This window comes from Peromyscus maniculatus, chromosome 3, assembly GCF_049852395.1.
Source record: "Peromyscus maniculatus bairdii isolate BWxNUB_F1_BW_parent chromosome 3, HU_Pman_BW_mat_3.1, whole genome shotgun sequence".
NCBI lineage: Eukaryota > Metazoa > Chordata > Mammalia > Rodentia > Cricetidae > Peromyscus > Peromyscus maniculatus.
In genome coordinates, this window is record NC_134854.1 from 80,477,284 (window position 1) to 80,586,154 (window position 108,871).

General features: G+C 39.8%; 1 protein-coding gene across 4 annotated transcripts; it reads right to left on the reverse strand.

The window, feature by feature from the left end:
* Positions 1-21,013: 21,013 nt before the first annotated feature.
* Positions 21,014-75,939, reverse strand: Herc6 (HECT and RLD domain containing E3 ubiquitin protein ligase family member 6). Of its 4 annotated transcripts, none has more exons than XM_076566866.1 (24): positions 75,680-75,939; positions 73,440-73,599; positions 72,128-72,204; positions 66,918-67,145; positions 65,048-65,142; positions 62,615-62,742; positions 59,486-59,622; positions 58,949-59,016; positions 54,746-54,864; positions 53,816-53,875; positions 51,321-51,414; positions 49,131-49,320; positions 45,641-45,801; positions 37,958-38,059; positions 36,981-37,088; positions 31,980-32,111; positions 29,971-30,114; positions 28,619-28,654; positions 27,388-27,554; positions 25,792-25,855; positions 24,660-24,730; positions 22,583-22,766; positions 22,387-22,489; positions 21,015-22,155 (listed from the first exon to the last, which is right to left on the reverse strand). In XM_076566866.1, the coding sequence occupies exons 1-24, from the start codon at positions 75,870-75,872 to the stop codon at positions 21,941-21,943; spliced, it is 3,036 nt and encodes a 1,011-aa protein (XP_076422981.1). In that variant the 5' UTR covers positions 75,873-75,939; the 3' UTR covers positions 21,015-21,940. The 4 variants fall into 4 exon arrangements, with proteins under 4 accessions (XP_042129337.2, XP_076422981.1, XP_076422980.1 ...); XM_076566865.1 differs by having other exon boundaries at positions 65,048-65,145; XM_042273403.2 differs by lacking the exon at positions 28,619-28,654 and having other exon boundaries at positions 21,014-22,155; positions 65,048-65,145; positions 75,680-75,938.
* Positions 75,940-108,871: the final 32,932 nt, after the last annotated feature.

A 108,871-nucleotide genomic window follows, 5' to 3' on the forward strand; every position in this document is an offset into this window, starting at 1 on the left:
CCGCCGCCACACTCTGTCTATGGCTCTAATAGCTCTGACCCCCTAGCAACTTTATTTATTAACATACAATCAAAATCACATTTCAGTACAATTAGAATACCACCACAAATATGTGCTAGTAAGTACTCAGAAAATAATTTTTGGTAGGTGTGTCTAGGTTGGGTTTCTATTGCTGCCATGAAACACCATGACCAAAAGCAATTAAGGGAGGAAAGGGTCTATTTAGTTTATACTTCATATCACTGTATATCATCAGAGGAAGTCAAGACAGGAACTCAAACAGGGCAGGATCCTGGAGGCAGGAACTGATGCAGAGGCCATGGAGGGGTGCTGATTACTGGCTTGTTCTCATGGCTTTGCTCAGCCTGCTTTTTAATAGAACCTAGGACCACTAGCAAGGGATAGCACCATTCGCCATGTGCTGGGCCCTCCTCCATCATTAATAATTAAGAAAATATCCTTTACAGGCTTGCCTACAGCCCAACCTTATGGAGACATTTTCTTAATTGAGGCTCTGTCCTTCCAGATGACTTTAGCTTGTGTCAAGTCGACATAAACTATCCAGCACAATTGATCCTGTGTCAGCTTGACTCACAAACACATCACAGCTAAGCCACACCCCTTTCCTTTCTCTTTCATCCATACGATCTCACATTAAAAAAAAAAAAAAAATAATAACTCTAAAAATCCCCAGTCTTTACAAATTTAAACATTTAAAAATTCAGTCTCTTTAAAATGGCCAACCACTTAAAGCTAACATCTTTTAAAATTCGAAGTCTCTCAGCTGTGGGCTGCTCTACAATAAAAAAAATAAATACTTTTTTTTTTTATTAATAAATACTTTCTTACTTCAAGAGGGAAGAAGCAGGGCACAGTTACAACCAAATCAAAGCAAAATCAAACTCCAAAAGTGAAAACTTTATATTCAAGGTCTAGGATTCACTCAGAATCTTCTGGACTCCTCCAAAGGACTTGGGTCACTTCTCTGACTCTACCCTCTACACCATACATACACAGCTTGTCTTCTAGGTTTCAACTGCCTTCACTCCACAGCTGCTGTTCTTGGTGGTTATCTTCTGCTGCAACTGAGCTGCACTTTCCCAATAGCCCCTCATAGGCTTTCTTCATGGTGCCAAGCCTCAACTTCTCTGCATGACCCTTTCAATTTTGGACCTTCAACTGAGGCTATTCCTTCACCAATGGCTTCTTCTGGCCTCTCACAGTGCCAAGCCTCAGCTGCTTTTCATTGCCCCTTTATGCCTTCAAACCAGTACTGCCTGGGTGATTCTCACAGTACCAAGTTCAGCTGCCAGTGTGAGGTACAACCTTGGCTGCCTCTGGAACACAGCTTCTGTGTGCTGACTGTCTCAGGAAAAACTTCTCCCAAAGATTTCACCTCAGTGATACTGGTCTCTTCCCAATCACCACTAACTTTTTAGGTCCAGCCAACCAGCATCAAGTATCCCAGCAAAGCAAAGGTTTCAATTTAGTGGTTCTGGTATCTTGTTAATCACAGCTGATTCTTTAATTGCAGCTGACCAGAACCACAGAATCTTAATTCAAAATTACAAATGAGTCCTGATAAGAGTCTTTAAACTTCCCCCTGACACTTCACAAGCCAGGCCTCTATCATCTGCATTGCTCTCAACATTCTTATCTCCCAAGTTCCTACAGAACAGTTCACCAAGCATTGAACACTCAATGGTTCTTCTTGGCCAAAGTTCTTCTACAATTTTCCCAACCACCAAAACAACATGGTCAGGTCTGTCACAGCAATACCCTACAGTCCTGGTACAAACTTGGCTTAGTTAGGGTTTCTATTGCTATGATGAAACACTATGACCAAAAAGCAAGTTAGAGAGTGTGGTGGTTTGACTAAGAATGGCCCCCATTGGCTCATATATTTGAATGCTTGGTCACCAGGAAGTGGTGCTATTTGAAAGGGTTAGTAGGTATGGCCTTGTTGGAGGAAGTGTGTCAAACCTACAAAGTTTGAAACCTTTGAGATTTCTGCCTTCTATCCAGATGTAGAGTTCTCAGCTGCCATGTCTGCCTCTATGCTACCATGCTTCACTGCCGTGAGGAGAATGGATTAAACCTCTGAAACTCTAAGCAAGCCTCCCTTAAATGCTTTCCTTTTATAAGTGTTGTCATGGTCATGGTGTCTTGTCACTGAAATAGAACATTGACTAAGACAGGAAGGAAAGGGTTTATTTGGCTTATACTTCCATATCACTGTTTATCATCAAAGGAGACAAGACAGCCACTCAAACAGGACAGGAACCTCAAGGCAGGAGCTTATGCAGAGGTCATGGAGGGGTGCTACTTACTGCATTGCTCTCATGGCTTGCTCAACCACCAGGACCACCAGTCCAGGGATGACACCACTCACAATGGGCTGGGCCCTCCCCCATCAATCACTAATTAAGAAAATGCCTTATTGGCCTGCCTACAGCCCAATTTTATGGAAGTATTTTCTTGATTGAGGTTCCTTTATCTCAGATGACTTTAGCTTGTGTCAAGTTGACATAAAATTACCCAACACAGGTTAACACCAGACCCATCTATCTACCTACTGTTTATTGTTTTCTATGTGTCTGAATAAACTTATAAGGGAACATGACCCTTCTCCAAGAAAAAAAAGATTCAAGCTAACCTAATTAAGATAATGGCTGGGCCATTAATAACCGCAGAGTAGCTTGTTGCCTTTTATGTTTAAGTAATAAAAGCATTTTTACACCATCTACAATGGTGTAATTAAATTCAATAATTTTTCTAACTAATACTATGATGATTTTCAAATGGTTTTATTGCCCCAGTAGTAAGCAGTTTAAAATTATTTTTAATATTTTATTCAAAAACTGTAAAAGGTGACTAAGAAGAGGTAAGTGATAAACAATGTAACCAGCCGGGCGGTGGTGGCGCACGCCTTTAATCCCAGCACTCGGGAGGCAGAGCCAGGCGGATCTCTGTGAGTTCGAGGCCAGCCTGGGCTACCAAGTGAGTTCCAGGAAAGGTGCAAAGCTACACAGAGAAACCCTGTCTCGGAAAACCAAAAAAAAAAAAAAAAAAAACAAAAAAAAAAACAATGTAACCAATGAACTAAAAATCCTGAGTATTCTATTCTTTCATATTCTGAGACTAGACAGAGATAATAGGGGCTTCCTTAACCAATTCTCCTAACCCAAACTAGCTCCTCTAATCATTGGCATTCAGGCTCCTTGATAGGAAGACCTCTGAGAACCTCAGGAACCTAGGGCACTGTTCATTGTTTCACAAGACCTCAATGACCCCTGGCTTAGAAGTTAAAAAAGAATAACAGTGGTAGGCTAACGGATACATCAAATGTATACCACGTGTGAGCATATGATTTTATTTCTTGGTGGTCAGGAAAGTTTTTATTTTTCACCATTAGCCCTTTGTAAGTATTTGCTAAAACAAAAATGTCACAAGAATTAAAATCTGATGCAAGTATACATAACCACTGGAAAGGGAGAAGGGGATTTCTTGTCATTGCTCTGGATAGGCTGTGAGAAGCTTTGAGGGTTTTCTCAAATAATGAGCATCCCTATAAAACAGATGATACGATGAAGTGATAAACAGGGTAGATGAATTTTTGTCCTCATAACCTACAAAAACACTTGATTTTCTACACCTGTACATCAGAGAGAATGTTCTCTAAGTTAACTCTAGAAAGTGTGTCTGTTGTCTCATTAATGGTAATCCTTGTGTGTTTAATGAAAATCTTATCGCTTCATAATTCTCAGTATGAGAGATATATTTACATTCTCACAAACATTCTGCATATATCCACAGGGGATTCAGTATCAGAAAATATGTTTTGCAAAATGATAGTCATCAGGACAGCACAGGTTTGTGTCTCCTAAGGTGCCTGTGTTGCTACATGGAAGTTAATATGCTCTGTGTTCATTCTTTCCCAGTGGTTCTCAACATGTGGGGTGTGACCCTTTGGAGGTTGGAGATCAGATATCCTGCATATCAGATATTTCCATTACGATTCATAATAGTACCAAAATTACAGTTATGAGGTAAAAATGAAGTAGTTTTATGGTTGGGGTCACCACAACATGAGGAACTATGTTAAAGGGTCGCAGCATTAGGAAGGTTGAGAACCACTGTTCTTACCTGTCGACACTGGCCCAGATGTTCGTTATTAACATGGAACTCTAATTTGTCCTGTCTTTTCTATCTTCAAATCCGGTTCAAACAAAGTCCAGAATCCCTCTTACATCTTATGACAAGGAACACACAAAGGATGCTTAATTCAGGTTTCTGGGTGTTATTACAGCTTGATCTCAAGGGAAGAAATAGAAATGATTTCAAGTAGCATAGCTGCATGACTATAACTGGAGGTCCAAAAATGCTGCTTACATTCTTTCCTTTTTTTTTTTTTAACTACTAAAATTTTATTTATTGGGAAAAAACCCTAACTTAATCAAAACAGCATCTACTCATTAGACTGAAATGCAACAATCCATAAGGTTAGACTTGGTTTTCTTCACTACTGTCTAACATGCCTCTTCCTTTTGAGCAAATTTCTGTCAAAAAAAAAAAAAGGAACAAAAATGCATAGATTCTAATTTCTTAGGCTGAGAGTTTTTACTGTCTGAAGTACCATATGCTTTAGTTATGAGCTATATAAATAATAATGTCCTGAAGCACAGTAGGGTGACTAAACTTCATGGCATTTGATAAAGTACAGGGAATATCCCTAACAACAAAATGTTCATGGAGAGGAAAATTAGTTTCTTTCTTTGATCACAGTACAATACATACATGTATCATGCCCCTTAAGTATGTGATATTTTGTGTCAATTTAAAAGGCACCTTATATTTTGGTATTATACATTGTATTACGATTGCCTGCCTTTTGTCTTCAATCTAGAGCAGTGGTTCCCAACCTTCCTACTGCTGTGACCCTTGAATACAGTTTCTCATGTTGAGTGACCCCCAACCATAGAATTACTTTTGTTGCTACTTCATAACTGTAATTTTGCTATTATTATGAATTGTAATGTAAATGTCTGTGTATTCTTATGGTCTTAGGGGACCCCTGTGAAAGGGTTGTTTGACCAGAGGGGTTGTGACCCACAGATTGAGAACCACTGGTCTAGGCAGTAAACTCTTGTTGCAAAAAATTTTGCTTTCCTTTGGGTTCCCAATTGAACCCCAGTGCCTTTTGTATGGTAGATTACCATTGCAACATTTTTATTTATTTTTAAAAATATATTTTATTTATTATGTCTGTGTGTATATATGCTCACATGTGTGTACAGGCGACATGGAGGCTCAAAAGGCACATTTGATCCCTTGGACCTGGAGTTTCAGGTGTATGTGAACCACCCAAAGTGTGGCTGTTGGGACCCAATCTCTGATCCTATGATAGAGTAAGTAGTAAGTGCTCTTGACTCCTGAGACATCTCTTCTACCCTCTTGTTTGTCTGAGGCAGGGCCTCTAAGCTCAGACTGAAGCTCATCCAACTCCTCCTGCCTCCTGGGTGCTGGGATTGCCGACACGAGCCATCATGCCTGGCTGTCACGACTTTTCTAAAAATAATTCTTAGTACAAAACAGGCAGTTACTTCCTGAGCAAATACATGACTCAGACAAGTCTCACTAATTTTTAGTGTTTTTATTTATTCTTAGACAATTTCATATATGTGTGTATATAGATAGAAGAGATAGATAGATAGATGATAGATAGATAGATAGATAGATAGATAGATAGATAGATAGATAGATAGATAGATAGATAACTATCATGTACCTGGATCATATATACTCAACACATGGCCCTCCCGCCTTCATATCTTTTTTTAAAAAAATAACCCACTGAATTCAATTAGTGCTGCCTGAATAAGCATGGGCAACTTACCAGCAAGTCTTATAATTTCAGCCCAGTTAACATCTCACGTTCATCTTGAGAGCTAGAAAACCTTCTGTGTATATAAAGTTGTAGGGTTAGGGAGATGGCTCAGTGGCTAAAGTACTTTCTCAAGCATAAGGACCTTATTTCAAATGCTTAAACCCACATTAAAAACAGGGGTATCGTTCCCTACACCTCGGTAGCTCCAGCACTTCAGAGTGCAGAGACAGGAAGTTAGCACCTTACTGCCCAACTCCAGATTCAGTGGAGACTGCCTCGATGCAACAAGACAGTGATAGCATAGGCCGTACAAGGGCCTCAGCCTCCATGTGCATGCACCTAGGCACAGCTGAGAGTCCACGTGCCATGTCCATATACATCACACACACACACACACACACACACACACACACACACACACACACACACACACACACACACAATTAAATATTGTGAGGATCAAGTGTGAAAATTCCCCTGACCAAGGAATAGATAAAGAAAAAGTGGTACATTTACACAATGGAGTATTACCTGGCTGTTAAAAACAACGGCATTACGAAATTTGAAGGCAAATGGATGGAATTAGAAACAAAAAATCATCCTGAGTGAGGTAATCCAGACTCAAAAAGACAAACATGGTATGTACTCACTCACAAGTGGATAATAGCTGTAAAATAAAGGATAACCATTCTACAATCCACAGACCAGAGAGACTAGGTAATACCTAGGATCTCCCTGGGAAGGGCAAATACAAGAGATTTCATGAGTGGATTGAGGGTGGGTGGGGATGGGAACATGAGCGATCAGTATCATTTTATTTCTTTATTTGTTTGTCTATTTATTTTTCTATTTTAGGATAGCCCTGGCTATCCTGAAACACACTATATAGACCAAGCTGGTCTCAAACTCACTAGCCTCTACCTCCTGCATGTGAGGGTTAAAGGCATATGCCACCATGCTTAGCTCATTTAATTCTTTTTTTCTAATTGTATTTAGAAGTATGCTATTTTATTTATTTATTTTACATCCCTGCACAGTTACCCTTTCCTCCTCTCCTCCCAGTCCCTCCTTTCCACCCTTCTCTGTTCCCACTTCCCAATCCACTCTTCCTCTGATTCTGTTCAGGAAAGGGCAGGTCTCCCATAAGTATCAACCAAACATGGCATATCAAGTTGCAGTAAGACAAAGCACCTCTCCATATATTAAAGCTGGGCAAGGTGACCCAGCATGAGAACCAGGGTCCCAAAAGCCAGTAAAAGAGTTAGAGACAACCTCTGCTCCATTAGGAGTCCCACAAGAGGACCAAGCTACATAACTGTAAAATACACGCAGAGTGCCTAGGTCAGTCCCGTGCAGGCTACCTGGTTGTCAGTTCAGTCTCTGTGAGCCACTGTGAGCCCAGGCCAGTTGATTCTGTGGCTTTTCTTGTAGTGTCTTGACTCTTATGGCTCCTACAATCCTTCCCCTGCCTCTTCTGCAGGATTCCCTGAGTTCCACCTAATGGCTACTCTAGAAGGATGTAGCCAAGAACCCAGGACTCCTTCCCCATGAGTTCTCAGGTTAAGGTTAAAGAAGCTCCTGGGAGGATAAGGTCACCAGAGTAACCGTGTAATTATCAAAGACAGCATACACATACATTTCTCTAACTGATTTATGGGGCAACTGTGGAAAACTATAATACAGGGAGAGGGGTGGAGGAGGGGCTGGGAGGAGAGGAGTGGGGGGAAACTGCAGTGGGGATGTAAAATAAAGAAATAAATAAATTTATAAAAAAACCCAAAACTATGTATAACTCTTTTGGAAGGTTATAATATAACATAACACTCTTACTATTGACTGTGTGGGAAGCAGATGTGAGCAAAGCTGTAATTAGAGCAAGCAAATGATAACAGATGGTAACTTGAATCCACTATGGCACAGAAGAGAATCAGAAACCAAAAAGTTAATATAATCAATTCTATAAACATACTTGCTTTAAAAATAACTCACAAAAACACCAAAAGGGAAATCTAAATAAGCAAGCAAAGGACCAATAAGATAAAAAAAAAATTGCCCAAACAAAGCAAAATGAAACAAAAACTCCAAAAGAATGCCATTGAATTAATTTTGTGTTGGTTATCTCTATTGGGTATGGGGCTTGCCCAAAAGTTTGGTTAACCTACCCAGTGAGATTCCCTTGGAAAAAAATTGATTTTTCCTTTGCCACTGGATATCAATTACAGATAGCTTCTTGGTTGTGGAAGTATCCTGTGCCTACTTGCCCCTGTCAGTGCTGGGACCCTTTCTGGCTTAAACTTGTGCGGGTTTTATGTGTGCTGTCACAGTCTCTGTGAGTTCCTATGTGCATCAGATCTGCCTTGTCTGGAAGACACTGTTTCCTTGGAGTCGTTCATCACCCCTGGTTTGTAGAAATCAATCCACTCATCTTCTGCATAGAACCCTGAGCCTTGAGGGAGGACTCTGATGAAGACATCTCATTTAGGATTGAGGACTCCAAAGTACCTGACTCTTTGCATGCTGTCCAGATTTGAGTTTCTATATCAGTCCCCATCTTCTGAAAGAAGCAGTTTCTCTGATGTGGCCTGATCTATGGGTATAGCAGGATGCCATGAGGAGTTCTTTTATAGCTATGTTCCTTTAGCAGGATAATAGTCTTAGGTTTTCCCATAAGCCCATAACCTATCTAGTCTCAGGGTCTGGGCCACTTTAATAGTGTCAGGTATGAATTCCAACTCATGGAGTGGGCCTTAAATCTAATCAGAAAGCAGTTGGTTTCTCCCATATTTGTGGCACTATTGCACCCGTATATCTTGCAGGCAGGTGGTTGTTGTAGGTTGCCAGGTTTGTAGTGGAGAGTTGCTCATGTTTATTCCAGATATACAGAGTACCTTCCAGTATCATGCGCATTAGTCACTAGGGGGAAAGCTTCTAATTAGGCACCAGCTCAGCTTCTCTGTGCGCTTCAGTGATGTGTTTTCATAAATAGAACCTTACCATCACGTTACAGATAGAACCAAGAGCCTGTGATGCTTGGGGATATCTTAGTTACTGTTCTACTTCTGTGAGGAGAGACCATGACCAAAGCAATTTACAAAGGGAAGCATTTAATTGGGGCCTTATTTATAGTTTCAGAGGGTTAGTCCATGATCATCATGATGGTGGGGAGTGTGGTGGCAGGCAGGCAGGCAGGCATGGCACTGGGGCAGGAACTAAGAGCTCACACTAAGTTGCAGGAAGAGTGAGAGTGAGACTGGCACACCTGATCCATAAGTTGCAGGAAGAGTGAGAGTGAGACTGAGCTTGGCATGACTTTTGAAACTTCCAAGCCTACCTCCAGTGACACCTCCCCCAATAAGGCCATACCTTCTCTAGCAAGGCCACACTTCCTAATCCTTCCCAAATGGGAAGTTCTGCTAAATGAGACTTAAGCATTCAAATAATATGGTGATATTTTATTTGTGCTGAAATGTGACTTTATTTGTATGTTAATAAATAAAGTTGCCTGGGGGTCAGAGCTAAAAGGCAAGCCATTCAGCAGAAGTCCGGTGGTGGTGGCACACTCCCTTCATTCAATCACATGGCAGGCGGAGTCTCTGTGTGGTCAAAGACATAGCCAAGCGGTGACCCTAACCTTTAATCCCAGTATGAACCATAGAGACTTGGAGGTCTGTATAGACAGGCAGTGACAGGAAAATCATGTAGTTGGGTTTAGAGCCAATGAGAAGGTAGAACAGAAAGACAATGGAGAAGCTCACTCTCTCTCTCTCTCTCTCTCTCTCTCTCTCTCTCTCTCTCTCTCTCTCTCTCTCTCTCTCTCTCTCTCTCAGGTTGCAGCAAGTGGTAAGCTAAAGGCTATTCGCTAGTGCTCTGATCTCTTAGGCTTTTAACTGTGTATTTGGTTCTGTGTTTCTTATTTAATAAGACCGTTTAGAATTTCGTCTACACAAATATTTGAGTCTAAGGGGGCCATTCTCATTCAAATCACCACAGGGGCTTTCTAATGGGTCACTTTGGCCAATGACTCAACAAGATGTACCTATTTCTGGCACAGGAGGTTTTACTTGGTGCCATATGATGTCTAGTTGTGGCAATTGACTCCCTATTATTTGGTGACTTCATTTATATTTCTTTCTTTCTTTCTTTCTTTCTTTCTTTCTTTCTTTCTTTCTTTCTTTCTTTCTTTCTTTCTTTCTTTCTTTCTTTTTTTTTTGGTTTTTCGAGACAGGGTTTCTCTATGTAGCTTTGCACCTTTCCTGGAACTCACTTGGTAACCCAGGCTGGCCTCGAACTCACAGAGATCCGCCTGCCTCTGCCTCCCAAGTGCTGGGATTAAAGGCGTTCGCCACCACCGCCCAGCTTATATTTATTTCTTATATGTACATATTTTACGATGCTTCTCTAGTAACAGGTTTCCATATGGTTTTTCAAATGCCCTTGAGTGTTAATTGTCCCTCCCCATAGTCCCTCTTTTACAATTCTTCCCCATCCCCCTCCCAATTTAATTGTGCTATTCCAATTTCCCTTTGTCTCTCTGTAACAGTATATTCTATTTACCTTTCCTTGAGGGATCCTTTCCTCCCTTTAATCCCTTACTAGGTACCTTATCTGTGGCTATTCATTGTAGCACATATACCGAAAGCTTAAAAGCTAACATCCATGTATAAGCGAAAACATACAATATTTATCTTTTTGGGTCTGAGTTACCTAAGGATGATTTTTTTCTAGCTCCATACATTTACCTAAAAATTTCATGATTTTGTTGTTTCTTTTTTTTTAACATGTTTTTATATTTTTAAATTCCATCATGTAAATGTACACATTTTCATGACCCATTCATCAGTTGATGACTATCTAGGCTGTTTCCAACTTCTGGCTCTTATAAATAGAGCAATAATGAACATGGTTGAACAAGTGTCTCTGTAGTAGCATGAAGCATACTTTGGGTATATGCCCTGTGAAACCTCAGTAACCCCCCCCCCCACTTCATCCCCTACAGACAAAGAGAAGCTAAAACCAGGATTCTTAAGTGTAGATAAGAACTTAGACGCCTTTTTCCAGGTGGCTTTATCAACTACAAAAAACTTAAGAAAACACAGAGTTAGGATATACGACCATTTGGCAGAGACTAAGTGGTCATAAAACATCCCAAACTCACCAAACCCCGGAAACAGCTCATAAAACTCCCAAACACTGTTGCTAAACAAACGGGAAATAAAGATAACATAAAAAAAACTACTGATATGAACCTAAAAGAGGGATGCGGGCGGTGGGAGATAAATTATGTGGTCTGTGCCTTTAAGAACTAGCCTCACAAAGAAAGGGGAGTGCTCCTTCCAACCTCCCTTCTGTGAGTAAGAGATTTAAAAGATAAAGTCCAGGCCCGGGAAACTGGACCAATCAAGGATGGACCCGTACTAACCTCCTCCCCTCTAAGAAATTTTATGGGTTTTTGCCTATAAAAACTAACTTCCCCAAGAAAGAGGGGCTCCTCCCTGTCTCACTGTATTGGGTGTAGGAATGAGTCCCTGTCTAGACTTGTATCTGCAGAATAAACCTTGCTGTTGTATTCTGGACATCCAAGGTCTTCGGTGGTCTCTTTGGGGGGGTCACAATCTGGGCATAACAGCCCAAGAGTAGTATAGCAGGGTCTTTAGGTAGCTCTATTCTCACTTCCTGAGGAACCATCACACTGACTTCCATAGTGGCCATACAAGTTTGCACTTCCACTAACAATGAGTAAGTGTTCCCCTTACTCCAAATTCTCACCTTTATGTGATGCCATTTGTTTTATTGATTTGGTCATTTGACTGCTACAGATAAAATCTCAAGGTAGTCTTAATTTGTATTTCTGTAGTGAATAAGAATTTTGAACATTTCTTTAAATGTTTCTCAGCCATTTGTGTTTCATCTTTTAGAACTCTACTTAGTTTTGTACCAGTTTTTAATTTGGTTTTTTGTTTTCTTGATGTTCATAATTTTTAGTTCTTTATATATTTTATTTATATTATTTTAGAAACTAACCCCCTATTAGATGAATAATCTTTCCTCATTCCGTAGGCTGCCACTTTGCCTGATTGATGGTATCCTTTGCCATATAAAAGCTTTGCAGTTTCATGAGGTCCCATTTATTAATTGTTGTTCTTAGTATCTGTGCTATTGGTGTCCTATAAAGAGAATCCTTTGCTGGGCCAATGAGTTCAAGACTATTTCCCACTTCTCTCCTATCAGATTCAGGGGTACCTGGTTTTTTTCTTTCTTTCTTTTTTAGAAGCATAAATATTTATTTGTAACAAGGGAGTTTGTGTACAGTGTTGAAAATCTATAACTTTTTGTTAAATTCACATTTGCACTTCACCTTTTTAAACAAACATTTATAATCATTATTTTATACAGATATAGATATGTGAATACAACATTGAGTTCAGTGGTCCTTCAGCATTTTCCACTTAAAGGTTTTGTTTTTTTTTTTTGAACAGAAAAACAGGTTATAATTCCAAAGTCCAGAGTTATTTGAAACTGGAAAATATTTTCTCTGTAGAAAATAGTAAAAATGATAACACTCCCCAATAAGCCCTTTTAAGCCAAATAATAGCTGAATTATACATATAAATATTGAGTTGGTGAGCAAACAGAGCATTGGTTTTTCAAGACAGGGTTTCTCTGTGTAGTTTTGGTGCCTGTCCTGGATATTGCTCTGTAGACTAGGCTGGCCTTGAACTCATAGAGATCCTCCTGTCTCTGCCTCCCAAGTGCTGAGATTAAAGGCGTGCACTACCACCTGGCCGGTATCTGGTCTTATGGTGAAGTCCTTGATCCATTTAGAGTTGAGTTATATGTGGATGATAAATATGTATCTAATTGCATTCTTCTACACACAGATACCCAGTTTGACCATCACCATTTGATGCTATCTTTGTTCCAGTGTGCGTTTTTGACTTCTTTGTCAAAGTTCATATGTCTATAGGTGTGTAAATTTATGTCTGGGTCTTCAAATCAATCCCATTGATCAATGTGTGCTGTGGATATCATTCTGTATAAATAAAACACTGATTGGCCAGTGGCCAGGCAGGAAGTATAGGCGGGACAAGCAGAGAAGAGAATTCCGGGAAACGGAAGGCTGAGGAAGGGAGACACTTCCAGCTGCCGCCATGACAAGCAGCATGTGAAAATGCTGGTAATCCATGAGCCATGTGACAAGGTGTAGATTTATAGAAATGGGTTAATTTAAGATATAAGAACAGTTAGCAAGAAGCCTGCCACAGTCATACAGTTTGTAAATAATATAAGCATCTGTATGTTTATTTTATAAGTGGGCTGTCAGACTGCTGGGGCTTGGCAGGACCCAGAGAGAAAACTCCAGCTACAGATGTGTCTGTTTTTATGCCAATACCAAAGTGTTTTTATTTCTACAGTTCTGGAGTACAACTGGGTAATACTTTCAGCAGTTCTTTTATTATTCAGGATTGCTTTAGCTATCATGGAAGTTTTGTGTTTCTATATGAAGTTGAAAATTGTGTTTTCACTTTCTGTGAAGAATTATTTGGATATTTTGATAGGGATTATATCAAATCAGTAGATTGTTTCTTGTAGGATGTCCATATTAATCCTACCAATTCATGAGCATAGATTTCCATCTTCTGATATCTTCTTCAATTTCTTTCTTCAATGTCTTTTTTTTTTTTTTTTGAGACAGGATCTCACTATATAGCTCTGGATGTTCTGGAACTTACTATATAGACAAAGACAGCCTTGAACTCACAGAGATCCACTTGTCTCTGCCTCCAAAGTGCTTGGATTAAATGTGTGAGCCACTACACCTGCCTCCTTCTGGCTCTTTCTTCAATTCTTAATTTTTTTTTTTATGCTACAAGTCTTTTATTTTCAAGTAAGAGTTACTCTAAGATAGTTTATTTTATTTTGATGCTATTATGAAAGGTATTGTTTCCCTGATTCTTTTTTCTGTAAATTTGTCATTTGTATAAAGGAAAACTACTAATTTTTGTTCATTAATTTTTTTCATTTTTACAAACTGTAGTCTTTATTTAATTATAGGTCAAATAATGATACTTCATTCATCAATCTTTTCATAGGACATAGAAACAAATTTCAGTTGATTCCAGAGTTTTAAACTCAAGTCCTAGTTTGTGAAGTAGGAACTGAAGTAGTCTAAGCCTGAGCTTCTATTTCTAAGCAGTCAAAGGGGGTGTTCCTGCATGGGCACACAGGAACTTCAGTGTTCACAAGATCATCTCAGAAACTCTCATCTTATCTTTGTCATCTGTCATGTTTCCTGATTACCATTTTTAACCTTCATTTATTTTCCATTCTCTTGTTACAACTAAAACAACCTGATAAAACCAGGCTGTGCTTTGATGTCTCATGGAAAACTGGTGGTGAAAATCTGTTGACATTGGAAGAATATAACCAGGTGACTCCTTGAAGAAATGACTGTGGGCCAAGCCTTCTGCCCTGGGGAAGGGGTTAATGCCATTTCAGTAATGTGAGTAAATTGTCCAGGAGAAGGAGTAACTCCCCCTGGTGTTCTTGTCTTGACTAGAAACTTGTCCAGCCACCATGTTATGACTCAACATGAAGGTGCTTATTGGATGCTGCCATCAAGTGTTTGAGTTTCTTAGTCTTCAGAACCATAAGCCAAGCATATGTCTATTGTTTATAAATTTCCCAGTTGGTGATACTCATTATTACAGCAGGAAATAGACTAAGATATCCATCTTTCTAAGTCTCAGTCTTTGATTTGTTTTAACTAACTGCAATGTAAGTCTAATAGCAGTAACAAAAGGGATGGCAGTGGCCTCACCTAGAGAAGACTATCCCTTACATGACATTGTGGGTACAGAAGACTACATCTTACATGACTGTGATTGTGCATTAGTTTTGTATCCTACTACTTTGTTGAAACCGTTTATTAGCTGTAGAAGTTTACTGGTGGAGTTTTTAGGATCTTTTATGTATAAAATCATATCATTTACAAATAATATGTAAATAAAGATACTTTGACTTCTTTCTTTCCTATTTGCATCTCTTCAATGTCCTTCAGTTATCTTATTGTTCTAGTTAAGACTTCAAGTATTATATTGAATAGGTATGGAGAGAGTGGACATCCTTACCTTGTTCTTGAGTTTAGTGAAAGCGCTTTGAGTTTCTCTTCTTTTAGGTTGGGGTGGGCTTGCTGTAAATTGCCTTTACTATGTTGTTATGTTGAGGTATGTTCCTTGTATCCCTAGTATCTCCAGACCTTTTTTTTTTTTTTTTTTTTTTTTTTTGGTTTTTCAAGACAGGGTTTCTCTGTGTAACAGTTCTGGTTGTCTTGGAACTCACTTTGTAGACTAGGTTAGCCTCAAACTCACTGAGATTCACCTGCTTCTGCCTCCCAAGTCCTGAGATTGAAGGAATGCACCACCACCACCCAACTCTCCAGAACTTTTATCATGAAGGAATATTGGGTTTCATCAAAGGCCTTTTCTACATCTAATGAGATGACCATGTGATCATTCAGTCTTTTTTATGTGATGGATAGTTTATTGATTTGAGTATGTCGAACCATCCCTGCATCACTGACATGAGACCTATTTGATCATGGTGGATGATATTTTTGATGTGTTCTTGGATTTGATTTACAAATATTTTACTGAGAAACTTTTCATTTATACTCATAAGGCATAATGGCTATTCTTAGTTGTCAACTTGACTATACCTGGGATTTACTAAAATTTAAATGACTGGGCATGCCTATAAGGGATTTTTTTGTTTCTCTAGGAAACCCTGACTAATATATAAGGGATACTGGTTTATAATTTTTTTTTGAGGTGCTGCAGTTTTAGTATCAGGGTAATTGTAGCCTCATAAAAAGAATTATGAAATGTTACTTTAGTCTCTATTTTTCAGAATAATTTCAGGTGTATCAGTATTAATTCTTCTTTGAAGGTCTGGTTCAGTTCTGCACTTAATCTATCTTTCCTTGTGGGTTTTTTTGGGGGGGCTTTTAATTACTGTTTCTATTCTACTATTGGATCTGGCTCTGTGGGAGTTGCTTATCTGATCTTGATTTAACCTCAGTAGTTCACATATATCAAGATATCTACCAATTTATTTTTGGTTTTCTAGTTTGGTGGAGTACAGGTTTTTAAAGTATGTCTGTAAGGTTCTCTGGATTTCTTTGGTATCTGTTGTAATGCCCCCTTCTCATTTCTAATTTTATTAATTTGGTTATTTTCTTTCTGTCTTTTAATCAGTTTAGCTAAGAGTTCATCAAGCTTGTTGATTTTCCCAAAGAACCAACTCTTTGTTTCCTAGCTTTTCCACCCCCCCCAATGCCATTTCATTGATTTCAGCCCTGAGTTTGATTGTTTCTTGCCATCTAATCATTTGGGGCATTATTTCTCCTGTTGTTCTAGAGCTCTTAGGTGTGTTACTAAGTAACTAATATGAAGTCTCTCCAATTTTTTTTTGGTGTAGGCACTTAGCTATGAACTTGATTCTTAGATCTTCCTTCATTCTGTCCCATAGGTTTCAGTATGTTGTGTTTTCATTTTTACTCAATTATAAAAAGTTGTTAATTTCCTCCTTAATTTGTGTCTTGACCCATTTTTCATTCAGTAGTGAGTTGTTCTGTGTCCATGAATTTGTAATCTTACTGTTGATATTCGATAGCTGATCCATTATGGTCAGATAACATGTGGGTGTTATCTCAGTTTTCTTACATCTGTTGAGTCTTGTTTCATGTCCAAGTATGTGGTCAATTGTGGAGAAAATTCCAAGCTGCTGTGATGACAGTATATTCTTTTGTGTTTAGCTGGAATGTTCTATAGCTGTCTTATAGGTCCATTTGTTTTATGATGTTATTTAACTCTAGCATTTTTTCTGTTAATTTTTTGTCTGTATGACCTGTCTACTAGTGAGTGTGGGATGATTAAGCCACCTGCTATCACTGCATGAGGGTCAATGTGTGATTTTAGCTGTGGTAGTGTTTTATTAACTTGGGTGCATAAATGTTTAGAATTACAATATGTTCTTATGTTCTTGGTGGAGTCTTCCTTTGGAGTCTTCCTTCCTTTGTAGCATCTTTCCTTCCCTATCATTTTGGTTAGTTTTGGTCTTTTTTTTTTGTCAGATGTTAAGATAGATATACCTGCTTGCTTCTTGGGTCTATTTGCTTGAAATATCTTTTTTCATCCTTTTATACTGAGGTAATGGCTAGGGTGTGTTTCTTGGATGGGACAGAAAGATGGATACTGTTTTGTTTTCTAATCCAGTTGGTTAGTCTGTGTCTTTTTATTGGGGAATTGAGACCCTCAATATTGAGAGTTAACAATGAGAAGTATTTATTGATTCTTGTTATTTTTGTTATTGTTATGGTTAGGCTTCCTCCCCACTTTGGACTCAAATATTTAGGATCTGGACAGCAAAATGTTATTCCCATATTCTTTAAATCTTTCACTGGTGATCTGTCAGTTCCTATACAAACAACAACAACAACAACAACAGACAACTGGATAATCTATTTCAAAACCACTAGTATTTCCTTTTCTTTTTCGGTTTTTAGAGACAGGGTTTCTCTGTGCAGCTTTGTGCCTTTCCTGGTACTCACTCTGTAGCCCAGGCTGGCCTCAAACTTGCACAGATCCACCTGCCTCTGCCTCCCTAGTGCTGGGATTAAAGGCATGTACCACCACCGCCTGGCTTAGTATTTCCTTTTAAAAAGTGAACATCTATTCACTGAAAATACTTTCTTGAGGGCCCATATGCAGAATCTACAATAAACATTACAATGGGACTGTATTAAAATAAAAATCTGACACTGCCATGGCCTCCATGCCTTCAAGCATCCTGAAGCCTGGTTCAGGATATTGTAGTACCCTTCATCTATAGGTTATTATGTTCAAAGGCATCCATAGAGGTCTCAGAATGTCAATAGTCTGAAACTGTATATAGGTTGTATTTTCCTATGCATGCACACTTTTTATAAACATTTAAATTTTACTTCAAGGAAGTGCTTTATGACTTAAATATATTAAAATTGCCCATACCACTACTCATATTGTTATTTGAACACAAGCACTGTGATACCTCCCTGTCAATGTGGAAAACTAAAAGATGGCTTATATTCGGATGAAACAGATTAAGATGGCACTTGATTACACCGTACTACTTAAGATGTTAAATTGTATAAGATGTTTATTTTTGTTTACTATTTTTGGATTGTGGGTAGGCTACACATCAAATGAAACTATGGGAAGTATAACCACACTACTGTGCTTAATTCTTCTGAAGAAAAAGACAAACAGAAAGAAAAGGTATGTAAGGTGTAAGACAGACATGGAAGAAATAAATTCCTTGGAGTATAAATCTGCTACCGAACAGAGAGAATACAACACTCCAAGAAGACTGACCGGGTGTCTAAGAGTTCAGAACTAGACTCCATACAAGTCTGAGTGTCTTCCAACATACATGTGACTCATAAAAATAATAATAATAAGATAACTGCTTTTCAAATGTAAGGACTCAGAGTAAGAGGCTGACAAAGCCATTGAGTCAATCCCAGGAAAGGCACAGGCGAGGTGTGGAGGCACACTGGGAGGAACTGAGCCTTAAAGCTGCAACTCTCCTCAGTAGGTGTAGATTTGCATTAATGACTCAGTATACCATGAAAAGGGACACAGAAAACAACAAAGACATGTCAAATGATGACCACATCATGTGATGATGCCAAGTGAAATGAGCCAGCCTCACAGAGGCAAGTGACATGTTCCCTCTAATATATGGGATTTAGGGAGCGAAAAGAAGAACGTGGAAGTAAAATAGGCAACAAAGGATAAAGAGGGGGGAGGTAAGAAGGAAATATAATTTTTTAAAGATTTATTATTTTATGTATGTGAGTCTGCATGTATGTATGTGCACCACATGCATAGTTGGTGCACAGAGACATCAGAAAAGTGCACCAGGTCCCCTGGGACTTAAGTTACAAGGGGTTGTCAGCTGCCATGTGGGTACAGGGCATCAAACCTAGGTCCTCTGAAAGATTAATAAGTGCTCTTAACTGCTCAGTCAACTCTCAAGCCAATAAAATAAAAGATAATAGAGGAACTGGATATGATCAAAATCTATTTCTATTTACGAAAGTGTCATCATGAAATCCATTACTTTATACAAGTAACGTATGCCAATTAAAAAATTAAAAAAATTAGGTAAGTGTGATCAATAGTTCAGAAAAAGGACAATATGGAAAATCTCATGAGAAAATTAAAACCTTAAACCTTAAAAAAATGTAACAACCAAAGTTAAAATGCAGAGAACCTCATGTATTGAAGAGGTTAGAGGATTGGAAGGTGTCAGAAAACTCCATGAAGCGAAGATGGAACACAACAAGAACACATACAACTCCAGGCTGGAGAGGGCACATGTAATTAGAGTCCCAGAGGGTAGACCCAGGGCCTGCTGGAAAATAGCACTCACCTAGATGCGAGAACTAGAAAAAGCCAATGTTTCTCAAAACTGAACATATCAAGCAAGAATTAAATAGAAATAAAACCAAAGTATGTGATAGTAAAACTACCAGAAGATCAAAAACTAAGGGAAGCCTTCTAAAGTTTCCCAGAATAAAGACTTGTTGTTTCAAAGAAGCCAGTTGTGGTGGTACACACTTGTAGGAGCAGCTGCACAGACACTGAGGCAAGAGGATCTCTTGAGCCCAGAAGTCCAGGGCCTGTCTGGACCAAAATAGGAGACTCTTTCTCAAAGAAAAAAAAACAACAGACACACAAAGTTTGTTATAATCTAAAACAAAACCAATTACCCTTCTACTATACGCTGTTTATGAAAAACAGACCTTAGTGTAAATATACAGAAATACTTAAATTCAGAGTAGGGGAGATGGATTCATAGGCAAAATGTTTGCTATCTAAGTATGAGGAGTTGTGTTTGGATCCCCAACACCCACAGAAAAGCCAGGTGCAGTGGTGTGTGTGTGTGTGTGTGTGTGTGTGTGTGTGTGTGTGTGTGTGTGTGTGTGTGTTTGTAAGCCTGCTGAGGGAGCAGAGAGATTCTGGGGACTCACTGGCCAGCCAGTCTAGCTGAAACTTCTAGAGAAGTCCAGGTTCAACGAAGACCCTGTCTCAAAAAGTTAGTAGAGAATGGTAGAGGAAGGCACTAAAATTCAACCTCTGGCCTACACAGACATGCACATCACATACCCGCATAGATACATGCATATCTACACACACACACACACACACACACACAGAAGATAAGAATTAGTTAAAGTCAAAAGATGAGAAAACCTGGAGAGGAACCTCATTAACAAAATGAGTTGGGGTAGGGAGCATGAAAAGGACAATGGCTGAGGCCAAAGGAACCTCTTCAGGGAGCATCTTTCGGGGCACCTTTCCCAGAGAATCATTCTTAGGCATATCAGCTCAATCCCTAGAAAATAGGAAACATCTGACTTTTTATAACTGCTTAGGAGTAGCAGAAGTTTTACACCCTGGGATTTAGTTTAGCATAGTGTATGTGACTTAAAAAAAAAAAAAGCATGGAGAAGCCAGGTACTGACTGGTGGGGACCATAAATCAGGAGTTGGTGTTCAGCCACAGCAGAGACTACATGCTCACTCTGTGACCCAGAGAGAGCTTCAGGGAGGTGTGGTCTGATTCAGGTTGTAGGATCTGGCTGAAAGATACAGGCCTGTGTGCTTAGCCAGGGTAAGGCCATCTAATTCAGCGGCAGAATACTTTCCTACCATGTACAGAGGTCTAGGTTTTACTCACAGGTGGAAGGCAAGAGGCTCCTGGCTGGCCATGTGTAGCCACTTCTGACTTTCCAGTTCTGTTTTAGGTGACCTACTGACCTGCACATTTTTTTTTTTTTTACTTTACACTGTCTCTTTCACTCTATACTCAAAGTGAGTCACATAATCAGTGCATATGAGCCCCCTGTATTAGTACTTTTCTATTGTTATGATAAAACATCACAAACAAGGCAGCATATAGAAGGAAGGGTTTATTTGGAGCTATAGTCCCAGAGGGATAAGAGCTGTATAATGCAGTTTACACTGTAACATTAAGTAAAACCACTATATAAGACATATTGGTCATTTCCCATAGTAGTTATATATTGCTTCAATAACTTCATTATTTGCTCTATAACATCATAATAAGACATATTTCAACTTCTTCACATTTTCTGATGAGTTCCTGATTGGGCTCCATATTTTACCAAAATAACATTATCTACATTTAAAATGACTTCAGAAACACTGTACTAAGTATATGTATAAATACGTTCAAAGAATCATAAACTTCAACACTTAGATTTTGAAAATAAATTATTTGGCATTTACTAAGATCAAAAACTCTAAATATATTCCTTAATACAAAATATACATTTATGTCCCTTAAAAACATATTGAGAGCAGTGCATATTTTTGCTAACTTTTTCAGAGTTATATATTCTTTCAAATCAATAGTTTATTATTGGTACAATAACATTTTAAGTAAATACTATTTTATTTATTTATCTATTTATTTATTGTTAATTTACATCTATGAGTGTTTTGTCTGTGTGTATGTCTGTGTATCATATCCATGCAGTGTCTTGTAGGCCAGAAGAGGGTGTTAGATCTACTAGGATTGAAGTTACAGGTGGGATGTGAGCAGCCATGTGGGTGTTGGAAATTAAAGTCTGGTCCTCTGAAAGAGCAGCCAGTGCTCTTTACCACTGAGTTCTCTCTCTAGCACCAATACTGAATATTTAAAATATTTAGTACATTATTAAATGATAATTGTTGTTCAGAAAATATTTCAGCCCAAACAAACATTCTAATAGCAAGATTAGGAATATAGCAAATGTTTTACAGAATCTTGTTCCACTAAAACATTAATTCATAACTTCTTTATCGAAAAAACTGTCCGACTAATTCTAAGTAAAATCCTTTAACCTTTTGTACGAATTAGATTAAGGAAAAACTGAAGAACCCAAAAGCCAAAGACATAATTCCTGACGCCGGTGGTTATATGGTGGGAGGTGATTATTTCAGCATCATCTCCGTGAGACAAACCCCTTGTTATTATTGATTGCCACTTGAAGTGCTTCCTTCATCCTTTTCATGGTAGAATATTTAGGCAGGTCTAGAATACTGTAACATGTCAATGATCTTGGGTTATCCTTTTCACTGAGAGTTTGAGGACAACGAAATTTTATTCCGTTAAACTGTAGGCCTTTTACATGAAGTCTATCATGTCCTGTAAGAAACACTAGAAAGGAATACAATTTTGTTAAGGTATTTTATATAAAAAAAACTCGAGATAAATAATAAGGAATTAATAAATATCAGCAACATATTTTTTTGTTCATAGGAAACTGCACAGGGGCAGGGGAAGCCTAGAAAAGTCATGATACGTGCGTGGGTTTTGTCCTCTATAAATTCATGCGCCTTACCACTAAGAATGATCAATCACATTAAGAATGATGATTACAGTACTTACAGAGGAATTTTTTCTTTTCTTCCAAAGTTAATCTGTGGAAAGCTTTCCAAAAGAGTAGAATAGTTGGGTGTGATTTGTGATATTCTTTTTCATACTGTGAATTCTTGAGAACAAGAGGAAAAAAGAGGTAAAGTTTTTAGGGGGGATATGTATCAGTTATTTGAAAAAGTTATAGGGTACTCAGGTTGTCACTTACATTTTCAAATTGTGTCCAGTCATAAGTAACATTTCCAATTATTGCTGTCATTAGCTCTTCAGGCTGGAACCGTCTAATTATATCCCAGTGACACACCTGGTAAAATCCTCTCTCAAATTCCTCATAAATCGTCTTTACAGAAGTGTTAAAAATGTAATCGACACACTTAGAAACATAGTCTTTCCTTGAGGGAAGAAAAATTTAAAAAAATGACATACCTTATCAGTGACTACAATATTATCTATTTTGCTCTTTTTGCTCTATGGAGAAAGCAAAGTATATTTCTTCTGTGTAGCCCACAAGTCCATACAACACAGGGAGATGAAAACCTAGCCAACTACAAGAAAAGTCCTTAGAGGATATAAGAGCACGATTATAGCTTTAGAGTGTTCTCATTTTCCTTATTGCAAGGAGCAAATGTAACTCCAATCTGAACATAAGCGTTCCTTGACTTTCTATAGGGATATGTCCCAACGAGCTCATTATACATGGAAAATTCATTTAATATCTCTAACCTACTAAACATTATAGCTTAGCCATTTTGCTCACTGGCTGTTCTCCAGCATCATAAAGAAGTATTATATCTCATGTAACTAGCTTAGAGAATAGTCAAAAATTCAAAATTTGTCGAGTATGATGACTATGGAATGTCATATGCTTTCCTATCACAGGAGACTAAGGGTGGGCATAAGTCCAACCATTTGACCCTTGGTTCTTTGCCTCTACACATTCCTCTCTGCCACTCTTCTCTTGCTTCCTCTTGTTTGTAGGGAACCACACAGCGTAAACATTCTCTCTAGCATGGCATGCTTCTTCTTTACCTGGAAACTTCTATCTAGTCAATAGATTTTCATCCAAAAGTGATGTTCTCAGGGCTGGTGCCTTTTGTTCCTCCCGCCTTTTCTCTTTCAGCAGAACTAATTTGTGGAAATAAGTTCTGAAAGGTCTGCCTTGCATTATAGAATACACTTTGCACAGTATCATCGATTTCCTGGTGGCAAGTGACACAGTGTGGATGTGGTTTGACTGTCCCACGAGGATTTATGTCTTGACATATATTTCTACCATTGTTGGGTATTAAGAAGAGAGAAAGTTGATCTGACTTTGTGTTTATGGTGGGCTTTTGGAGAGTGATTAGTTACACAAAATCACTACATAGAGCACCACCATTGAACTCTGGTAGCCTAATGGAGTGCAAGAGGAAGTTCAAAAGAGGCGCACACTCGTGCTCCTTATGTCTTGTCAGGCACTACTCTCTCACACTCAAGATGCTGCCAGCAAGAAGGCCACGGACAGATGTGGTCCATGCATTTTCAGATCTGTGAGATAAATAAAACTCCCTTCTTTATAAAGTTACCCAGTGTTTGATATTTCATTATAGTAATGAAAAGTAGGCTAAGTGGGGTTGCCACTAGAAACATGGTCACACACACCACCAACACCACTTTAAACTGCCTTTGTTAACTGACCTGTTTAAAGCTCCTCCTTCTGTCCTCCCCATAACCAGTCATATGCTGCTAAACGTGTAACAACCAGTTTTCCAAAAGGAAGGTGGGGGAGAGTGGGATGTAAGGAGACAGAGAGGAAGAGAAAAACAGAGAGAGAGAGCAGGTGGAGGGAAAACAGAAAAGACAGAAAGGAAAACCTCATTTGTAACATTTGCCAATTTTTAAAATATTCCTGCCACGGCGGACTTCAAATTGCTAATACTTTAACTGAACATTGATGAACAGTTTGCAGTCAGGTCCCTTAAGCAGGCATGAGTTGGTTTATTTGATACATTACATGATAGTCTATTTGGGTATCAGCTTCCTGCCCACTCTGATATCAGTTTGTCTTTTTCACAGCTCCATTACCAGTATCTGGAACAGAGTATAGCATAGACCAGGGACTAAAAATCTCTTAGATGACAGAAATATCTATTCTTGAATCATTTCTTGTCTTCTCCTACCTGTTTAGCATTCTAAAAGACAAGGAACTAAAATGAAGAACTGAGAAGCTCAGATATATTTTAAATTGTTTTGATACAAACATTTAATGCCTATTCAAAGTAGACATTTTAGGTCTCGAATCTTACTTGTTGGTTTGGTTCACAGGTACAGAGATCCCATTTGGAATTAAGTCAGCATCTTCTTGATCCCAGTATATCTGTAACCAAAATACAATCGAATGATAAACATGAACATAAATCTGCGATTATTGTCAGTACATATTCCCTATAAAATGTAAAATGACTGGAGACAATCATTTTTCAGTTAAGTCTTTTGTTTGTTGTGACAGAGTCTATTTATGTAGGCCAATCTGGCCTCAGACTTGCCTATACCCCTTCCCAGAATGCACCACCACACCCAACTCCAGACTTTTAAACACACACACACACACACACACACACACACACACACACACACACACACACACACACACTTAGATTTTTAAGATTTAGAGACAGGGTATTTCTATGTAATGCTGGCTGACCTGGAGCTTGCTATGTAGACCAGGCTGGCCTTGAACACAGAGAGATCCCTTGCCTCTGCCTCTCAGCTGCTGGGATTAAAGGCAGGAGCTACTCTGCCATATAAAAAAATTTAAACCTTCCCCAATACATGTTGTATGTATATATTTCAAGCACAAATTATCCTGTTTAGTTAAGGACACTGTTTGCATTAAATGAATGTTTGCTATATCCATATTTAAGAGTCTGTACACATAAGATATACAAATGAAGACCAGGTTGGAGAAATTTTCACAGAAATATTATCTTTAAAAATGTAGACATTTGGGGTTGGGGATTTAGCTCAGTGGTAGAGCACTTGCCTATCACGCGCAAGGCCCTGGGTTTGGTCCTTAGCTCCAGAAAAAAAAAATGTGGACATTCCATATTAAAGGTTCTATAATAAAAGTATTTTTTTTTTTTTTTTTGGTTTTTCGAGACAGGGTTTCTCTGTGTAGCTTTGCGCCTTTCCTGGGACTCACTTGGTAGCCCAGGCTGGCCTCGAACTCACAGAGATCCACCTGCCTCTGCCTCCCGAGTGCTGGGATTAAAGGCGTGCGCCACCAACGCCCGGCCAATAAAAGTATTTTTAAAATAAAAGATAATGGCTGAGGATGTATCCTAGTAGTATAATACTTTCTTGGCATGGATTCAATCTTGAGCAACTCCCCACCAAAAAACCAGATTAAAGCCAACCTAGTTTTTTCCTGTTACTCACAGAAAAATGTATATGAAGTTCTTCAATGTCATCAGCCTCACAATTTAGAACTTCTTGCAAACTCCTATTGAAAAATTGAATTTAAAATTACATATTTGGTATTATAAAATTTTAAAGTAATAATCATTCAATGGGGCAAAATTAAGGTATATAGACATGCACAAAATTCAGTGCAAATTTCTTCTCATACTTTTTCCTACTCCTCTTCCTTGAATTATCTTCATTTAAAATTTGATTTGTTAATCAACTCTACCTTGTTGATACTGCTGCATACTGTGAAAATTATTACACAGAGGAGCCCTTACCTCTAAAATGGGGAGGATTTATTTTGCAAAGTCTGGAGATGTCTTTGGCTGTCACAGTTAAGGGTTGTCATTTAGTAAGTAGTGGTCCCAGACATTATTAAACACATCATAATGCCCAGAACAGCCTCTCACAAAGAGAATTCAAACAACCAGATGCCCAAGGTTATAGGTCAGTAGATGCTATTGTCCAAGAGGGAGGAGCCCCGGGGTTGGATCCCCACCCAACACATTTCAAAGCAGAAAAGCTTAAAATGTCAAAATTGCCAATGTTGAGAAATTCTGCTTTAATAAAAATCTACCACTAATGGTCCATGAAAAATAATCATTTCCCTCAATATTTTGTCAACACTTTAAGAAACTTGTTGGCAGAAAAAAGGCATTTCATGTATATTCACTCAGTTACTAGTAAACCTGAGCATGCTTTCATTTTTTGATAAATCATATATATATATATGATTTATGGCACTGTATCTACTTATAAACAAACACATATGCACTTATGGTACTATATCTATTTATAAACCATATATATATATATATATATGCACTTATGGTAGTAAATCAACTTGTAAATCATATATATATATGCACTTATGGTACTAGATTAATTTATAAACCACATATATACACATAAAGCACTATATTTATAAATCACATCTATCTCATAAACTTATATCTCTGTATCTATTTATAAATCATATCTCTGTATATATACACACACAAATAGCCCTGTGTTTATTAATAAATCACATCTATTTATATAATGCACTTATCACACTACATTTATCAATCACATCTCTATACACACACTGAATCTATTTATAAACCACTTCTATGAATATGGACTTATAGCATTGCATCTATTTATAAAACATATCTATCTATACATGTATATACTTATAGCCCTAAATTTATTTATAAACTTTGTATATATATATATATATATGCACTTATATAGCACTGTGTCTATTTATAAACCATATACATATGCACTTATACACAACATATATTTATGAAGCATATCTATATATGTATGTGCACTTATAGCACTATATGTATATATAGGATAAAAAGAATAACCAATGCACATCCTGAGAAGTCACCTAAGTACTTTCCATCTTGATTAAAGAGCCCAGGTCCACTCTTTTTATTGTATTAGTTAGTTAATGATCAAAGGACCACCTGGGTTTTCATCATTTTTGAAGGCTTATTGAAAGTCATGATTATGGAAGCTCATCTAAAGGGCACTAAGCCTTAATACTGTTCTTAACAAGCAAATGTATATACTTACTTCCCCAAGGGAAAACTGAGTTCTTTTAAATCTTCCAGTGATGGCTTTTGTTTCAGAAGTTTCTTATATAAAGCCAGTGGGAAAGGAAGGTTGACAGCCTTTAAATTGGATAGGGAGAGTCCACACAAGATCCCAAAAAGGTAATAGTTCTTCTTCTCAATCTTAGGCTGGAAAATAAGACGGAAAAAAAACTCCTAAGCTATTATAAATAACCAGTTATACAAAGGCACAATTAGATTAATAAATAACCAATTTTAGCTCCTTTTTCTAATTAATACCCCAAGTTAGACACAAACCGGGTTTCAAAAGAATACACATTTCAAACTCTGTTCTAATTTGCAATAAAATTTAAATTTCTTCCATAATGTTCTTTCTGTTGTTTATGTTTGTTTGTTTGAGACTTATAGGATGTTCTCAAAACTCACTGTGTAGCTGAGGGTGACCTTGGATTCCTCCTGCCTTACCTCCCAAGTGTGAGATTACAGCCATGTACCATCATGCCCCGCTTCTTGCATAATTTTAAATATAAATTAACAATGCAGAACATTAAGCAAATGTTTTTTTGTTTGTTTGTTTGTTTGTTTGTTTTTTTTTACTGATAGCATATCTGGAATGTAGAAACAAATGCTCAGGTGCAATTACAAAGTTTTTATTTGGAATTTTAAGGTCCTTCCCTTCCAATTAATGGAGAAAAGCAACCTTGAGGAAGGAAGGTGGCCCTGTATTGATGCTTCACTTTGGCAGAACAAATGCCAGATGAGCATTACATGATGTCTCCATTTAGCAGTGCAGCCCCACATAGAGGCTTACCATTGGTATAGCTCCCATGGGGCCCCTTTCTCACTCTGGCGTTCTGTCTTACTATGCCATTTCTTAGCCTGCAGAAAATCCTGTCCTGATTGATACCTTGTGCCAGGAGTCCTTGTGAGAGCTAATGAATGTCAGTGTCATGGCCCTTAGACTTCTAGAGCTCTGAGCTGAATAGACTTACTCTCCTTAACAAAGTACTCAGGTAGTCCATTAAAGTGACACCACCAAAAACAGACTAATGCGGCTGTCTTTACTTTTCTTCTCTGCATCTTGTAGTCCTGGTTAGAAAAACAAAACAAAACAAAACTTTCCTGGCCCAAACTGCAGCCCAGGGGAGGAAGTGTTGCTAGTGTGAAATTCTACAATGCCCACTCCAGTGACATTCTTGCTGTAAGCAGGTTCATGAGGGTCAGTAACTCACAGGATGTTTGTTCTCTTCACTCTTCTTGCCTATTTTCTGGATGGAAATTTTGAAATGAGTTAAAAGTAGAGAACAAACCATCTGCAAAGGCCTCTCCTAACCTCAGTTTTCTATCCCATAATTTGCAACATGTACTCTGGTTCAACTTGATTTTGATATTTTATCAAGCCATATGCATTTATTAATTGGGGGGGTATGTGTATATCTATTTTCTACTGAGCAGAACTGTAGGACTATACTTAAAAGCGAGGGCTTTGCTAAGTGTGGTGCACTCCTATAATCCAAGCACTTGGAAGATGGAGGCGGGAGGATCGCGAGTTCAAGGGTAGCCTGGCATTCATAGTAAGACACTGTATAATACAATGTATAAAAAAGATAAAAATGAAAAACATTATAGACAAATCAACCAACTTTTCAGAATTCAGTTACCTATGATAGGCTATCAACAGTTTCTACTAATTTGAAGCATTCCATATTATAACTCTCAAAAAAAATTTTTTTTGAGACAGCGTTTCTCTGTGTAGCTTTGTGCCTTTCCTGGAACTCACACTGTAGCCCAGGTTGGGACACATACCGAATAACTGTCCCTCAGAATTATGTAAACAGTTTTAAGATATCCATGCAATAGAATATCATTCCATAGCTAAAAAAAATGGAATGAATTATGGGCACATGCCATAACATGGATGCATCTCAGAGTAATTATATTCAATGAAAAAAAGACAGATATTAAATTTGATCATACTTAACTCCATTTATATAAATTTATAGAACCAGACTATGGTTCACTCTCTAGTAACAAGAAGCAGATCAGTAGTTGCTTAGGAAGGATGGACGTGAAAGGAGTGTGAGAGAGCCTTCGGTAATGATGTACATGTTTATTATTTTGACTGAGGCGATCATTTCCCTGGTGTATAGGTATATCATCAAATTGGGTATTTTCTGTGTTGTCTATTGTATTTCAATTACACTTCATTAATGCTAAAGTTTCACATGTATAGGAATCACTGAGGTGATTTTATATGTGTTGTGAGTTCTGATTCTGTAGATCTTGAGTGGGGCCAGAGTGCGTTTTTTTTTTTTTTTTTCCCCTGAGCTTCCCAGTAACAGCTCGAGCTGTCCTCCAGTTTTGTCCCCTCCACATGTGCCTTGAACACTGAGGTTAGGTATGCAATAGCACACCTAGATAAGTCTGGTTTTCTACATGCTGCCAGATCATGCCAAGGCACAGCTCCTGCGCCATGAGTGATGTGGCACTACTCAAAAGAGATGTACAGTCCTGATTTTACACTGTCGTCTATGGTTTTCATATTGCAGCATTTAATATGTTCTATGAGAAAGACATAACTTACACTGGCTGGAAACCACATGTTGGAACTCTTTTCGGGATACATGAACATTCCATACTTGGGGTCTGTCATCTCCTCAAATATGCAGTGGAAGAACTCTGAACTCACCCCTCCACTCTCAGCACGGATTTCTTGAATAAATTCAACCTACACAAAGAAAATTTATTTCAAGACTCTTATTTAAAATACAGCTCTTTGCCCTTTGTGGAAAAGTCTTGGGCCTGCCCTGACCATTCTCGAATTCTCTAGAACTGCCAGACACACACACTGCTTTACCTCCTCACACCTTGTCTTCCCTCAGTTTGCTGCCAAGCAGGGAAGGCCAGGAGCCCGCTGACTCATATTCTCTTTCAGACTGTGCAACCTTATCTCTAAAGAACTGCTTTTTGGATTCTCCAGCCTCTACTTCCTGTAAGCAGCCCTTCCGGTGAGCGTGGGCTGAGTACTTTTGCCTAAGCTAGTTGCCATTGCACTCAGGGGAAACAGATGAACCAGCTCCTCTTTTTAACAGTTCTCCCTGCCTCTGGATTTCATGGCGCAGTACTGACTTCATTTTACCCTGCCTGCTCTGACAATTCCTTTTCTACTTCCTTTTCTGGCTAATTTCATTTCTTTCATTTATTTATATATCTAATTTCTGGTGCTGGGGATTGAACTGGGACCCCTGGAATGCTAGGCAAGCACTCTACCATTCCCAGGCCTTGTATTTTGAATATGAGCAGCCTTGAGCTTCGTCCCTTCCATTTTTGCTTACTCTGTCCTAGAGAGCTTTCCTGCTGATCTTTGGCCAAACTCTCTGGCCTGGTTAGGACTTACAGCGAGGGCAAGGATTAGGAAGGGCAGTCTTGTCATGCTTGGTCTCTTTTATATCTGTCTTGAAGTTAACATCTTTTTAAGGACAGTCATTTCCTTTAGAGAAAAGAAAGTTCTATCGATATCCTCACAAAGCATAAGAAAACTAGATACAAAGGGAGTCTGGTTTCAAAAATAAAATTCTTTGTTTTTGATTTGAATCACATGCTGAGAAATCACCCTGCCTGGTCTGAGTGCTCTCCTCCAGGATCTCTTTTCTGTGGGGCGCTCACTACTGACCCTCTCAGCTGGTATCAGGAAAATCTACTCACTCCCCCTGGGACTCCAGGCTGCCCTCCTACCCACAGCATTAGTCAATGTTCTGTTAAGTATGCGATATGGTAAATGTCCTGAAGTGCCACACAGTAAATACTCTACAGGCATCCACAAAGCATTAAATAGAGAGTAAATAAAGAGTGGCAGGGATTGAAACCTACATTGTAGAAAGCCGAGACCAGCAACATGGGAGAAATTGCCTGTGACATTTGCTACCTATTGAGTGCGCAAACAGTCCTAGTTCCTCACTATTTCTTGACTGAATTCTTTTGCATGAGATTTTGCAATTTTCCCAGCCTTCGGCTTGGGTTCATTCATGAGTCTTCTTTGGCTCAAACAATATTGAATGATTGCTAGCTTGCATCTCCAGCACTGCTATGAGAAGAACATGTTTGTTGGTCCCAAGAGGAGGAAGGACATACAAAGTATGACTCAATGTCCTCAGCTAGTATCAGCATAGTGCAGCCAATGCCTATTTAACTTTCAGATATGTAAACGAACTCCAACAATAATCCATATGACTGGGGATGTAGCTTAGTGGTAAAGCACTTACTTAGCGTGTGTGGAAATGGTGGTTTTATTCCTTAGCATCATACATAAAAATGCACATTCATAAAATAAAATACCCAGAAGTTCAGCTGGACTAGAAGATTTATAAAATAAATTGTTATTTTTATTTCATTAAATACTGGGATGAGTCATTAGAACCATCAATAATGAGTTAACCTGCAACTTAACATGTAATTAAATGTTCTATTCCCTTAAGAGAAAGGGAAAACTTCTGGAAACCTTAATACCTTAATCACCATGGTTGTTAATGCAGCTTCTTATGCCCCATCCCACAAAAAAAAAAAAAAAAAGCCCAGCAAGACATTTTTCTTTACCATTAGTGTTTTCCAAAGGTCAAAGGATTCAGCTTGTCCTAATTGACGCAGGGTGTCTTCAACCAGGTGACTTCGTCTGACTCTCAGTATTAGGAATGGTGGTCTCATTCTTTCAAATTCCCTGGCTTCACACTTTTAGAAAAAGACAATTTTCAGTTGGTTCTCCTTTGGACCTTTAAGACTCTCGGGGATAAAAGTGTGAATGCTGGAACAGGCCTACAGTCCCTGCTGGGGGAAGCTGGAGGATCAAAAAAATTCAAGATCTGGGGCTGGTGAGATAGCTTAGAAGGCAAAGGAGCTTGCTGCCAAACCTCCTAACCACAATTCCCTCTCTGGAACCTATACACTAAGGAGAGAACTGACTCAAGCAAGTTGTCCTCTGAACTCCATTTGTAGATGGCATCACACATACAAACAAATGGCACATAAATGTAAACATGTTTTAGTAAGAAATTAAAGATCATCTTGGTTACTATTTATGTATTTATCATACATAAAAATGTATGAGACAAGGAAGAAGACAAAGGTTCAAACTCAAGGCCAGCCTGGGCTACCCAATTCCCCACCATTTTATAAAAACTAATCCTAGGGTTTTTAAGTACTTCCTGTGTGTTTGCTCCTTTGGGTTTGCTCTTGCAAAAGGTCTCACCAGGCAGCCAAACTTCTTGAACTCATAGTACCCCTCTGTCAACATCCTGAGTGCTGGCATTATCGGCACAAAGCACCAGGCTTGATTTATATTTAGTATTTCCAAAAAAAATACCTTTTGTCTCTTGCTGCCAATGCTCTGTGTATTTGTAATTTAACAAAGGTATTATTGAATCTTTAAAATGTAAGATAATACAATTACAGGATCAATCAAACCAACTGTGACATCTAGTGTTCATGTGCAAAAATTAGTGACTGGGCATGAACAGTTAAGTTATTAAAACTGTCAAAAATCCCTTACTTTAGTAAGCACGATCAATGCTGGTATCAGACATACTAAGTGAACAATCTACCATCAGCCTCCAGAAGTCCAGTGGTAGCACCTAAACCTCAGAAATGACTCTAAGGGCTGTGGCGGAGACAGGGAAGAAGACAAAGAGAAGACATTCTCTGAGAGGGTGCTCTCTGCAAATAATCACCGTCCACTTTGGAAGTCTTTAAAACTGTGCGTCAGGGAGTCACTGTTACCAAGCATCATCCTGGCTATTCTAAATGGGAGTATCTTGAGCTTCCCTAAATTGTCAACACTTCTTCATGACTGTAGGCCTTGGTCTTGCTTCTGTTAAATTTCTTTGGATTGGAAATTTAACAATGGACTTGGGTACCCTTGATTTAACCTTCAACACACCTCTGAGCCTTCAGGTCTATCACCTGGACAATAAAGCAATATTTAGGAATCATGAGGTGACAGTTTGGTTAGTGGATAACAAATTTCTAGGCTAGGTGTGTTTGCCCATATACGCTTTCTGCCATCTTAGGTAAGGGTATATGCGACTCTGGGTTGGGGAACCCTAATCTAGATCTCTGCTACCACCACATACTGAGACATTTATACGATTCTACTAGATTGTTCTGCTATTCCTTGAGCTTCCCCCGACCCCGGGTTCTTAATTGACTCCTGTGTTCAGGAGTCTGTAGTTCTGGAATGCTTCAGCAACATTGACTTGACTTCTGGAAAGCATTGTCTATGGCTCGAAGTGACACACAGTGGCCACTGACTGTAGCAGGCAGAAATACCTGTAATTTCCCTTGCCTCGTGAAGACCTAGATTGAGAATCTCCATCTTATCCTGTTGTCACATTATCTCTACCTGTTCTCCATACCGGAGGCCCCCCCCCCCTTTCTACATCTCTGCATTTGAATTGGTTGGTTAGTTTGAAGTACTTAGATTAGTTTGAAGTTTACCATTTTGACTTTGTACATCATATCTTTTGGAGACTAGAGCTGTGAAGTCTGCTTCCCAAGTATGCCATAAGACTTGCTACTAGAAATGCTCTCTTCTAGCCTTTCATGATGTGTAACATGTACATTTACATGAGAACTAACATGTACTCATTAACATGATAGACTAGACATTCTGTAGAGGAAAATACTACATATGGAAGGAAGTGTTTGAAGGGATTTTAAGGGGAGGTTATGTTTGGGACCAGACTGTCAGGGAGATGAATGTAGAAAAGACTTGGTTAGACTGATGATACAGTGATTGCCAGGAGCTAGTAACAGCAGAGGGAGAGTCTTTACTTTGGGAATGACATTACTAGGATGTTCTTTGTGTCTTGATTGCTTATTGTAAAAATTTATGGAATTTATGGCATAGTACATTGGCAAAAGTCATATGTAATTAATAGAATATAAAAAAGGAAATATTTTGTTGTTGAAATGGCTTATTTTGTGGACATCGTGTCCTAGACTTATTTGTTTTATAGAGATGGCCAATGATATTTGAATTCATAATAAAAACAATAATGTTTGTGATGTTGGATTCCAATGAATCATTAAAATCTACATATCATAAATCAATATGAACCTTTCCTGAGAAATGACCTAGAAAACAAGCCTTAGCAATCAAAAATGTTTGAAAAACTCTTAATACACCGTCCAGGGAAAGAACATTATATATCTAACAAGAAACTTAGGCTGATGGTGAGCAAGAAAATATATAAATGCTGTGTGGCAATATTATAACTGTGAGAGAGGAACAAAAGGGTCAGAGTGGAAAGTAAGTTCAGCGAGCAAACCAGCCATCATCTCAAAATCAGAAAAATATATGTTGGGTATAGGACATAGATGTCCTGTTTAGGGCTGAGCCCTCTGCAGGCTTATTTTTTGCATGTTGAGCTGTTATGGATGGGCCTCTGTGTTAACTGCTGTGCAGTTTCTTTGATGAAGTTTGAGAAATTCACTAACAATCTATGGGTACAGCAATAAGTCATTACTAGTTGTTTTAATACCACGTCCAGTTAGCAGAATAATATTAGCAGGTTCTCCCCTGGGGCCTCTAACTTACCTGGACACAGGTTCTGTGGCCCCAATAATGGCGCCAGGTATTGGTTTACTCTCACAGAGTGGGCTTTAAATTGAGCCAGAAAATGGTTGGTTATTTCCATAGCACTCGTGCCCCTACTGCACTAGTGGGCAGATCTCGCCAGGACAGGCAGGACTCACAAGTGAGTGAGACTCGTGATTCTTTCTCTCCTGTGGCTGTGTGCATAGCACCTCCCAGCACCATGAAAGCTGCCCAGTAGGAGTGAAGCTTCCAAATCAGTACCTGCTGGATCTCTCCATGTTCTATGAGTCAAGGATTCGGCATCTTGTCTTCAGGGATAGGGTCTCTATCATACTCCTTCCCTATGGTTTCAGGGATTTTCACAGGAGAGAGGGTGGAAAGATTGGAAAAGCCAGGGGAGGTAGAACATGGTAGGGCAGTTGCACATACAAACTCACAGTGACTGTGACAGCATGCACAAGAATTGTATCAGTTCAGCCCAGACAAAATCCCAACATTGAGCCATGGGAGGGGGTGAGTACAAACCCCCACCCCTAACTGAAGAGATACTGGTCTGTGATAACGGCAGGGGAGGTATGACTGCTGGTAGGCTCGACACCCAAGAGTATTGGGGTAACACAAATTGGCTAGGGTTAAAAAAGAGGGTGGTGGAGAGAAAGAGCATGAAGTTGGGTGGAAAGAGAGGTGAGAATGGATCTGGGAGGAGTTTGATGAGAAGTTACTATGATCAAAATACATTATACAAAGTTATCAAAGCATTAATAAAATAGTATTAAACGTGTTGATGCTTATAAGCCAAGCTCCAAAGAACTAAAGAATCTGAAGCCTGGCACTAAGATCACAGCCATAGTTAAAATCAGATAAAGTGAGGAGAGGAAAAGAATGGCTTACTAGGAATGTTCACGTAGGGAAATGATGTCACCTACAGAGAGTAAGGACTGGAATGTAAAACGAGAAACACAAATTAAACTGAATCATGATTAACTGGTCAAAGGTCACAAAGGTCATTAGCATTCTGCTCTGGTGAAAGATTGAAAGAGGGGTTTTATACATTGCTGGTAGGAACATAGATTGGTAAACTAAATACAAAGTTTATACTGGCAACATTTAATAATTAAAAAGAAAAGATTAAACATTACACTACTTTGTTCTGTGAGTAACCAAGTAATAGCTCAGATTAACAACATTACTTTCAGAATTCTAGATAATGACTTAGATATGGTAAGATCAGAAATACTGCTGTGTTGAAACCTTAACAAAAATAAGAGATGAAAAACTTCATTAATTTTTCTATCTGTGCAAAAGTAAAAGTTGGTAAGAAACCTAAAATGAAAGAAGCATGGGATGACTCCTTAAGTGATAAAGTCAGAGCACACAAAAATGAGGCAAGCAGAATTAGAAGATTAGAAGATCAAATGTGCAATGAATTTTGAGCTGGCATTTTTCTCAAAATACTTCAGAAGAGAAACTAGTAACAACTGAAAATTAATAAAAGTGGTAGACCAACTTGTGGTAAAATGTCTGTACCTGATAATATTGGTGATGGGTATCATTATTTTTATTTTATATGTTTGAAATTTTCATGACAAAAATGTTAACCTGTATTGACTTGAATATCATTTGACTGTGTCTCCAAAGAATCATGTGAAACTTTGTCTCCAGTGTGGTGATAATTAAATTCTAAATTGGACTTCTGGAAAATAATTAGGTTATGGGACACTACCCTTGGAAAGGATTACTATTAGCCTCACAGAGTAGGTGATTTCTTGTGAGAATAGGTTGTTATAAAGTGAGAGCATCCAATACAATGGGCCCCTTCAGCACACGGAAAAGTCCTTTTATGCTTCTCCTCGTATTTTAATGCTGGTGGGAGAGAGAGTGGGTAGCGAAGAAGTAAGGGCAGGCACATCTGGATTCCTGCAACGTGTTGTTGAACTTCCAAAACTCCGAGTTACATACATCTGTATATATAGTATATTTTGTCATGGCAACAAAAACATACATACCATCAGCTTTACAGCGGACTCATAACTCATTAACTTAATTTTGGATGACAAATCAAAGCTGAATAGAAAATCAGTGAAAACAGTAGGATCGGGGCATTCTAAAAATTGCTAAGGAAAAAAAAAGAAAGAAAAGTTAGCAAACAACAATTTTGACAATGAAAAGAAAAACATTAATTCCTTTCTGTAAGTTCATCACTTTATTTACTGTTAGGATCTTTTGAATCTATTTTTAAGAATGCCATTACCAAGAAGCACCCCCCCCTTCCCTTTGTCCCTCTGTCTGTCTGCCTGTTTGTCTGTTTTTCCTTCTTCATTTTTGAAACAAAATGTCATGTATCCCAGTTTGACCTCAAGCTGACTATGTACCAGAGGATGACCTTGCACTTCTTTTTTAAAAAATATTTTTAAAAATTTAAATTACTTTATTACTTTAAGTGTATGGGTGTTTTATTGTCGCATGTGTGTCTGGCACTCCAGATGTGGGCAGTGTCTGCAGTGTCCAAAGATGCCAGAAGAGGGCATCTATCCCCTTGAACTGGAGTTGCAGATGGTTGTGAGCCACCATATGGGTGCTAGGAACAGAGCCCAGGTCCTCTGGAGCATCCAGTTCGCTTAACTGGTGAGCCATCTCTCCAGCCCTGACCTTGGCTTCTGATCCTCGTTTCTCCACTACAGTGTAGATATTACAGGTACGCACTGCCATACCTGGTTTATACAGTAATGGGAATCAAGAACTCAGGCCTCCATTCATGCTAAGCAGGTGCTCTATCAACTGAGCTACATACCTAGCCCTTAGAGGCACTTTTATAAGAAAATACATTTGTTTTGGGAGAAAAATGTTTCCGTTTTCAATGGTCATGTAGGTTAGTCAGTTTAGTATGGTAATAAGGACATTTTCTAATCTAGGGATAGCATATCTGCTAACATGTCCTGCTTTATGTCATGAACATTCTCCCAAGGGAATATGTCATACTTACCAGATTTTTATAGAAGAACTCTCTGTTTTGTGTTATAGCGATGTCTAAGATGTCAGAAAGCTCATTTATGATGAAAGTACTTTCTGGAAGTTGACGGTTAGCCTTAAAGAGAACATGGAATTTCATTTTCTATTAATGAATGATGTAAAGTGTGATACCTACATTTATATGCATATCTGAATATGTATTTGTCAGTGATGGAGTAAGAAATATTTTAGACAGACAAGTTGAGTTGGATGGAATAACCTTCACTCAGCATATTTCACTGGAAAATCAAATTTTGTCACTCAAGAATTTTCCGTCCACATGGTATCTATCAGTCACTAAAAAATTCTGGCTTATCCATGGTGTCTTTTCTTTATTTTCTTTCCTTTTTTTTTTTTTTTTGGTTTTTTTGAGACAGGGTTTCTCTGTGTAGCTTTGCGCCTTTCCTGGAACTCACTTGGTAGCCCAGGCTGGCCTCGAACTCACAGAGATCCGCCTGCCTCTGCCTCCCAAGTGCTGGGATTAAAGGCGTGCACCACCACCGCCCGGCTAATGGTGTCTTTTCTAGTGCTAATCCCTCTGTACATTTGCAGGAGAGTTGATTTTTCCTTTACTTATATCTACAAATGCTTGTTGTATATCAATTTGTATATGTGTGTCTTTCTTGCTTTTTCAAATTTCACATGTATATATTTATAATACTTCGGGAAATATTGTATGTATCCCAAAATACAATCCATATAAGGCACTTGTGGGCATTTTACAAAAATCTCAATAAATTCAATTAAAATAAAAAAATAATCTTGAGAGGGACTTCATTCCATGTCAGAATAATGATGGAGGTATTTGTTGCTAGAGTTTTCCTGCCTTGCCCACAGTCAGGACAAATCTTTGTCACCCGCCAGTCCCACAGCCACTCAGACCCAACCAAGTAAACACAGAGACTTGTATTGCTTACAAACTGTATGGCCGTGGCAGGCTTCTTGTTACCTGTTCTTTTATCTTAAATTAACCCATTTTTATAAATCTATACCTTGCCACGTGGCTGGTGGCTTACCGGCGTCTTTACATGCTGCTTGTCCTGACGGTGGCTGCAGTGTCTCTCCCTCCTTCTTCCTGTTTCCCCAATTCTCCTCTCTCTTTGTCCCGCCTATACTTCCTGCCTGGTCACTGGCCATCAGTGTTTTATTTATATAGAGTGATATCCACAGCAGGTATTGTAGGTCATGGTAGGACAGTGGTGAGGAGCCTTTTCTAGTAGGAAATGTTAGGGACAGACCTCAAAGAAGGTGACACAAGTTCTCTAAAAGAGGTCTATGGTGACAGAAGAACCTCGTAAAACTATATCTTCCAAGAGCAGATAGATATAAGAACTCCTGGGATGTAGCTTCAGAGGCTACCTGCTCTGACCTCAAGCCAAATTCCTGCCAGGCCTTTAAATCATGACACTATGAGCCTAAGAATCAGTTGCTGCTGGCTTAGCCAAAAGCTTAAAAAAATTGGTGTTACCCATGGCTTACTATACAGACAGTAATCAGCAAATACCATCTTAAATACAGATAGTAAATATTTTGTGCTTAGGTCCACATGCTTTCCAATAGCTATTCAACCTCACTGAGTATCAAAGCAGCCACAGGCAATAAAAAAACAAGCCAATAAGAGTAAAGGTTCTGTTAAAGGTTTATCTGCAGAGGGCTGGAGAGATGGCTCAGTGGTTAAGAGCATTTGCTGCTTTTCTGGAGGACCTGAAGGAACTGAGTTCAATTCCCAGCACCACATAATACATTACAACCACCTGTAACTACAGTTCTGCGGGATCCAGCACCCTCTTCTGGCCTCCACAGGTACTGGCACACAGTGGTACACAGACGTACATGCAAGCAAAACATCCATACATATAAATTAAAAATAAGCATTTATTTGCAAAACCAAGAAGCTGTCCACTGGAATGGCTTGCCCACTTGTACATGATCAGAAAGTAACCACACATCTAGGAAATGTTTTCTGATTAGCTGTGATGAAAGGGGTACAAACAAGGGTTCCCAGAAGAAATAATGTTCAAAAACCAATCATTTCAGTAAGCATTCATCTACAGCTTACTGGTACTACATACAAAAAACATAGTAAAAAGCATATTATTCTTAAGTTATAGGATTATATGCACAGAAACACAAAGGTGGATCAAAAGATTGGTATTAATGGGTAAATTTAGAAAGATTTCTACAGACTAATGACAAATGGTTAGAAATATAAGTTTCAGAAGAAAAGGTAAGGCTGAAGGTTATAGCTTAGTTAGTAGTGTTTGTCTAGCATGATGAAGCCCTGCCACATACAACGCCTATACTCTCAGCTATTGGGAGATGGAGAGAGAAGCATCAGAAGTTCAAGGTTATTTTCAACTATATAGTGAACTTGAGGCCAGCCAAGACACACACACACAGAGAGAGAGAGAGAGAGAGAGAGAGAGAGAGAGAGAGAGAGAGAGAGAGAGAGAGAGAGAGAGAGAGATCACAGAGAGAAAGATATTTTACTAAAATTAAACCGTGACATACTCATCAAGGCAAATACCTATAATCTTAGTACTTTGGAAGCTAAGGCAGAAAGATCTGGGCCAGCTTTAGCTTGATAGCAAAACCCTGACCCCCAAACAAAAATCGTTGTGTGAGATATGGCTTAGTTCTGTAATAGGGCACTTGCCTAGCATCTGTGAAGCCCTAGGTTGCATCTCCAGTACCGAGAGAGAGAGAGAGAGAGAGAGAGAGAGAGAGAGAGAGAGAGAGAGAGAGAGAGAGAGAGAGAGAGAGAGAGAAAAGCAACAACACTTTCATGCTTCAAAGGATACCACTGAGAAAGTGAAATACATGCACAGAGTAAAAGAAAAGTATAATCAAATTACATAAGGAATCTCTATATATATATATATATATCTAACTATATACACATATGTACACACATATGCAACTATAGTTCAATAATAAAAACAAAGCTAAATTAACTTTAAAATAAGCAAACAAACTTCAAATAATAGATATTAACCAAGAACTACATCAAAGGATATTCAATCTTATTAATTACTAGTCAACAGGAAAATGCAAATGAAAACCATAAAGAGATACCATTTATCACCCCATGGGAACATAATCAACATAGCAAGTAATAAGTAGTTGAGAAGAAAATGAAAAATATAACTTTTATACTTTCTTGATAGGAAGACAAAATTGTGCTGCTCTTTGGAAAACAAGCTGGTAGACCCTCACAGGACAGAGCGTTCGTATGGCTCAACAGTTCTACTCTTAGCTGTGTGCCCAAAAGAAATGAAAACATTTATTTACACAAAAACTTGTACACGAATATAAATGATCAAGAAGTTGGAATCACACAAACATCCATCAGTTGCTGAAAGGATACAAATATGTTTATAAAATGAATGAAAGAGCTCTATAAAATACGTAATAATGTAAGCAACTGAAGAAGATTTGAGTGAATGGAGAGGTGGAGAGGAGCAGCCTCAATTTTTTAATTCATCTGTTCTCTCTATTCTATACATTCAAATCAATGCCAAGTTAGAAACATGGCCAATGGCCCAACAAACAGACTATGTGTGATGTTACAATCCCCACACTTTGGAGACGGAGTTGGTGGTCAGCCTGGAGAATGTAGAAAAACTTTTTCCACTAAAAAGCAAAAATAAAACAAAACAAAAATTCTAATAGGCAGAATTTAAAGAATAACAATGTACATTTAAATATTACATTAAATCCAACAATCCTAAAGAATAAAAACCCTGACCTGTTCTACCACATATCAATATTTGTCATAAAAATACAGTGACTAGGACAGTTTCTCGGTTTTGTTTTATTTGTGGCAGAATCTCACGTAGCTCAGACTGATCTCGAAACTGATAGCAGGTGTGTGTGTGTGTGTGTGTGTGTGTGTGTGTGTGTGTGTGTGTGTGTGTGCGCGCGCGCGCGCGCACACACACACACACACACAGTATCTATACCTATATATAGATAGCTGAGGATGAACTTAAACTTCCAGTTCTCCTTGCTGTACTACCAACCACTGTAATTATAGAATAAACCACTTTGCCCAGATAGGAGAGTGGTAGAGGACAGATAAGCAAGTTGTTTATCTGTGTAATTAGGTGAACATCCAATTTTCTACAAATGGAATACTAAAAATCACCAAGGAGAGATGTAGTTTATTAAGAAGTAAAATTAAGCTATAAGGAAAAGGTTAGATTTAAGAAGCAGTATCTTTCACAGGGAGGTGGTAGAGCATGCCTTTAATCCTAGCACTTGGGAGGCAGAAGCAGGTCACCTCTGAGTTCAAGGCCAGCCTGATCTGCAGAGTGAGTTCCAGGACAGCCAGAGCTACACAGTTCCCTCCCTTCTCATTCTAGCCATTACTGCTTAGTATTTTGAAACACACAATTAAAATATATGTACTCATGTATGGAAGACAAGCAAAAAAAATCTATAAAAGCCTCCACCCTGCAAAATTTGGGTCTCTAGTTCTTTGGATAATAATCTGCTAGAAGCCTGTCACACAATAAACTGCTTCCGAGTAATAGTAGCCTTGGGGTCCATTTCTTGGACTAGAAATCCTGTTACATTGAGACTACCACCCATAGCAGAAAGAAGTCTGGCCAGTGACTTCTGAATACTGCTGATTCTGGGCACCCTGGTAGAGAGCCCTCTACGGGCTTTCCTTCAGCCCGCTTTTTAACATTAATTTTTACTACGTTATATATTCAACAAATGAAAGTAACCATAAAGCTTGATGAGTTGTTATACGGCTTCCCCACTCCCAACTTCTCAACTAAGTAGTGCCCAGATGAAGACACGTGAGCAGCTCCCCTTCATGGCTTCTACATCAGCTCCTGCCTCCAGGTTCCAGGCCTGCTTGAGGTCTTATTTTCACCTCCTCCAATGATGGACTATGACCTGCAAGTGGAAGCCAAATAAACTCTTTCCCCTCCAACTTGCTTTTTGGTCATGGTGTTTCACTGCAGCAATAGAAACCCTGACTAAGACAGCGAGGGAGTGAGAGAGAAGGAATGCTTGAAAGAGAATAGTAGGACACAACTGATATGAAAGGAGAAATGGGAAAACGAGGGAGACTTTAACTGGGGAGGGGGTGGAGGGGTCATTACAGAAAGGAAGTGAGGGAGCAGTGAAAAAGACATTAGGGATGTTTGAAAAAGCGATAGGAATCCTTTTATTTTATATTAAATTAAAATTACATGATTATATATATGTGTGTTTATGTATGTATATACACACATACACGCAAATACACAACACACACACACAAAATGAATTTATGCCACTTGGGATGACAAAGCTCCCACAAGGGCCATAGACTATCTAACAAGAACTCTAGTACCACACATTAGAAACATTCTTTAGAGTTGTTGGTCGGGGCAGTTCAAGAGACTCCCAAAACAATTAGGCTATTGCTGCTGCCTTTGGCTACTTCCCAGAGGTTGAAAACACCATACACTTCAGACACAGGACTGACAGCATTAGATATGGATCTGACCTGAAAGCCTCCTCTCGGGGGAGGCAGGGGTGTGTGTCTAGTTTTTAGAGTCTCAGAACATATTACGAAAGCTGCCAAGGGAGGGAGGCAGTTAATAGTTCTACCCAGCTGTGATGCCTATGATTCACAACTCTGCCAAATAAGGCAAGGTATCTCTATAGGTGGTACTCAAGTCTTGGCAGTAAGCAGCAGCTGTCAATTGGATTGAAGGCCCATTCAACAGGGGGAAATCATGCCTGGTACTGGAGACCCAGACCGAGGGCTAGTGAGGTCAGGATCTTAGAGGAGAACCTACTACTGCCGCTTTACTAGACCAGTATGGTTCCCGACAGCATTCCAAATACCCATCCTTGTATCCACCTATAACCGTAGCTCTTACCCCTCATCAACGATGCTTCTCTTTGTAGCAGATATAGACCTTTACAGGAAACTACAACTGATCAAAGTGCAGAGAACAACTGATCTTGTGTTGTCCAGACCCAGTGGCTACATCTACAATGCCTGTATCTGAGTATCAGAGAACTCTGTGAGAGAGGGGGTGGAAAGATTATAAGAGATAGAGGACCAGGAAGCCTGCTGTACGATTATGTCTCCTAGAAATGACAGGGAAGCTGCACCCATGATACCTCAATGATAAGGTTGCCTAAATGATGTCTGAGCAATGACAGTACCAATAGATACACTATTGGGGAAGGTAAAAATGTCACAGTGCTCCACCCCTACAAAAAGGACTACAATAAAACCTAAGGACTGCCAGATGGTGGTGGCACACGTCTTTAATCCCAGCACTCGGGAGGCAGAGCCAGGCGGATCTCTGTGAGTTCGAGGCCAGCCTGGGCTACAGAGTAAGTTCCAGGACAGGCGCAAAAGCTACACAGAGATACCCTATCTTGAAAAACAAAAACAAAAACACCTAAGGACTGCTGAGAGAAAGAACTGGTCATCTCCGGGGATGATACCCTAATTGGTTATTTAATAACTAGGTGGTGAGCTTTGGAGTCATACCATTAGAAGCAGCACTAAATGGATTCAACAGGTTGAGTGCATACATACATGCATTTATACACATATGTAACAATTAAAATAATTAAAGAGTCCATGAATTTGAGGGAGAGAAAGCTGGGGAGACATGGAAGGGGTGGCAGGGAAGAAAGGGAAAGGGGAAATGATAGAATTATATTTTAATTTCAAACATTTTCAAAGTGTGGGCTGGAGGGATGACTCAGCAGTTAAGAGCATTGGCTGCTCTTCCAGAGGTCCTGAGTTCAATTCCCAGCAACCACATGGTGGCTCACAACCATCTGTAATGAGATGTCCGGTGCCCTCTTCTGGCCGGCAGGTGTACATGCAGGCAGAATACTATATACATAATAAATACATCTTTAAAAAAGTGTATATTTAGAGTCTTAGCTGGTAGTCACCAATCTGACTGCAGAGGAAAGCCGGCTCAGGTACCCAGGCAGTAGTGGAGAGGGTATTTGAACTGGCCTTCCCCTGTAATCAGATTGATGACTACCCTAATTGTCCTAATAGAACCTTCATTCAGTAATTGATGGAAGCAGACACAGAGATCCACAGCTGAGCACTGGGCTGAGCTCCTGGAGTCCAGTCAAAGAGAGAGAGGAGGGATTCTATGAGCAAAGGAGTGAAGAGCGCGATGGGGAAACCCACAGAGACAGCTGAGCCGAGATAGTGGGAGCTCAGGGACTCTGGATTGGCAGCAGAGAAACCTGCACAGGACCGAACTAGGCCCTCTGAGTGTAGGTGACAGTTATGTGGCTTGGGCAGTTTGTGAGGCCACTGGCAGTGGGACCAGGATTTATCCCTGGTGCAAGAACTGGCTTTTTGGAGGCCATTCCCTATGGAGGGATACCTTACTCAGCCTCGATACAGGGGGGCGGGGCTTGGCCCCACATCAATTTGATGTGCCAGACTTTGTTACAGACTTTTCCTGGGAGGCCTTATGCTCTCTGGGTAGTGGAAGGGAGATGGAGTAGGGGGAAGGTAGGGGGAAATGTGGTTGGTATGTAAAAATGAGAATAATAAATTAAAATAAATAAAAAAATATTTTTTAAAGTGTTTAACTGGCTAATACCTAAAGAATTAGTATTTAATGAATTGGTATATACATTCCTTTAGAGGAAACCTTACCTTATGTACTTGTTTCATCATTTCTAAAAGAACTTTAAGATCATTTTGATGCTGTATGATTGAAACTGGATCACACAGTTGAGAGATGATGATGATAGCTTCCTTTAGCATCTGGACCAGTGTATTCAGAAAAGAAACTTCCAAAGATGTCCAACACTTTTCTGAGGGTGTGAAAACCAAATATGAGAAATATGTTCCTTCTCTCAGCTCTTAAATCCTGACATTTCTGCTAGATTATTTTAAGACATATCTACCCTCATAACCATAAACCAACTCTTCTATGAATATTATCACAGACAACATACTCAGCAGATATAGGGGAAAACTTTATTCTGAAAACATTAAATCATTAAAGAACTCAAACTCAGGATTTGAAGAAACTTGCTAATGGCTCATATTTATGACTAATTGGTTGGCCATGGATTTCTTTGTGTTTGTTGTTTTTATTTGATTTGATGTTTCTGAGATAGGGTATTGCTATGTAGCCCAGGCTGGCCCTGAACTTATGCCAGGCTTCCCTCCTCATCATTTGGGTGTTGACATTAAGATCACGTGCTGACTTCATTGCATTCAAACTAGCAATTTCGCCAAACAGCTGCAAAAATCTAAAACTATACAGATGAATATACAATCAATATTATTGATTCTTTTATCTACAAAATAAAAATGATGCCTGTTTTCAAAGTTCATAAACAACGGTAACATGCATTTACACTTATTTTAAAGAGCAGATACCTCACTTTTAACATTATTGAGATTACATTGGATTTTGGTACTTTTAAATAGGAGTTCTCAGACAATAACTTTAGTAAATATTAAAATCCCAGTTCTCAGAAAGCATTAGCAGGAAAATGGCAATCCTGGGTGACAAGAGACTCCATCTCAAAAAATAACAACAAAAAGGTTCAAAGAAAATTACCAAGCTAATGCAATTAAATGATATTACCTAGATGCATACCACGCAGATCATGAACTTGAGTTTGCAAGACATTTAGTACATTGTATATTCTGAAAACAAAACTTATCACTTAACAAAGGTGCAGAGATATTTTAAAACTTGTTAGAAAAAATTAAAATCTTACCTCCATAAACCATATGGGTCAAAGATTGAAACATGAAAATTGTAATGGGAAAGAAATTCTGACATTTTTTAGAAACATGGGTGAACTCAAGAACTTGCTAAATAAGCCAGGAACATGGGATGCTTTCTTGACTGTAAACTAAAAATGTTGATCTCATAAAGGTAGAAGGAAGTGACCAGGGAGGGAGGATAATTAACTGGTACAAGTGTGCAGTTGGAAAGACTTCCAACATCCCAACACTGTAAAGCAGCTAATAATAATTAATTGTTTAAAAACAGCCAGTAGAGAGTATTTCAAATATTCCCAAAATAAAGAAGCAATAAATGTTTGAGATGATAAATATGTCAGTCAGATAGATTTTATTTATTTGATTTGTATACACTGTAAAAATCATACTGGGGCTGAAGAGCTGGCTCAGCAGTTAAGAGCACTAGCTGCTCTTATAGATGACAGTTTGATTCTCAGCACCCACGTGGCATCTCACAACCATCTGTAACTCCAGTTCCAGGGGATCCAACATTGTTTTCTGGCTTCCTTGGCCACAGGCATGAATGTGGTGCACAAACATGCATGCAGGCAGAACACCCGTGCACATAAAAAAATTGATAAAAAATGTCAGACTGCACTCCACAAATATGTATAATTACTATTTGTCAATTAAAATATCTTTAAAAATAAATAAAAATGATAGTATGAAGGGTTGGGAATATAACTTGGTCTGCCAGACTGCCTGCCTAACATGTTCAAGGTGCCAGGTTCAGTCCCTAGCACCAGACATACTACATACATGCAAAAATTATGGTAGGAACATGGGAACTTTTTTTTTTTTCAATTTGAGAGTGAAGCGGGCCTTTTGAAATGTGACTCCTAGATCTAGAAAAGAAAAGCACTTTTTGAGACAATGTCTTATGTTACCCAGGCTTCACTATTTAGCGAAGGCTGGCCTTGAACTCCTGGTCCTCTTCCTCTACCTCCCAAGTGCTGGAATTAGAGATGTTCACTCCCATACCCAGAAAAATCTCTTGGAAAAAAGTGCAAATGCTGGAGCTGGAGAGATGGTTCCGTGGTTAGGAGTCAACCAAACCCAGGTTCAGTTCACAGCACCCACACAATGGTTCACAACTGTCTATAACTCCAGTTCCAGGGCATCTGATAATCTCTTCCTGCCTCCATCAGCTCTGGGACACACTTGATGCACACAAATTCACTTAAAGTACACACACATAAAATGTTTTATATTGAATTTAAAAATACACTTCTTATTCAATCAATAAAAATGCACATACAGTTTAATAATTTAATCCTATAATTGTGCTTTGTATTTTCATTTTTCTCACATGTATAAGTTTATATACATCAAAGAAATACATGTCAATTACTATTACAGCAGCAGAAGAATGGAAGCAACTTTCCACTGCACATTCCATGTTCTGTATTGGAGTTTGTTCCCCTAGGCCTGTGCACTGGCAACATGAAGGTGATGAAACTTTCAAAGCTGGTTTAACATAGTCCTTCTGAGATCAGACGAGATCGGGCGCGTTCAGGGTGGTATGGCCATAGACTGGTTTAACATAGTCCTTAAGCAACACTTGGTAGTTCTTAAGAGAGGGTTGTTATAAGTGTGTGTGTGTGTGTGTGTGTGTGTGTGTGTGTGTGTGTGTGTGTGTTGTATATGCATGTGCACACATGCACAGAGGACAGAGCAGGATGTCCAGTGTCTTGATTTATCATTCAATGCCTTATTCCTTTGAGAAAGGTTCTTTCACCGAGTCTGGACCTGGTCTAGTAGCCAGCAAGCCTTAGCACTTCTCTTTTCCCTGTTCCTCACAGCCCTGGGGTTCCAGGTGCATGCAGTGATGCCAGCTTTTCATGTGGGTGCTGAGGACTGGAACACATGAACTTACCCACTTAGCCATCTTCCCAACTACCATAATAGGGAGCTTTGATGTTTCTACACAAAACTTAAGAATCTGTAACCTCCTTCGAAGATGCTACAGGAATCTTTTATAGTTCACTTATACTTACCCTTGTATTTTTTAAACCTCAGATCTTCAACATTCACTTAAAATTATAAAAATATCATAATTTTGAATAAAATAACAGTGGTAAGTTTAACCTTGGTTTTTAGTCTAATGTTTAAAGTTTTCAAAATGGGAGCAAAAATTGTAATGTATGATTTACTGTGATTGGAAACTGTATGGTTAACAAAGCCTAATGCTAAAGTCCTACCCACATCTAAGAACAACACTTGCTCTGTGTGATTAGAGGGGTAGCTTTTGGTTAATCTTTGCAAAACTCCACATACCATGTATTCAAAGAGGTATGATGAAACCTATTCAATGTTTGCTACAATTTCTACTTCAGAAGCAATTCTACTGAATATATTTCTAAAATATTATAAAACTTACTCAAGAATACTAATGATTTGTTATTCATTTCATAAATAGCCTTTGCAAATTCAACTGTCAGGGTCTTCCGCTTCTTAGGGTCCTGCATCATGAGACATTCCGGGAGCAAAAGAAAAATCAATAGAGCATCTTGATGTGGAGAATGATATGGAAGAGCTTTGAGCAGATTATCCTCAAGACATGTGGCTATCTGTGGTCAAAGGGGGACAAAGAACAAGGATGGGGTTATAGAAGACACAGTACTGTGAATGAATACAAGTCACGACTGCAGGTTTCATTACACTATCTTCCAATTAGGAAGTTCATTTAAGTCCTTCTGGAGCCTATTGATAAAAATGCCACCAACTCTTAAACATTCCATGTACCTTTGAGGTAGTACTCACTTGAGCCATCTGCCCATTTTATTTTAGGGTACATGAAGGAAATGAAGTGAAATCACATGTAAATGAACACACACTGTAAATAGTTGGTTTGAAACTCATGCAAAGCCCCCCAGAAACAATTCTGCAAGCTAGTCACAGTGGCACACATGTGGAGTCCATCACTCAGAAGGCTGAGATGAGGGATCACTTGAGCTCACAAATTCAAAACCAGTTTGGATGAGGGCTTGCCTATTGTTCATGAAGCCCTGGCTTTGACCCACAGCACCATGTAAATGTAAAATGTAAGATGTTCAAAGTCACCCTAAAGAGATGGAGGCCAGTCTATGATATGGAGACCATGTCTCAATAAGAGAAAAAAAGAAAAGGGAAGAGAAGGCTGTTACCCCCTCTCACACAGAGACACATACAAAATCCACTTTTGTCTTTATTTTTTTTTTCATAGCCAGCATAGCTCTGAATTGCTCCTTATTTCATTCAGGGATAGACTTTTAAGATTTTATATACATACATACATATATATATATATATATATATATATATATATATATATTACAGTAGGAATAATTGGAGATTTGATGGTGGTGGTTTGTATTTGTTTTGGAAAACAAATTTTATTTGGAAAACTAATGTGTCTTTCTGTGTACATCAGGGTGGCCTAGAACCCTTGAGTGTCTTGCCTAATTAAGCCTGTCAAATGCTAGCACATTTGAGGCCACTATGTCTGTATGGTCATCTTTATATTTGTTTGGACAATTATTGAGTATGGATCATGTGCCAAGTGATCATATGTAAATCATTCTAATAATTGTGTGAAGTTGCTTTTGCTTCTTTTTTCCCATTTTTTTTCTCCTACAGATGGAGAGGAAGAGACTCAATCAAAAGACAATAGAGACATACAGCCTGTCTTCCTTTCTCCTGTGCCACAGATTGTCTGTGCCTCCCCAAAATTCATATGTGGAAATCCTACCCTTCAATGCAGCGAAGAATGAAGACAAAGAATTTTGTTAATGGTTAGGTCATAAAAATAGAGTCCTCATTAATGAGATTAGTGGTCCTATAAGTAAAACTCATAGCCCTTTCTTTCTACAACATGAAAACACAATGAAGACACAGTCTTCTCTCGATTCCCCCTTATCAGATACAGCTTAATCTTAGAGCTTCCAAATATTCCAGCTCCCAAACTATAAAAAGTCAATATACTTTGTTTATAAGACACTCATACTACAGTATGTTGTGGCAGTCCCAACATACCAAGACATCCTGATAGCTGTCTATTGCTAATTTGCAGCTTCCTGTACTTACAACCTAATGTAGTTTCCTTCTTACATAGTCCAGAACCACAGACTTTAAAGAAAAACTAAAATCACAGGTAAAGGAAATGTTATCCAAAGAAGAGAAGGGATGAATCAGCAGCAGAGATTCATCAAAAATACACCCAGGATTCATCTCAAAACAGACATTGGTCTTTTTAAACCACTCACCAGAGGGTATCCTACTTCCTCAACCACCACTCTTTTCATGTGCTTGCTGGATAGAAGCTTTATGTCTTAGTATTACTCTCCTCATATTGAAAACGAAAAGACTACATCCATCATGCATTTAATGGTTTAAAAAGAAATAAATGCCACCCTCTATCACAGTGTCTGGACTATAGTATCTTCATAATGGAGACTCGCCCCCTGTCCAGTTCCATTCACAGGTCCTTGCCACCTACCTCACACCAAAACTAAGCTGCTATTATATTATTCCTATAAAGAAGTGTGATTGTGCTGGATCTCGAGTAAACCAAATAAATAGTGGCTGTTACCATGGAAGAAATCCATTTCACTGCTGTTAACTCCTTGAAGACTTTCCTTGCCATATTTAAGTCCACATCAATGAAATTCTTCTCTCCAGTATCTCTATAAACACAATAAATGTTAAAAAAAAAACATATAAACAGATGAAAAAAAAAGACATTTTCAAACACCGTATGATATTGTTTTTTTTATTTTACTGTGCACAAAATATTAACTTTATTTAAAGCTTGACTCTTTTCAAACTAATCGATTAGAGTGACACAGAAAGGTATAGATGTTTTCTTGTTAAAAATGATGCTTTAAAATGATGTTAAAAATGGTGGTGGCGCACGCCTTTAAGCCCGGCACTCAGGAGGCAGAGCCAGGTGGATCTCTATGAATTCGAGGCCAGCCTGGTCTACAGAGTGAGTTCCAGGATAGGCTCCAAAACTACACAGAAAAACCCTGTCTTGAAAAACCAAAAAAAAAAAAAAAAAAAAAAAAAAAGAATAATCAACAGCTTGTTATCTCTATGTCAGTAACATCAAGTGTGGACTGCAATTTTAGCAGGATTTTATTTTATTTCCTTTTACTTTATTTTATGATAAAGGACTGAGCCCAGGGCCTCTGATTGAGAGCCTTACACATGGTAAATCATACTCTGCCACAAAGTTACAACCTGAATCCTAGCAAGATTTTATATACTAAATTTAAGACGCCATCAACCCTGACAGTCAGTCTATTCCACAGACTGGAATCACCTCCTCTCCACATACCGCCATTTCTGTTTATTTATTTCCTTACTTATCTGCATATTTATTTATTTATTTATTTACTACTTTTTGAAACAAAGTCTCTCTCTGACCAGGCTGGTCTTGAACTTGTGATCTTCCTACCTCAGTTTCCAAGTGCTGGGATTACAGATATACACCACTATGTCTAGCCCCCATTTCTACTTAAGCTTTATATTTCCATGGTTACCTTAGAGGTGGAGTGATGCAATAATAGTGGTTTTACTATTCCCAGAGAGCTTGTCAGCACAGAGGTTCGATAGTTCATTTTAGAAACTTTTTGAACGATGCATTAAGTCATTAATGGAAAACATTAACATACAGCATATGCTAATGGTCTATAAGAAAGCAGACTGAGCAAGCTAGGGGAAGCAAGCCAGTAGGCAGCACACTACTGTGGCCTCTGCATTGGCTCCTGCCTCCAGGTCCCTGCCCTGCTTGGGTTCCTGTTCTGATTTCCTTCAATGATGAACAGTGATTTGGAAGCATAAGCCAAACAAACCCTTTTCTCCCAAAGTTGCTTTTGGTCATGTTGTTTTAACACAGCAGTAGTAACCCTAATTAAGACACACACACAAAGGAAGAAAAAAGAATCAAGGAATTGCTGAGGTGTGTGTAGGATCATTGAGCAAGGGTGAAGGCAGTGTCAGTAGGGAGTGTTGATACAACAGGGACTCTTCCATCTTCTGAACCCATGAGTCAACTTAAGCAAGCTCACAAGAGAAGCACAAGACCTATCTACATGAAGAAGTAGCAGACCAAATTAAACAGCAGCAGCAGAGCAGCAGAGTTCAGTCTCCAGAGGAGACAGAGGAGTCTAAGACCTTTTAAGACCCTTGACATCGCTTATCTCCCAACTCCTTCTTTATACACCAAGGTGCCATCTTGTGGGATCCACAGAAATGAGAGATAGAAGGCCCAAGTACTAAGCAGTAAAAGAATTATTTAAACTATTAGGCAATGTTAGCACTTGGGAGGTTGGAAGCAGAGGGATCAGATGTTCAAGATCCTCCTCACCTACACAACAAGATCAAGGTCAGCTGGACTACGCGAGTACTACATGGACTACTAAGTCTGTCTTAAAAATCCAAATCAAACACCAGACATCGGTGGTGCATGTCTTTAATCCCAGGACAGGCAAAGCCAGGTGGAACTCTGTGAGTTCGAGGCGAGCCTGGTCTACAGAGCGAGATCCAGGACAGGCACCAAAACAACACAGAGAAACCTTGTCTCGAAAAACCAAAAAACAAAACAAAACAAAAATAATAACAAAAAAAAAACCAAATCAAATTACCTAACCAACTCTCAGAATCAGACCTATGGTTAAACCAAATAAGAGAGAAATTAGATTTTCCTCTGAAGTAATATGTAAAAAAAAAAAAAAAAAAAAAAAAAAAAAAAAAAAAAAAAAAAAAAGGAACAGGATCTCATTTATTTATTGATCCCACTCAGCAGTAACTATAATATGAACTCCTGGTTTGTAAGTAATAAATCAATATTGGGCATGGCTGATCAGCTGTAGATATAAATAGCCCGAGTAAAATACCATTCTCTCCAACAAGAGCACAGAGGAAAGAATATGGAGGAGGTAGTTTACAAAATGAAAGAATCGTTGATGTTGCACTCTGGGTGCTGACAAAATGAACACTCAACCTGATTCTGTAATTTTCATTTTAAATACCATACCCCCCCCCCAGTATTTTAGATAAAGGTAATTCCCATTGATGTTTTACCTTTTCTTCAAAAAACTTGCAGTCAAACAAGCAGCAGATGAAAATATCATCTCGATTTCTCTGCAAAGATAATAACAAAGGCTAAGTCACAACCAGGCAGTGTCCAATATTCTGACATTGTGAAGGAACATTGTTATATACATGGTACTCAACCTGTGGGTCCCGACCTGTCTGGGATTGAATAACCCTTTCACAAGGGTCACCTGAGATCATTGGAAATATCAGATATCTACATTATGATTCATAATGATCAAAATTACAGCTATGATGTAACAAAGGAAATAATTTTATGGTGGTGGTGGGGTCACCATAACATGAGGAACTGTATTAAAGGTTGCAGCATTAGGAAGGTTGAGAACCACTGCCATATACAAATCTGCTGGGTAGTATTTATAGCTAGCCTAGGATTCATGTGACCTGTAGGTTTCATGTTAGATATACCTATAGCTTCCTTTATTTTATGTCTGAATAAATAATAATTAATAATGAATAAAGATTCATTATTAATATCTAGATTATGAGTATACTACTTGTGGTTATTACTACTGAATCTCACCAAAACTCTTCATAGCTGCTTTTCCAGGCATTTGAATAAAACCCATTACTCTGAAGACCTAAATTCTGAAATGCTAGTGAGGCAACTCTGAGGATCTGAAAACAACACAACTTACTGTTAAGATTCATTCCTACATCTGCCTTACATAGAAAGGTATGTGGGGCATACATTCTCCCTGTAGCTCTTAAGCATATTAAATAAAAGATTAATTGCTATGAACTTCAATGCCTGGTCCAACCAAGAGGTAGTAAAAGAGAATCCCACTCAAGATGTAAATTGTCACAACCAAGTCAAACCTTCCTTCTTACAGCTAGGACAATGTGATCAGCATTTGAGAAACATGGGAGTGGCCATAAGTCATCAAGCTGGGTCACCTTTTAGCTTCTCTACACTCTTTATTTCTTTTCGCTGCTATCCATTTCTGTGCCAGCGACTGGTTGATTCGGTTAATTTCTGGCAGGATTTTCGTAGAAACCCTTGTGGACCTAGTATGCTTCAAGAAAGAAAATACATGCAAAAAAATGACCAGAGAAATGCACACATATATTGACTAACAATCAATAAAGCACCTGGCACACACAAGTTTTGCTTTGTTTTTGGTGGGCTGAGCTTCGGCATGAGGTTGGCCTAAATATTTGGCTTCCTGACTTGGGCCATTTTGCTTGGTCTGCATTTTAAAAAGTTTAATAACATGAGAAAAATCGAAAACAGAGACTGAAATGGGTGGTTATAAATCAAAATTCATCTTACCATTATTCACATGGCCACAAGATGGAAATAACACATGTTGAATGCATTTTCAATATGATACATATATAATATGCAATGAAATATTACTTAGCATTGGAAAAATTGATATACTATTATAAGATAGATGTATCCTAAAATTTGCTAAGTGAAATAAATATAATAAAAACAGAAGGCATTATATGATTCCACTTGTATAAAGGATGTCCATATACCAACTTACAGAAAGAAAGCAGAACGTATCTAGGACTGAGGAGGCAGGGAATGAGGAATTATCGTTTAATAAATATCATGAATTTCTAAATGGTCTTAATAAATAAAAAACACAGAGCCAGAAATTTGGGTTAAAGCCCGAGAGAAAGATCAGAGAAACAGGACAAACCACGAGCTAATCTCACCTCACCAACTCTGCAGCTTCCAAAGAGATCTTCTTCCTGTATACTCATGTTTATATGCCTTTTCTGTTCTGTTCTCTCATTGGCTCTCTTAGCCCAGCTACCTCACTTCCTTTTCCTGTCACTTTCTGTCTGTCTGTACAGACCTCCAGGCCTCTGTGGTTGGTACTGGGATTAAAGGTGTGTGTCACCATGCTTGGCTCTGTTCCCTACTGTGGCCTTGAACACACAGAGATCCTGCCTGCTAAATGATAGGATTAAGGGCCTGTGCTGCTGCTGCCTGACTTCTTTGTTTGCTTATAACTGGCCTTTTCCCTCTGATCCCCAGGCAAGCTTTAGTTACTAAAGCACAAATAAAATGTCACCACAATCAGGTGTCTGTTTGAGGTGATTAAAGGTTTGAGAGGTAGTGACAGTAGTTGATGGCATTATGGGTGCAATTAATGCCACAGAATACTGCAGGCAATGTGTTTTGAATGGTAACACATATCACATATACACATCTTATAAGTAATGTGAGATAGGGCCTCACTGTACAGCCCAGACTGGCATGAAACTTGAGGTCCTCCTACCTCAGCTTCCCAAATACTGGGTACTTGGTGTGTTATATATATTTAAAACAATAAAAGTTAAAGTGGTTGGACATAGTGGCACACGCCTATCTTCCCTGCACTCGGGAGGCTGCTGTAAGAGGATCCTAGTTACAGGTTAGACTAGATACACAGCGAGAGCTTGTCCTAAAGATGAAGAGAAGAGAGTGGCATTAATGTTTTGCTGTAAAGAATACCTCCATCTCTACTGAACTTATCATGAATGGCAAAATTCTATACCACTTTTTTTTTTCAAGAATCAAATAGAATCCTCTTGAAAAATATGTGTAACCCCCATTCTTCAAGTCCTCCACCCCTTACTGGTGATGGGGTCTGAGCCAGGACCTTATTCACACAAGCAGAGGTAGCACTGAGCCACACTCTCACACCCTACTTGAGTTCCTTGATCTAAATTCTGGTGACTTTGTAGTTTATCATCACCAAGATTTATTTTCTCTTACATCCAAAACCGCAGTACAATGTGCTGCCCCCTACTGGCAATCATGTGTCATTTATTTTCTTCGAAGTCCTTAGCTTCTCTGTATGTATGACATCAGACAGACTATGGCCTCTGTCCCCCTTCCTTGAAAAGTTAATAAGCAGGTTTCTTTTGTGAGTTCACCCCTGCCCCTGTCATCATGCTTTCTGTCCTCATTCTTGGCGACTTCAAAGTTGATGAACGCACTCTATCTTTTACTCAATATCTCAGTTCCCAATCTTATCTCCACTCCTGTCTCTCCTCATTTTAGCTCTCCATGAGTTTCTAAACGGAAACGATTGACACCTGGGACTAGATAATTCTTTGTTGTGAAAGATCCTACACATAGCAAGATATTTAATCCTTACTATTCCCAGCCCCTACCCACTAGATACCAGTAGCAGCTACTGTCAATCAATGTACCAACCTAAAATGTCTGAAGACACCTCCAAATGATTGTTAGGATGCAAAATCACACTTCACTGAAGAGCACCACTTTCCTTCTTGGACATAAACTGGACTTTATCATTAGCAATTGCTCCATTTTAAGCATCAGTTTGAAAGTCTTTCTGACCATCACATACCATTTTCTTAATTCATTTCCTTTCAAGTGAGGCTCCCAGTGCAGCATTCTTTCATGTACTCAGTTCTCAGACTCTGTGATCCCGATCTTACTCTTCTTCAACTAGCCTAGTGCCTAGGCTTCACTACTCTAATCATTCCCACAACTCCTTTCTGCCTCCCTTACCGTACTGCAAATTTCCAGTTGTCATTACGTTCAAGTCTGGATTACTCCAAAGTCAATTCCACATGTCTAACACCACTGAAGATAACTTCACAGCATGCTGACCCACCACATTCAGTCACAAATTTCAAATAGACATTCTCAAAGACAGTCTGTCTGTCTGTCTGTGTCTCTGTCTCTCTCTCCTTTCTCCTTCTCTCTCTCTAACTACTGCACATCTCCCTTTGCCTTACTCACATGCCCTTGCTTCTCTCACACTCACGTTAGCTTTGGTCATCAAGCAATAACTAATCAGCAACTCACCCCCATCTGCTGTCATCTGCTCAGACATCTCAGTTCTGCACTTACCAAAGTTTTAGTCAACTTGACATAAAGCTTAGGGGATCTCAGTTGAATTGACTCTATCAGATTGGCCTGTGGGGTTGTTTTTTTTTTTTTTTTTTTTTTTTGTTGTTGTTTTTTTTTTTTGTGTGTGTGTGTATGTGTGTGTGTGTGTGTCTAGAGCATTTTCTTGATTAATAATTGATGTGGGAAGGCCCAGCCCCCACTGTGAGTGGTGCCATCTCCAACAGGCAAGTCTCGGGGGCGGGGGGGGGGGGGGTAATAAGAAAGGTAGCAGAACAAGCCAGAACAAGCCAGTAAGCAGTGTTCTTCCATGGTCTCTACTTCAGTTCCTGTCTCCGAGTCCTTCCTTGAGTTCCTACCCTGACTTCCCTTCATGATGGACTGTAAGCTATGAGGCAATTCAACCCTTTCATTTCCTGTTTGCTTTTGGTCACGGTGTTTTATCACAGTGACAGAGAAACAAACTGATACTGCACTGGACTCCATGTTCTCCCTCCTGCTCTGGGACGTTCTTTGGCCATTCTTTCAGTGAATCATGAGAAACCCTCCCGTGATCTTCTAATTTACTTTACTGTCAGAATGCCTCAGTTGTCACAAAACTTCCTCTCCTCCTCTTGTTCTGACCCCACCCCAGGCAGGTTTCTCGATTTCTGTTAGATCTTCCCTTTCCCAAAGGAAAATTACACTTGGTGCCCCTCTGACCGGACTTCTGTGCTGTTGCTTCTCTGGATAAGCCACCTCCTGGATCTCATGTCAGAAACTGTTCTTTTGTGACTTCTTTGTTCCTCCCCCGTGTTCCAAGCTTTACCCCACAGCCGATTCTGTACTCCTTTTTCTCTCTGTTGCAGGCATCGTCCCTGTCCTGTCCTCCTTCTCTTCTTTTGGCCTAAGCCTTCCTCTCCCTGCCCCCATCCATCTCCTGCCATCCCCACTTTGGGATCAAATCCAAGGCTTCTGCATGTTAGGCAAGTATTCTCCCATGGAACCACATCCCCAGCCCCCTGTTCATTTTTTGAGGCAAGGTCTTGTTAAATTGCCCACCATTCTAACATTCAAAACCATTCTAACAGAAGAGTGCATTTAGTAAGAAATCTGAAAACATGAAAAATATACCGTTTCAAACACTAGCCTGAAATTTAGGGAACGGTGGGTATAGCTTAGGGGAGAACGCTTGCCTAGCATATACAAGACTCTGGGTTTGTTTCCCCAGTGCCAGAAAAAGAAATAATTCCTGAAATCTAGAGGAAAAAAAAAGTTTAAAAAGAAGTAATACATACCTGATGAGTTGTCACAAAGTTGGCATGTGCTCCAGCAAAAATGTCTTTGACTTGAACATCCATGAGGTCTAAAAAAAGTAAAACAGACATGTTCAGAGTTTTACCTGGAAAAAAAATTAACCTATACATAACTAAGTCAAATTTATTCATTTATTGGAAATTTACACTCTCCTAATTTTTTTTTATTACAAATAGCCTAACAATTGAATTTTGACCACAGAAAATGCTATTTATTCATTCAATAAACCTTTTAGCTGCCTAGGCATTTGCATAATGAATTGGGGTTGGCATGCTCAGGTGTTTGCTTCAATATATCAAAGCATGTTGTTAAAATAGTTAAGTAACCAACTTAATGTCTTCTTTTGTATTGGTTAAGTCTTTAGAAATGATTGCCCATTACTCCATGGGGAAAAATGCAGCAGTTTAAAATAAAAGAGCTAAGAACCATAATCATAGTTCAGTGGGATCCTATGGAGGAAGGCTACATGGTATGTCTCCTTCAGTCAATCAGCCATGAGCTAGTGGGAGCACTCATACCTTCTGCAGAGAGCAGGCAGGTGATGTCAGAGTTCTCTGCTGGGACCTCCTGATGAGATGGGTTGCTTGTGGGACTTGGTCCATGGCTTAAAGATACCACCTGACCAGTGGTGTCCACGTATGCAATGGTGTGATAACTACAACATAAAAAACGATACAATGATAATATGATGTTCTGAAGAACCAGACTCTCATGGTATCAAGGAAAAACGAAACCACAGACTTATCTTTGCCATGCAGCCAACTGTCTCATTACAGTGTTAGTGTTGCAGCGAACTAGGTGACGTCACTAGACAGGTGTCATTAACTTATAGTAATATTCAAAATAGTACTAGCAATGGGGATTTACTATGGATCCTACCATGTGTCTTTTTTGTTTTTGTTTTAAAACCAACTCTTACGTAGACCAGGCTTGCAACTATCTCATAGGATAATCTTCATTTTCTGATCCTTCTGCCTTTAACCTCTCTGGTGCTGGACTTAGAAGCGTAGTTCACCACCGCCACACCTGGTACCACTACCACCACGTCTAGTGTATGTGGTTGTAGGAATCTCCTTCAGGACCTGGTGAGTGCTAATGAAGAGGTTAAACTCTCCCACTCACAAATGAATTTAGGTTTCAGTTCTCTGAGAGGGGCAAAACAAGTCTCTCACAACAAAGGGCCATTTATCCACAACATCTTTGCATTCAGAGACAGGGAAAAAGCACATAGAAGACCTTAGTCAGCTCCACAGTGTCTCAAGGACAAGACCTGCAGCCCTCTACTGAGTCACGTCGGACTTGCCCAAGCTTGGGCAAGTATGTCCAAAAATGGTAAGACCAAACTTTAGCCAATTGAAAGTATACTAATGTAACTGTTGCTTGCTTAACCATTTATGTTTTAGATGACCAACTGCTCCTGAAACTCCCCTAACTGCTTCAAAGGACCTGCATGCCTTTGTTCATGGTCGCCATTTTGTACAAGTGGCTGATCCTGCATATGCTGGCTGTTTCTGCAGAATAAACGTTCTTTGCTTTTGCATACTATTTGAGTCTGGGGTCTTCCTTCAGCGTTTTCTCAGACCCTTACTCTACCGGCATGCACTCTGCCAGCTGAGCTACATATCGTGTATTTCATGCCTTTATTCTTCATTTTTGAAACTTAGCATACAGAATAGTAGGCTGCATCATGATACTCCCAATCGTTTGTCTTCTGTTGACCCTCTTCGCCGTGTTTGCTCACAGCTCTCTGGGTTCCTCCTCCCTTACCCATCCACCCCTGGTGCACCCTTTCTGCCTTCATGTCACATGGACTCCATTGCCCTCCTTTCTCAACACGTCTTTCCTCCCCTTTTTGGTTCCCTTTATAGTTTCATGACCCATCACGCCTTCACCCACAGGCATACACACAGACAAACAGTAAAAGCTAAGCTAGGCGTGAGAGAGAACATTGTCTTTCTGAGTCTGAGTCACTTCTCTTAATATGGTAATTTCCAGAACTATTCACTTTCCTGAAAATTTCATGCTCCATTTTTCTTGATAGTGAAGAAAATCCCACTGTACATGTTTATCACATTTTCATTATCCATCGTCTAGGCTGACATTCCTTGCTTTTGTGAACAGTGTGCAAGTATTTGTGGTAAGATATAGAGTCCTTTGGATGTGTGCCCAAGCGTGCTACAGCTGGGTCAAATGGTAATTCTACTTTTAAATGTTTGAGAAATCTCTGGACTAGTTTCCATGGTGACAGCCCCAGTTTACACTTCCACCAGCACTGGATTTTTTTCTAGCCTCGCCAAGACTCCTGGTGCTTTTTGCCTTGGTGACAGCCATTCTGACACCAGTGAGGTGGAGTCTCAAAGGCTACAGAAGTTAAACATGGCTAAGAATGTTTACAGGTCGTTTGTGTGGCCTATTGTGAGAACTATGCACTCATTTCATGGCCCGTTTATTAGCAGTTTGGGTTTGTTTCTATGTGCTAGATCGTAGCCCTCTGTCTGAAGTAGCTGGCGAGGATTTTCTCTCATTCTGTAGGCTGGCTGTTCACTCTGCAGGCGGATTCCCTTGCTTTGCATAAGCTTTCAAATGCCAGGCAAGTCAAGTTGTTACTTCCTGGAGCTACTTTTGTTCTATTGGAGTCCAGAAAGTTCTACCATGCCTGTGTCTTGAAGGATTTTCCTCTTGCCCTCCTCTAGCACTTTCAGGGGTTCGGGTTTCAAATTAAGGTCTGTAATCCACTAGAGTTGACTTTTTTTTTCTTTTCCGTGTATCTGTATATGTATGGGGTCCATGCATGTAGGTATGCATGCCCATATGAGTGTGGGCAGATGTACGTGTTGTCTGTGGGGGCTCCAGGCTGATGTGATGTCCATCACTTTTATTCCTTATTCATTAAGGTGGCGGGGGGGGGGGGGTCTACTCATGAACCCAGCCAAAGACTGCTGATATGACTAGTCTCTTGGGGATGCCTTGTCTTCACCTTCCAAGGCTGAAATTACAGGTGGACTGCCATAGCCCCCGCCCCCAGTGTTTACACAGGTCCTCGGGATACGACCTCTGAGCTACCTTCCAGGCTCACTTGGAATTAATTTTTGCGCAGGGTGAGAGATAGGACTCTAACTTCATTTCCCTTCAGGTGGATATCCAGAACACACATTTTACTAGCACCATTTGTCTTCGCAATCAAGGACTAGGTAGTTGTATCTGTGTAAATTTATTTCTGAGTCCCATATTCTATTCCATGTGTTCTAAATTCAAGCATTTTACATTTTAATGTGCCGGATTAGATATACAAGTATTCAAAATCCCCTCACAATGAGGTTATATGGAGCACTGAATATATGCAAATAGTCATCACGTTCTGCATGCATGAGATTAATTTCTCTTACCTACTTTAGCGGGCACACACTACCACCTTTGCTACCTAACTCTCTCCAACCCTCTACTCACAGTAAGGTGGTCTGTAGATACTAAACTTCTAATAATTATTCGTTACATAATGATTAATAGAATTGAAAATTTTAAAATGTATTTGAAAGAAGTAAATTTTCAAGAAACAATGCTTTATTAAAAGTGTAGCCACATGTTTTTGGGTTTCTAAGTAAAAAAATTAATACTTTCTATTCAAACTTTTAAAAAAGGCTCAATACCTTCCACACTCTATCTTAGAAACGCGGCCGCCAATTCCTTCCACGAGTTGTGGGCCTCTTCTCTCACTCCTGGGGCTGCGCTGTGGCTGCCCAGAGTTATTGTCTCCAAATATAAACACTTGTCCATCCTGTTTAAAAATAAGGAGTCAGGTTAATTTCATGTTTCAAAATATAACTGTCTCAAGATAAAAGCAATATGTGAAACTGGTTTGTATATTTTATAAATTTATTTATAAATTTCCATAATTTATCCCAAAATTATTTACATTTATTTATTTATGAATTCCAAAAATTTACCTCAAATCATTTTGTTATTCCAAAAATTATTTATGAATTTATTTACAGGATTTTCTTTAAAATTATGCACTTTGAAGATGTTAAAAGTACATTACACACTTGAAATTGCTAAGAGAGGGGCTGGAGAGATGGCTCAGCACTTAGGAGCATGGACTGCTCTTGCAGGGGACCAGAGTTGGACTCCTACCGCCCATGGCAGACAGCTCACCACCACCTGGAACTCTAGCTCCAGGGAATCTAAAAATCTAAATCCTCTTGCACTTGTACTCATGTACACACACACACACACACACACACACACACACACACACACACACACTTTTAGCTTTCTCTTATCTACTAAGATTAATAATTAATTTGAATTAATAATTCAAACAATTGAGGTTTCCTAATTTAAGTCATGGTTTCTCAAACAAGTAATAAAAATAACAAAATAATTTGGTGAACTAGGGATGTAGCTAAGTGGTAGAGCACTTCTGTAGCATTCCTAAGGTCCTTTTTATCTATTGAACATAATAGTAGTTAATAATAATAATAAAATTTAAAAATCATTTTGTGTATAAACTCTTTTTCTGGCACCAAAAATCAACTCCAGCAACAACAAGGCAAGCGTTCTACCATCGATACTTTACCTGGTCCTGCAGAGTACAGTTTTTAAACAAGCATTTAAATTACAGAAATCATTTTCAAGTCTGTTGCTTATGCTGATGAGAAGAATCTGGCTCATTGGAATACAGTGAACAGCCAGGAGAAGAGGCAGAGGAAAAGTCTAACAAAACTGGCTTGTCATTGTATCAAGCAAGGAATGTAACAAAGAGTGTTCTTGTCTGTGGAGTGGATTATCAAAAATGATAAAACAAATTTTTCTGTAGACCTATATTGACAGTGAATAATGACCTAAAAGATTAGCTGCTACATTAACTTCTATTACAGTACCTTGAAATATTTCCTGATTTATACTTAGTTCAGTTTTCCACTTTATATATTTGAACATTGAATAGTATGTTTTGATATTGAAATTCATCTTATGTCCTATTTGAACATTTGTGTTTTCAAATTTATAAATTTAAAATCCTAATTTCCGGAAGCTGGAGAGATGGCTCAGTAGTTAAGAACACTTATTGTTCCCAGTACCCACAAAGAGCCTAACAACTGTATGTAATGACAGTTCCAGGGAATCTGCCCCCTCTTCTGGCCTCCATGAACACTGTGTGTGTGTGGTGCTCAGCCATACATACAGACAAAACATTTGAATTCACAAAATAAATCTTTAAAACAAAACATAATTGTGGTGATATTGTGTTCCCCAAAATATTGTGCACCCTAATAAATTTATCTGGGGTCAGAGAACAGAACAGCCACTAGACATAGAGGCCAGAAAATGGTGGCACACATGCCTTTAATCCTAGCATTTCAGAGGCAGAGATCTGCCTGGATCTCTGTGAGTTCAAGGCCACACTGGAAACAGCCAGGGAGGTAACAAGAACCTTTAATCCCAGGAAGTGATGGCAGGAGCAGAAAGGTGTATAAGGCATGAGGACCAGGAACTAAAGCTGGTTAAGCTTTTAGGCTTTTGAACAGCACAGTTTAGCTGAGAGACATCCAGTCTGAGGAAACAGTATCAGCTGAGGAATTGGCAAGGTGAGGTGGCTGTGTGGCTTTTTCTGCTTCTCTGATCTTCCAGCATTCACCCCAATACCCAGCTCCAGGTTTGTTTTTATTAATAAGAACTTTTAAGATTCGTGCTACACATAATTTCTAATATAGTGCTATTAGGAGGTGGAAGAGGACCTTTGGTAGATGATTCAGTCATAAGGGTAAATCCTTCATTAATGAAGTTATACTCTTTAAAAAAAGAAGACTCAGGAGAGAACACCCTGACCCCTCCCACTGCATGAGAACACAGAAACTGTCATCTAGGAATCAGAAGGTCACCCATCATTGTGTGTAATTCTGCTGGCACCTTGATCTTGGGCACCCCAGCTTCTAGAGCTGTGAAAAGTATGCCTTTAAGCTCTTCAATTGATAGGGTTTTGTGACAGCAACCTGGACACACTAGGATCAAACAATACACAGCACACATATCTTTTTCATATTTCTCTGATGTCTAAAAAGGAGAAGCACATTCTGGATTACCTGGGTAAGCACTGCAGTGTGCTCATAACCACAACTAATGTAAATAACACCCAGATTCTTCAGGGCACCAATTGAATGAGGCTTGTGGATTTGCACTGCTGAAAGAAAGAACAGAAGAAGATTCAGAGGCAGGTTCGTTGGTTCGAGACCAGCTTGCGCTACCAAGTGAGGCTCTGGTGTGGTGATATTTTATTTGTGCTGAAATGTGGTGATATTTTATCTGTGCTTTAATAAAGCTTGTCTGGAGATCAAAGGGAAAAGGCCAGCTGGTTTCAGTAAACAAGAAGTCAGGCAGCACACGCCCTTAATCCTATCACTTAGCAGGCAGGGTCTCTGTGTGTTCAAGGCCATATTAGGTGTGGCCATGTGTGGTAACACACACCTTTAATCCCAGTACCAACCATAGAGACCTGGAGGTCTGTACAGACAGACAGTGACAAGGAAGTGAGGTAGCTGGGCTAAGAAAGCCAAAGAGAGGGTAGAACAGCAAGGCAATAAAGGTGTGGGTAAGGCAGGAAGTAGCTCGCATTTGGAAGCTGCAGAGTTGGTGAGGTGAGGTTGGCTATGGTTTTCCCTATTTCCCTGATCTCTCTAAGGCTTTCACCCCTATATTTGGCTCTGTGTTTTTTATTTAATAAGACCATTTAGAAATTTGTCTACACTCAGTGTGTGTGTGTGTGGGGGGGTATCTCAGAATTTTCTTTATATTTTTATAACTTTTGTAATCTCTACATTTCTGTCTTATAACTCAACATAATTTTAAAAGTGAACATTCAGAAGTATTAGGAAGAAAAAATTATGATTTGAGGGGGAAAACCTGCGCTTTAGTACTTATTTCTGGAAGCCTTTAGCCTTCTAGAACATATAAAGCAATTGACCTAGAGTATGCCAAGCTCCCAATATGTTATCATAATTTGTATTCATTTCTGATGCATAGTAAGTGCCTGAACAGACGTGTTAGTGACATGGAGAATAAGAGACCTTACTTTAAAAGTATTAGATGGGATGTAAGTGCTCTCCAAAGTACTGGCACATAGTAGGTGCTGATATATATTAGCTAAATGCAAAGAGATGATCAGAGGAGAACGGAGTTCTTGGAGAAGATTTCTTAATGACTTGTATTTTAGAGGGACACTTTGGGGAGACTTGTTTTTTTTTCTTAGCACAGGAACTAGTCATTTCCCCTAATGTGATCAGTGATTCCCACATCCATAACAATGTCTGAAGCCCGACTGTCATGCACAGACATTCTGATCTAATGGGCCTGGAGCTCAACCTGGGCATCAAGAGCTTTAAAGGTAGACCAATGGTTTACATCCCAAGCCCAGAGCTTTGTAAATATGATAGGTTGCTTGGCAAAGGGACAATAAGGAAGCCAGTAGAATTAAAAATGCTAATCAATTCACCTTATAGTAGGGAGATTAGCCTGGATGATCCAGGTGGGCCCAATGTCACTCCTTTAACTGAGGAAACTCAAGGCAAAAGAGCCAGTGTCACAATAACATGATTTAAGAAAGACTCAATCTGCCACCACAGGCTTTGAAGACGCAGGGAATATCCCATTCATGCTAGAGCCCTATAGAACCTGTTAAAGATACGGAAGTGGATTCTCACCCAGAACCTTCAGGAAGCAAGGCAACCCTGCTGGCTGAGACCGAGTAACAGATTCCTGACTCTAGATACAAAGTGCATTGCTTTAAGTCGCTAAAAGTTTTGTGATACTATTCCAGAAGCAATAGGAAACTGATAGAGCTTTCCAGGTAATGCCAACAAGACAGTTTGGAAACCACTGCGATGTGCCCTATGGCAGGCTAGTCTTCCAGCTGCAATGGGATATCAATTTGTTGTAAGGACAAAACTAGTTTCTTACCTTCCATCTTTTCCCCACTGAGGGCCAGCTGCCCAGCACTGTTACTTCCCCAGCCAAATGACGTCCCCGTGAGGGAGAGAGCAAAGCTGTGATGGCCACCTGCAGCCACCTGAGCCAGTGGGATTCCCTCCAGGCACTTCACCTTCTGTGGGCTGGCTTGGGACTGGAAATTCTTCCCCAGGCCCAGCTGACCTTGACTGTTTTTTCCCCACGAAAACACTTGGCCATCTACGAAACAAAGGACATTTAGGAATTGTACACCTATGAGATTACCAAAATAGTAAAAACTATCACACTCAATTCCACACTTCTTTTTCAGGTATTATTGAGGTACACTTGACAAAAGAAATATATATATATATATATATATATATATATATATATATATATATATATATATATTTGAAATGTGGAGGTAATATTCTAATATACATACACACTCTAAAACAAATGCCAGAATTAACTGATTAAATTGCCTCACACAGGTATTTTGCTGCTGTTGTTTTCAAATTCTGCTTGCAGGGCTGGGTTGTATAGTTCTAGAGTGTGCTCAGACTAAGCAGGGTCTCGGGTTCAATGGCCAGTTCCAAGAAAATAAGCATACAAGAGGGCAGAACAAAACAAAACCCTGCATTCTTAGTAAATGACAAGTATATAAAGCATTATTGTTAATGATAGGAACATTACGGGACAACAGGTTTCCAGACCTTCTATATCTTATACATGAGTTTGTAGCCCCTGAACACTCCATTTCCCTTACCTGTACACTCCTGGCAACCACCACTCTACTCTGTTTCTGTGAGTCCCGTTTTCTTTGATTTTACAGGAAAGTGAGGTAGGTAGTATTTGTCTGTTTATGTTTGGCTTAGGTTACTACTATAATAGCCTACAAGTTTGCCCATGGTGTTGCAAATACACGATTTTCTCCTACTGTCTGTATTGTACTTAGTTCTACAAACCTTCAAAAGTAAAACAAAGATAAAGGAGGAAACGGGACTAAAATTTTCTGGTGAAAGGGAAGGCACATAGGTCGTCAAATTCATATTCAGGATCCCCTTCCAAACAGTGTCCATTCTTTTCCCTTGCAAAGGCAACTGTGTTCTTACAGCTTTTCTGCCATCAAATACTTGGCATTGTCCTTGACTTGTGTTTTCTATATTATTCAAACTAGAAAATCCTAAGCCCCCTCCTGCAGCTGCCAAATCTATGCAAAATACAACCTTTTCTATCTCTCAATTGTTACCATTTTAGCCAAGTCACCATGGGAAATTATAGTAACCTCAAACTGGTGTCCCACATTCCCCCCTTGCTCCCAACAGTCTTTTCTGCCAAAGATGGCCAAAGTGAACTTTTAAACATTTAAGTCCAATTCCCAATTCAGGTCACCCTGCAGCTGCCTGCCAGGGATCCTGGCACCCCATCGCACCCCGCTCCCAGCCACTCACCAGATAACAGGTTCCTTTCCACCCAGGACCTTCTAACCCACCCATGTGATGAGGAGACACAGGTAACCGTCCTGCATGCTTTGGCATGACCCTTCCTCACTCTGGTCACTCCATGTAGACTGGGGTGGATCCATTCTCCAGACCAAGCCTGGTACACACATTCTATACCAGAGCCCTGCCTCACAGCCTGCTGTGTCCACATCAGAAACACAACCAACAAAATAAGTCCTCCTACCCTTGTCTTCTTGCAAAAACAATGTGAAAGATCAAGACAGCACATACACCCCCAAACCCACCAGTCCTATAGAAATGTTCTTCAGTGAGAAGTACCACATGGGCGCTGAGGTACAGAACCTGAGAAAGAACAGAGTAAACTTCATCGAAGAATTCAAGGAGTTAAAAAAAAAAAAAAAGACACAGTTTGGTGAACTTAGAGAAGAAACGCCTGTTCGATGTTCAGGAAAAAGCAGACATGAGAGAAACGACAAAGACAATACAGAATTTGAGATCCAAATTCAATAAAAACAGAGAAATAGTGAAGAGAACTCAAGCTGAATGGAGACAGAAATAAAAAAAAAAAAACAACACACACACACCTCAATAACCCATTTAGAAAACTCAGAGGAAAGGCTGACAAGTAGAATTGATCAAGTAAAAGATGGAATATCAAGACTAAAAGTAGAAGAATTAGACAACACAAGCAAAAAATGAGAAAACTATTTTAAAACACAGGAACGGAATGGGCATGGATTGTGAGAAAGCATGAAAAGACCAAATCTTGGAACTAAGGCACAGGTAAAGAAGACAGATCCCAGGTGAAGGTCACAGGCCAGAACTTCAGCATGGTCACAGAAGGAAACAGCCCCGAACTAAGGAAAGACCTACCCAGAAGCACAAGAAACACACAGAATATCAGATAGATGAGACCACGAAAGAAATTCCTCATAGTATACAATAGTTAAAACATTAAAATATACAGAACAAAGAAAGTGTATTGAAATTTGCAAGAAAGAAAAAAATAAAGGAAAACCCATCATAATAATGGCCGATTTCTCAATGGAAACTTGGAAAGCCAGAAGAACCTGGAGCAATGTATCCAAGTTCTAAAAGAACCACAAATGACAAACTGTATGTACTCAGTGAAACTATTAGCCATATCGGAAGTAGAAAGAAAAACTTTCTGTGACACAAACATGCTAAAAGAATTCATATGTAAAAATTAGACCTGCAAAGAATACTGGGAGAAATACTTCAGACTGAAGACAGGAATAAGCAAAGCTAAGAAACTGTAGAAAGAAAAAAAAAAAAGAAGGTATAATTACTAAAACACAAACTAAGACTAAGAACGCAGACAGCCAAAAAGGAGAACAAGACCACAATCAACACACACCTTTAAAGAATAAATTTCAGTATTAATGGACTTGATCGTCCAATTAAAAGACAGAGGTTGGGTTTAAAAAACAAAAATCAGCCGGGCGGTGGTGGCGCACGCCTTTAATCCCAGCACTTGGGAGGCAGAGCAAGGCGGATCTCTGTGAGTTCGAGGCCAGCCTGGGCTACCAAGTGAGTTCCAGGAAAAGGCGCAAAGCTACACAGACAAACCCTGTCTCGAAAAAACCAAAAAAAAAAAAAAATCTATATTTCTGTTAGCTACAAGGAAATAATCTTAGCTTTAAGGAAAAGAACCACTCAAAAGTGAGAAGATAGAAAAAAAATATTCCCAACAAATGGGACCAGGAAGCAAGCAAGCATTGCTGTCTTAATATCTGACAAAATAGGCTTCAAGCTGGAACTAATCAAAGAGATGGTCAAGACTCAAAACAAACAAATTAGAATTCTTCTATTCATTCTAATCAAGGGAAAAGTTAACCGATAAAACATTGGAATCCTAAACATACAGGGACCAAACTCTAGTGCATACAACTTCATAGCAACTATAGGATTACAATATACAATCACAATCACAGACACAGATTAACATCAACCCAATAACAGCAGATGATGTTAACACCCTGCTTTCTCTAAGTATAGAGAGGTATAGAGACTACATGGAGAAAAAAAATACACAAAGAAACATCAGAATTTTATGACATCATACTTCAAATGGACCTAACAGATGTCTTCAGAATATTCATCCCAACAAAAAAGAATATACAGTTCCACCCAGTAGCCCACAGAAACTCCTATAAGACAGACCATGTACTGGGACACAAAAAATTAGTTTGAAAAATGTTATGACAGAACTTAGCACTTAGTGTGCTCATTAAGAGAAAGAATGAGCGAGGATGGAGGTTAATGTGTGTAATGCCCCACTCTATGCTGTAAACAGCCCTCAAGACACGCGATGTACATTCTCTCATTGAATTTTCTTTTCTTTTGTTCTTTTTTTTTTTTTTTTTTTTTTTTTTTGGTTTTTCGGGACAGGGTTTCTCTGTGTATTTTTGTGCCTGTCCTGGAACTCGCTCTGGAGACCAGGCTGGCCTCGGACTCACAGAGATCTGCCTGGCTCTGCCCTCCCGAGTGCTGGGATTAAAGGCGTGCGCCACCACCGCCCGGCTCATTGAATTTTCTTACACAGCTTGTAAGTCAGGCATCAGTATTCCTACAGATGAGAAAGAGTTGAGGCTCAGCAGTGAAAGAAGCAGTCGCAATGATAAGACATCGCCTAAAGAACGTGAAACTACTGCATGTCACTTCAAGGGAATCAGCGTACGCTAACTGAAAATATGTCACTGTCACCGTGGCGACAGAATTACTTTTAAGCAAGGCAACTGAGAATCAGCAGGTGTGAGAAGAACCCCCTCCCTCTCTTCCTCTCCCTTGAACAAGACATGATACAGTATTTCCTGTGAAAAATTACAGGGAGAAGAGAGCCACTCTCAGCCCTGAATTAAAGAGTTGGCTCTCAGAAAAATGTGCACAAACAAATCTTACTAAAACCCCCTTTATCTTCAGTTATTTTCCTCAGGCAAATTTTAACCATTTCCCTGCCACTTTTCATCCACTGAAGCCCAAATCTCTTGCCTTTGTGAAAGTGTTATGCAAGTCCCCGGTTCTAAGTATTTCTTTTAGCTTCATTTCTTTTCTGTGAATTCTCCCACACCAAAATATTAGTAATAACTGGGTGCCTTTTTCTCTGCTAGTCATCTGTTCATTTAATGTGAAGCCGCCAGACACCGCACAAAACAGTTTTCCCATCAAGAAATCTGAGCCGAGGATGAGGATGACGAAGTATGAGAAAGATCAGTAAGAAAACATACAATTCTGAATTGACATCTCAACTTTTCTTTTATCTCAAGTTTCAGTTTGCTGATGGGGACAAGACATTCAGCATAAAGGCAGTGCTGAAGTTGGCTGTTACTGTGAAAAGGAGTTCCCTTATTGTGGTGAGATGCCAGCTATTTTGAAAAAGAACAAAGACATTTGAAAAAAAAAAAGAACACCATATCTGATGAAACCTACAGTTAAAAAGTTCTAAATGCAGCTGGGTGTGCTGGTGCAAGCCTTTAATTCCAGCACATGGCAGGAGGCATAGGCAGGAGGATCTTTGTGAGTTCAAGGCCAGCATGGTCTATAGAGGAAGTTCCAGGACAGCCAGAGCTACACAGAGAATCCTGGTCTTGAAAACAAACAAACAGACAAACAAAGAAACAAAAATAGTCAAAATGCATTAACATGAAACCTGGTGGATTAAAAATCCATGGTTATCATTTATATTTAAAAATATTTCCTAGTGGCATTCAGAAGTCCCCAAAGTATTCTTACCTTCTGATAATGCCAAGGAGTGGTAGTGTCCACAGGAAACTTGGATTATTTTTATGCCAGTCAGAGCTTTTATTTTCCTATAATTAAAAAAAAACCCACAAAGGTCTGTTAAACCTTGTTTATGATGAATTATCAAAGAAATGAAAGACATTTGAAAGTATTCTAGATAATACATCAAAGCTCAAGGAACAACTTTATTTTCTTATGCTTCTGTAATGCCATTCCCCCAAAGTGCCAAACTGTTTTTTCCTTCTTTCTTATTATGATTTTAGCTACTTGGAGAAATGGTCTCACTCCCAGCCTCCAGGAACCCCAGGCCATCTCTGTTCTCTTGTGAAGACAGAGTAGCATTGGGTTCTCCCACTTATTCTGCACCTCTCGTATCTCTTCATCAGGCCATACAGAATCTTCTGTCCCACACTTACCCTGCTAATGCCACTCTCGTGGCTGTAGTTCCCCTGGACAGTGTAGGGGACAGCAGCAATCTCATACATGCAACCATGTGGGTCACTAAGCAACAAGGCATCTGACTCCCTAAGGAGGACCAGCTGTGCACTCCTTCCTAATCGAAGTATCAGTTGTTTTGTTTTGGGGTGTGTGTGTGTGTGTGTGTGTGTGTGTGTGTGTGTGTGTGTGTGTGTGTGTGTTTGGGGGATTTAGGATATTTAAGGGGAGGAGGGTAAGAAAGGGTCTCACATAGATCTAGCTGGTCTCTGACTCCCTACGCAAGGATGACCTTGAACTCCTTACTCTATCTCAGTAAAGGCCTATGTATTTTAGAGCTTCAATGGAAGAGGACAGCTTGTCCCTTTAGGCTTTCTCATCACAATTTCATTCACTGAATATTTGGGAAATACACAGAGTGTGGTTAATGTGAGAGATACTGCTTTCGTCAGATACAAGATAATAAAGTGAGGTTTCTTTCTGAATCCTTGGTATCTCGATGGTTTATACTTAAAATAGTGGTTTTTGGTTTTTATTTATTATAGGAGTCCAAGTGTATCTGCATATGTATATTACAATAAATAAAATTAGGACTCAAGAATCATATATCATTTCATTCTTACTTTCTCCTTCAAGGGCTCTAATTAATCAACTGGTTCTACAAAAATATTTGGGAAATACACAGAGTGTGTTTAATGTGAGAGGTACTGCTTTCGTCAGATACAAGATAATAAAGTGAGGTTTCTTCTCTCACCACATTTTAACCCTTGAGGCTAGGGATACCTTCGTTATAGTCATCTTTGTGTCCTGGTATTTGAATACCTAGCACTCAAAATCATTGGAAAAGGGAGTGAATTAAAATACTCACGTAGGCGTTAAATTTATTTTCTTAAATTCTCCGATCCCCAGCTGCCCTTCAGAACCTGCTCCCCATGCAAAGACCCTTCCTTTGTGGCAGACAGCCATGGAGTGCTCCTTCCCACAGCTCACAAGGTCAGTGTGCAGAGAATCCAATGCCTGAATTGGTTCTTTGGAAACAAAAACAAATAGAAAATCCCCATAAGATTATAAGCTTCTAAGAGTTTTTTTTTTTTTTTTTTTTTTTTTCGTTTTTTCGAGACAGGGTTTCTCTGTGTAGCTTTGCGCCTTTCCTGGAACTCACTTGGTAGCCCAGGCTGACCTCGAACTCACAAAGATCCACCTGGCTCTGCCTCCCGAGTGCTGGGATTAAAGGCGTGTGCCACCACTGTCCGGCTAAGCTTCTAAGAGTTTAAGACAGCAATTGCCTTCTAAAAAGAAGAGTTTACCCTGAGTCTTTGTCTCTTTCAACGTCTGTTAAACCAAAGTCTAAGGTCCTTACAAACATCGGGAGGAAGCAATCCAGTATGTCCACACCACATGTGTGGAAACCCAGCTGTGTTATACTGACTTCCTGGACACACCTTGGCTGGCAAGGTTTGACCACTTTGAGTTTCTACGTAAGCAAACTGAAACGCAGCCAAGAATGATAGTCACAGCCCAGGGAAATGAAACTGAAATGCGCCCAGCTAACCCCCACACAGAGAATAGAAGCTGCCCACTAACTTTTACCAGGCTCTGAGCACTTTAATCAGGAGCATTATTTTGTCTTTCTCCCTTAAACTGTATACGAATTTCTGGCTGGAATCTGCTCACACCCCTCAGTGTAGCCCGAGCCCTCACACTCCAGTGCTGGTCTCTTCATGAATGACAAAATGCTCCAATTAATGCTTTAGGTTATCGATGTACACAGGTTATCCTTTTATTTCTCTCTGCTTCTTTTGTGCTCTATTCTGTTTTTGTAATACTAGGGTTTGACCCCAGGGTCTCATTCATGTCTGGCAAGTGCTCTATCGCTATTTCTTGATGGTTCCACATAATTTATTACCCAGTAAAGTCCCAACCACCTTTCTTTTGATAAATAGAATACACAAGTTCCTGAATCTAAGCACCTCTTTGAGTTTCATTTACTTTTTATGAATTCCTATGCACACACATTACTCTCTAGGTAAAAGATTACTAGGACTGCATGCTGTTTTATTGTCTGTTAATTTCTTTTTCCTGTTAAATTTGCAGTTTCCAGGAACTGCGTCTAAAAGGACAGAGGACTAGTTTTCATTTTCCACCCAGTTCTTCAAATTACTTTAAACACATAATCAAACATGGTCAAGGCCGGGCAATATAGTATAGCCCAATGGTAGAGTCATTGACTAGCATGTAAAATGACAAAAACCAAACAAAAAGACAAACTAGAGTTTTAGTTAAATCCATATGTACAAGAATATGAATCAGTATCATATATAAAAACCCCTAATAGATTATGATGTTTTGGTGAAAGCACAACTTATTTACATACAAACTCAATACTTTACAATGACATGGGTCTCTAAGGATCAAATACATACACAGAAAATAAGACAGGCAGGGACTATGCCCTGCTATTAGAACTGCCTCTTGGTGTGATTACAGGTGGCCTCTTTTTTTAAAAGTATTGTATTATTTTTATTTATTTGTATGTGTGTGTGCGTCACTGTGTGCATATGTGTGTGTGCTGGTACTCACAGAGGCATCAGATCCCCTGGAACTGGAATTACAAGGTGATTGTAAACTGCCACAAAGGTGCTAGGAACCGAACTCTTCACCATGGAGCCATCTCAACAGGTCCCACAGGTGGTTTCTTGTCTAGGTTCTTATAACAGCCTTAATGCGCAAAGGCACTTTGTTTAAAAGTATACTTTTATACTTTTGTTTAAAATTGGGAGAAAAGATGCCCCGGGGGGTTGCTAAACTAGTTAGAGGTGCGCAACCCACTTGGTTTGGAAGACAGACCTCCCCCGCAAAGTCTGGAAAGTCAAGGGGGAGGGACCTTATTTCTGTCTAGAGGAACGCAGTTCTAATTAGCTCTCAGTTTCTCAAGGAAGAGGAATTGGAAACCGAAACAAAAAGCAAACAAACTCTAGAGCTCTAGGAAACGAAACCACTGACTTGCGCATCTCAAAGCGGAGTAACCGGCTTGGAGGTATCCCTGGTCCAGCGACGGAGGCGTGCACATCCCGTCCCCAGGCACTCGCTCCTGGGCTGGGTACTCACCTGGCCGTTCAGTATTCTGCTCTCTCTTCTGGCCCAGCTGGCCCAAGCTGTTGTCCCCACAGGAGTACACCCTGTGGTTGCTGAACAGTAGCAGAGAGTGGCGCTCTCCACTGGATGCCTGCAAGAGCTCACCGCCATCTCCCGCCTCCAGGCGCTGAGGCTGCAGGACATCCCCAGCCCAGGAGAAGTACATCTCTGCACAGCCCAGTCACCAGCGACTCTGGACCAAATGAGCTCCCTAAAGCGAGTGACCCAGCTCCCTAACTCCTCCCAGGAACGCTGCCCTGTCTCTGACGTCACGATTTTTTCTTTCGTGTGAGTGTCCTGTCTGGTGCCACTAACAGCTTTCCCACCGGGCTTCCCCCTGCCGGTCATCTTTTTTTTTTTTTTTTTTTTTTTTTTTTTTTAATTAAGAAAAAATGTCCATTCATTTTAGAATTTTAGACACCAAAGATCTCCCTCTTCCCTCCTCCCCCCTCCCCCTTCCAAATCATCCCCCACTCCTCCCCACAAGAAGGCAAGGCCTCCTATGGGGAGGCACTTCCAGTAGAGGCAAGTTCAAGCCCTTCCCCCCACCCCCACACACGCTTCAAGACTATGCAAGGTGTCCCATAATAGGGGCAGGGCTCCAAAAAGCCGGCTCACGCACCAGGGATGGATTCTGATCCTACCGCCAGGGGGCCCTCCAAGCAGATCAGGCTACACAACTGTCTCACCATGCAGACAGCCTAGTCTAGTCCCATGCAGGCTCCACAGCCGTTCTTTCATGAGTTCCCACTAGTTTGGTTTGGTTGTCTCTGCAGGTTTCCCCATCATCTTAAAACATGGCTGCTTGAGTTTCAAGTGCTAGAGTAGCACAGAAGACAGGGAAGAAGGAAGTATCTCCACCAAAACTAAGCCACTTGTGAGTCCTGCTATTCTGGGCAAATTGCTAGGTTTGTGACAGGTTTATTAAGTGACAATAAATTCACAAGGTATAGCAATTTCAATGGCAGTCAATTATCAGGGATTCTGCTTTCCTCGTCAACCCTGACTGAGGTTCTTTTATTCCAATCTTGATTATTAATTTTCAGATCCCACACTAAACATCACAAGGTAAATCTATCTGTCTATATGTAGAATATATAGATCATGGAGTGTGTACAAGGGGTTAAAGGGGTAAGAGGCCTGGAAAGTCAGAGCTGGAAAACCTATTGGGATGCAATAATGGACCCCAATTAAGCTGCAAGGAAGAAACTGTTGTCCAACTGAGTCCAACTTCAGAGGCAAAACTGAGTCCAATTGCAGAGGCTGAGGGCAGGGTCCAGCTGCAGAGAAATGAAAGCCTTCATAACAAAATTGGACAAGCTAAGTCAATAGAAGAATAAAAGAGGCCCAAGAGTAGGCACCAGAATCAGAGATGCCCTCACTCACACACTCAGGAGTCCCATAAAAATACTAAACTGCAAACTAAAGTACTTATGCAGAGGACCTGGTGCAGACCATGCAGGCTCTGTTCTTGCTGCTTCAGTCTCTGTGAGTTCAGATGGGTTTTGTTCAGCTGATTTAGAGGATCTTGTTCTCCTGGTGTCCTCCATCCCCTCTGTCTCCCCCACTCCTTCTGTCTTCACTTCTTCGGGGTTCAATTTGCTGAGCTCTGAAGAGAGGAATTTAATGGAAATGCCTCCTTTAGAGCTGTGTGTTCCAAGGCGACTCTCTCTCTCTCTCTCTGTGTCTGTCTGCATAATGCCTGGCTGTGGGTCTCTGTATTTGTTCCCATCTGCTGCAGGATGAAGCCTCTCTGATGACTGCTGAATAAGGCACTGATCTCAGAGTATAGCAGAATATCATTAAGAGTCATTTTATTGTTACCTTTTTACTTTTGTTTTTTCAAAGCAAGTAGTATTTGGTTTTACCCTAGGCCTGTGAGCTATCTAGATACTGGTTCTTGGTCACCTAAGGAGTTTCAAGTATAGGTTCCACTTCATGAGTGGTCCTTAAGTCAGACATCAGTTGGTTGCTCCCACAAAGTTTGTGCTACCATCCCCCTAGCATATTTTTCAGGCAGGGCAGATTTGTGGCTGGGTTGGTGTTCATGTTTCTCTTTTGGTGGCCTGCAGAGTACCTTTCCATGTCATAGACACTAGAACATGGGGGTGAAGGTTCTATGTAGGCTCCAGCTTGACCTCTCTATGTTCAATGAGTTGTGTGGGTGTTGTCTTCAGCAATGAGGGCCCCACTGTCTGTTTGTGGAGAGCAATCTATAGTCTTGGCAACAGCCTGGGTTGTTTGGGAATTTCACAGGGACCCTTTCAGCCAACAACTCAATTGGATGAAACTCAATCCTGGGCTGGAAGCTTCCTTTGGAGACAAGAGATAACTATTTGGGGTTCTATCTTCCTCATTATTTAGAGACTTCATTGGGATCACCTTCATGTATTTTGGGAAGTTTCCATTGAACTGGGTTTCTGTACTGCCCCTCAAATGCTCTTCAATTCTAGTTCTCCTCCCTTCATTCCCTCACTAAATCCCATCTTCTCTCCCCCTTCCCACCGGATCCTCCCATTCTCATCCCTCCTCCAGCCTACCCACAAAATCTATTCTATTTCCCCATCCCAGGGAGATCCATGTGCTCTCCAGCCCCAGTTCCTTCCTCTATGCCTAACCTCTCTGGGTCTACAGATTGTAGCTTGGTTATCATTATTTAGTGGCTAATGTCTAGATATAAGTGAACACATACCATATTTATCTTTTTAGGTCTGGATTACTTCACTCAGGATGATTTTTTTTTTAATTCTGTCCATTTGCCTGAAAATGTCATAATGTCACTTTTTAACAGCGGAGTGATACTCCATTGTGTAAATGTAGCACATTTTCTTTATCCATTTTTCTGTTGAGGGACATCTAGGTTGTTTTCAATTTCTGGCTATTATGAATAGAACAGCAATGAACATGGTTGAGCAAGTGCCCCTGTGGTAGGATGGAGTGTCATTTGGGTATATGCCTAAGAGTGATATAACTAGGTCTTAAGGTAGATTGATTCCTACCTTTCTGAGGTATCACCATACTGATTTCCGTAGTGATTGTACAAATTTGCACTCCAGCCAGCAATAGATGAGTGTTTTGATCTTAGCCATTCTGACAGGTATAAGATGGAATCTCAAAGTAGCTTTGATTTGCATTTTCCTGGTGACAAAGGATGTTGAACATTTCTTTAAGTGTTTCTTAGCCACTTGAGTTTCCTCTATTGAGAATTCTCTGTTTAGATCTGAACCACATCTTTTAATTGAGTTATCTAGAGTTTTTGATACCAAGTTTCTTGGGTTCTATACATGTTTTCTAAATTAGCCCTCTATCTGATGTGAAGCTGGTAAAAATTTTTTCCCATTTTGTAGACTGCCACTTTGTTCAAATTATGGTGTCCTTTGCCTTACAAAGCTTTTCAGTTTCATGAGGTCCCATTTATTAATTATGGATCTTAGTGACTGCATTAATGGTGTTCTGTTCAGAAGGTCTTGTCCTATGCCAATATTTTCAAGGCTATTCCCCACTTTCTCTTCTAACAGGTTCAGTGTAATGGGTTTTATGTTGAGGTCTTTGATCCATTTGGTCTTGAATTTTGTGCAGGGTGATAGGTAGGGATCTACTTGCATTCTTCTACATACAATCATCCAGTTTGACCAGCACCATTTGTAGAAGATGCTATCTTTTTTCTAGTATGTATTCTGGCTTCTTTATAAAAAATCATGTGTCTATAAGTGTGCGGACTTATTTTTGGTTCTTCATTTCGACTCCATTAATCAACGTGTTTGTTTTGTGTATGTGGGTGTGTCTGTTTCCATTTGCTGGTCTGGGGACATTTATTCCCTGTGTTTGCACAGTTGTAGTTAACCTCCTTAGTTTGAAATTTTCCTTCTAGCACCTTCTGTAGGGTTGACTTTATTGACACATATTGTTTAAATTGGACTTTATCATTGAATATCTAGTTTTCTCTATTTAGTGACTGAAAGTTTTGCTGGTATAGTGGTCTGGACTAGCATCTGTGATCTCTTTGAGTATGCAGGACATCTGTTCATGTTCTTCTGGCTTTTACAGTCTCCATTGAGAAATCAAGTGTAATTTTAATAGGTTTGCCTTTATATGTTACTTGGTCTTTTCCTCTTGTAGCTTTTAATATTCTTTCTTTGTTCTGTATGTTTAGTGTATTGATTATTATGTGGCAAGGGGACTTTATTTTCTGGCCCAATCTATTTGGTTATCTGTAACCTTCTTGTACCTTTATAGCCATCCCCTTCTTTAGGTTAGAAAAATTTTCTTCTTTGATTTTGTTGAAAACATTTTCTGGGCCTTTGAGCTGGGTTTCTTCTCCTTCCTTTATACCACTTATTCTTAGGTGCGGTCCTTTCACAGTGTCCAGATTTTCTGGATGTTTTGTGTCAGGGATTTTTTTTTTTTGGTTTAGTATTTTTGTTGACTCATATATCCATTTCTTCTATTGTATCTTTAAATCCTGAGATCCTCTCTTACATCTCTTGTATTCTGTTGGTGAAGTTTGCCTCTGTAGTTCCTGTTTGAATTCATAAATTTTTCATTTCCAGAATTCTCAGAAGTCTGGGTTTTCTTTATTGACTCTATTGCCAAATTTGGGTCTTAACCAGTTTTATTTATTTCTTTATACTGTTTGTTTGTGTTTTACTGGATTTCTTTAAGGGAGTTATTAATTTCCTCTTTAAGGACCTCTATCATCTTCATATAGTTGGTTTTAAGATCTTTTTCTTGTTCTTCAACCACGTTAGAATATTCGAGGCCTGCTGTAATAGGCTAGTTGGGCTCTTGTGGAGACATATTACCCTGGCTGATATTGATTGTGTTCTTACATTATAGGTCTAGGTGCTGATTTATGCATTTGTCTTTGTTGGGTGAGTGTTTTGTTCCTTGATTTCTGTTTCCTCTCTGAATTTTGGTAGAGTGTGATAGCTGCTGTTGCCTGTTTCCTGGTCTGCAGAGCTGGTGTATTCACAGGTAACACTTGCTGATGTTGGAGGCTGGGACAATGGGCTGAGTTGAGGGAAGGAAGATGAGGGGAGATCTTTGTGATCGAGGATGGGGTCAGAAAGAAAAGGGAGACTGCATCTTGGTTCTTGCTACAGAGATGGGGATGAGACAGGGGGCTTGGATCTCAGGATCAGTAGGAGTGGTATGGGTCCAGCTTCAGCCTACTTGTTGCCCTGGGAAGAGAGGCCCTTGGGTTAGTAGGGAGTGCCTTCTGGGGCTGAGTCTTGGAAAAAGCAATGAGTGAGGTGAGCAAGGTTAGAAAGGGGAAGATCTGTGGGATCTACAGGAGATGGGAGCAGGGAGTCAAGGAAGGATACCACTGGTATTCTGTTATAGAGCTGGGGATGAGAATGGGGGATTGGATCTGAGAGAACAGAGCACCCGATATATTCTTAAGAGATTAAATAATGCTAATCTTGGTTTTAATGAAATGACAAATTTAATGAAATTATGTCCTTTTATAATCATCTTATTTGCTATGATTGTTTGCTTACCCAGAATTCCCATCTTACATGAGTCTAGTTTTAGTGTTGAAGGGAAAAATTAGTAGCCCTCTTGAGAGTTGGCCCCCATCGTGAGGTATCTGCTGACTTGTAGATGAACCCAGAGCTGACCAGTGACTGAACCAGAACAATAAATCTGAATATATATATATTCTGGGCTCGGCGAAACAGAATATAGGGAGTAAAAATTTATGTCTCTATAGATGCCCTGCACCCTATCAGCCATTAGTAATTTCACGCTTATAGTCCAGCCAATAACTTCAAAGAACTACCTCACCCCTAGCTCCCTCGTCCAATCCTAAGACACTAAGATATGTAACCTACTGCTTGTAAACTTTTTCCTAAATAAACCCCTTGTAATAAGTGCTCAGGGTTTCCTCCTTCACTCTCTGTAAGGGAGTGTCAGATGAAGTCCCTGCCTGGGCTTGGCTTCAATAAAGAAACCTTTTGTTTTTGCATCAGAAGTAGGCTCCTTTGTGGTCTTGTTGTGGGGGGGGACTCGCCATATAGGCATAGCAGTGTCTAAATGGCTCATTTTGTTATTGTCTCTATAAAAAAAATATATATTCTCATTATTCAGCATAATTTGGATTTTAAGAATTGTCAGATCCAAAGGAAACTCCAATCCCCCAAACTCCAAAAGGCAGAACACGTGTCTTGAAATGACAGTTGTGGCCCAGCTCGAGCCAGATTATAGAAGGACTTCTGGCAGTTAGATAAAAGCCAGCATTACTCAGGAATTTGTGAAATGGTTTTTGTCTGCCAAAAGAAGTCATTTCCCTTGCATGTCCCTCAGGCAGAAGGGACATATGGTTCTCTATTGACACACACATATGGTTCTCTATTGACACACATTGTGGTTGCGTATCAAAGCCCAGGCTGGCTCCAGGCTCCGATAGTCCCTATTCACAAGTACTCATCATACATTTCAGTGTCCTAGCCCTTCTGACCTACCCCCCTGCCCTAAACCCTCAGGGCTGTTCCAGCTCACAGGCTTCCCTCCCCCAGCTGTTTACTCATCCTCCACATAACAGGCTACTGTCTACTATCCCCACTCTTGCTGGTCCCTGCCATTCCTGCTTCCCTATCCCTAGCCACGCCCAGTGTGCTGCTTTTTCCCTCTGTTCCGGTCTCTTCCAGATGCCTCTGGATATTTTCTCTCTCTTACCCACAGTAAGAACCTTTCCCCTAATGGAGTGGTCAGTTTGGTAGTTTCCTGTCCTCAGCATACATATGGTGCTGAAGACCTGGGAGGGCCATAGATGCCCCCCCTCTCCTTCCAAGGGGCTGATTTGACCCTTGTAATGTCTGAGTCATTTGCTTCTGCTGGTTTCTGCCACCTGCTGTATTTCACTCCGGATTCCAGAGTTCGTCTCTCCAGCCACTTCTCCTCCACCTGCTCTAACCACTCCTCTCTCCTCACCTACTGGGTAAGTGTCCTCTTAGTCCCTCTGGCTCCTGGAGCCTGCCATGCCCTCCTGTTCAACACCAGGCTTCTAAAAAAAAATGAATAAGGAACACCATGTGTTTGATAAATAATGTTTGTGAATTCTCAAGTCTATTCAAGCTAACAAAAAGTGATTGAAAGATGTATGTCTAGCTTCTTTGCCTTACTTTGTTAAGCTTTAACTATTTGGATAAACTGAGTTATACAAGAAACTGCGGTATTCTGTATAGGCACACCATGAAAGAATCAGGAAAATAAGGTTCTCAGTCTCTCTGTGGACTGTACTTATGTTGTAAGGCTTTATTTTGATACTAAAGAATATTCATTTGAAACTGTGATATTCTGTAAGGATCTAAAAAATAAGGTTCCCAGTCTCTCTGTTGACTGTATTTATGGTTTAAACTTTTATTTTGATGATAAACTTTCTTCAATTTAAACTATTTAAGGCTCAAACTTAACAAGGATAAAATTGTAACGTCACAATCTTATTAACTTGTAAACTGTTAAAGATAATCAAGACAGACAAGTTAATGATCTGCTTATAATGATCAAATTCTTTAACATGCTCCGGACTATGCTTGTAGTCATGCTATGTACAAATGGAATTCATTTACAGGGACAAGCTTTAGCCTTCTATATATGCTGTCAAGTTTAACCCCGAAGCAAGTAACTAAAAACAAGTAAATTTCTTTTTAAAACAAGGTATATTTAGATTAGATGTGGCCCTCAAACCCTTCAGAGAGATCTGCTGAATATGGCATGTAAAGGTATTTTAATGAAAAGTTTTCCCCTGATAGACAAAAATACCAGCTTCTGGGAGCCCTGTGGCTACCTCCACAGAAGACTCAGCTTGGACTTGCTTCATGTGTGGGAATGCTGATCACTGAGCAAAAAAACGGCCCCATGCCCTGCCCACTGCTAGGGCCCTGGAATAACTCTGGAGACTATTGGGTTGACTGCCCAACTCTTCCTTGCCTAGGTAAGGCCGGTTTCCCAAGTTCCTCCTCCACAGGAAAATCTCTCAGATCTTCTGGGTCTGGAGGACAAAGGCTGATGTTGCCGCCTTAGGTGGCAGCTGGAAGACTTAACACTGTCCTGTGTGGCAGCCAAAGACTGATGACCTCTGCCTCCCAGCAAAGCCATTAAGATTACTATGGAGGATCCCAGGCCAGCTGTCCAGTAGTGGGTGAGTCTCTGTCATTTTAGTTGGTACAGAGGCCACTTGATCTATATGGTCAAATGTATCCTCCTCAGATCTCTGTGATGGCCTTGATGGAGGGCGTTAGCCATGTCAGACAGTTTAGTAGCACCAAGAGGACCTCAGCCAGCCCCTCTCATGAGGCTACACTGCCAGGGCAGTCCATTCAGAGCTAAAATGGCACACTCAGTTTCCAAATTCTCACAGATAATAACAACTTCTGCCACTTCACAAGCAAGTGGTCCCACAAATCACTTACATCTTGGCTTTCTCTACTCTCCACTCTTGAAAATCAAGAGTTAAAAGGTCTGTTTTCACCTTAAAAAAACATTTTGGCTTTACAATAAGTTTGGGTATAAAAGATAGACATCTTACTTGATGATACAAATTTTTTTTAAAAAAAGCATAAGATGTTTAAATTACTTAAGTCTCTTAAATAAAAAAAAATGTTTTGTGGTTTTGTGGGAGAGGCTCAATTACCTACCGGTCCAACTTGGTTCCAAACGTAAAAATCAAGCCTTGCTTTGCCTGAACTAGGCCTTCCATTGAGAAAGGCAAACTCAGACAGGTTTACCTTGCTTACAGGCTACATGCTGAGAAAGAAAAAAAATCAAAAAACAGGTTTCAATGTAAAGCAAACTCCAGCACCCATGCTGTTTGTTGCACGAAGCCTAATTGGTCTTAATTAAAAACCCAGAGCCAGATTTCAGGGTGAAAGCTGAAAGATCAGAGCAAGCCACAGCCACCACCTCTTACCTCAACAACTCCTCAGCCTGAAAGAGCCAGAGTTCCTCTCTCCTCCCACCTTATAATCCTTTCTCTGCCTAGCCATACCACTTCCTGTTTCAACCATACTAGTTCTGGGATTAAAGCTGTGTGTCACCACTGCCTGGCTCTGTTTCTCTTTTAGACTGGATTAATCTCATGTAGCCCAATGTGGCCTTGAACTCACAGAAATCCAGACTGATCTCTTTCTCTGCCTCCTGAGTGTGAGGATTAAAGATGTGTGCCACCACTGCCTGACCTCTGTGGCTAACTCTGTGGCTGGCTCTGTCCTCTGATCTTCAGGCAAGCTTTATTTCTTAGGTTACAAATATATTACCACAACTGTTGTCTTAGGAAGTGATTCAAGGTATGCAAAAATGATACAAGATTAGACATATAATTAGACATATAATGTTGACTTCAAAGTTCAAGGTATAACTTTAGTAAATTGAGTTCTGATACATTATTAGTTTAGGCTTGGTAACAGTTATAATAAGAACTGGCTACTAACCTCTTTTTTTTTTAATTATAGTCACAGGCTCAAATTTTAAATTTCCTTAGGACATGACAAGAATAACTAGTTTTTAAATTGACAAAAGCTTACTTTAAATCTTCCAAAGGAAACTTCATTTGTGATACCTGTATTTTAAATTTAAATTCTTACAGCTAAAGAAAAGAAATTTGTTTCTATTTAATGTGAGTGTGTGTGTGTGTGTGTGTGTGTGTGTGTACTGGGCCAGACCAACTTTTATCACTATGAATATACAACAAATTAAACATTGTAAAAGGCTCTATAATATGCTCAGATGTTTAACAAACTTTAATTCTGTTTACTGTATCTAGAGATACTCAAAGATTTGCATTAACTCCTCTCATCAAATTATATAAAAGACATCAATCTCTAATTACAGCATTTATGATGTTTTAACAACAAATACTGATGTTTCTTTATTAAATTAGTGTCTAAGGTGTCTGTAGTATAATGAGCCAGGATTTTTAAAGAATAGACCAAACAGCACTTGCATTTTGTCAAGAAAAAGGAAATGAGCAATACTACAAATCCTTCTAGAGTTTCATTGCATCACTAACCACTTAAAAAAAGGTGATGTTTGGTTATACCTATGAGGAGTATAAAATTCTGATTCCTAGCATGTCTGATTTCTTGTTTCTATCACTATTAATATTTGGCATATAAAAAGACAATCCTGTTAAAAGAAAGTATAAAAAGATAGTATATTGTTTTCTAACCTTTTCTGTAACATAGCTTTCCATATATTTTTGCAAACTAAATAGTATCAATAAACACATCAGATCAAGTTAGTAATCACATAGAAGAGCTATGGTAATTTAAATATTGAAGATAGGGCTGGAGAGATGGCTCAGTGGTTAAGAGCACTGGCTGCTCTTCCAGGGGTCCTGAGTTCAATTTCCAGCAACCGCAATGAGATCTGGTGCCCTCTTCTGGCCTGCAGGTGTACATGCAGACAGAACATGGTATGCATAATAAATAAATAAATCTTTTTTAAATAAATAAATATTGAAGATAAATCTTTGCTAGAGTTATATCTATCCACATGAAGTTAAACTAAAGGCTCAAACCAGACAAAAATCCAGAGAGAGAGAGAGAGAGAGAGAGAGAGAGAGAGAGAGAGAGAGAGAGAGAGAGAGAATTTGTTTAAATACCCCAAATGTAAGTGAGGTAGTCCATAGAATAAACATAACAGTAAATACAGGTAGAAACAAATCCAGCTTTAACATTTTAATTTCAAGTGTAATAATCTTATATGTCACATGCAAATGTATCAGATTCGGAGGACAAAAGGAGTCTGATCCAGATCATGATGGCTAATAATTTGACTTGATCTAGGAGTTTCTTTCTTAATGGTTTTCCCAGCTATTCCTCTCTGCTGGAGGCTTTGTCCTGCCCTCTATTCATCTACATCAGACCTAGGAATTAGAATCCTAGGTGCATGGGAATAAATAGTATGTGGCTTCCTGTGTGTACAAAGTGTGATGCTTGGTCAGCAGTGGGAGCTGTGAATAAGAACTCCTAGAAAGAAGCTGTCTGTGAAGGCTTACTAACTGAATAGAAAATCAGTGATGTGGAGAGCTTAGAATGTTGCTTTTCCAGTACCTAAATACAGTTTATATAGGGCTGCCCATAAATAACCATTGTTATTGCACCTCTGTGATAAACCTGACATCCTATGACTAACAGATGCAACCCTGTAATGTATTAATTTGACAAAATCCAGTTTTTAACCCATCAAAGGACTAAGAACATTTTCAGCATCTGAGACCTGTAGCTGAGATTTCTTTGTTGGGCTATAATCCTTGATGTTCCCACCAATGTGTTTGAAATGTACCCTGATTTATAAGTTTTCTTTGTTCTGTAAAAGTATAAAAACTTCTTGAAACTGCTTCTATGTTGAAACACGGCATGTGGGGTAACCTAAATGTTTACTGTGTTCCTGAGCCATGGTCATTTATATTTGGCTTCAGAATAAACTAGCTTTTAGCCCATGGGAGGTGAGAGCTGTGCTTTTGTGCTGACAGTAGCTACTTCTTCCCAAATGAACACTCTCTTCTGGAATTCTGGAAGGAGAGAGAGACTACTTGATCACGGTGGATGATCTTTTTCATGTGTTCTTGGATTCAGTTTGGGAGTACTTTTTTTTTTTGAAGATTTATTTATTATGTATACAGTGTTCTGACTGCATGTATGCCTGCCCCCAGCAGAGGGCATCAGATCTCATTATAGATGTGGTTGCTGGGAATTGAATTCAAGACCTCTGGAAGAGCAGCCAGTGCTCTTAACCTCTGAGCCATCTCTTCAGCCCCAAGTATTTTATTGAGTATTTTTGCATCAATGTTCATGAGAGATATTGGTCTGTAATTTTCTTTCTTTGTTGAATCTTTATTTGGTTTGGGTATCAGGGTGCCTGTGGCCTCATAAAATGAAATTGGTGATGTTCTTTCTGTTTCTATTTTGTGGAATAATTAGAGGAGTATTGGTGTTAGCTATTCTTTGAAACTCTGGCAGAATTCTGTGCTATAATCGTGATGGTGTCTATTTCCTTGGGGTGGGTTATAGGTCTATTTAAATCATTTATCTGGTCTTGATATAACTTTGGTAAGTGGTATCTATCAAGAAATTTGTCCATTTCCTTTAGATTTCCAGTTTTGTGGAGTACAGGTTTTTGAATTATGACCTGATGATTCTCTGGATTTCCTTGGATCTGTTGTTATGCCCCCCCTCTTTGTTTCTGATTTTGTTAATTTGGATATTCTCTTTCTGCCTTTTAGTTAGTTTGGATAAGGCTTTGTCTATCTTGATGATTTTCTCAAAAAATGAGGTACAAATCTAAACAGGGAATTCTTAACAGAAAAATCTCAAATGGCCAAGAAGCACTTAAAGAAATGTTCAACGTTCTTAGCCATCAGGGAAATGCAAATCAAAGCTACTTTGAGATTTTTGTCTTACACAGAATGGCTAATATTAAAAACACAAGTAACAGTTCATTCTATCAAGGATGTGGAGCAAGGGGAACACTCTTTTACTGCTGGTGGGAGTGCAAACTTGTACAGCCACTTTGGAAAACAATATGGCAGTTTCTCAGAAAAATGGGAATCAATCTACCTCAAGACCCAGCTATATCACTCTTAGGCATATACCCAAAGGATGCTCCATCCTACCACAAGGACACTTGCTTAGTCATGTTCATTCCAGCTTTATTCATAATAGCCATAAACTTGAAACAACCTCGATGTCTCTCAACAGAAGAAAGGATAAAGAAATTGTGGTGAATTTACACAGTGGAGGATTACTCAGCTATTAAAAGCAGTGACATCATGAAATATTCAGGCAAATGTATGGAACTAGAAAAAAGTCATCCTGAGTGAGGTAACCCTGACCCAGAAAGACAGACATGGTAGGTACTCACTTATAAGTTGATATTAGCTGTAAAGTAAAGGATAACCAGGCTACAATCCACAGTTCCAGACAAACTATGTAACAAGGAGAGCTCAAGGGGGGATGTATGAATCTCCTTGGGAAGGGAAAATAGAATAGACATCTTGAGTGGAAGAGGGGGCGGGAGGATGGGAACAGGAGGGATCAGGTGGGGGGAGAATGGAGAGAAGTAATAGGAGAAACAACTGGAATTGGAGGGCATCTCAGGGATGAGCTAGAAATCTAGAGCAGTGGAAATTTCCAGGAATTTACGAAGATCACCCTAACTAAGACTCCTAGAAATGAGGGGTACAGAGCCTAAACTGGTCATCTCCTATAGCCAGGCAAGACTTCCAGTGGAGGGATTGGGACACCCACCCAGACACATAACCTCAACCCGCAATTTGTCCCGCCTACAAGATGTGCTGGGTACAGGTGGTGCAGAAATTGTGGAAGTGTCAAACCAATGACTGGTCCAGCTTGTGACCCACAAGAGGGAGCCCACCCCGGACACTGCCTGGAGGACCAGGACCCAGAGGCTGGACAGCCCAGAGGCCTAGGATAGAATCAAACACAACTGTCAAAACATAAAATAAAATCAATGAAATGATTCCTACTGCTATTCTGCTATACCCATAGATTGGTGCCTAGCCCAGTTGTCATCAGAGAGACTTCATCCAGCAACTGATGGAAACAGATGCAGAGACCCACAGCCAAACATTAGGTGAAACTCCAAGAATCCTGCAGAAGAGGGGGAGAAAGGATTGTAGGAGCCAGAAAGGTCAAAGACATCATAAGAAAACCCACAAAATCAACTAACTTGGGCTCGTAGGGGCTTACAGAGACTAAACTGACAACCAGGGAGCCTGTATGGAACTGGGACTGACCTAGGCTTTATGAATATATGTTACAGTTGTGTAGCTTGGTCTTCTTGCGAGACTCCTCATGGTAGGAGCAGGGGATGTCTCTGACTCTTTTGTTTGCTTCTGGGACTCTTTTCCTCATACCGCATTGCCTTGTCTAGCCTTCAATTTGATATGCCATATGTGATTGACAGCCACGGAAGGCCTGCCTTCCTCTAAATAGAAATAAAGGAGGAGTGGGTGGAGAGGGTCAGAGGGGAGATGGGGGGAGAGACTGGGAAGAGAGGAAGGAGGAGAAACAACAGTTGGGTTGTAAATAACCAAATAAATAAAAGATCATGAAGCTAGTGAAATATATTAAGATCTCAGAAAGTCACAAAGTTCACAAGGCCATATAAGCAATGAGAAGTGGCTATGAAGATGAGACTTTCTGGCAGAGCTGCCTGTAAGGTCTATAGGGGGTTCCAATGGTGCAGCTTTTGTGAGTATTGCACAAGGTGCTTTTTCTTCCTTTGCGTGACTCATATTCCTATAAATTAGCCTCAGAGCCATGCTCCCGTAAGTAATGCCAATGAACTAATAAAGCTAAATTTAGGTGGAAGTTCCTTTTTGATCTGTCATCAGTGCTTTATCTATGATGAATAAATATTCGTTCATGCCCCCCATCCCAGGAAAAGTCACAACAGAAGGGAGAGAGATATTAAAAGGAAACCCAATATTCAAAGGAAATCTAAATAAGCCTAATAGTTTCACATCCTGTTAGCTGACTTTAAAAATCAGTGATTTAAGTGCTGGAGAGATAGCTCACCAGTGAAAAACAGTTGCTATTCTTGCAGAAGATCTAAGTTCAGATCCCAACACCCATGTCAGATGGTTCACAATCTCTTTTCTCCATGTGTGTGCTTGTGTGTGTGTGTGTGTGTGTGTGTGACTTTAAGTAGTTTGTTAAGGTATGGTTCATATCCCATATAATTCATCCATTTAAGATTTTAAAAAAGTTGTTCAGTTGGTAGAGTGCTTGTTTATCATGCAGAAGGCCCTGGGTTTTATCCTTAGCACCACACAAAACTAGTCTTAGTAGCATACACTTGTAATGCCAGCATTCTGGAGTTGGCAGGAGGGTCAGATAAGAACTGGGCTGATCAAGTGGTTGAAATGGGTAAAGGCATTTGCTTTCAAGACTGATGACATAACTTCAGTCCTCTAGACTAGTGGTTCTCAACTTATGAGGTGTAATCCTTTGGGATCAAATGACTTTTTCACAGAGGTGGCATATTAGATACCCTGAATATCAGATATGTACATTAGCATTCATAACAGTAGCAAAATTACAGTTATGAAGTAGCAACAAAATAATTTTATGGTGGGAGTCGCCACAACATGAGGAACTGTATTCAAGGGTTGTGTTGTTTTTAAACTAAATCTCAATCTTACTATTTTATCACTAAAGACTTGGGAGTCAGATGCTGGGGTGAAAACCTGCTAGCTCAGAGAGGCAGAAAAGCAACCAACTGACCCTCTTCCTTAGCCAGCATCTCAGAAAGAGAGATGTCCCAAACCAAAAGGAACTGTGAAACTCAGAGTCCTTCCTCATTACTTCCTGTGTGTTTTTCTATCCATTTTCCAGAGTCTACTACTCTCTATGGATACCTTCTATCAAATAATTGTTGGCTCTGCCTCCTGACTCAAAGTTGATTTTATTTAATTATTGCAATCTTGGGGTTCACAGTGTGATCAAATATCCCATAACAGGATTTCAGCATTAAGAAGGTTGAGAACCAATGCTCTAGACTCATATTGTGTGGAGAGAACAGATTCTTGCAACTTGTCCTCTGATCTCCACACATGGCATAATACATGTACACATACACACACACATACACATACATGTACACACACACATACATGTACACACACACATAAAGGGAAAGGGAGAGAGAGAGAGAGAGAGAGAGAGAGAGAGAGAGAGAGAGAGAGAGAGAGAGAGAGAGGGTGCTTTCTGTTGTGATAAAACATCTTGATCATAAGCAAGTTGGGGAGGAAAAAATTTATTATATTTACATGTTACAATCTGTCATTTAGGATATCCAAGACAAGGCAAGAACTGCAACAGAGACCATGAAGGAACACTTCTCACTAGCCTGTATACAGCTGAGGTCTACCACCCACAGTGGACTGGACCCTCTCATATCAATCAATCATTAATCAAGAAAATACTCTACAGTCCTGCCTACAAGCCAATCTGATAGATGCATTTTCTCAGTTTGAGGTTCCTTCTTCACAGGTGACCCTATATTTTGTGAAGTTGACAAAAAAATTAACCTTCACATTGACCCCTTGCCAATTTGATACACAAACACATCATTATTAAACTATAACCTTTCTGTTCTTGTTTAACCCTAAGATGTCAAGTTATCATCACAATATAAAACATAGCTTTTTGGGCTGGAGAGATGGCTCAGAGGTTAAGAGCACTGGCTGTTCTTCCAGAGGTCCTGAGTTCAATTCCCAGCAACGACATAGTGGCTCACAACCATCTGTAATGAGGTCTGGTGCCCTCTTCTGGCCTGAAGGGACACATGCAAGCAGAACACTGTATACACAAATAAATAAATAAATCTTAAAAAAAAAACAAAAAACATAGCTTTTAAAAGCCCTAGTGTTTAAAAATTCCAACAATTTAAAGTCTAAGTTACCCTTAAGAATTTAAATTCTCTTAACTATGGGCTCCTGTAAAATCAAAAGCAACTTTTACACTTTATTATTTCAAAAGAGAAAAGCCAGGGCATGGTTATAATCAGATCAAAACAACTAAAATCCAATAGTGTAAATACCCTGGTGCCCTCAGGACTCCAAGGGCCTTGGGTAGCCCTACTTCTCTAGCTTACCCATCTGAAATACGCATAGCTTGTCTAACAGCTCAGGCCAGTGCCACTCCACTCCTGTCCCTGTTCTTGGTGAACAACACACAGTCCTGGAATCTCCAAAATGCTGGGTCTCCATGGAAACTGAGCCTGTGCTGGCTGTCACCGATGACCTCTCCTGGCATTTTCCAGGCCTCTGACTCTACCACACGGTGCCAGGCCTCAACTTCTCTCTATAACCCCTACAACCCTGCGCTTTCATGCTACCCAAACCACTACCATGTTGTGGTTTTATACATTACTAAGGTCAGCTGCCAACTTGAGATGCAGCTGTGGCCCCTTCTGGACCACAGCTTCTGTGTGCTGACCCTGAGGAAAATCTTACCAGAAACATTCGCCTTGATTGTGTTGGCCTCCTATTGATCATATCTGATTTTCAGCCCCTGCTGACCAATAATGCTTATCCCAGTAGAACAAAGATTTCACATCATTTGGTGCTGAGGTCTTGTTAATCACAGATGATTCTTCAGCACCAGCTGACCAGAAACCTCCTGCTCTTAATTTAAATACATCATATAAATGGCCTTAATAGAGTTTTGCTTCCCTCTGAAACTTCACAAGCCAGGCCTCCACCTTATACATAAATAAATCTTTTTCTCTCAATATCCTTATCTTCCACCATTCCACAATAGTTCATTAAGCTCTGAGGCCTCAATGTCTTTTCCACCACAAAATTCTAAATATCTTCCATAACTCTTCTCCAAAATAATGTGGTCTGTGCTGACACAGAAACACCCCATGATCCTGGTACCAAGTTCTGTCCTAGTTTGCTTTCTGTTGTGGTGATAAAGACCATGTCCAAGGGGAAGGAAAGGGTTCATTTTGCTTACACCTCCATATCACAGTGCATCGCATCATGGAGAGAAGCCAGGGAAGGAGCTCGAGGCAGAAACTTGGAGGCCGGAACTGAAGCAGGGAGGAATGCTCCTTGCTGACTTGCTCTCTCTCTGATGGCTGTCTCTGCTTGACTTTCTAAACAACCTAGAATCACCTTTCCAGGGGCTGCACCACCCATGGTGCACTGCACTCTCCTACATCAATAATTAATCAAGAAAATGCCTCCACAGATACGACCACAGGCCGATCTGATAGAGGAATTTTCTCGGTTGAAAACTCTCTCTTCGCAGAGGACCCTAGCTTTTGTCATTGACAGAAGACTAAGCAGCACAATGGACTCCTTGTTGAGTTGATACCCAAACACTTCACTGTTACATCATTAACCTCACCTTTCTTGTTTTCCCCCAAGACCTCATGTTAATATGACAGTGTAGAATGCAGTATAACTTTTAAATTCCACAGACAAAAAAATTGAAAACTTTAAAAGTTCAGCCTCCCTGGCCAACTGACTTGTGAAACTAATCAACCACAAAACAGGATAATAGAATCGTGTCCCTAGGGCCCAGAACCAGGGAAAGAAACACAACTTATGTTTTGGACCTGAGCCAGAGAAATGAACCAAGGAAACATGCCCTGACTCTGAAACTGGTGACAAAATAACACTCTTGGTCCCTAGAATCAGAGTCAGTGAAAGAAATATGCCCTTCCCTTAAAGGTAGTGTCAAAAAGCCAAGAAAAAGCCAGTGAAAGAAAAACAATTTGTCCCTGTAATCAGGACCATCTCTGTCCTAGCCCATAAAACTGGCCAATCGCTGGGCAGAAAAAAAAAACCTGATTGGTTGATTCCATCTCCAAAACATCCTGTATAAACTGCCCTACCTGTCAATTGAAAGTTGTCGTCTCCACCTTGGTAGAAGCAGCTACTCTCCTGGACTCCTCCTTCCCAATCAATAATCTAAAAGTGTTTTGGGTGTGAAGATCTGAATTCACTGGTGCACAGAAGAACCTTATTAGGATGTCCCAAGTTGCATTGAACAAGGTGGAGCTGAATAGAAGATCCTTGCTGAGATATCCCATAGTGGATTGAGCAAGAAGGGGCTGAACAAAAGAACCTTGCTGAGATGGCTCAAGTGGATTGAGCAAGGGGGGAGCTGAACAGAGCAAAAAAGCTGAAAAGTAACACTTTTCTCCTGAGCCAGAGGAAATTGCTACATTTTTGTAATTTCTTTGGCCAGAAAAGCAGGGCTTTATTAGAAAGCCCCTTAAATGGGTGCTGAACAAAGCTTAGCTGTAGTGGCTCTCTGGGAGAGGAGCAGGATTGCTATTTCCTACAGGGAGACCATGACCCATCAACCAGGTTTAGCCTGAAGAGTCAGGATATTTTCTGAAGAGTCAGGATACCCTTCCCTGCTGAAGCATTCCCAGGCCTGTCTTTCCTGAGAAGTCAGAAAATATTCCCTCCAGGGTTGGACTAAACAGCTCCAGGTGTCCAAGACACCTTCAGGGCAGAGTTGTTGTTTTGAGCAGCTTGAGGTGTCTGGGATACCTTGCCCTCTAGGACTGAACTGTCTTATTGCAGTTGCAGCTATCAGAGCTGTGCTAAGCAGCTCAAGGTGTTTTCTGACTCTCAGGTAGTCAGCATGCCTTTCCTCAGATTTGCAAAACTCATATTTTGATGCCAAAATCTGGGACCAAACTCAGAGTTGTTGCAACCTATTTACTTACAAAAACATTTTAATGATGTTAATTTTAAAATACTTAATAGAGAATATACAAATCATTAAATACTTCATGTATGTATCCAAAGAAACACTTTCATCTATCTGGAAGAGATGTAATAATTTAAGTGAATCAGTAATCAACTGTATATTTCACAATAAAATTAATGTGCTATGAATATGAAAAAAAATTCAGCCTCTTTAAAATATCCAATGTCTCTTTAGAAGTCCAAAGCCTCTCAACTGTGGGTACCTATAAAATAAAAATTAAGAATCCACTTCTCATTCCAAGAGGGAAGAATCAGGGCACAATGTCAGTACTATCAAAGCAAAACTAAACTCCAGCAGTGTAAATAATTCAGTGTCTATAATCTGGGATTCACATCTTTTGGGTTCAAATGGGCTTAGGTAATTCCCCTGCTCCAGTTCTGGCATCCACAGCACACATGTGCCTCATAAGCTCAGGCCAGCTCTGCTCCACACCTGCTGCCGTCCTTGGTGGTTATCTCATGGTACTGGTGTCTCCAATATGTTGTATTCATTACAACTGAACCTGCCACCTCACTAAGAGAGCCTTGTGGCCTTTCTTCTGTACTCTGACCTTGCCATATGGTGCCAAACCTCAGCATCTTATTATGATTTCTTCAAGTCTGTAACTTTTATGTGGGAAACCAGTAACATGTGGGAGACTCTTACATATTACTAAGTTCTACTTCCAGCTTGAGATGCAAGCCCCTTTTGACCATAGTTTCTGTGAGCTTAGCCAGAGGAAACATTTCCCAGAAGGTTTTGCCTCAATAATGATGGTCTTTTGCTCCTCAGAGATGACAAGATACCACTTGGATTGTCATGAGAAGTGGTGTGCAATCTTATGAGAGCTCAACCTGTCTGATCTCATACTACCTATAGGTATATTGTGTCAGCATTAAATTAAATTATAGGATACTCTATAGGTGTCCTCTGGAGAAGTGCTTAGTGTGTAGGGTAATACTTTCACATATTTGGTAATAATTCAGTTCTGTTTCAATACTTTAAATATGGAGAAAAAAGGTTTTTTTAACCTTTATACAAATGTAGATAAGAATGGAAAAATTAGAAACTTCATGCATTGCCACTAAGAATGCATTTAGAATGATACAACTACAACATAAAACAGTATAGCAATTGAATAACTTGTTACCCTATCATTCAGCAATCCTAACTATGTATTCAAGAAATTAAAACACATCCATAAAAACAAGCATATAAATCCTCAGTCATCAAAAAGTAATCAGGCAGGACTGGAGAGATGATTCAGTGGTTAAGAACAGTTGTTCTTGCAGAAGATCCAGGTTCAGTTCCCAGCACCCACATGGTGGCTCACAACAATCTGTAGTTCCCGTTCCATGGGATCCAGTGATCTCTTCTGGTCTCCGTAGGTCTGGCATACACACAATTCAAAAATATGCATGTAGTCAAAATATTCATACATATAAAAATATAAATAAATAAATATTTTTTAACAAGCAGCTAGCCAGACATGGTGACACATGTCCATGATCCCAGCACTTGGAAGGTAGAGGTACAAGGATAAGGAATTCAAAGACAGCCTGTGCTAAGTATTAAATTTGATGCCAGTCTAGGCTACGTGAGATTCTGTGTCATAAATGAATAAATAAATAGTTAGACAAATAAAAAGTATAGTCAGTTGTGGTGACACATACCCATATCCCAGCAGGCATTTAATAAGCAGAAGCAGAAAGATCCCATGAGTTAAAGGCTGTGTGGTCGACCTAATGAGTTCCAGGCCAGCTAGGGTTACATACTGAGACCCTGGCTCAAAAATAAACCAAAACCAAAGCCAAAACAAAAGAGAAATGTGACCAAATTTGATGAATGAAAAAAGTAAAGGTGATACAGTCATATATTTTATACAATTAAATATTCTTGAACAATGAGGAAAAATAAAATTCTGATATATGACTTGACACTGTAAACCCTGAAACATGTTAAATTCAGGAAGCCAGTCTCATAGTAGCCTGTTCACATGGAATTTTCATATTATACTACAACTTGTAAACATATATCTTTTAAAAGAACATTTTAAATAATGGATCTTGATCATATACACTACCAACTCTCCACTTCAACTTCCCCAAGACCCATAAGCATATCCCACCCACCTTCATGTCCTCTTTTTCATTTACTTTTTATAACAAACTGAGTTTAATTAATGAATCCACTATCCACATGGGTGTGGGGCAATCCACCCCAGTGTGAGCAACCTGCCAGTGGACATATCCCAGAAAAGTGCCAAGTCTACCGTCATTCTGATGACATGTCCCTATATGCGACTTCGTGTTTCTCCTTTGCCAATTTCAACATATTTTCTTTGTTCTGTGTTTTTAGTGTTTTAATTATAGTATGATGCTAGGAGGTTCTTTCCTGGCCTTGCCTGCTTGGTGTCTTAATGCTTCCTGTATCTGGACCTGTTTCTGTTTCTGTAACTCTGGGGAATTTTTTGTTGTCACCCTTTTGAAAAAGATTTCTATGATTATAGAGCAAGATTATTTTCCTTCTGAACTTACTTTCTGTACCTTTGCTGTTTCCAGAGTGCTGTGTAAATTTTGGAATCCCCCCAGTACCTTCTTAGCATTTTACCTCTGTTCTTGTTTGATAGTTCCAGTTCCTCTACTTTATTTTGAGATATTTGGTACTTTCCTTGACCCACTCTACTGGAGAGACTTTCCATAGAACTTCTTTATTTGACTCACTATTGTTTTTACTTCCAACTCTTCCGATTGGTTTTTCTTCAGATTTCTGTGTTTACTGAATTTCTCTTTCATATCTCACCTCACCTCCCTCACTTCCTTCGGCTGTTTGTGTTCTCATCGGGAGCTTATTTTCTTCCTTTGAAAATACTCATTATCATCCTTTGAATTATCTGTCTGGGACTTCACTGTAGCTAGATCTCATTCCTATAGGATTAGCAATTTTTGGAGGAGTTATTGCTTTGGCTTTTTGTGTTTCTCATGTTTCTCCAATGACGTTGATGTATCTGGGGGTTATTTTTCTGCTTAGTAATCAGCTGTAATCTTTCTGTTGAAGAATTTGCAATGATACATTTGAGGTACATAGTTCAGAAAATAGTTCAGGAGCACAGGATACTGCCCCGGCCAGCGGGGTGTCAACGGGGGCGACCCACCTGCGGCAGAGAATGAAAGGGACGGGGAGACACGAGACAAGACAGCAAGACAGTGTTCTGATCAAGCTGCAAATTTTATTCTCCTCAGCAAGGCTTATATAGCTTGGGGGTGGGGGTAGGAGGCAGGAAGGAGGGGAGGGGTGCACAACGTGTGATACATGCAGGTGAAGGGGGGGGGCGTGCAGGTGAAGGCCTACATGCAAGTTGTGAGGCCGCTAGGTGGTAAGGTCACTGGTCAGGGCCCATTGTTCTGTTGCTATGCTATCTGATCTACATGACCTGTTCTTTAATCTGTGGGGGCATCTGGTTTAGGGCTGGGGCTTGTTCTCTGGCCTAGCTAGTACTTTTCCATGGTCCATGTTTGGTCCCTGACAGGATACCTAAAACTGTACATTAAGTAGATTATTAATAATGAGAACAACATAGCTGATGGATATTCCCACAATGCAAGTCTCACACGAGTCAACTAATAACAATAACCCCTTTGACTTCAATAACTGTTGGAAGATAAACCATCAAAGACAGTATAAAGTATATTCAGATTTAAATGAATAAGATAAGCATTTGGAGGGAAATTAGTATTTAGAGGATAGGGATAAGTGACAGATTATCTTTTAAAAGAAAATAAATGGATTAAAGTAGCCGGGGCAGGGGGAAATTGGGCGAGTGAGGATAGGGATGAGTGACAGATTGTCTTTTAAAGGAAGAAAAATAGAGTAAAGTAGCTGGGGGCAGGGGAGGTTAGACCATTGTTAGAGTCCACAGATTTTAGAAACTTAAAGCTGTGATACTTTTATTTATTTGCTTGTTTATTTTTATTGAAAATAGATTCTTCTTTCATATAATGCATCCTGACTGCAGTTTCCCAGCTCCCCCCACCACCCCTCTTCTTAAGATCCACTCCTCCTGTTTTTTTTTTTTTTTTTTTGGTTTTTCGAGACAGGGTTTCTCTGTGTAGCTTTGCGCCTTTCCTGGAACTCACTTGGTAGCCCAGGCTGGCCTCGAACTCACAAAGATCCGCCTGCCTCTGCCTCCCAAGTGCTGGGATTAAAGGCGTGCGCCACCACCGCCTGGCTACTCCTCCTGTTTTAACTTAAAAAAAAAAAAGAGAATGCCTCCAAATGACAACCATCCTTCATACCGAGGCTGGACAAGGCAACTCAACAGGAGGAAAAGAGTCTTGAGAACAGGTGAAAGAGTCAGAGACACACCTGCTCCCATTGTTAGGAGTCCCACAAAAACACTAACAACCATAACACAAGCATAGAGGATGTGGTGCAGACCCATGCAGGCCCCATGCCTTCTGATTCAGTCTCTGTGAGCTCGTTACCCCTGCTTAGTTGATTCAGTAGTCCATGTTATCCTGGTGTGCTCTATCACCTCTGACTCTGACTCCTACAATCTTTCCTCTCCCTCTTCTGTGGGGTTCCCCTCGCTCTGAGGGGAGGGACTTGATGGAGACCTCCAATTTAGACTCTCCCTCTGCGCTTAATGTCTGGCTCCAGGTCTCTGTACCCTCTTCCATCTGCTGCTGGAGGAAGCCTCTCTGATGAAAACTGAACAAGGCACTGGCATTTGAGAATAACATTACTACAATTTCATTGATTTTTCTTACCCCCACGCCCAACCCCGCTAGTTATGTTTGGCTCTACCCTAGGTCTCTAGACTATACACAGTCTCCAGTTGGCTATACTCTGGCCATCCAGGTAGTGTGTGGCACAGGCTCCCTCTCAAGTTAAACTAAACATTGGTTGGCTGCTCCTACAAGTTCTGCATCACCATTACCCCAGCACATCTTGCTGGCAGGGCAGATTGTAGGTCATGGGTTTTGTGGCTGGGTTGGTGTCCAGGTTTCTCTTTTGATAGCAGGCAGAGTATGTTCTTGTACTAAAGAGACTAGTGCATAGGGGTGAAGACTCCCTTTGTGCACCCAGTCAACCTCTCTATGTTCAATGAGTTGTGTGGAAGGTGTCCTTGGCAGTGCCCCCCCATCAGTTTTCAGAGCATTATCTTCTGTCCTAGCATTGGTCTGGGTTGTTTAGGGATCTCCACTGGACTCCCTTGGTTGACAACTCAACCAAATGCAACCAGTACCACCACTGGAAACCTTGCTTAGCTACAAAAGATGGCCAGTTCAGACTCTGTATCCTCTGTTACTAGGAGGCCGCCCTCATAGATTATAGGGGAGTTTCCACTGCAGGAGGTTTCTACATTATCCCTCTAATGCCCCCCATCTCTCCCAATATTTTCTCCCTCTGTTCCTCCACCCTTTTTCCTCCTGTTCCTATCCCCACCCACCCTCAGTCCACTCACAAAATCTATTCTGTTTCCCCTTCCCAGGGAGATCCATGCATCCCCCCTATAGATCTCCTCTTTACCTAATCTCATTTAAGTCTGTGTTTTATAGCTTATCATTTACCTAACACAGCTAGTATCCACTAATAAGTGAACACATATCATATTTGTCTTTCTGGGTCTAGGTTACCTCACTCAGGATGATTTTTTTTCTAGTTCTATCCATTGGCCTCCAAATTTTATGATGTCATTTTTTTAAGGGCAAAAAACAGAAGTTTATTCGTACCCCTAGATCTATGCCACAGAGTTAGGGGCCACTTCCTTTCCCTTCCAGAAGTCTGCTTACACATAGTGTCACATCAAACATCTCACAATGCTGCTCTATATCTGACACACACTAAGATACATTCAATCTGCCAGGGCTGGCAGCATAGCTCTGTAACTCCAGTGTAGTACCCTAAATCAACCTGTAAGCCCCACCTGCCCAAGGACCAGGGAACTTCCTGGGATGCTGGGAGTTGTAGTTCTTAGAAAATAACAACGACATCACATGGTAAAGTACAGTGACCATATGGGTTTTCCTTAAACAGCTCTGTAACACTTGTTTTGGTGCCACTCAGCTAGGAAATTTCAGGGAGTGGTCTGACCAAAGTCCATCTTGGGCAGTATTTTACGTTTAAATAGATTGCTTCAAATTTGGCTCAAAATGGTGGAGTTGGTTTTTCTTTGATGACTCTCAGGATGAACCCCAGTATTTGGAAACAGGAAGATGGAAGATAAGGAGTTCAAGGGCAACCTGTGCTACATGAGACCTTGAGTCAAAGAACAAACAAAAAGGATACATTAAAAATCTGGAAAAGGAGGCTGGAGAGATGGCTCAGTGGTTAAGAGCACTGACTGCTCTCCCAGAAGACCTGGGTTCAATTCCCAGCACCCACATGGCACTCACAACTGTCTGTAACTCCAGTTCCAGAGGACCTGACACCCTCATGCAAACATGCATGCAGACAAAATCCCAATGCACAAAAATCTTCAAAAAATAAATCTGGAAAAGAGCAGGGCGGTGGTGGCAGCACGTAAAACCTCAGAATTTTGGAGGCAGAGGCAGGTGGATCTCTAAATTCGAGGCCATCCTGGTCTACAGAACGAGTTCCAGGACAGCCAGGGCTACATAGAGAAACCCTGTCTTGAAAAATAAGCAATTAGGGAAAGAATTTCTGTTGAAGAACAAAATAATCACAAAAGACATCTCCATAGGATAGCTTTGAACTTAGGCAATCCTTCAGCCTGCCTCTTGAGTACAAAATTTTAAAAAGTGTATCACCACATCTGACTGCTAAAATGCATTTGAAAAAAAAAAATCAAAGATGTGGGCTGAAGTGTAGTTCAGGGGTAGACACCTTCTTATGAAGTCCCTGGGTTCAACCCTTAGCATTCTTCCCACGCCCCAAAAGTTAAAAAAAATAAGGATGTATTTTACTGATATTATCACATTGGAATACTCCCGGTCACCCCCCAGGGTGACAGGGTTTCACTCTGTAGCCTTGCCTGGCCTAAAACTATCTATGTAGATCAGTCTGGCTTTGAACCCAAATAGATCCTCTTACCTATGCCTCCATGCCCAGCTACACTGGGGTTTTAATAAAGAACATGAAACAGACAGAAGCACTCCATATAAAATACAAGTTGATAGAACATCATCCATGTTGTAACGGAAAGCAGAAAGCTTTTGGAGTTGACTGATTAAATCACATTATTTCCCGGCAGTTCAGCTTCCTTATCTAGAGTAAGGAATGCCGGGAAAGGCATGCCTCCCTAACAATAGTTCCCGGGGTGTGCAACACTTTATTGAAGGATTAGGAGCAGGCAGTGCAGGCGCTTAGCTTATGATCTGGGCTTGGAAGACTTTTCCTCGTGGCGAGTTCAGTGCCAGCTCCTTTTGCCCTGAGTAGGTGTGAGTCACGTTGGCAGTTGGCATTGAACCTTCCATTGTGGCTCCAGGGAGGAGTACACAGAGTTGATTGCCCTGGGCTACCTGCTGCCGGGCAAACCACCTCTGCCTAGGTAACTCCATTTAGGGGCTTGGTTGTATTTCGGTTTGAGACTCCAGTACTAAGGTACAGGAGTGGAAGTGGTGACAGGTACAGTGAAGATCTCTGCTGTCCTCCTTGTGGTGAGAGTCCCTCGGGCTGGGAAGTAGTGCTCAGTATCTGCTTCCCTGGATTGGTAACTGGAGCATAGTGATTGCTTAATCCTCTCCACACGAGGCTGGGGGTCAAATTCTCTCAAACCGCATGTCAGAGGCAGTGTTTCTTAGTTCAATTTTAATTTTGTAACTTAATGTCTTCCGAGTAAGTTTACTGGTCTTTATCACATCAAACATGAATCCATTACTTCCGTCTCCTCTTTCATCAGGTATTAGCACGGCGAGTCTGCATCGCTTGGGTACTGTTTCCTTTGCTCTGCTGCAGGTTCAGTTTTTCTTCCTGGTATTTCTTCCTCTTTCCCCAAAACCATTGGAAGATCTACTTATCTGTTAAGCTGAACTGAAATGACAACAAGTAACAGTCTTTCGCTGTGGGGAGTATTCTTGATTTAAACCTCGCCCACAGAGTGTCCATGAGGGGTTTGCTGACTGACTTCTTGGGCCTTGGCACCTCCTTTTTCTGCTTTACACGTTTCTTCAGTTCCGCTTCTGGTTTCTTTCTCTCTTCTCTCTTCCTCTTCCTCTTCCGTCCTCCCTTCACACTGCTCCAGCTAGAGTGTTCTGGGTCTTGTTGCCCGTGGTGTGTAATTATGTTTTCTTTTAAAGAGATTCCTTTCCGATTTTGTGACATTCTCTATGTCCTGGCTTTGGTTCATGATGTGAGTATACTTTCAGATCCAACTTAAAGGAGCTGGTTGGTTCTGGATGTCAAAGGTCAGAAGGCTCCCAACGGATGCTGGTCTTGTCTCTGGAGAATCCTGAAGCTGTGTATGACTGTCCCATGTCATTGTTTTTAACAGCTGAGTAATACTCCATTGTGTAAATGTGCCACATTTTCTTTATCCATTCTTCTTTTGAGGGACATCTAGGTTGTTTCCAGTTTATGGCTATTATGAATGTAGCTGCAATGAACATGATTGAGCAAGTGTCCTTGTGATAAGATGCAGTATCCTTTGGGTATATGCCTAAGAGTGCTACAGCAGGGTCTTAAGGTAGTTTGATTCCAATTTTCTGAGGAACTACCATATTGATTTCCATAGTGACTATACAAGTTTGCACTCCCACCAGGAGTGGAGGAGTGTTCCCCTTGCTCCACATCCTTGTCAGCATGAGCTGGCATTTGTGTTATTGATCTTAGCCATTCTGGTGGTTGTAAGATGGAATCTCAAAGAAGCTTTGCTTTGCATTTCCCTAATAGCTAAAGATGTTGAATATTTCTTAGTGTTTCTCAGCTATTTGATGTTCCTCTACTGAAAAATTCTCTGTTTAGATCTATACCCATTTGTAATTGAATTTTTTGTTTTTTTTTTTATATTTGATTTCTTGAGTTCTTTATATATTTTGGGTATTAGCTTTCTGATGGATGTGGAGTTGGTGAAAATCTTTTCCCATTCCTTAGGTCACCTCTTTGTCAGATTGACAGTGTCCTTTGCCCTACAGGAGCTTTTCAGTTTCATGAGGTCCCATTTATTAATTGTTTATCTTAGTTTTTGTGCTGTTGGTGTTTTATTCTGAAAGTTATCTCCTGTGCCAATGCATTCAAGGATGTTCTCCACTTTCTCGTCTACCAAATTCAATATGTCTGGTTTTATTTTGAGGTCTTTGATCCATTTGGATTGTGCAGTGTGATAGGATCTATTTGCTTTCTTCTACATGCAGCCATCCAGTTTGACCAGCACCATTTGTTGAAGATGCTGTCTTTTTTTCCAGTGTGTGTTTCTGCCTGCTTTATCAAAAATCACATGTCTATAGATGTGTGAACTTATTTCTGGGTCTTCAATTTGACTCCATTAATCAATGTGTCTGTTTTTATGACAATACCATGCTGTTTTTACTATGGCTTTGTAGTATAACACGAGACCTCCACCATTTCTTTTATTGTTTAGGATTGTTTTAGCTATCCAGGGTTTTTTGTTTTTCCATATGAAGTTGAGAATTGTCCTTTCAAGGTCTGTAAAAAAAATTGTGTTGGAATTTTGATGATGATTGTGTTGAATCTGCAGATTGCTTTTTGTAAGATGGCCATTTTTATTGTTAATCTTACTAATCCATGAGCATGGAAGATCTTTCCATCTTCTGATAACTTCTTCAGGATAAAAAGAAGAGGTTATCAGGATGAGAGAAAGATAGAAAGATGTAAGAAATAGAGGAAAAATAAATGAACTATGGGTGGAAAGTCTAGTAAAAATACCCTTGAGGACTAGAGAGATAGCTCAGCAATTAAGAGCACTTTCTGTTCCTGCAGGGGACTGGAGTTCAGTTCCCAGCTTCCACATCAGTCACTCATAACCACCTGTAAGTCCAGCACCAGGGGATCTGGTGTTCTCTTCTGGTCTCATTTGGCACCTGTATACACACACACACACACATACACACACACACACACACACACACACACACACACAAATAAAATAACTTTTTAAAAGAAATTTTTACAGTAGCTTAGATGTAGGAACATACACAGTAATCCTGAAATCTAGCTAAGCAATACACAAACAAAAGCAAAACCACTGTGAGACAAACATATGAGTGGGAATTAAATAATAAAAAATTAGATATAAAAAGAATATATATGGGGTGATTTATTGCCACAGCTGTGCTGAATTGAAACTGGAAGTTCTAAGACTCCTCTGGCCTTAGCAGGCCTCCTTACTTATTTCTAAATTGGATTACTTGGAGTTTAATTGTGGAGTTGGCAAAGTGTTTTTTTTATATATTATGAATATAAGTCCATTATCAGAGATATGATTTACAAAGACAATATTCCCCCAGAGATACCTAAATCTAGGAATGTTCAAATCCCTTATATAAAATAGCACCTCAATTATTTATAACATCAAATATCATATAAATGCTATGAAAGTTGATGTTACAAAATGTGTTCATTTGGCAATGATGATAAAAACAGACACCTTTACATCTTCAGTACAGATCATTTTTCTGAATATTTTCTATTCACAGATGGAGAACAGAGAATATAGAAAGCCAATTCTATTTTGTTGAGCAAACTCTATCTTAACCTAACTTTGTTTTTATGCCATTGTTTGTGGTCTAATAGTCTAAAAGTTAAAATGGAGTCACCTAGGCTGTTGGAACACACCACCAAGTTTATATTAACTTGTTATCAGAACCAGGAGAGAAGTGGCAATTTTCCAGAGGGAATCAGCTTTAGCCGGCATGATAATGAACTTCTGTCTGACTTAATCCTTATAAGGCAACCTGAAGTAACCTCAGTTATTTGTCTATTGTCCTGTCCCTTTTTCTGTCTCCACATTTTACAAGGAGAGTAACTTTCATCAATTAGCTCTTTGTTCTTTGTTTCTGTTTTTTTTTTTTTCAGTCCTTATCTGTCTACAAAACAGTCTCTTCTGTTTGGTTCACTGAACATTTACTCTATTTTATGAAGTGAAGGTTTACCTGTTTATAAAAATTGAAGTTCACAGCAATTAAGATATTTTTAATTATAATTTTGTCCTTGGAGAGATTAATGTCAAAATGGAACATGTGTAACCACAGCTCAGGATATAGACAAGGATAGAAAAGACAACGAAGGTCTCAGATGAATTTTCAAGTCAGTTTAATTCTCATATAATGAACAATGTGCAAACTGTTTCAGCCCACAGGGAAGCTTTAGGAAGTTTGCAGTCAAGGACAAAACAACAGCATACAGGATGGGTAAAGATCTTCACCAACCACACTTCTGACAGAGGGCTGATCTCCAAAATATATAAAGAATTCAAAAAGCTAGACATCAAAATACCACACAATCCATTAAAAAATGGGCTACAGAACTTAACAGAATTCTCAACAGAAGAATCTTAAATGGCTGAAAGACATTTAAGGAATTGCTCAACATCCTTGGTCATCAGGGAAATACAAATCAAAATGACTCTGAGGTATCATCTTATACCTGTCAGAATGGTTATGATCCAAAACACTGAAGACAGCTTATGTTGGAGAGTATGTGGAGCAAGGGGAACACTTCTCCACTGTTGGTGGGAATGCAAATTTGTACAGCCACTCTGGAAATCAGTATGGTGGTTTCTCAGAAAATTGGGAATCAGTCTACCCCAGGACCCACTGGGCACTCTTGGGCATATACCCAAGGAATGTTCAATCTTACCACAAGGACACACGTTCATAGCAGCATTGTTCATAATAGCCAGAACCTGGAAACAACCTAGATGCCCCTCAACCGAAGAATGGATAAAGAAAACGTGGCACATATACACAATGGAGTACTACTCAGCAGTAAAAAAAAAAAAAAAAAAGAAAAAGAAAAGATGTCATGAAATTTGCAGGCAAATGGATAGAACTAGAAATTATCATCCTGAGTAAAGTAACCCAGACTCAGAAGTACAAACATGGTATGTACTCACTCATAAGTGAATACTAGATGTAAGGCAAAGGATAACCAGATGACAACCCACAGCTCCAGAGAAGCTAGCTAACAAGGAAGACCTTAAGAGGGACACATAGCCCAGCAAAAGAGAAATAGAGGAGATCTACATAAGCAAACTGGGGGTATGAGGGCAAAAAATTGGGCATGAGAACATAAGGAAATGGGATATTTGAGCTGGAACAGGGACAGAGTGGGATTGGGAGAACAAGGAAAGAGATACCATGATAAATGAAAACATTATGGGAATAGGAAGAGGCAGGGTGCCGGGGAAGTTCCCAGGAATCCACAAGGATGACCCTACCTTGGACTACTGACAATGGTTGAGAGGGTGCCTGGACTGGTCTACTCTGGTGACCTGATTAGTGAATACCCTATAACTGTCATCATAGAGCCTTCATCCAGTTACTGATGGAAGTGGATGCAGAGATCCACAGCTGGGCACCAGGCTGAGCTCCAGAAATCCAATTGATGACAGAGAGAGAGAGAGAGAGGAGGGATTCTGTGGGTAGGGAACATCCCTGGTGCATGGACAGGCTAGGGTGTGACACCTTGGACAGCATTGGTGCAGGGAGGAGGGGCTTGGACCTGCCTCAGCTGAGTGTGCCAGGTTCTGCTGACTCCCCATGGGAGACCTTGACTTGGGAAATGTGGGGATGGGGGATAGGTTGGGGGGGAAGGCTGGGGGATGGGAAGAGGGAAGAGAAAGGGATCTGTGGTTGGTATATAAAATGAATAGAAAATTTCTTAATAATAAAAAAAGAAAAAAAGAAGTTTGCAGTCATAGATTTGCAGTGTGGATAGAGACTGCTAACATGGTGAAATAGCAGAAGCAGAAATTGCTCCTAAAGCTTCAGTGTTTCCAAGGCCTTGTAAATGTCTAGCACAGCAGCAACTCTATTAATATTTGTTCACAGTAACTAAATGAAGAAATTAACCATGTGAGAGAAAATCAGAAATAACACAGAAATATGTTTCCTGATAATGCCATTCAAAATCAGCTTTTGTATTTAAATAGGAACAGAAGAACAAGGGGGCAAATGAGAAAAAAAATTAAGAAGAACAGTGTTAAAATGAAGAAATGGTGAATGCCTGAGGGAAATTAGGTTTTGCATGAGGGCAGACATGTATACATGTAGTGTGTGTGTGTGTGTGTGTGTGTGTGTGTGTGTGTGTGTGTGTGTCATGTAAGTGTATGTGCCCAGGAGGTGTTGTGTGTGATATATGTATGTATGTGTGTGCATGGGGGTATATGTGTGTGGTATATGCATGTGTGAGCACATGTGAGTTTATCAGATGAAGATATCAGTTGAACTGCTACACCAGTCTCTGTCCTTGTTCTTTTGAGAACTTTCTACCTTGTTCTCACTGAATCTGGAGCTAGATTGGTTAACTAACAAGCCCCAATCATCTTCCTGTCTCTGCCCTCCATAGTGCTGGAATTACAGGTGTGTGGCCACACTCAGCTTTTTTTACAGGGGTGCTTGGAATTTTAACTCAAGTCCTCATGCTTACACAAGTGTCTTTGCCCAATGAGCCACTTCCAGATCCACAGGGATTCAGTTTTTAACACACTCCTGCATAAATGATCAGGTGTTTATCTACACCACCAAGAAGTTTGCTGTGAGATTGTGTCTCCTAGAAAGGACAGGGAAGTGATACCCATGATACCTCTTGTTTAGGCAGCCTAAACAAGATAACATCAATAGACATGCTAACAAGGGAAGGGAAAATGTTATGGAGTCCCACCCCTAGACAAAGAACTATAAGTAACTAATGACTACTGAGAGAGGGAGATTAGCCTTGCCCATGGATGATTCCTCAAATTGGTTATGCAAGGTGGTCATTCCTGAAATCATATACATAT

Excerpts from the sequence above, each read along its gene's own strand:
- Herc6 (XM_076566865.1), bottom strand. The coding sequence starts at position 75,872 with ATGTACTTCTCCTGGGCTGGGGATGTCCTGCAGCCTCAGCGCCTGGAG. Across the intron at positions 67,146-72,127 it reads CTCCTTGGCATTATCAGAAG|ATGGCCAAGTGTTTTCGTGG; the intron begins GTAAGAATACTT and ends TTTGTTTCGTAG. Across the intron at positions 59,017-59,485 it reads CTGCCTGCTCTCTGCAGAAG|ACCTCATGGATGTTCAAGTC; the intron begins GTATGAGTGCTC and ends TACTTTTTTTAG.